At 48.1% G+C, this 144,179-nt stretch overlaps 2 protein-coding genes and 1 pseudogene across 3 annotated transcripts in view; 1 reads left to right on the forward strand and 2 right to left on the reverse strand.

Moving 5' to 3' along the window:
- Window positions 1-3,622, reverse strand: part of LOC140215865 (uncharacterized) — a 17,919-nt gene extending 14,297 nt beyond the window's left edge. Inside the window, exon 1 of the mRNA XM_072286202.1 lies at window positions 3,600-3,622. Within this exon, the coding sequence (XP_072142303.1) occupies window positions 3,600-3,622 (23 nt within the window). The remainder of the gene's footprint in view (window positions 1-3,599) is intronic.
- An 8,548-nt stretch (window positions 3,623-12,170) lies between these two features.
- LOC126540288 (uncharacterized) lies at window positions 12,171-99,677 on the forward strand. 2 transcript variants are annotated; one of them, XM_050187092.2, is made up of 6 exons: window positions 12,171-12,351; window positions 32,442-32,548; window positions 72,382-72,447; window positions 73,100-73,174; window positions 97,815-97,868; window positions 99,421-99,677. In XM_050187092.2, the coding sequence occupies exons 1-6, from the start codon at window positions 12,243-12,245 to the stop codon at window positions 99,520-99,522; spliced, it is 513 nt and encodes a 170-aa protein (XP_050043049.1). In that variant the 5' UTR covers window positions 12,171-12,242; the 3' UTR covers window positions 99,523-99,677. The 2 variants fall into 2 exon arrangements, with proteins under 2 accessions (XP_050043049.1, XP_054931919.1); XM_055075944.1 differs by lacking the exon at window positions 97,815-97,868.
- An 8,836-nt stretch (window positions 99,678-108,513) lies between these two features.
- LOC126540799 (uncharacterized) lies at window positions 108,514-113,795 on the reverse strand (annotated as a pseudogene).
- Between the last annotated feature and the right edge of the window lie 30,384 nt (window positions 113,796-144,179).

Genomic DNA, 144,179 nt, shown 5'->3' on the forward strand with positions numbered 1-144,179 from the left:
GTGATCTAGGCACAACATTTACCATACTAACGCAGCGAGTGTGGTCTGACTGCGTTATACTGCAGAAAAGCTAGCAATTTAGCAACACATTTGCAGCGCTAGTGTATAGGGTGAACATGTTTAAGCTTTCCCGACGTTTTATTATCGCCTGTTGCAAATAATTTAGCTGTGATCCTTTAGCTGGATTATTCAGGGAGGCGGACAATACTTGCACGAGAAATCTTAACACATAGTCAAGTTATTACAATAACTTCGCTTCTTCCTTATAGTTTACGGCACACATTGGAATTTAGAAATTATAGCCGGTGAGTTTAGGGCAGTGGACATTTTGGGTTGTTGGATCATTATGATAAGGTTGTATACGTTTTTAAGATAAGGCATTGTATTGTCGCTTTTGGTACACAGTGCATATTCATCCCATCTTTTGGGATGAATATGCTGTTATGAGGAACTTGACTTTCATAGGAGACAATCATTTGCGCATGCTGGTGGCTTTCCCCGAGCCTATGGCATTGTTATCTCGAAATGTAAACCTCTGTTGGCAGTTTGCGCTCTCCATGTAGTCTTGTCCTCCTTTTCGTAGTCGTTGCCTATACGCTGTGCATCCCCATGAGTTTGCAAAGAGTGTCCACCCGGAATTAATTTCACGAAAGACACTCGTTTAAAGATCGTCGCCATCACTACCTTACATATGTATGTCCACTGCAGGCCAAAGCCCCTCCCAGCGATCTCCAATTATCACTGTCTTGCGCTACCTGATTCCAAGTTGTGCCTGCGAATTCCCATCGCCGGACCTAATTTTCTGCCGTCCTCGAAGGTGTTAACCTTCCCTTGGCGCACAAGAAAGCAGAAGCGCCAAACGCGTCATAACAATGCCCTGTTCCACTTGCGCTATATACAAGACGCTCTATTATGCAGTAGAGCACAAAGCTTGCTGCACGCAACGACCATGTATTTTGGCCGACACTTTCGGAAATAACATCTCGGGACTGGTGCTATCTTATTCATTCAAATGAGGTGGATACGTCTTGCAAAGTCACAGGCGACAAATCGTAAGTTACAGTATGTGTCACAGTTTAATTATTCATAACTTAATTAGTGATTTTAGTTTATCAGTCAACCACGTGTTTCCATTTCTCGTGCCAGCAATTCCGGCCACTTGAGCTACTGCTGTTCGAACACATGATTTATGCTGCCTGCCACAGGTAATTTCAAAGAATTGGTGCAGCTAAACAAAACTAACACCATGCATGACCCGATTATGTGTGATGCCTCGGGCGGCGTAAACACCCCCGTGGAAGTCAGCCGTCATGCTCCTCTGTCAACGGGACATCTTGCGCAGCCGCCACGGTCCCAGAGGACGGCGAGGCAGGAGGGCTGCCCTTTCCCGACAGCCGCAAACATCTCAGGATCCACCAGACCATATGAACCTGCATGCAACACAAAGTTCTCGAGCGGCAGAACGTGCACTTCGTCGATCTGATGGTCGCAGTTGTTTGCGACGAACGCGACCGGAAACTTGGTTGCGCGATTGCGCGTGTTTCCGTTGCATCGCCGGCTTTCTATGAGTGAAAGTACACCAACTACCACCAAAGTATGACAACGTGCTAACCAAGCAAGCATCGCCTAAATAAAATTTGTTAACATGTGCATACGGCAGCTTATTTAGGTATGTGTGTATGTAGGTATGCATGTATGTTTGTATCTGTGTGCATATGTATGTATGCATGAATGTGTAGAATGTTGATGTGGGTGAGTTCGTTTTGCATACCTGAAGACAAGAGTGTTAAGAAGACGCGGACTAAAAGAGGAACATGTACGACGGACAAGGCGCTATGTCCGTCGTACACGTTCCCCTTTTAGTCCGCGTCTTCTTGGCGCTCTTTTCTTCAAGCATGTATGTGTATGTGTGCACGAATGTACAAGTAGAGGAGCCTTCGTTTTGTAAGACAGAATTACATATACATAACCCGATCGTCCATTCGTCTTACAGAAATATATTACATGAACATCCACACATACAGACGTACCTACACACATAGAAAAGTTCCATAGGGACGTTGTGCAAGAGTTGCGCTCTATTTCGCGAACAGCTTTGATGCTGGCAATATTTTCGTCATCCGCTATTGCGACATTAACCGCATGGGCAAGTGCGGCTTCTTTATTCTACTAAGGCGCCCGCCGGTAAGGACAGAGAACGCTACTGTGTACATTACTGTTCTTGCCTCAAAACATAGCTCGTACACATAGTGTCTGATTATTTTCTTCGTTTTGGTCTTATTCTATGTTCTTTCGCTTTCTTTAATCATTACTATTTTACTCTCCTTCTACCTTTCTTTATTACCCTTTCTTATTACCATGCCTTCTCTGTTTAACCTTCATTACCAACCACGGTGCTCGGGTGGTGCCTTTGGCATTGAGATGATAAGCCCGAGGCCGAGAGATCAAAACAAGGCTACGGCGGCTTCGCTTTGCTGGTGGGCGAAACGCAAAAGCGTGCTTCTACCATGCATTGGGTGTACGTCCCCACTAGGGCGTACATCTTAATCATAACGTGGTTTGGGTACGTGGAATGAATTTTTAACGATTCTCAGCGGCTCTTTATTGCGCGTGGCCGCGTACACTCACTCACTTTAGAGGGTGAGGAGGGTTTTCTCGTATGTACACCTGTTACCAGGGTGAGCAAGGAGCAGAGAAACCGATATGTTCTGATGAAGAAAATGACGCTTGCAAAACTTTTGACGAATCATAGCGTAACGTATAAGCAATGCTCAGGTATCATTGTACCTTCGTCGTATTAACTACAACCTGGTGCCGCATTCTGTAACGGTTCGCTTTGGAACCGGTTCGGTCTGGCTGCTACGTCGTGGTGACGTCACTCGGACGAAGAGTGGAATGTGGCGGCGCCAGGGAGACCAAATGAACCAGCGGCGTTATGTCGCAAGGTCACGTCATCATTTTTGTTTGTGCTTTGGGGGCGATATAGTAATCGAAGGATGTTGCTTGTTCGGCAAATAAATATTGCTTTGTTTACAACACTTGCATATTTAATTTTCCTTAATAACTGAGCTTCCCACGCACACAGCTAGGGTTTAAATTTATCTGCGTTGCTTTATTTTTTTGTCGCTAGGTGGTGCGCCATGCGTTAAGCAATCAAAGCGGTTCTCTGTCTGTAGGCCGCGGCTCTAATAGAATTTTGTTTAGCCGTGGCTGAGGTTGTTAGGGTGGACGACTGCAATGAGAGTTCCGTCCACAAATCCCACAACTTCGCGAATCTTGCCGCGGTCGAGGAAGCGTTCTTGACTTTGGCTTTCTCCTGCAGCTTTCTCCTGCATATAGCACTCCTTTTTCTTTTCTCTCAACCGTAATGACCCTAGCAACGGTGGTAACATTGCGAGTGACAGACGGTTGCGACAACCCAATAGCTTCTACATTCCAGACGCACTTCTGAAAACAACCCGCAACAAACAAACAAACAAACAAACATGTAGCGCGCACAGCACTTACGTCGCAGTGTCAACGTTACTAAGTCTTGTGTTCCGCGAAATTCTACCTCGAGGCAAATCCATCGCATTCTGCTTTTGGGGCGCCTAAAATACCTTCGGAACTCGCCTTCGCTCATGTCGTACGTGTCGCACCGTTGCCTCTCGTCACGTCGTTGTCTTAGGCGAACGCTCGCCAGCGATACAACCAAACAGCCACTATCGGTGTCCCTCTCGTTGCGCCGGCTCGCGCGAGACTAACGGACGGCAACGGCTGCCCTAGCAACCCTGAAGATGACGCTCGCAACCGCGCGCTACCATCGAGCGAAGCACTTCTTCGCGGTTCCTCTCGTAGCAGACGACGGGTTCTTTTCGAGATGATTGACAACCTGTGTGACGACAACAAAATTTGTTGTCACGCCCACCAGGGATGACCACAATGAAGCGCCGGCCAATGGCGTTGGTTAGAGCGAAGCGGTTCCAAAGCGAAGCGTTACAGAATACGGCCACTGATCTATGGAACAATTAAACGCATTGTACACACACACACACACACATCAATTATATATATATATATATATATATTGTAAGGAAGAAGTGCGCCGTGCAGAGCGCCGCAGCCGGATCGCCAATGCTACTGAAGTGGGGCTCGGGCTAGACGCTGTTCCTGGTGTGACTGGCTAAGCCTGCGCTGTTGCGTCTTCTTGTCCGCGTCCATCGTGCCGTCCACAGCAGTGTCGTAGTTCTTTGCCATAACTGGTGGAGGTTTTCTGGGTCTCCTGTCATCCTGGAATTGCGCAGCCGGACTCTCCCTGCCATCATGACCACCGCAAGCGCCACGAGCTTACCACCACCTGCTCCCCAGTCCGCCGTATGCCCCGGCACACTCCGTCAGCGGGACCCTCCCATCTTCAGCGGCACTGACGACCACGACGTTGATGACTGGCTCTCATCATACGAATGCGTCAGTCTGAACAACAAATGGGATGACATCACGAAACTGACCACCGTCCCTTTTTACCTCACCGGAATTGCCCACTTGTGGTTTCGGAACCACGAAAGCGAAGTCCCAAGCTGGACGGTGTTCAAAACAAAATTCAGCGAGGTCTTCGGCCGCCCTGCTGTTCAAAAGCTTCGTGCCGAACAGCGCCTGCAGTCGCGCTCTCAGCAGCCTGGTGAGACCTTTACCAGCTACATCGAAGATGTCATCGATCTCTGTAAACGCGTCGATGCTTCCATGACTGAGGGCAATAAAATCAAGCATTTAATGAAGGGTATCGACGAGGACGCATTTCAGATGCTCATTTCAAAGAGCCCCTCTACTGCTGCACAAGTTATTGAACTGTGCCAAAGCTATGACGAGCTCCCCCGTCAACGCATCCTCACTCGCCGTCCTGTTCCCCATCACGAATCATTGTCCGGCTTGACCTCCCCTATTCAAGATTCCACCCTCCTCTCCCAGATCAAGGCTTTCGTCCGGGAAAAAGTTGCTCGCCAGCTCTCCCTCATCTCCAACCCGCCAGACTCAAGTTCGTCCCTTACGTCCGACCCTACGACATGTTATAGAAGAGCAAGTGTCCGAGGTCCTTCCTCTGGAACCGGCGCCTCAACTCACCTTGACTAACGCCGACGCCGTCGCACGACCACGACCGCCGACCTTCCGGGCTGCGCCTCCGATGCCTAGCCCTGTTTTTACCCCCACGCCGCCACGACCTCCAGCCCACCGAGTAATTAATCCCTGGCGCACACCGGACAATCGGCCCATCTGCTATTCGTGCGGTATTCCCGGACACGTTGCACGCCTGTGCCGCCGCCGTCCACTTCGTCCACGTGACGACCCACGCACAGCCGCGTAGACCATCCTTTGTCTTACGCTCCAGACCGCGATTTACCCCTTCCCCGCCCAAGCCTTCGCCCAATTTCCGACCGCCGTTCTCCTTCTCCTCGTCGTCGCTCGCTCTCCCCCATGCGTCGACGACCCTCTACCGCTGACAAGGAAAACTAAGTGGCGCAGTTCCCGAGGCAAGAACTGCGTCATCGTCACAACGCTCAAGCCCTCTTCTTTCGCCGCCACACGTTATTGATGTCGCTGTTGAAGCAGTCTCTGTGCTTGCCCTCATTGATACAGGTGCCGCCATATCTGTAATTGCCGAAAAACTATGCCGCTCAATACGAAAAGTCACGACGCCTTTCTTCGGTCCTTTACTCCGCACAGCCACAGCACAGCACGTCCAACCGGTGGCTGCGTGCACCGCCAGACTTGAAATTCAAGGAGTGGTCTACACAGTCGAGTTCGCCGTTCTTCCCCACTGTTCCCACGATATTATTTTAGGTTGGGACTTTCTCTCCCGTCACCAAGCTGTTATTGACTGCTCCCGTGCCGAAGTCGCCTTCTCTTCGCTTGACAATGCCATATCTGATGACGTTTCGCTTTCCTGCACAAAGTTCTCCCTCACTGACGACATCCATATACATCCGGACGCATCCGTTCTGGCACCTGTATCCTGTTCCGTTGCCTGCGACGCTACCGTACTCTTCACGCCTTCGACTGCTTTCGTTCACCGCCACCTCTCACTACTCCCAACTGCGCTGCTTAGCCTTCAAGCTGGTGCTACTCACCTTCCTATACACAACCACTTCCCCTTCTCGATTGCGTTGCTTCGCGGTGAATCTCTCGGCACTGTGGAGCCTTACGACACCATTACCACGTCGGAACTTCTTGTTGGATCGTCAGAGGTCAACACCCTCTGCTGTAGTCCCGCACCTGCCGCATCGCCTGAAGATGTTTTCAGCCACGTCATCGACAACGGCTTAAGCCCCACGCAACGCCATGAACTTCTCCGTCTCCTCGAGAAATTTCGCCCTGCTTTTGACAGTCATAGCACTTCTCTGGGCCGAACGACGACTGTATGTCACCGTATTGACACCGGTTCTCACTCGCCGCTACGGCAGCGACCCTACCGCGTCTCGTCGACAGAACGACGCGTCATTGATGAGTAAGTAGGTGACATGCTAAAGCGTGGTGTCATTGAACCGTCCGACAGCCTATGGCCATCGCCAGTTGTTTTAGTTAAAAAGAAGGATGGCTTGATCCGCTTTTGCGTGGATTACCGCCGCCTAAACAAAACCCGAAAGGATGTTTATACATTGCCGCGGATCGACGACGACCTCGACAGCCTACAAGGTGCAGAGTTCTTTTCCTCCCTCGATCTATGCTCTGGTTATTGGCAGGTGCCTATGGCTGCAGAAGATAAGCCTAAAACTGCTTTCATCACACCTTATACGAATTTCGTGTAATGCCATTCGGACTTTGCAACGCGCCCGCGACTTTTGAGCGGATGATGGACACTATTCTTCGAGGCCTCAAATGGAACACGTGCTTGTGTTGCTTGGATGATGTAGTAGTGTTCGCACCAGATTTTCCTACTCACCTTCATCGCTTGGAGCAGGTTTTACGCTTTCTCAGTGACGCTGGCCTCCAACTAAATCTGAAAAAATGTCACTTTGGGGCACGCAAGCTGACAATTCTCGGACATGTCGTGTCGAAGGACGGCGTTCTCCCTGATGCCGCTAAGCTCCGTGCTGTTAAAGAATTCCCGAGGCCAACGTCTCTAAAAGACTTGCGCAGTTTCATTGGCCTCTGCTCGCACTTCCGCCGCTTTATTCGAAATTTCGCTTCGATTATGGCACCTCTGACAGAGCTTCTTCGGGGAGACCCCAATCATTCTGCGTGGTCCCCGACTTGCGATGATGCCTTCGCAATGCTACGTCGCCTGCTCACAACACCACCGATACTGCGCCATTTCGATCCAACTGCTCCCACGGAAATCCATACGGATACTAGCGGTCTTGGTCTTGGCGCTGTGCTCGCCCAGCGAAAGCCCGGCTGCCAAGAATATGTTGTTGCTTACGCGAGCCGCACTCTGACGAAAGCTGAAGCGAACTATTCCGCCACGGAAAAAGAATGTCTCGCGATCATCTGAGCCATCACAAAATTTCGCCCATACCTGTACGGCCGGTCCTTCGATGTCGTTACCGATCACCACGCACTTTGCTGGTTGTCGTCTCTGAAGGATCCCTGCGGCCGTCAGTCATCACACAGGGCTCGTTGCACTGCTCCCGGATGGTCGTTGTGCTGCTCAGCATACAGTCAACCGCATATCTTCGCTGCTGGCCTCCGTTGTCGCGATCCCACCGCTGCCACCAGTTGTTGGAATCTCAGCGCTGACACCAGTTGTTGCAAATGGGTCGCAAGCCCCAAAGGTAGCGTTGGCCTGGCGGCCTGGGGCACAACTGGAAGCATCCGAAGGTCCCGGCAAAGCATGAGTCGACTGGTAACAGAACAACTTGTTTATTATAGCATCGCAAAAGAGCGGCCGGTCAGGTCGACCGAAGTGGAGAGACGGGAGAGCACGTTACTCGACAGAAGAAATCGGAGCCTCTCTCGGCGTCCGGGGGCAGCTGCTTTTATACTCTCGCAGTTGAGGGGAAGGAGGAACGCCTCGTCAGAGGCGCACGTGATGCGGGGCACGGACAGGCTGAGAGACATGTTCAGACGAGTGTAGTGACGCATCCGCCGAGCCGGCGCCGGTCAGACCTCCTCGCTTCACACTTGGGGAGCTCCTCTCCCCGGCTGCCGCGCTTTGACAAGCGTGGGCACCACCATGCACACACACACACACGCACACTTGAAGACACCTGGCACTGAAACATGCCTGGACGCGCGTGGCGGGGAGGCGTATCGGCGGCGCTGAACGGGCCAAAATGTCCGCCGCTTTGAACGAAGCCCCGGCGTCCGTTGCATCCGCGCCGGCTATACCACGCGTCGTAGGCGAAACGTAACAGTAATTACACCTTCTTCCGAAAACACCCTGACGAGGCTAACGCCTCCGGCGGTGTAGCAATAGTCGCAGGCAAGTCTGTAGCTTGACGACACATCATGCTTCAGGCGTCCCATGAGGCAGTGTCAGTTCGGACGATCCCTTTTAATAAATCGATCAAAGCTATGGGGACGGTCTTCAAGTAGCACCTGCATGGACAACGGTCGGCCGTCGAGTCGTCGCAACGCGATAGATAACGTTTGTCTTCCCCACTGAAATCAATGAGAGTGGCACAATAAATTTTCTATATTGTCTTCGCCACCGCAGATGCCGCATTGTCGGTCATTCCAAAGTAGTGTAAGCCTTTGTGAAAGCCACTTCCCACCGCAGCCGGCAAAGAAGCAATGCCTCACTTCGGTGAGGCCCGGGTGGAGGTCGGAGTTGGAGCAAAGGGTTTAGTTTATACAACCTGGTGCGCCTTATATTTGCTGTGTTCCGCTCTGTTAAAGAAAACTTGCGTGCCAGGTAACGAAGCTGCGTAGCAGCGTCTGTCCTGAAAAGATGAATGCGAATGCTGTGTTATTGACGTGACTCTCGGGCAGCTTTGTCTGCTTGATTATTTCCACTGATCCTGCAATTGCCAGGCAGCCAATGAAAAATAATTTCTTGGCCTTTCTGCTTGACGGCGTGAAGTTTGACAATTTCGTACTTTAGCTGTTCGCGAACTCCACGTCGGGGAACTGGCTGTATACTGTGTAAGGCCGGTGTCGAGTCGGAAAACACGGCCTATGTACCCGTGCTCTCTGTGTCAATAAAAAACCCGTGAGTTCTGCAGCCATAGATGTCATGATATGTGACGCCTTGAATCGCAGTGTTATTCCTCTAGTCGGTATAAAAAACACACCACCAGAACTGGTCGATATAGTCGATCCGTCAGAATAGACGTGTACGTCGCTGCAATATCTTTCCGACAACAGGAGGAAGCTCTATTGTTTTAATGCATATTGTTCTAGATCTGCCTTTTCCTTAAGTCTTAGAATACTAAGGTGCACTTCAAGGAGGTAACAACACCGTGGAGGAGACACCAGCCTGGCCACAGGTGTGTACCCCGATGTAAGCGAGGCACGATATTCGCTGACAGTTGTGCTACAAGACGTGCGAGGTCTCTCCACGGTAAGTGCAGCGAGGTGGTAGCAAGGAGTCCGGGCATTGTGCCTGACGAGCACGCATTGTCTTGATGGCGATGTGTGTCGTGATTGAATAATCTTGAGCAATGACAATAGTGTCATCCGTATGCGCACTGTTTGGTATTCCAAGGCATATGCTCAGAGCTTGGGCCTGAATCCTCGGAATTGTACGCAAATTAGATTTGCAGGTGTTGGATATAACAGGCAGGCTGTACCGGAGGAACCTAACAAACAACACTCTGTGCAGCTGTAACATGGATGGTGTGGACAACCCCCAGTTCTTTTTTGCAAGGAACCTGAACAGATGACAAATAGCAATTAGGCGCTTTTTCAAGTGGTTCACGTGAGGTGCCCAGGACTAGTATCTGTCAGTCACAACCCTCAAGAACCCGTGACTTCTGCTGGACGGTATCACTTGTCTGTTGATTGGCATGCCGTACGCAGACATTGGTTTCTGGGTAAATGCCCCCAGTGAGCCCGTTAACACGTAACCTCGAGTCCTTGTTTACGAACGTAGCATGATTTCGATGAGGCCACCTTCTCAAGACGAACGCGAAGCTGAGGCCGTGTCACCCCCGACGTCCAGGTACAGATGTCGTCGGCATAGATAAAGAGTCGAAAGGTGCTTGGTAGGTTCTAGGGAATACTCGAGTTGTAGCGAAGCATTTTAGTATATCACTTCTACGTAATATAGTTGTAGCTACCGTCCGTTACTACATGTTGTCCCCGCTTCTGGGAAATCCAGTTGCCTTGTTTGGCCTCCACTTAGGGCTCATTGCCCCATGCTCTTTCCTGGAAGTGAGGTCGCAGCGCAACAGTGGTGCCATCACAGCCACGCGGCATTAAGCCACTGGAATAACGGGTGCAGGCAATCGACGAATTCCCCTCTCTAACCTCTTTTCGAAGGTTGCGCGAGCTTCTGGGGCTAATAAATTTTCACATGCGCTTCATAACATCATGTGCGCAAGTTCTTCAGCCGCTCACCGACCTGATGCGTCGCGACTCCAAAAAAAACCGCCTACTTTCCACTGGTCCTCGCAGCACGAACACTTCCTCCAGGAAGCCAAAACCCGGTTGGCGCCTGCAGTGTTGCTGATTAATCCGTTACCCGACGACCCAACTCGCCCTATGGCAGACAAGTCGACCACGGCAGTGGGTGCAGTACTGCAGCAACACGGTGGCACAGAGTGGAGGCCGCTGGGCTTCTCCTCGAAGCGCCTTAAACCCACAGAAACTCGCTACAGCACCTTCGGCAGGAAGATGTTGGTCATCTATTGCGCTGTCAAGCATTCCCGTTTTTTTTTTTTTCTTGAAGGTTATAACTTTTACATTCTGATCCACCACAAGCGGTGAACCTTCGTTTTCAGTTCCTCGTACTCAGAACATGACCTTCGCCAACTTTCCTTTACCTCCGAATTTTCTACGGACATCCGTCGTATCTCTGGGACAGAAAATCAGACAGCTGACGCACTGTCGCGGATCGGCGCTGTGCTACTGGTCCTGTGGATTTACAAGTTCTAGCTTCCGCCAAGCAAAACGACCCCGAACTGTGCCAATTGCGGGAAGTGCTCGTCGCTCCAGATTGCGGAGGTGCCGCTTCGCTACGCAATAACAGTGGTCACGTGCGACACATCGCCAGTTCGTTTCAGCGGTTTCAGCGGCCAATATTCGATTCACTGCATGGGCTAAGCCATCGTCGCATCACAGAGACACAGAGGCTAATCCCAGGTGTTCAGCGGTGCAGCCGTTTCGATCCCGCACATTTGCCGTGTTCGACACTATTGTTGTCACACATGTACTTGTTTGTCCTTCAACGGGTTACCGTGTTTCGCCGTCTAACAAGTGTTCCCACTTAGCCCTCGACGCGCCAGCATGCATCGGAAGTTTCTCGAATGTTATAGATGGTACTATCCGTTGTGGCTTGCCACCAAATGTTGCGTAATCTGATTGTATGGGCAACGTGAATTTTGTAGTACTTTCTGGAAGACACGCGGGAACCAGCGATTATTCTTCGATGACTCATGTATAAAAGCCGATGCTCTTGCGCCGCAGATCAGCATTCGACGACTGCCCACTGCCGACTGCATTAGCCGCTATCGTTTTACTTTCCGTGTAACTTGCTTTTGTCGGCACAGGTTCGCGAATAAAAAGTTAAGTTACACACAGTTTTTCTGCTATGTACTTATCGTCACTACTACGCCGCGACATCTGGTGGAGGCGCTAGTGCGCTCATGTACCGAAGGCCCTCGCGCAGCCGTGACCCAAGCCCGACACCAGAGCGACACTGGAGGCTGCGTATCGGCAACTGGGCTGAGAATCTCCGCGCGTTCTTTCGCCCTGGCCATCACAGAAGCCGGGTCGAAATCTTGCGCTTCTTATGTCCTTTTGACTACTTGCACCAAGAGCTTCAACTTCCGTGCCACTAATCATCAACGCGAATGATCATACACTGGCCAGGTAACAAAATTAGAATGACAAAAGTCCATTTGTCAGATCCATTTCCTCGTCAGCTGGCGACACATAACTGCTTGCGCTCGCAGAGCGCTACCGCCGGGGTTTTTTTCTTTCCATTCAGCTGCGCAAACGCCAAAAAGTCGCGTTATTCTGTTGTTTTTAATGAGGACAAAATCGTCACTTCCAACGGCCAATGCGCAGTTTTCCTTGTGTTGCGTGGCAGATGCCCTACACTTACTGCTACTCTCCTTCGGGCGGTAGAAAGCTAACCCAGATTTAGAGGAATCTATGAAAAAGGCATGAATGCAGCAAATAGGACAACGATTTTGTGCAGCAGCGTTGTGATTGTTTGTCTGAGCTTTGTGACTGTGAGATGCGGAAAATTTGCTGTATGCGGAAAAAGTCGTGGTGAGTGATAATTCATTGCGTGCTTCTCATAACCAGGCCATTGCACTGCCATAGTTCGCAGCCTCTCTCTTCAATAACCACCGAGGGATCATTTTTCATCTCAGAAACGTAAGGCGTACATAAGGAATGTTGTTTCCGTCAACCAGCCCATTGAAAAGAGCAAGTCATGCGGTTGCATGTATCAGCCCTCGTCAACTTTGAGTTACATCTTAGCGTGACAGCCCTTCGGCCGTGGGAGAGAGAATACCGTAGGGGCAGCGACACAAGACAAACACAAGTTTCATAGTGGACTGACTGAACTGACGCGCACTGCATTGCGATACGGATGAAACTTACCATGGGGGTTCGATAAACGGGACCTGTGTTTAGTTTTCGTCTAGTGAGCGTGGCCACTTGAAGCCTGACTAAACTGGAGCTCGCCAATTCAGCAGAAAACGATTATGCATGTACGTTCTAAACCGAAACTTGGAGACGCCGCAAACGCTAAATGACAACGCGTCATAATTTTTTATCTCGTCACACTGGCTTATGCAGTAACAACGCCTTTTCAGTCACCTCTGTCTTCAAGCGAGAACGCACAAATGAAAGCAACACATAATACCATGGTAGAAAGTCCTTAAAAGTCATCATTTTTTGCGCGCCATTGGGGAACTGAAAAATAGGACTTACATGCTACCTACTAAAAAAAAAATATTGACTATAGTAATGTATTTCGTGCCGTGGCATTCGCATAGAGGTCGAAGAAGTTCCAATACTTCGGCAATCTTCACAAATTAGATGTGACACGCAGCTATTCCAATAGAGCCTGCAGGCATTGTTAATTCTACAAAACGAAAAATCTTGTGCCACATTGTCCTAATTGTTATGTGCGATAGCATTCTTTTGGCATGAAAATAAAATAATACAGTCGAACGAGTCTGTAACGAAATGACCTACATAACGGACTAATATGTACACGCCAAATTCCTATTTCATATGCGTTCATATGCATTTTATATCTATCAAGCAATCTTTATTAGTGTTAAAATAAGGAATATACAACACAGGTAAATATGCAGGAGGAGGTCGCAAGCTTACAAACAGCAGGCGGGGCCTCCTTCTAGTGTTAATAATAATTAATAATAAGTTCTAATGTTAATACATTAGATAACTGATAAAGTGAACGTATACCAATATAAACAAGTTAGGAATGCTACTCTTAACAAAGACAGGGTTAAATATTTATTTGATTAAGTAGAAACTCATTATGAAACACACAGAGTTAACAAATTTAGCGGAACGCAACAGTTACACATTGAATAAGAACATTTTTATCTCCCGCAATAATACACCAACAGACAATATTTCTTTCACTTTAGATGTGAGTGAATTCCATAAAGAAACAGATAAAAAAGAATGCTCATTTTCTCATAATTGATATGTATTTTAGGCAGCAGATCGTTATTATAGAGCGCAAATCTAGTTTGGTAGATTATGAGCAGGCGACGAGAAACCTTAAAAAACAAAACGCAGATACTGTAACTATATCATTCAGAGATACGTAGTTGTTAAGCTGGACGAAAATAGGATGTGATGGCGCCAGTCGAGCTGCGGAAGTGATAAGTCGATCGGCTTGCCATTGCAGGACCTTCAGAGGCCAAATGTGAACTGAATATGAATTACCCCATGATGTAATACAAAAATTACGTGGCCGTGCATGACTGCGTAATACAGTCCTTTAAGAGCCTTTATGCTAAAACCTTTTTCACTCCTTTTGGATAGCGGTAGTTATCGGCATCTACCTCCGTGGTGTGAAGGCCAGTTTTCTCATACATACGGTGCCCGCGCGATTAACTCGAGATGCGTTCAGTTGTCACCACCTATTCAACGGTCCCGCGCATTCCTGTTGTTTCGCTAGTTCAACCTTCTTTGCTTAGACTGATCCAGGGACCAGGAAAGGGATTCGGTTTGTAGTCAGCTGGTCTGTATGCACGAGAAACGAGTTGCGACTGGACAAAACGCCAGTTGCGTTGAACTTGTCCTTTTCCTTCATTATTTCCTCGAGTGACGGCTCGCCGCGGCGGTGGCAGATCCTGAGAATCATATACCCGCGATATGGCTTAGATAAGGTGGAAAATAAAGTAATGCCATACAGCGTCCATCATTACACCGCGCAATAACCCTTTAAGAGGAAGCTTTAGCTCGGGCCCAACTCTGACGCGGCTTATTCAAATACATGTAAAACGAAAAAACGCTTTTTCAGATAACCCCTGGACCGATCTTAATGAAATTTGTTGCATTTGAGAGAGAAAGCTAAATTCTAGTGACTGTTGCAAGCGGAATGTTGATTTATGGCTTGAATTTTGTGAAAAAGATTTTAAAAAATTCGAAAGCTCGAAAAAAAATGACGCACGAATTTTATAAATTAATAACTCTGCATGAAAAACAGATACCGCGGTTCTATAAACGGCCTTCATTATATCATTCAAAGCGGACAAATCCGATACGTCAATTTATATCTTACGCGAACTTGTTGCATTGTGTACAAGGGTTCAGCAAAAGCTGTATTTCCATATTCTAAATTTTTTTTAGATTCATGTGTAACATATAAATGTTGTCACCTTTAGATGTAATATCAGATGCGATTCACAGAATTGCGATATTATTTTCCTTGCTGAGTTAAGAGAGTTGTAAACCTTATAGTTTAGCTTTCTGAAAATTTTTGATTTCTTGCCAATTTTTTCATAAGCAATTGACGATCTAAATAAAAAATTCGAAACTAACAGTCGCTAGATTTTATGTTTCTCTTTTAAATGCAAGGAACCTCGTCAAATTTGGTGCTGTGGTTGCCGAGAAAAACGAATTCTCCTTTTACATGTGTTTAGATAGGAGCACCCGAGCTAAAGTTTCCTCTTAAACCCATAAGCAATATGACTGTCACCCGTTACCTCGCTTGGTTTTTCCCTAATTGTACAGCACTTTTCGTGCAAAAGTGGCAACTGCAAAAAATAGCTGCAAGTAGTTGAGAAATTAAGCGACTTACTAAGGGAGAGAGCAAAGGCAACAGCCAAAGAGGAAGAAAAAGCGAATATTAACAAATTTAAGCGTTGTTTATGAAAATCTTTATAGATCAACATTTTTCAATTAAAAAGGAAGTAGAGAAAAGGCCGCCGGAAGTGCAGAACAATTCCGTGTGTTTTGAATGGCGCTTCTACACTTATCAGTCAAGCCGCCTGACGTAGCCACTTCTGTGCTGTGCTTATGCATAGGTGTTTTTCTAACCTTCCGTGGTGGGCGCAGTACGTCTATAACCGCAGCGTCCTTCGCTCTACACGGTTATACGGGACTGGCGGCCAGGCAACGTTACGCAACTTCCCAAATAACAATACGAGTCGGCTGTGGCACTTAAATTGGTAGATCTGTAAACGAAGAATCCAAAAGAACTGTGATTGTTCCGCAAATGTATATTCCTCTATAATTATTCCAGAGCTAATTAAAAAAAAACGCTGCTAGGGTCGGATACAATTCAAGTCTACAGCGAAGCCCCACACACGTCCTCATAACCGCCAGCCACTGCTCCTCTGCGAGGCTGCAAAGAATTCGTAATTCAGACCTTTCCTGTTACCCAAATCTGGCAGTAACTACAAAAATAAAATTATTAGCGCGCACATATTTACACATTTTCCCTCGCCTATTATTGTGGAATGGCGAATGTCTAATTCTTTATTGAAATGAAATGCTTGCTTCGCTGCGACTATGCAGTATATTGTCAAGTTGCACTTCAGTTGGCAGTGAAGTTTCATGAGTAAAACGGGCTCAGCAGTGAAATGAACTGTACCGCAGACTTTTGAAGATATATTTAAAGAATTCTGGAGTTTTACGTGCCGAAACCATGAGGCATGCCGTAGTGGGGGACTCTGGAAATTCGGACCACCTGGCGTTCTTTAACGTGCACCTAAATCTAGGTATATGGGTGTTTCCGCATTTCGGCCCAATCGAAAATGCGGCCGCCGTGCCCAGGATCGGAATTCGATCCCGCGACCTCGTGCTTCGCAGCTCAACATCATAGCCACTAAGCAACCATGGCAGGTATACTTTTGAAGAATGAAATGCTCATACTCCATAACCTTTGTACCATAACCATAACCTGTTGCACACCTCATTGCTTCCGTCGATGAACTCTTCAAGAGCAGCAGACGCTCCGGAGGTATCAAGTACGACACCATTTTCAAAAGACCACATGACGATTTTGTTTGCTTCTGTGATTGACCTGCGAGATACACCTTATTTAATTTCTCTTTTGCGAGTTTACGCGTCTTTATGGCGAATGGCGGGCGTTATTAACCTTTGTACTAGTAAAGGTACCCCCCCCCCCCTCCCATTCGCATAGAAAAGTTACTACAATCTCGTCGGACTTTGCCGTCTTCAAGAACGAACAACAACGCCACCCTCCACTAAAGCCGATTATAGATGCGACCCACAGATCTGAACGGGCTACGCCATTTGTGATTCGCGACGGTCTGCTTTAACACAAGAATTATTCAAACAACGCTGCTCCACTGCTGCTCGTCGTCCCAAAATGCCCGCGCCTTGCTGTACTTGGGCCATGCACGACGACCTTACATCCGGTAAGGTCGTCGTGCACTCGAACACTCCACCGCCTCCGACAACGTTCCTCAATCGTGGAAGACAACCAAGCAGTAGGTTGCCAGCTGTTATGTCTGCCAACACCACAAACAACCGACTACAACTCCTGCAGGAACTATGCAATCGGTTAGACCGCCGACTTCACCTTTTGAAGAAGTGGGTATTGATTTACTCGGTTCCTTTCCCAAGCCTTCCACTGGTTGCCGCTGGATAATCGTGTATGTGGATTATTTAACCAGTTATATTGAAACAATGCCACTTGTCTCAGCTACAGCATCCGATGTTTTGGGGTTTGTTCTGCATTCGGTTATCCTCCGCCACGGAGCTCCTCGTGGGGTGATAAGTGCTCGCGGCAGGCAGTTCACCGCCAACGTCGAGGAAAAGTTGCTACACCATTGTGGGGCTCAATATCGCCATTCCACGCCTTACCATCCGCAAACCAAAGGTCTCACAGAGCGCACCGATCATACCATCGTGAACATGCTTTCAATGCTCAGTGGATCATAAGAACTGGGGTGCCACATTACCGTTCATCACTTGTGCCTTCAACACAGCCAAGCATGAAGTCACAGAATAAGCACCTTTCTTTCTACTTTCGGCTCGCGATCCTCAAAGTTTTGTCGACACCATACTTCCTTTTTCATCTAACGAGGACGCTTCTGTCACGCAGATATTGTGTCGTGCCGAATAAGCACGTCGACTTGCCCGGCTCAGAACCCTACCGTCGCATCTTCATGCTAAGGCTCGCTACGACGCACATCTGCCCGTCAGATTCGCCAGCGTTGATTTCGTGTGGCTGTGAACACCGGTTCGGAAAAGGGACGTTTGCCAAAAGCTTCGTTCCATATTCGGCCCGGTTCGTCGTTCTCAAATGCTTGAGTGAAGTGACTTATATCATCGGTAAAGTGACGGCTGATAACAGCCATTCACGCAAGAGCAAGTTGTGCACGTCGCACAATTGAAACCGTACCATCAACGCGCACTCTGACTCGCTCGGTGAGCTTCGTCGGCCCCGGAGGAAAATTTAACGCCGCATCGGAGAAGTGTGGAAGAAAAAGAAGAAGCGGCGCGATGTTTTTGTTACTAAAGTCCCTCGGAAGAAAATAAGCCATCTCCTTTTTATTCATATTCTATCGCGACACGAAAGCTTAAGCATTGAATACACCGAAATCAGCGTCACAGGCTATTCGGTGGACAACACCGTCAGGGTTCGTCTTGTCTTGGTAACGCAGTTTTAAGTCAACAGAAAAGCCCATTTTATTTGCTTTTTGAGGGCAAGCGCCTTAGAAGAAAGTTGCTTATTGCCAGGCATCAGATACTCGTTGACGTAGCCTTTTCTTGTGCTCCAGAGAAACCGAGGCGTTGCGACGTTTCTTTGTAAACTCTGGGCGCTTGTCGCGCGAACACAAAGGAACAATAATGTTCTTGTTATCTGCGTCACCTGTTGTAACTCTGTGCTCCGACCCAATGTCCTCAAGCGTGACAGGGCAACCAATTTTATAGCGAAGCTCGACAACCTTTCTGCAACTTTCATCTTGCGTCGTTGGAACACACCTTATTTCTAGATTGTTTAGGTGTGAGCACTGTCCTAACTGGCCAATCTTGTGCAGCAAAATTGGTTTAGCAACATTTTCACCGTTCTCTTAGAGTGTAGGGAAAGAGAAGCGCAGGGAAACACTATCCTCTAGCATACCACCAGCACATTGCTCTCCGTCCTGTCATGTTTCTTGACGCAGAAGCATTTTTACTCACAAGCGTACATGGCTCGCCAGTGAAATCAGCAAGGTTATGTTTGAAGGCCCGATGTAAGCGAGCGCCGGAGGAGGATGATGTCAGGGAAACTACGGAGCACGCTGAGCGAAGTGTCGCTGAGTAGAACAGAAATTGACTGGAATAGAAATCGACGGCCGAAGTTTCTTTTTCGAATGTGGCGACGAACCCGCAAAGCCGGTACGTCCATATTGACGCGTGTACTTATTCTTTTCTCGGGTACTGCATTTCACCCGCTCACAACTAAAGTTATCGCTCAGCGCAAGGTGGGCCTGCATGATTTGCAACTTTCTCGAATGTCGTCCTTCATTTTATCTGTTGTGTATGTTCTCACCGAACCTCGTATAATCAGATTGTGTGCGCGACACCAATTGTGTAGCAGTACCTGGAAGGCACGCGGGCACAGGCGATTACCTGGGAACTTTGCACGAGCCCTGTATACGAGGATACGCACTTGAACCGCAGATCAGATTTCCGACGATCGCCCTCAGCGCTCGCTGCTATCCTTGTGCTTCACTGTTACTTGTTATGGGAAAAAGTACACCCAATAAAAATTGCGTGATTCACAGTGTTGCTAATGTGTTCTTCATCGTCACTACAACGTCACAACTGGAGGAGGCGTATTCGCGTCCTTGCATCGGACGCCCCCGTCAAACCCACATCCTGAAGACAACACCAGCGTCGCCCCGGACCATCGAGCAATCCACAGCTTCAAAACCTGCCCTCGGAGCACGCGCTTTTACCAAAAACGATCAGGAAAATCGTTACCGAGTCAGCTACAACCATGACTGACCGAGCATCGCCTGCAGCCATCGTACTGCGACAACCCAGTGAACCAGCTATCTTCCGCGGAGCTTCAAGCTTCATCCGACGACACAGAAACCTGGCTCGAGGCAATCGAAAGGGATTCAGCCTTGGATATCTGGAAATGTGAAACAAGCTGCGCCATTTGTATGTCCCCTTGAAGGACGCCGCGTAGACATGATTCTATAACCACGAGTCCCCACATGCAACGTGGGACCTGCTCCGCAGAAACTTCCTTAGTACCTTCACGAGCTTTGTCTGAAAATTAAGGGCCGCACGTCTACTGGAATCCCGAGTGCAGCTACCTAACGATAACGTTCTTATCTTTATGGAAGAGATAACCCGTCTTTTCCACCATGCCGAGCCGGAATTGTCCGAGAACAAAGTTCCCCTACTCAGGTGAGGTGTGAAGCAAGAACTTTTCGCCACAATGATACGGAACCCACCGAAGACCGCCGAAGAGTTTCTTCGTGGGACCACCAGCATCAAGAAAGCGCTCGAAGTGCGGAATAGGCAGTAGAACCTCCACATGCTCAAGGCAGACTGCGCCAAAATTAAAGCACGGTGCTCTAAGGATCTGAGGGAAACTACAAGAGCCTTTGTGCCCAAAGAACTGCGAAGGATGTTTGAAGCCTAGCAGCACCAGTTTGCGTTGATTGCTGATATTGTCAGGGAAAAAATTCTGCAGTGGCTAGCAGCACCGGAAACACAGCAGCCTCAGCCTGAAGCAATGAGCTACGCAGCCATCGCCCGCCATTCAGTCCCTCCTTCGCGCCCACGCCAGGGCCCGGTAAGGCGGCAGTTCTGTCGCCAGCGCCAGCCCGTCCGCCTGTCAGCCCACGCAATGGCCCGAGGAACACATAGGTGTGGCAGGCTCCAGATCACCACCCGCTGTGGAGCAACAACAGCTGAGTAAAGGAGAAAGAAGTAAATCGAACAACTATGCGAGCATTGAGAGAGAGTACTGAGCTAGAGAGCAGTGAAGCAGTAGCCGGCAACAGAAGCAGCTGAGCGCGAAGAAGTTAATTCAACAAAATGAAACCGGCCGGTGCACTGAGCGCATGGAGCAAAACTAACAAAATAGGAGAGGTCCTGACGCCTCGGTGTGCCATCTCCGTTTTGGGCACACGATTAGCTCGTATGGCGAAATCGGTGCAAGGTGCGAAGTTGCATTGCGACTAGCCGCCGGCAGAGCACGCTGCTGAAGCGCCGCTTCAGAACGAGACCTTCGAAGCTTCTGCAACAATTTTAATGAATAAAACGCGCAGCACACTATGCGTGGATATAGCCAGAAGCATCGCCGACCCATGTTAACTCTACGTGAAGTGAGTTCAGCGAAGGACACTCACAGCTCACATATTCGAAGCACGATTTTAAGATCATACACCACACACACACACACACAAAAAATCAAAGCCTCTTTCTTAAAGAAAAAAGGTTGAACGCGAAGCTTTCCCCCTATGCAAACATAAGCAAAATCTGAAGCCAACGACCACATAACAAAGTCGAGAAATGCTGTGCATAGGTGATCTGATTGGTTGTTCAGGATTGTACTTTTTGAACGCTGAAGTTGAATGAAAACACATTTCGTTAAGTTGTGTAGCCTTCCTTTTAGATCATGTAGCCGTTGATTACACGCACACACTCACACTTTCACGGACGACTCTACACTTGCACACTATTGCCTTGTGATCGCTGTGGGAGATGGTCAGAGGCTCTGCCATCCTAACGTGACACAGCCTGCTTGCAAAGGTGTGATCAATGCAGGAACGTTGCTTCGTGGGTCCATAGAGTAACATACTAAACGACAAGAGCGGATACTCGAGCCATTTCACGGCCGAGCTATGGAGCTTCGCCGATTCCGCTATGTGGCACAGCACACCAAGAAAAATGCGGCTGCGGCTAGCAGCTTGACAGGCGGCACGACCACTGGGCACGACCCAACATGTGCGAAACCTATTCAGGCTCTTTCTGTAAAATGCACCTGAGCATCGTTGTTGGGTTCTTCTGCCAGCGTCTGCTTTGTCGCCGTTTCATGGTAAGGCCACAGCAAGTTCTTTTGCGCGTTGTTAACGACTTATTCTCATCGCATGTCGTTATGTCACAGTTAGCCGCATGAACGAGTGACGACGGCCTTGCAGCCATGAACAGCTGTTGGCCATTGGCTACGCTGACTTTCATTTCGTATTCTGTTTTTTATGCGCAGCAATGAGCGGTGGTGCTAGCGATAACAGCGATGCGGCAGGGTCCGAGCTGCGAGGCATGTTCGATACAATGACGAAGTTAGAAAATAAAATAAGATGGTTCGTTAAGAAATGCGGCCTATGAACACATGCCGTTCGGGGCAGAGAGCTTCATGTTACGCGCAGCGACTGCTGAAAAGGTATGGTGCTCTACTTTTGCAAAATAAATGCAGCTATTTCTAAAGCGGTACACGTGCAATATTTGCAGTATTGCAATAATGCGCTCTCTCAACCTGTGTAGCAGGCTATGTGCGCTCGAGCGTTGTTAGCTGTTCTGCATTGGGCTGAAGATACGTGTTTTCATGTTTTGTGCATGAAGTCCTTACGGTAGAAAGTTCCTTGTTTCTTAGCATTTATAACAGTGCTTCCTTAACCGAAAAAAATACGCATTACATGAAGGAACGCACCATCTCCATTATAGACTTTTGCAGGCTCCAGTGTTGTTCATACGAAGGAACGTAGCATCTACATACAATAGCTTTGAAGCCTCCAGTATTGCTTACCTTGTGTCTGTTATTCTACGTATTGCAGGAATCTCCAGCATTTCCTCAAAATACACTGTACAGCCAAAGGACATCATGCATACTCAAGGGCAAAATTCCAAGTATCAGAAGACGATTGCAAGGTTTCGAAGACAGCAGGTGAAGACCACCAACACAAAGTACTTGATTGCAGCTGTTTAATGACGGACACACTGGCTTACACATTCCAGATGATATGTTGGTGCGTGCTCAATTATTTTTGCAGCCATTTCATTTCGGCACGCTACCATTCATATAATTTTGGTGCCCTAATTCACCCTCCTTCGCAGAAGTACAAGAAAAAACGTCATATTTCTTCCCCTTCTAAAACAATCCCATTTTGAGCAAATAATTGCTGTCGTGTAAGTGCAGTTTTTTTTTTCATTATCTGGATAGTTGCAACACGTCTTCTATGTGTTTTGCTGTGCAAAGTTATTGCCGTCACGCCATTAATTTCCCATTATTCTCCATTATACCAGTGTCACACGACCACTTTCAATCGCGATCAAGTCCGATCCGGATTGAAATTCTCGACTGCTATTGACTCCATCGCGCAGCTTGCGCAAAAGAACCAATCGCGACCGAGAAATTCAAATCGGATTGGGCTTGATCGCGTTTTATAGTGCGCCGTGTGACACCCGTATTACTTCCATTTCGCTGTTTCTTCCCGTTTTCATGTATCTGCGCCTCACAATCTTGCTGCAATAAATTGTTGTCGGCTATTTTCGTGTTCTTGACTGTGCAGGAAGTTGATTTATATTTAAAGAACACGGCACATTTATTTACGATACGCCTTTTATCGTGAGTTACTAGACGTACAATATCATAAGCGACAAAGTTCTACTTCCTCTACAGTTGGCATAATTGTTGCGCTAAGTTAAAGCTTGAAACAGCAAACATGAATTAAATTAAACTAACATGAGTGAAACACCTTTGCGCGCTCGTCGTCAACACATATAAACATCGGCACAAGCGCCTGCAAGAAATCATTCGATTTAAACAACAATATGGGTCACGCAAAAAAAAAAAACGAAACTGAAATTAGGGCCTCCGAGATTCGGCGGTGTGCGCGACCATCTTGGAGGCTGATGCGTTTCGCCGATTCCGCTAGGTGCGCTGAAGCCAAAGTCGGCCGCAGGCGCCTATGGAAGTGTCCACTCCTTACGTTTACTATGTTACTCCATGGTGGGTCTCTGTACACTCTTAAGCAAAATTACATCCTTTTGCCACAAAACAATAATCGTCGTCTGTCTTGTCCGCATTTCCTTTCTTTAACGTGGCGAGCCCGGTACTTTCCAGTAACGAACGGCATGCGCGTTATCAGCATGACATACCATTCCCGACAGGAAAGTAGTGGGCACGGCTTTTTCAAGAAAGGAAATGCAAGCAAGGCAGATCACGATTATCGTTGTGTGGCAGAGATACAACCCAAAGGGTGTAACTTTGCCCAAGCGTGTAACGTCTTCAGCTTCAACGAGTAGCGATCTACCATGAAACTCGATCCATTTGTCGTGTTCTTTCGCCACATCGATGTTAAAGTCACCACAGACGAGGATCGGCGTACTATGTGGCGAAAGGTCATCATCGTTTCTGCCAGGAACGTTTCCGTGTCATAACGAGACGAGTTCGCTCTGATGTACAGACTGACGATGACAAGACCAGCAGGCATCTCGGCTGCACAAGCGTCTGCCACATGGCTCCTTCATGCCGTTTTACGATACACGGGATCTGCCTGAAGGGCACCATCGCGCGCGCTTACGTTCGCGTACGGCAGCTTCTTATGCCCCAACCACAGGCACGCGCCGGAAAGCTTCGGCGCGCACCGAAGAGTCAAATGAGTCAAATGCGTCAACACGGCGAAGCGGAACGTCGCGCAGCGATTAGACAGTTTTAGTATAGCGTAAAGCAGCAAACGCAAAGAGTTAGCGTTAGCGTTGCGTGCACCACACTGCGCATGCGCTATACGTAAACGCTGCTGGAGCTCTTACGTACGTACGCTATTATTTTCAGGATTTAGCGTTGAACGCTAACGCACGCAAGGGGAGCCTTACGTACGGCAAGATGGCGGCGCCGGTCGAAGTGAGAGCAGCCCGCTTCGGATCTATCGAGTCGTCTGCCTGAACTGCTAGGCTCTATCTTTCCCCACTAATGCTCGTGTTCGCCTTAGATTTGTGTGATGATGCTTCGGCAGCGGCGCACAGGCGACAAATGGGCGTTGTTTGCGATATACGTCCTCGATTAGCCGGGCAGTAGGCTTAACTAGAGGGTTTGCTAATGTTTGCTCATGTTTGCTGTATCCGCCTCGAGATGGCGCCCAAGTGTATTTCGCTCGTTCGCTTGGTGTAAAGCCGCATGTGAAGCCGATGCATGTCATGTTTTCCGCGGCAAAACACAGTAGTGTGGTCGGTGCTGTGGTCACAATGCGTGTGTTTTACCAACGACGACGATATGAACCTCGTGAAGGAGGTTTTCGCCTTGAACCCATTCGGATAGACGTCAAGGTGGGCGTCCGTTGCAAAAAATTGGAAATAAGTGGGAAATCTGCTTTCTGGAAGCGAAATTGCCGGCGAAACGTCCCCTCCGGTGTAGCTTCGACGTTGAGTGGATCTTGAGGACACGTATAACCTGCGCGGTCGCTCTCATTCCCGAAGCATGAGGGCGTCTATGTCATCCCAACTTAAAAAGGACACGTAATATGGGTCCCACAGAACACTCGATCGCGGCATGCGAAGATTAATCGGTGTGTTTCGCGACTCTCGACAAAACAACGCTCAAACCAAACACCTACATGCGTAATTAACGCAGCGACTGTGGCTTTCGACAAGCTTGACTTAGAGACACACTTGCGGATTCGGCATTGGATAAGCTCGACATTTCGTGTGGATTTGGCTTTCCAGTACTTTGTGTTTTTACATCTAGATGGCGCTGTATTTGTTTGCGTTAACGTTAACGCTTTTCTCCGCTCCGCTATTCTAAAACACTACCTTGTGCCGCGCAGTGCAGTCTTTCTTTGCGTTAGCGTTGCGTCGCACGCTAACGCTAACGCAAGGATTTTACGCTATACTAAAACTCTCTATTATGTCTACTGCCGATGCTAGACGTTTGCCGACGCGCGGCGAAGCTGCGACGGCGTGCACCAATGAGAGGCTGCGACTTGTCGCAGGCGTCAACCAATCGGAGGCTGCGGAGCCTCCGGCTGCTAGGCCTATGATGGCCACCCGTACGAAGGCGCCGGCACCAACGGTCGTCCGAGTTCCTTGGGCGTACGACGCGCGTGGGTTGTGGCAGTGCGACGTGGATCCGAAGCGACTTCGAACGACGCCGACTAATCCAACCTGCCCACTGGGTTCCGCCGGGCTCAGTGCGATCGTCTGCTAAAACAGCCAACCTAATCACGATTACCGCACCGTCTGTGCTTGTTGTATGTGTATTTTGTTGTGCTCAAAACGAATGGAAACATGTTTACGAGTTCCGAAGTCTGGATAATCAGCGCTCGCCTATCGCCGATGTTGTTCACGTTACGCGTATGGCCTAGCGGGTCCATCGAGTTCGTAACTGGCGAGTGAACGAGGCCAGCTAAGAAACTCTGTCGAAGGAAGTGAATTTTCAGGTCCGTTTGGTGCTGCAGTGATTTAAAATATGGCACTCCTGACTTCGTGTGATGTGTGATGTGGTGAATGAACCGTGTGGATGTTGCGTTGGTCAACCGCGGCGTGTTTCGTGTGGTGTCGGTTGACTCAAGTTTCACGGGCAAGCTCTGCGCTGTTTCCAGTGGTAAAGATAACTTCCGAAAGCGAAATACACTAGTAGCCGAACTATTGGAAGTACTTACATGATCAGCCGTCCCGCCTGTTTTAGCGGACACTGCGCTCTTCTATTCGGCATGTGAATCCAGTTCAGTACAAGTTCACTGTACTCATTCACTCACTTCTTTCAAGTGCGTCCGTCTTTTGGGCTAGTTGGGGATAATTCGCTCGTGTAGCAATCAAGAACACTGACGCACTGAAGCATACGTGACAACGCAGTCATATTTCAGTCAGTGTGTCCTTATAGTTGAGCACTGCAAAAAGAAATTATCTGTTTGCAACGTGTGCCCTGTGTGCAGTGCATAGCAGGACCTGCATCGTGCAAGACCTATGCATGTAGCAGCGTATACCACGGTTGATTCGATGCCCGCTTCAGAAGCAGCAAGTACTGAGTCAATGAAACTGTAATTGATTTTTTATCTCACTTTTTGCTTATGGAAAGTGTAGATGGCGTGAGTGCATTGTGGGGAAGGTGAAAAGGTGTCATCAGTGTTTTGTGCAGTCGGTATGCTTAAACTGCTTGAATCCCTTCAGCTTCTACTAAAATGTATTTTGCTGCGATACTATGAATTGTAGTCAGGACAAAGATCTACTCAAAACCAAGTTACTAATGCATCTGCGCAGAATGTGTTTAATTAACAAGTTAACACTTCCACAACAACAATATGCCGATGCACAGCATATGTGCTTACAATAAATACATTCCGTAAAGGTGAACGACTGGGCCTACAACATCAAACTTTGTAGTAGCACTGTAAAAAGTGCTGCCATGCGTATCAGCCACAACGAAACTGCTGCACGTCCAACCTTCTTCCTTGGAGGCACCTCTATAAAGACTGTTCGGGCCCTTCCCATTCTGGATGTAACATTTAGCTCTTCTCTCAACTTTTCCGCATATGTCACCAGCACTGTACGTAAGCACCGGCCCATTCTTGGGTTTGTGTCCCGTGTCTCCCTTCCCTGATGACCTAAGGTTTTCCGAGCACTGTACACTTCTATCATTCTGTCACGAGTTGAGTACTGCTCATGAGTATAGTTCCCGTACCAAACTCGCGACGCTAACAAACTTAAGCTTGTTCAGCGCCGGACAATACGCACCCTTTACTCCCGTCTTTTCGGTGACACATCGCCAGCGTGACACATAATTCAAAATATTTCTGGAGCTTTGTGGGCTCTCTCCTAAAAAGAGTGCCAAAGATGTACGTCTTCTTCATGAAAGTAGTGGTGTTGTCTCGAACACAGCTGATGCCTTTGCAGAACATTTCTGTTTGCTACATGGTGTGAAATATGCTTCAAGTAACCTTCCTTCTCAGTCTGGCGCAGTGTATGCCAACAGTCAATGAAAACCTTGTTTCCAAGTATATGAAGTGCCTTAAACTTTGCCTTAAACTTTCCCTTTCTTGTGGTGTTGATGGCATTTCCTCCACAGAGATTAACCCTTTGAGACGCTGTCTACACAATTGGGCCCAGCAGGAGCGTGCATCAATAGCAAAAGCACTGATGAAAGCAATGGTATTTAAAATGTGTTTCATACATCTTGAAACACTTATTATTGGAACTGTGCTGCAATTTTGAATAACGTGCAGAATGTTTTAACAAAATGAGTGGGAAGGTAGACGGCTGGGTGTTGTTACTCTGTGTCAGTATGTTGTATGTATCGGGTTTACTTCTTTCATTGTTTTTTACAATGTCGTGCACCAGGCATAATTTTCAAGTGGCTGGATAAGTGCTTTTCAAGCTTTTCAAACACGAAATAGTACATGTTCTCATATTTGTGTTCCTGTAGTGAGTTTTCGCATGGAGTTGAAATTTTGTAAACTTGACAAAACTCGCTAAACAATTGAAAATTCTTAATATTTGTTGCAGCTGTACATTTTCTACGATTCTGAGGAAGCAAGAGATGTGGTGAAAGCAACTTTTCAATCAACGGGATAAAGTGGTGTCTGAAAGGGTTAAGACGTATGGAAGCATACTTGTTCCTCGTTCTCACAAGCATCTTCAATAGTTCTCTAAAGTCTAGTACCTTTTCTAGCACTCGGAAGGTAGCATGAACATTGCCCAAGCACAAATCAGGTGCTAGATGTGCAGTTACTAACTGCCGACCTATATCTATCCTCTTCAGTGCGTCAGGTGTTTGAATCGATATGGGATTCCTTGCTTTCTGTTAGTGCTAAGAGCATTTTAATAAATGAACAGCATGACTTTGTGTGCCGACAACTTAAAACTATTTCAGACTGTCAGCAGTGTTCACCACTGCATCGACTTCCAAAAAGACATTTTTTCACTCTCAAACTGGTGCAGAAACAATAAGTACTCTTAAATGCTTCCAACACTATGGCATTAAGTTATATGCACAAAACGCACCATGTGAAATTTTGATACACGCTACGTGATGCTCCACTCCTTAGGGTCGATGAAATGAAAGATCTTGTTGTGTACTTCGACAAAATGCTAAGCTTCTCTTCACATAGATGATTACACAAGATGCCCTTCACGCTCTTGGAATTGCATGATTTGCACTCACCTGTTGTGTTTCTGAAATTCTGCTGTTTGCCTCCAACTACTAGAGTATGCCTCTGTAGGAGGGGGGTGCAATGAGCAAATCTAATTCTGACCTCATTGAACGCATCCAGAACAAATTGATATCTATCTTAAAGCACCACTTTTGCCAATATGGCGACCACAGTTGAGCCTTCTCAAATATGCTTCAACTCGCACCTCTAGATTCAAGTCTTAATTAATCACACCTTTTGTTCCTGTATAAGGTGGTCCATGACATTATACATTCCTTAAAGCTTCTTGATCATATGCATGTGTTTGTGCCGCAACAGTATACCAGGTAGCATTCCACATTCGTTGCCTGGGCTTGTTACAAGATTGTGCTAATAAGACGACTCCAAAACATACTTCAGAGTTCATTTCCTGTGTTTTGTGTATCTGTAGATAACCACGTAGGATTAACTCCCTTTTACTTTTCCGCGTTTCCTTTTTTCCCTATTTGTTTCTCTATCTTCCATTTTTTTGTCTACTACATTCATGTTTTCTCTACATTTTGTCTCACATAGTGCTCGTTAAGTGCACCAGTACAAAGGCTCTCTAGCTGTTCCTGGGCACTACAATAAAAATTTGAATGATTGATTCTTATCGTAGTATAAAATTGTGCTTTTTAAGCATGTACTAGTATACTATTTCAGTGCAGTAGCTTTCGTGCAATTAAAGAAAGGGCATGAATTAAGAAGAGAGAGAGAAAATGATAAATGAAAGGTAGGGAGGTTAACGAGGACTGAGCCCGGTTGGCTACCCTACACTGGGGAAAGGGAAAGGGAGACAGAAAGATTAAAAGAAGAGAACGTCCACTGGGGATATCAGTCGGTCACTCAGTCCGGATCACAGAGATCACAAGATTGAGAGCTGTGCAGAGGTCTTGCCTTTCATCTTCAAAAGATGGGCAGTAGCACAGTAGGTGTTCTATGGTTTCCTCGACACCGCAGGCATTGCACTCGGTGCTATCAGCCATTCCAATGAAAAATGCATATGTATTGGTGAATGCGACGCCCAAACGCAAGCGGCACAGCACTGTTTCCTCATTTCGCGGAATACCTGGCAACAGCCGCAGCTGCATAGAGGGATCGAGGGAATGCAATCGATGTTGAGTGAATTCAGGTGTGTGCCACTTTTTCAATGTCAAAAGAGTGCGCTAGCTTGCCTAAGTGTTGGGCTGCGTCGGTCCGCGATAAAGGTATAGAAACAAGGGTTGCTCCTTCGTTCCTTCGTGGGCTTTCCTAGCAGCTTCGTCAACGAGGTCGTTGCCGGAAATACCGCAATGACCAGGCAGCCACTGAAACACGACGTCGTGTCCTTTCATGATAATGTGATGGTGCATTTCTCGTATCTCCGACACGAGTTGTTCACATGACCCGCGACGAAGGGATGACAGAAGACATTGTAAGGCCGCCTTTGAGTCGCAGAATATTGCCCACTGATTAGCCGGTTGGTTATTAATATAATCAACGGCACCTCGGAGGGCAACAAGCTCCGAACCGGTCGATGTTGGCAAGTGAGAAATCTTGTATTGGATGCTTAGTGATCATGATGGTATAACCACTGCGCTGGTGGAGCTCGTCTGAGTGGAATACCAATCCGTATATATGTGGACTCGATCAAAGTAGAAATTGTGCAAACAATCCAGAGCTGCTTGCTTCAAGGCCAAGGTAGGCAGGTCGGTCTTCTTTCTTATCCCTGGAACCGTAAGACGCACCTGAGGTTGTTTTAAACACCACACAGCTGAGGTTGAACGTGCTGAGGGTGTGAAGCCCGATGGTAAGGAGGCACGATGGATGCTGACCTTGTTGGAGAAGGACGCCTGTGGTTGTCGTTCTGGCATGAATTAAGAAAGTGCAATAATATGCTGTGTGCCTGATCATATGCATTGTGCTATTAATTTCTTCTGAGTTTTAATAATGGGTGGCTACTGTATACAGTGTTGTGCAATAAAATAATATGCCACAGCAATTATTGCGTGCCGCGCAGAACAAATTGAATATATCTTTCTCAGTCAAAACATCATAGCAGGCTGAAAACAATAAACTGCAATTTTTTTTGTGGTTACGAAGTGTATAAATTGTAAAAATAACCTGTTTATATATTTCTCATACTATGCAAATGAGCTGCTCCCATACATTCGAATAAGTGCTTCAATAGTACGACTTGGCAAAGGGCAACGAAAGACTCCTATTAAAACCCTCTCATTCTCAAGCTTGTATTATCTGACGGTATGTCATTTCATTAATGTAAAGAAAGGCAAAATTGATATGTGGAAACCAGTGACAATAGAACATGACCCTTACACTGTGAAAGTGTTTTGTAGCAATACACTCAATGTGAAGGCCTCCGGATGCGGTGTTGATGCATCAAAACAACCTAGAATAATAGAGGTGCTCCATGGGCTAGATTTGGCAGAATCAAGAATTGGGGGGAGCTACCAAAAAATGAAATGGTACAACAGTTTTTGATATATGGCATCGTCGTGCAGGTGTTTGCAAAGCGATCATGCAGATAGACGACGCGCGAGCGCTGATGTCGATATTTTGTACAATATTGTTACTTCAAAAATAAAAACAAACTGTTGCGGCAGGCGTATATATTCATTATTCAAACGTCTTTTTTATATCTAAAAGCACATACAGATCACTAACTTATTGTTTCAAGCTTAGTTTACAGCAGGCTGTTTTAGGCCGGACTTTGACGGATGAAGACGGAATAGTGCAGCAACAGTGCGCCGCAGCCGAGAAGTGAGCTTCGGTGCGCGTCGGAGCTTCTGTCTAATGGTTGCGTGCCCTCTTCCTCCCACCAACGCGAAGCGAAGCGTTCGCTTGTCGGGGCGCGCCGAAGCTTGCCGACGCGTGCCAGTGGTTGGGGCATTAGGCCGTGTCCGGCACCCGCAGCCTACCCATGGTGACGGCCGGGAATGCATTGCGTGACGCGCGTAATACAATGCAGATATATACAGTTCGTCTGGGTAGCGTGGTGTTCAACTATCTTTGTTTAAGAAAGGGGCTTTGATTTTTTTTCCCGGATCCTAAGACGAGCCCGTGTTCACGCGCATTTGCTGTCTCCGACAAGCAAGGAAGCTCAGTTAATCGCGACAGGGGTCCTGTCATGCCTACACTGTAAAAACAGTTGCACCCTTTGGAGTGTATATTTGCGACACAATGATAATCGTCATCTGTTTTGCCCGCATTTCCTTTCTTTAACGCTGCCAGTCCGGTATTTCCAAGTCAGGAACGGCATGCGCGTTACCAGCATGACAGAGCATTCTTAACGGGAAAGTCACGAGAGCAGCGTTTTCAAGAAAGGAAATGTGGGCTAGACACATGGTCAATTTTGCATTTAAATTTGTTGTGTAAGTAGTGTCTGCCGCTTCGAGTAGACCGGCTCATAAACTAGAATCGAGGTATCTGCCCCATGCAAACTTTAAAAAATTTTGAAAGTGTTCGCTGAAACACCCTATATGAGTGTGCGTGCGTGCGTGCGTGCGTGTGCGTGCGTGCGTGTGTGTGTGTGTGTGTGTGTGTGTGTGTGTGTGTGTGTGTGTGTGTGTGTGTGTGTGTGTGTGTGTGTGTGTGTGTGTGTGTGTGTGTGTGTGTGTGTGTGTGTGTGTGTGTGTGTGTGTGTGTGTGTGTGTGTGTGTGTGTGTGGTGAATTTACATATGATGCCTAAACATAGGTCGTACGAATATTTTCACGGTAGGGGTAGCGGAGAAGGACTCTTTCTATCCATGACCTGAGAGTGACATTCCATTCTCTTTATACTTAAACAGGTGTCGTGACAGCATCCCGAAGCGCAGCACTGGCGACCAAAATTTTACAGAAGTGCGGGTTGAAATTTGCTCGTCGTTTCACCTTGTCCCCGCCCGCCATAATAAAGGTAACGTATATGACAGCAAAGAAGTTCGTGGTTAGGGCAGGTTTGCCCCCGTATATACCCGCTTCCGCGTAATAACAGTTTACTTTGATAACAGACAGCGCCGTTTCGTTCTGTCTTCTTTCGTCCTTGTGCAGTTTTCGCGCTCTAAATTTAGGTATCAACCGCAAGTGGTGTAAACGAACCTGGATCCTTTGTTAGACTGTCTCATTGGGGTCTTTGGGAGTTTTTTTTTCCCCGTCATTTCTGCTTATATCTTTGGATGGCCACCTGCTTTTTGTTGCGAATCCAAGTGGACGTGTCCGCGCATGTGTGCTAGGGGAAACGACGACTTCATCGGCGGCGGCCTCGAAAGAACAAACCGGCTTACAGAGCGATAGCGACAGCGAAGACACTCGTGTCTACTCGAGCTTACAGTGAGGATTTATCCTGTGAGAACTATGAACTTGCGCGGAGTCGCGCGGCTACGCGAAGAAGCACCAGCGCCACCCTGTTCTCGAGCACGTCGACTTTTCGACCTATGCGAAGTACTAAAACGAACACTCCTTTTACAGCGAAAGCTGTATATGACTAAACTTCCGTAGTTTTTTTCAGCGTCCGGCAACAAAAACGGACTAAGCGATTTCTAGCAAACCCATATGGGTGCACTGCGGCGGCACAGATGTCAAAACGTGAACAGATTAGAATGCGCTCCCCGTAAACGATAGCATGACGTCAAGATTATCGCAGTAAGCTAGAGAGGTGTCGGCGCTAAAAACAGCTGCGTTATCGATGGGGCAGACACGTATAGTTCGTACACCCGAAGAACAATATGGGTACGAGGAGCGCCGAAGGGAAAAACAACGAGAAACGGCACCGGCGCGAAACGACCACCGACGAAGAACGTTCCCGCGATGCTGAACAAAAACGGCAATGGTGAGCCCGGGTACCTCGTAACGAGCGACGACGCCAGACTCGCAACGCAAAAAAAAAAAAAAAATATGACAACCATTCCACTCTGTGAAGATGGAATGGCAGCGAAAGCACTTTTTTTTTGAGAGCTTTGACTGTCTTCAACTTTCGTCGCCATTCGTTCTTCACAGAGTGGAATGGTTGCCACATTTTTGTACCTTAACTATGCAGCGATAGCTTCAGACGACTCAACAGGCAATCTGGCTCGTTGTTTCTGGAAACTGTGGTACCCAGCCAAATTATACACACCAAAGTCAACCCCAGAAACATTTTCCTAGACGTTGCCGTCCAGGAAAACGGCAAGGCAGTTGCCGTACGGCGACTGCCTTGCTAGAAAACTTTTGTAAACGTGTGTTCCCTATTTTTCCTTTTCCTATTACTTAACAAGTTCTTTCTGTTTTATATCAAGATAAATTTTGTGTTTAAAGACAGTTATCTGTTTTGTATTACAGGAAAAAAGTTCTGTTTTCTGTTCAAAATTTTTCTGTCACATCACATTTTTTTTTTCTGTTACACTGTACAGAAGTGTGACGTGTAAAGACAATTTTTTATCGTGATGAATAACGGGCGAACCACGAACGTCGCTAAAGTCAACGCTTCAAAAGGGCATTTCTCTTCGTGAGGCAGTTGCCGCCCTCTCGAAGAGAATTTTCTATGTGGAAACGTTGACTGCAGCCGATGTTCCTTGTTCGACCGCCGTTTGTCACTTCTAGCCTCCATTTTCATGTGAACCTTTCTCATGTTTGAGTATTAGTATCGGGCGTCACATAATCATTCTAAAATAACAAATATCATGTAGATATGCAGCTGATCTCAAAGCGAAAATGAGGCTCTGCGCTCAAAGCTGAAAATGTTCAAATGCAGCGCAAAAAGAGAAAGGTCACACGTAGCACTCATGTGTGTCTCCGTTTTTACTTTACTCAGTTTTCTTGAGCTGCTGTTAAACGTGGTCAACACTTTTTCTCTCAGTGGCTGTAAGAAGTAATTTGTAATTTAGGATATTGTAGAAGAAAGTAAATTTTTCTTTTATCTTACATCAAAACAACCCTGGACAGATAAATATGAAAACAGGGATAAGAATAGAACTGTTTATGCGCACTTGGTTCAGAAAACAGGCAGCATCGCTTTTCCTGTTTTAACAGCTTAAAAGTCAATTTCCCAGGCTATAGATGAGCTTCCGCTTGCCATGGATCGCACACATACATAGAGAAGGAAGAACAGGAAAAAGCACAGTCGCGTTCATAAATTTGGAGAGCATGCGAGCCCGTGGCGGTGTGCATGCGCGCGCCGTCTGGCGGCTCGTTGCCTGCTGTTGAGAGTATCGCAGTGCGCATGCGCGTCCATCCTATCGCTGGCCTGCATGTTCGCTCGCTGCGCACCGGCGCATGGGCCGATTATCGTAATTTGCGTTCGTTGTCACCAGGGGCGCGATCGGAGACCTTTGTTCGTTTCGCGCTCTGTCCAGCTGGTGGCATGCTTGCAGAAGACTAAGCGGCAATACGCAAAATGCGCTTATACACTTTCACAATGTAAGACTTCTCAAACAACGTCTGTGTGCGCCAACAGGGAGGCGCAATAACGCAGTGGAAATATCTGAGCATAGCAGCATAGAGAAAGAAATTTCAAAAAGAGCGGACACTCCCATAGAGCCCAGCGGCCGAATTGACTGTAGCACACCAAGCGGATGGTATTGACTCCTTCCGGTTTCGGTTTTAGGCGCGTGCGTTTTCAACACATGTAGTACACGCCGCGCCAGCTCCGCTGTTCGGCACGGCATTTTTTTTTTTCGCTTCTGCTGAACCCTGCGTGGCATTGGCGTGGAATCGTTTCATTATTTAGTAAAAATGATTGCAAACGACCTTTACTAGACTCCACCGAATCCGTCAGGTGCAATTTCATAAAGAAAACGCAAGACGTCTTCTGAAATGATAAAATGTTTATTTTGCTGTATATAAATACTCGTTCCGGGCTTCTTCTACATTCATCCAAAGTTGGGACACCAGGTAAGCAGCAGTCGTTGCCATACGAAACTCCACCGAATGCCATCAGCTGAAAGAAAGTAAATTACAAGCATGTATCATTTCGGTATATTGACCTAACAGGAGTATTGCGTGTAGAGGCGAAACGTGAGTAAGTGGTGAATGAGGGGCATTACACAAATTCACTTTTACGTACATTTCGCAGCAAAGACTCCTCCCAAACAATGCCATAAAATCTGAACAAAACATCCCATTTTCAAGCACCCCTCCCTTCCCGGGCATTATTTCCTGCACTTCATGAGGAAATTATGGCAGGTCAAAAAAGAACCGACTGCTTCGTTTGAGGTGAACAAAACAATTAAATTTTATTTCGATAGTGATGCCCGTTCGAGCGAGTACGGAGGAGCACAGGGTTGCCCGTTGACGAAAAGAATGAGGCTAAAGTTGGCAGTTTCTTCATACTCCCCCCGGAATAAGCTTCAGGTCATCGGTCCATGTATTCCATGGGGTACAACAGTTGAATCGGTCTTCTCAATGTGGTTCCATTAGGCATGCGCACCATGCAAGCTCTGATTCTTCCATCTCGCCTGAGAAGCACTTCTGCCACTTGTCCAGTTTTCCAGAGTTGCCTCGGTAGATAGTGTTCATGGACTAAAACTAGAGTTCATTTTTTCAGTTCGCTTGACGAATTTGGAACAGCGAAATGTGCTGATCGGAGACTCGTCAGGTACCCCTTTTGCCAGCGACGCCAAAATTGGTCGACCATCTTTTGTCGGTAGTGCCAGCGACGAGTGAGTTGACCAGGAAGCTGAGCTACCTCTGTAGCGGAACCACTGTCAGGAAGAGTGGTCAGTCGCTTACCCACTAGAAAGTGCGATGGTGCTAGAGGTTCTGGTTCGCTCGCCTCCTTGTAGACGTAGGTCAAGGGTCTAGAGTTGATGACAGCTTCAATTTCAGTTAGGATTGTCGTGAGCTCCTCGAAGTTGCAGTAGCCGTTTCCCAAGACCTTCTTCAACGATGTTTGTACGGACCGAACCATTCTTTCCGAGAATCCTGCCCACCAAGCAGCTTTCTCAACTATAAATTTCCAGCGGATCTGGTGGCTTGTGAAGAACTTGTGAATTTATTCTCCTCTTATTGTAGTACATAGTCGCTTTAGATCCTTAGGAGCGCGCTGGAATGTCCTGGCGTTGTCAGAAAAGATCACTCGACAAACTCCTCTTCTCGAGATAAATCTTCGGAACCCCATCAGGAAGTTTGAGGTGGACATGTCGGTCACCAATTCAAGGTGTATTGCCCTGGTGACTGCACATGTGAAAATAACGATGTAAGAATTCCGGTTATTTCTTTGATCCTTTGTGTTCAGTGGGCCAGCAAAATCTACACCGGTAACATCAAAGGGTGGAGCTTGTGTCACCATCTCACGAGGCAGAGGAGCGACTGGCTCAGTAGCAGCTCGGCTGTTGAAACGGTTGCAAGTCACACATTTTTAAGCACCTTTTTTAACCATTTGCCTTCCCCGCACGATGCAGTAAGAGTCAATTCAGTAAGAGTCTCCAGTGCGCCTGCAAGCAGGAGACGGCGGTGGGTTACGCTGATCGTTAGCTCTGTGAAGGGATGGCTTGACGGTAGGATAACAGGATGCTTCACGTTGTAGGACAACTCGGCTGCACTGAGCCTTCCTCCCACTCTCAGCACTCCATCGTCGTCGTTGTTGACGCTGAGATCACGTATCGGGGAATCGCTTGGCATGCGTGTCGAGCGGCGAAGACACCGGAGTTCCTCTTGGAAGGCCTCGAATTGTACTTGAAGTATCAAAGAAGTATGTGCATTTTGAACTTCCTCTGTCGTAATAGGTCCCTCGTATTTTTGGCCGGGGTTCTTGGCGTTGTGGAAAAATGGTAAAACCCAGGCTGTCACTCGAACCAGTCTAGAGAGCGAGCTATATTTCTGCAGAGGCAAGACAGATTTCTTTACAGTCACGTTGTGAACGCGAAGCGTTCTGCTTTCCTCCTCTGCGATGATCATGTCAGCGGTGCCTTCATGCCTCGGCCAGCAAGTAGATGGCTTCGAAAGCCAAGCAGGTCCATTCCACCAAAGTGAGCTCGACTTGAGTGCCTGAGATGTGACTCCCCTTGTCACAAGGTCGGCAGGATTTTCGATCCCAGAACAGTGATTCCAGATGTCTGGATCCGATCGCTGCTGAATTTCCAACAATCTGTTGGCGACAAAGGGTTTCCATTGTTGTGCGGCACCTGGCACCCAATGCAGCGCAATAGATGAATCAGCCCACAGATACCGTCTGGCTATTGGAAGGCTCAGTGACCGCTCCAGATATTCCCTCAGTCGAGCACCTATCACCATGCCCATCAGTTTCAGTCTTGGAAGAGAAATTTTCTTAATTGCTGCTACTCGGGACTTTGAGAGGGCCAGAGTAACCTTTGCTTCCTTGACCCCGGAGATGCGCAAATATGCAACTGCGCCGTAAGCTTTGGGGCTGGCATCTGTGAAGATGTGTACTTCCTTCCAGCTATCGTTGGGTAAGCTACCATATCGTCTTGGCACTGTTATGTCCGTTAAATGGTGTAGCTGGGTGTGCCACTGCGTCCAAGCTACTTTGACTTCTGCAGGCAGAGGGGCGTCCCACTCAATACCCAATTCCCACAGCGTTTGAAACATCAACTCGGTTGTAACTGTGACCGGAGAAATGAGACCAAGTGGGTCATATATGCGAGCCGATGCCTAAAGAATGAATCGTTTGGTGTTGCTGTTTCGGTCTAGGAAATCTAAGATGGCCTCCATGGAAAATGCTAGGTGATCTCTGTCCTTATCCCCTAGAAGTCCGAGGACCCGTGAGACACCTGTTGTCGGACATTCCACGTAGCCAAGGGCGCATCCGGTTCCTTCGTCGTTGAACAGCTGTTGCAGCTTCTTGGAATTTCAGTTCCACTTACGCAGTGTCATGCTTGCTCGATTCATGACATCTAGTGCCCCTCGGTAGAAATCTGTAGCCTCCTGCACTGTGTTCGCTCCTGTTATGAGGTCGTCCACGTAAAGGCTCTCGCTGATGGTTTTTCTTATTTCTGGATAATCTCCTGTCGTGGACAGATGGTGGCGCACGGTGGCTGCGAGGAGGAATGGACTACTTGTCACGCCAAAAGGGACACGAGTCATTCTCCAGACCTCAATAGGAGGCTCTGGGCCTTCCTTCGTTGGAAGATGTCCATACCAAAGAAATCGGAGGGCATCGCGATCCGCCGGTGGCACCGAAATTTGCAGTAATGCCTTTTCAATGTCGGCACTCAATCCAATACGATGAATTCTGAAGTTCAGCAACACCTTAAGCAAATCCGGATTCAAGTTCGGTCCTGGTTCTAGGGCTTCGTTCAGAGATATACAACCTGCATCGTGAGAAGATGCGTCAAATACGACTCTAAACTTGGTCGAAAGGCTGTCATGTCTCAAAACTGCACGATGAGGCATGTAGTATAATTTGCTAACATCGTTGTTGGTTTCTTGCAATGGAAGTCGTTCTGCGAACCCTTGTTCCAGGTACTGACAGATAGCCTCGTCATACTTGATCAATATCGTCTCATCTTTCATTAACTTCTTCGTGAGGTTAGTCAGGCGTTTCTTTGCAACACCTTTGTTGTCGGCGAGTTGCATGTTCAGGGGTTTCCAGGGCAGTGCTACCTCATAGCGCTTGTCCATTGTCTCTACCGAAGCCAAAAATGTTGTCATGACTTCTTCGCTTTCTTCGTTAGTTTGGGCACAAGAGTCGATAATTCCAATGCTCTCGAGTTCCCAGAACGATTTAAGCTCCTTGGACAAGCTGGTTGTGTCGGCGAACACTCCGGAACGAAGCACTGCCACGGTTCAGCAGTAGGCAGCTGAGCTACTGCTGGGAATCGCTCCTTGCAGAGTCCAGCCAAATTCGGTCTTTCCCGCAACTAGTGCGCCTTGCAGCTTCTTGACTTCACCGCACACCAATGTCTAGTAATAGTCAGCACCGATAAAAATGTCGATCCCGCTTCCCGTCGAATGGGCTGGTGCAACAGTCCTATCTGCCAGTTCATCCATGTCCGCTTGCACCTCTTTTAGGATGTCCTCAGGAACGTGAAGCCGATCAGAGCAGATCTCCGGTATTTCCAGAGCTTCGATAGAGTGCTCTTTACGGTCGTATTGACTTCTGACTGACTGACTGAATAAACTTTATTGAAACCAGCAAGAGATGGTGGCTGGGCCTAGGCCTCCCACGTAGGGACGTCGAGGTGTTGCCTCTTCGCCGCCTCGCAGGCCTGCTGGGTCGCCCAGAGTTGGTCGTCAAGGTTGGAGCTACGCAGGGCAGAGTGCCATCTCGACGAGAGGGTCGTGGGGTTAGTGTCGGGGTATTGGTGTGTACAGTCCCAAAGCATGTGTGGAAGTATGGCTGGCTGTGTCTTGCAGATATGGCACGTGGGATTGGGGTAAATGTCCGGGTAGATCTTGTTGTAAAGTTGTAACGGGGGGTAAGTATTGGTAAGTATATAGGCGGAAAGTTGTAGCCTGCGCTCGGGATAGTTTGTTGTGTGGGCCGGGGAAGGTTCTACGCTCTAAGTAGAAGGACTTCAGAAGATCATTGTAGCGTGTCAGGCGATCCCTACCGGGGGGGGGGGGGGCAGCCTCCCTTTCTCCCGCGCGGTTAACTAGGCCTCGCGCTAGGGAGTGGTTAACCTCGTTGAGGTTGGGGAGGTGCGGATGGACGACGCCTGCATGAGCCGGGAACCAGACGAGTGTAACCTGATGGTCGGTTGAGCGGGGTGCTTGTTGCGAGATGCGCAAGGCTTGGTGTGAAATACGGCCGTTGATATAGTAGGGCAGTCATGGAGGCATTGCGGAATCAGGGTGTAGACGAGCCGTACGTAAAAATAATGAAAGATATCTATAGCGGCTCCACAGCCACTGTAGTCCTCCATAAAGAAAGCAACAAAATCCCTATAAAGAAAGGCGTCAGGCAGGGAGATACGATCTCTCCAATGCTATTCACAGCATGTTTACAGGAGGTATTCAGAGACCTGGATTGGGAAGAATTGGGAATAAGAGTAAATGGAGAATACCTTAGTAACTGGCGCTTCGCTGATGATATTGCCTTGCTTAGTAACTCAGGGGACCAACTGCAATGCATGCTCACTGACCTGGAGAGGCAGAGCAGAAGGGTGGGACTAAAAATTAATCTGCAGAAAACTAAAGTAATGTTTAACAGTCTCGGAAGGGAACAGCAGTTTACAATAGGTAGCGAAGCACTGGAAGGGGTAAGGGAATAAGTCTACTTAGGACAGGTAGTGACTGCTGATCCGGATCATGAGAGTGAAATAATCAGAAGAATAAGAATGGGCTGGGGTGCGTTTGGCAGGCATTCTGAGATCGTGAACAGCAGGTTGCCATTATCCCTCAAGAGAAAAGTTTGTAACAGCTGTGTCTTACCAGTACTCACGTACGGGGCAGAAACCTGGAGGCTTACGAAAAGGGTTCTACTTAAATTGAGGACGACGCAACGAGCTATGGAAAGAAGAATGATAGGTGTAACATTAAGCGATAAGAAAAGAGCAGATTGGGTGAGGGAACAAACGCACGTTAATGACATCTTAGTTGAAATCAAGAAAAAGAAATGGGCATGGGCAGGACATGTAATGAGGAGGGAAGATAACCGATGGTCATTAAGGGTTACGGACTGGATTCCGAGGGAAGGGAAGCGTAGCAGGGGGCGACAGAAAGTTAGGTGGGCAGATGAGATTAGGAAGTTTGGAGGGTCAACATGGCCACAATTAGCACATGACCGGGGCAGTTGGAGAAGTATGGGAGAGGCCTTTGCCCTGCAGTGGGCGTAACCAGGCTGATGATGATGATGATGATATAGTTGATAACGGCGGAGCGGGAATCAGAGACGATGGTATGGCATGTTAGGTCCAGTGTGGCTAGCGCGATGGCCACTTCTTCAGCTTCCTCAGCGTGTGGGGTTACTAGGCTGATAGCATGGTGGAGAGAGCCTTCACGCGTGGTGACGGCTGCAAAGCGGGTACCGTGGGGATATTCGGCGGCGTCGAGGAAACTCACACCGTCGTGGCGAGTAAGGGATTAGGTGAGAACCGTGGCACGTGCTGTGCGACGTGCGTGGTTGTATTCGGGGTGCATGTTTCTGGGGATAGGGTCGGCGTGAAACCAAGCTCGTATGGTGGAGGGGATCTGGTGCTTATGGCCGTGTTGAAGGTGGTAGGTGATGCCGTGCGAGGTGAGGATATGGCGACCCGTCGCTGTGAGTGAGTCTCTCCAGCTGAGAGCGACGTTGGGCCTCGATGAGCTCGTCCAGTGTGTTATGGACGCCTAGTTGAAGGAGGAGGTCAGTGCTGGTGCAACCGGGGAGGCCGAGGGCTTGTTTATAGGCACCGCATAGGAGGATGTTGAGCTTGGTTTGTTCAGCCTTGTACCAGTTTATATACGCAGCAACGTAGGTGATTTGGCAAATTACGAATGACTGGATTAATCGGAGCAGATTCTCCTCTTTCATACCCCCACGGCGGTTGGAGACCCGCTTCAAAAGTCTCATGGTGTTGACTGTATTCATCTTGATTTTGGCAAGGGCCATGCCATTCGCTCCGTTCGCCTCCATGAGCAAGCCGAGCACACGGATATTGGCGACGAGGGGTATGGGGCTGCCATCCGTGAGATCAAGCGCAATGTCTTCGTAATGGCGTTTAGCGGTGGAGTATTTTGGACGGCGGTCACGGAGAGTAGGCCTGTAGAGGAGGAGTTCGGACTTCGCTGGGGAGCAGCGAAGCCCCGTGCCTTGGATATAGGTCTCGACTGTTTCAATGGCGGATTGTAGTGCCGTCTCTATTTTGCCGTCACTGCCTTGGTGGGCCCAGATAGTTATATAGTCAGCGTATATGGTGTGGGTGACACCGTCCACTTGCTGCAACTCCTTGGCAAGACCGATCATGACAAGATTAAAAAGCATTGGGGAGATAACGGAGCCCTGGGGGGTTCCCGCGCTGCCCAGTCTGGGCGTCGGAGAGGAGATCCCCCACCGAAATGAAGGCCGTGCGATTAGAGAGAAAGTTTCTGACGTAATTATAAGCGCGCGCACCGATATTAAGGCGTGAGATGTGGTCAAGAATGGTGGAATGGGCTATGCTGTCAAATGCTTTTTCGAGGTCGAGGCCGAGTATAGCTTTAGTAGTACGTGTTCTATCTTCTAGAATGTGGTGCTTAAGTTGTAGCATGACGTCTTGTGTCGACAGGTGGGCCCGGAAGCCAATGATAGAGTGAGGATACGCTGCAGTGCCTTCCAGATGGGTGTTAATTCGCGTGAGGAAGGCATGCTCCATAACCTTTCCCACACATGAGGTAAGTGAGATGGGGCGAAGATGATCGAGGCTGGAAGGTTTGCCAGGTTTGGGAATAAGGATGACCTTTGCTGTTTTTCAGGCCGGCGGAGTGGCACCATTACGCCAGCAGTCATTGATATAATCTGTCAGGTGGGTGACAGAGGCATCATCCAGATTACGGAGGGCTTTGTTAGTGACCCCATCGGGGCCTGGGGCAGAGCGGCTGTTTAATTTATGCAGGGCGGCTTGGATCTCCGCGACACTAAAGTCCTCGTCCAGTGGGGGGTTGGGGGCCCCGGTGTAGGAGCCATGAGGTTGCCCTGGGCCCAAGGGAAGATACTTGTTGGTGAAGTAGTCCAAGACTTGGGCGCGGCCCTGTTTCTTCGTTTCTGTATAGAGAAGTTTCGTGAGGCGATCTTGTTGGGAAGAGCGGGTGGCTTAACTATCGAGGAGGTGTCTGAGAAGATTCCAAGAAGAGGGACAGTGGATCTGTCCGTCAGCAGTATTGCACAGTTCATTCCACTGCTGACGGCTCAGAGTGAGGCAATGGGCTTCGATTTCCTTATTGAGGAGGACTATTTTAGCGCGGAAGCGCCTGTTGAGACGTTGCCCCTTCCAGCGGGATAGGATGGATGTTTTAGCCGCGAGGAGATGGGCCAGTCTGCTGTCCATGCGCTCGACGGGGGCATCGGTGGTAACGGTGTGCGTGGCTGCTTGGTATCGGAGTGGAGATTTCGGGTCCATGCATCAATGTCCGCTATGCGTTCCGCGTGCTGGTCAGCGGATCGATGCTTGCGAAATGCATCCCAGTCAACCCAAGTGAACTCACGGGGTTTGGCGGTAACTGCAGCTATACGAGGGATAAGTATGGCAATGATGGAATGGTCACTATCGAGATCATGTTGTGTGTTGCTCCATTGGGCGTTGGTGACGTTCTTGGTAAATGTCAGGTCGGGGGTCGTGTCGCGGGAAGTGGAGCTACCGAGGCGTTGGGGAAGGTGGGGTCTGTAATGAAAGTGAGGCCGAAGTCTTGGGAGTCTTTCCAGAGGTTTTGAGCCGCCGTCGTCGAGTAGCCATATCCCCATACCGTGTGGGGCAGATTGAAGTCTCCACCGATAAAGAGGGGGTTGGTGCCAGCTACGTTAAGGGCCTTCTTGAAGAGGGTGAGAAAACGGCTTCGAACTTTGGCAGAGGGATGGCTGTACACGTTAAGGAGAAAAATACTTTCCTTACGTCTCCTGGTGGGGATAAGTTCAACGAGGTGTTCGATGTTTCGGTCGTGGAGATTGTGTTCAATGGCGGTGATTCTCTTCTGGACGAAAGTGCAGAGGCGGCGAGAAGCATGTGACGGGATGAAAGGTTGGTAACCTGGGAGGGTGACCGAATTGTACCCTCATCCGGCAACCGGACGTCATCATGATTCAGGAAACCCATATCGATTCGGTCACCCTCCCAGGTTACCAACCTTTCATCCCGTCACATGCTTCTCGAGAGATAAGTGGTTCTTGTGGGCAAGGAAAGGTTGGTAACTTGGGAGGGTGACCGAATCGATATGGGTTTCCTGAATCATGATGACGTCCGGTTGCCGGGTGAGGGTACGAAGGAGTTGACGGATGACTGGCTGTTTGCGGAGATAGCCTCGGCAGTTCCACTGCCAGATAAGTGTATCTCTGTTAGTGTGGGCCATGATGGGGATTGGGGGATGCCGTCAAGGGCATTGCCGGGGTTTCGAGGGCAGGGGGAGCGGGCATGGGGAGAGTTTGTAGGTGCGTTTCAATGTTTGTGACGCGCTGTGCCAGGGCGAGAACGGCTGTTGCATGGATTCGACTGCGTTCTGGAGTGTGTTCATCGTGCTTTGAAGTGAGACTAGCATGTCCTTAACCTCTGAGCGCACTTGGCCCGTGGCTCCCTCTTGAAGGGCCCGCTTTTTGGGGGCTGGTGTCAGTGGAGCGTCGTGGCTAGAGGAGTGGGACGCTTCGGCGGGTGGTGTAGGAGCGGGGGTCTTGGATTGTTTAAGATCGTGAACCTCTTGCGAGAGCTTGTGGATTAGGTCGCGCATAATGGCATTTTCTTTTTTGAGGTGAGCTATTTCTGCGTTATCATTGGTGTTCATGGACTATGGAGAAGGTGTGGTGCGAGCCTCTCGCGAGGCGCCCTTAAGGGCTTCTGCGAAGGTCACCTTGTTCGTAGGAGACTTGGCGGGTGGGGTAGACGTAGATCTGGATCGGGAACAGCGCTGTCTCGAACGTGAAGGGGTCCGGGAACAATGTTGTCTCGAGCGTGATGGAGACCGGGATCTGAAGCGGGGCTTGGAGATCAAGGGCGGGAAGTGGCTTTCTTGAAGGGTGGCTTGCATTGCTGCTCGGCGTTCCCCAATGCACTTGCGAATAACGTACGGAGTCTTGCAGCGAGCCGTACACGATTTGTCCGCTGTAAGATGAGGGCCGCCGCACAGTGAGCATTTGGGGTTACACGTGTGATCGGGAGGTGGGTTGCGGACTCCGCAACCTCGGCAGATCTTGTTATTGGGAAAAGGGCAGACATCCATGCGATGTCCGAGGCGGCCGCATTGGTAGCAAATTTCTATTCGCTTGCGGAATAATGAGCATGGGATTAAGGTAGCTCCGTACCGGATCAAATATGGCACGTCGGTGCCACTGAAGGCGATAACGCTGGTTGTCGTTCCAATGCGTTTTGCGGCTAGTGCGAGGGTGTTGCGGGTATTGACGATATTGGCGTTGATTTGCTGTGGGGTATCAGAGAGGGGGATTCCGCGGATGACTCTCTTCGTGGTGTCTTCGGCGGCCGTCTCATACGCGTTAACATCATGTGTGACCCCATTGACTTGAATGGATTTTATGCAGACATACCGGTCGGCGTTCTGCAGACTTGGCGTACTGACAACGACAATGTTTTGTTGAGTGTTGGGGCACGCGGTGTCTTGTTGAATATCTACTGGGCTGAGCTGTGCGGCTTGGAGAACGGCTGTAGTCACGGTAGGACCACCAATTTTGGCGATTTCGAGGGCTCCCTTGGGGCGAATGATAATCTTGATTAGGTTGGAAGGTAGCGGAGGCATGCGTCCAGCCTTGAGAACTTGTGCTTTGACTGGTGGCCTGGTCTTGGAGCGAGAACGAGTGCTTGAGGTTTGGGTGGGGTCAGTTTGGGGTGAAGAGTCGTCCCTCAGCTTCGCCGGTTGGCGAAGGCGAGTTATTCGCCAGCCCGTCTCGGTGGCCACTTCGCGCTCCATGCTCGTTGCTGGGGCAGAGAAACTTGATCGGCGTTACGGAGCTCGCTCGAGTACGCGCCACGCATTCGGTGCGCCTGGCGTGCACGCGCGGCGGCGGCGTGGGCGATTCACAAAAATGTTCGCAGCACAGGAAAATGTCCGTAGCACAGAGAAATGGAGTGTCCCACCTGAAAATGAGGCGTCTACGGAGTCCTGGTATCTTCACGGATCGATTGGTGTAAAAATTAGGCCACAATTCGCAAGAAAATGCTGCAAAATCATTTCACGAACACGGAGCCGACGCGAGCACGTCTACATTCCTCGGCGATCGCAGCGCCTCCTCCTATTGACTTCTTAGTCAAATTTTTACTCTTCTGCGCTTCTCTTTGATAATGTTTCCTGCTCCTCCGAATGGGTAGATTGTGATGTCCTCTTCACCTAGGACCTCTAGTTGCAGTTCACGTGAAAGTCTTTTAGTGACAAAGCTTCGTTGGCTACCTCCGTCAAAGAGTAGACGAGTGAGCGCTCTTCTTCGTCCCTCTGCCCATACTTGAGCGGTTTGGAGCAACACCAGTTGGCACCTTTTCAGATTTCTTTTCTGTCCAAGAGTGCAACTCTGTGGCTTTGTTCTCGGGTGGCTTCCATGTCGGGTCACACATCTGAGTCAGATGTCTTCTGCCACATTCCTTGCACTTTATTCTTTTGCTGCGGCATTCCCTTGAAGTGTCCCCGTTTATGCAGCATCGGAAGCACCGGCCAGCTGCAGTGAGCCTTTTCTTCTTTTCATCCAATGAGATCTTCGCCTGACAATTGTGGGTCGCATGATCTTTTGCATCACAGAATGCACATGGATCGGATTGCTTCGAAGCACCCGCAGAAAAAAGAGAAGCTGTTGACCCTTTTTAAGCTTTGCTCTTTTCTTTGTTCTCTGGCTGCGAGATTACCAGGTTGCAGTGCCTTTTCCCTGCTCTCTACTTCTGTTTTAAGAAAAGCTTGCAAACTCTTGATGTTGATCCCGTCATCTTTGCTTGCAGCGGAAAGTCCGTTGTGGTATCTGATAACAAGATCGGTTGGCAGCATTCGCAGGAGTGCGGAGGAGAGCAGGGCGCCCTAACTGTCTGTTTTGACTCCGAGCGCCGTGAGACCAGCGATAGTGCGTTGCAGGTGGTCATTAGGTCGACGTAGGCCGATGTGCTCCCTTTCGTTCTGTACCGGTGGCAAATCGAGTAATTGAGTCAGGTGTTCTTGAATCAGCACGTCTCGTCGACCGAAGCGCTCTTTCAGAAGTTCGATGACAGTGGTGTAATTTGCCTCAGTCGCTTGAATGCCGGCAATGGCTGCTGCGGCTTTTCTCCAAAGCACCGATCGCAAGTACAGAAACTTCTCGGCGTTGGAGAGGCCGTCGCTTCCGTGCACCGCTTGCTCGAACTGCTCCCAGGACTGCCACTCCGTGGTGGCGCCGCTAAATCGTTGTAACTCGAGCTTCGGCAGTTTCACTTTGCACTTTGCCCCCGCCGGAGGGCCGTCGGTCTGCGCCCGCGTCGCCGCCATTTCTGCTTGTTTTGTTCGCAGGTGTTTTTCTGCTTGGCGAAGTTTTGCCATGTGTGCGACTTCTGTACACTGATAATGCCCGAGAGTTTGCTACATTGCAATTTATGAACGCGGCTGTCTAGTGCGTCCATGAGCGGCTACTCTCAACTTATTTATGACTGTTTTCTTAGACTGCCAAGATATGCTGCCTGTGTAAAAAAAAAAAAGCAGGAACGCCGGCTGGTGACGCAGCACTTTTTTTTCAGAATTACATAGGCGATGTATAAAATTCTTGTGCTTTCCGAGCGGTTTATGTAACATGCATAGTGACAGAGTGAAACTAAAGTTACTGGGTGTTCTGTTGTTTTGTATTTCTTGTTATGCATCAAGCACAACAGTATTTGGGTATGTACCGTAGCATTTCAACATAAAACATAATATGTATGCTGACTTCAGTTATTGCATGGCTCGGCTTACAAGCTCAAAATTTGAAGCATGTGTTTTGAATACCACCTGGCCATTGGTCTCAAGCTCGAAATGCGTATGTATAAATGAGCAAAGGATAAGTGGAAAAAAGGAAGTATCATGGGCCTCGTATTGACCAGGTTTTTTATTGACTGCGATCGTCACGATCTGCGAAAAACAAGTGCGATATGGGTCGAGTGACTCGAGGCGAAAGCGCGCGGAGAAATCATGCGAGTACCTGGTGCACGTGAGGACGTGGAATTCTCGCGCGACAAGTGTGCCTTCGCGTGCCACGAGCACGGAATAACCGCCTGTGTTGAGCAACAAACGCGTACACGTGTACCCGCGTCAAGCGTGCAATACGCGAACGATCCCTACAATGAACTCCTATTATCGTAGCATCGCTAACACCGCGAGCACTTCGCTGAAGTATCTTCTAAAACAGTGCCGAAAATCACAAGCAAGGTGTACTTATACCTCGCACACGCGGGTGTTTGTTGTAGGCTTGAAATTCTCCCGGCCGGTTCTGTGTCACCACGCAGAACGACGCTCTCGGTCATTTCTCCCGGCCGGAATCTAGAAAAAAAAGTCTTTCCAGACTCAGTTCGGTTGCTGCATCCGAAGGCGCAGCAGCCAGGCACGATTTCCTTGCAACCAAATTCAAGCGCGACAATCGGAACACAAAAAAACGTAGGGAACCTGCGCTACCTGCGCTCTAACTCAGCCGGCCCGCCCGGCGCTTGGAAGGTGTATGGCGCCCCAGAGGTCACGTGGCACGGTTGTGCCAATGAACGCGCCGGCGGCGCGGGAAAAACGAATGCGGTACTCTGAAATTTTTTCCAGTGACTCTAGTTCGGCACGCGCTCCCGTGGTCCGTATACTTTTGCTCACGGGTGTACACCTTAGGTGGGGAATCTTCTCGGCTTGCTGAGGCACGATCGACCAGCTAAAGTTGCAACGGCGCGCTTCCACCGGCCCGGTGACGGCAGCGGATACCTATTGGTGGGACGACGCAACTTCAGTTAGAACGCAGGCGGTGGCTTGCTCGGACAAGGAATGCTGCATAATACAACCAGCCAGAGATCGGCGTCTGCAGGCGGCGATGCCTTCTCCCCCACCATCTCCCCTCACTACGGTGACCTATAAATATATATAATTTCACTTTCGCGCGTCACTCAATGATTTCGGATTTTCCGCGAAGCACCATTGCCGTACCAACGGGACATAAAACCAATGAAACATCTCTCTTGAAGTTTCGTCGTACCACTGATAGGTATCCGCTGCCATCGATGCGCGCGGTTGCACCTAAAGAGTAAATATCTTGCATCGTGGTATCGGCCAGACAGCCGTGACAGAAGCGGGGAAAGCAAGCGCTTCCGTAGTTGAAAAACATCGCCGAGATCGGACGAAGGGGATCGAAGATGCCGCGCCGCTGCTTCGCGAACAACAAACACTACTGGCGGCGGCGGATGCAAATTCCCGTGAACGGCGTGCTCGCGGGTGCGCAGCGAGCGAGCAAGCAGGCCAGCAAGATAGGATGGACGCGCATGCGCACTGCCATACTCTCGACAGCAGGCACCGAGCCGCCAGACGGCGCGCGCATGCAGACGGCCACAGGCTCGCATGGTCTACAAATTTATGAACGCGACTGTACATGCCCTTTCATAGGCAAGCGAAGTAAATAAATACGCACATCTTTGCGTATAATACACACTGCTGGCCAAGTTACGGAACTCCCCGGACCCTGTCAGTAAATATGTTTTGAATTAGTCACGGCAGGTATTCAAGCACAAGTTTGCGACATATCATGAAGATGTGTGTGCAGTGTGTATGAGGCATTATGGTAGGTGTGCATAATGCCACAGTGTCAAGATATTGTGAAGTGCACATTGAAGAGATGTGAGTATTTTCAATATGCAGATACAATCGAATGCTTTTTGGATATAAAAAGAAACTGCTGTGCAAAGTCAGATATTTGTTTAACCATCGTAGCTGAGTGGCAACATAGAGAGTGCTCTCACCTGAAAATTGTTTCACTCCAACGCTTGTTGTTGTTTTTTTTTTTCTATGAATGAATGCTGATGTGTTACGTGCATAAACCACGATATTATTATGAGGTCAGCCGTAGTGGGGGACAATGGATTAATTTTGCTCACTAGGAGATGTTTAGCGTGCCCCTAATGCACGAAACAGAGGCGTTTTTGCATTCCGCCATCAAAATGCAGCCGCCGCGGCTGGGATTGGATCCCGCGACCTCGTGCTTAGCAGAACAACAGTACAGCCGTTTAGACACTGCGACGGGTGTTCTTTTTTTTTTTCTCGGTAGACCAAGGAACCAGATACTTTATTGAGTCATGCGTGACAAAGAGCACGTGGCAGCACTAACACTGTGGTAAATGCTGCTACAAAGAAGCAAGCTACAGTTTGTGTCGTACAAAAATAGAAAAGTGTTTTATTTTAAAGCAAGAAAAACTGACAGTTAAATAGGCCATATGAAAACGAAACAGAAACAGCGCGAACTGCATACTACAGTGAAAGAGAGCCAGCTTATACCAAACCATATTGATGCGGGGAAAAAACCGTCGAAGTGGCCTCAGCATTAGGTTGATGAAGACTTTTGCTTTAAAACTCAATCATGAAGAGATTATGGAGAAAACTTTTGGTGCAAGGCCGTGCTCTTTGCTTGGGCGCTGGATCTTGCTTCCTCTTTCAGTCTGGTTCCTTTCTCAGGGTGTCATGCTGTGACTGACCTAAATACAACAGAGGTGCTTTAATATACATATGGCAGTAGCATGATTGTACAGAACTCAGTGAAGCACAATGCATTTCTTTTGAAGAGTGGTCAACAAAGCCCTGCAGTGTGTGTGTAGCGAGTACCGTGCGGGAGGCCACTTCCAAATCATGTTTATGCAAGCCAGACGTCAATTTCGTTTCAGGTAACCACAGAATATTAGTACGTGGCCAGTCAGTGGCACCGTATATACTTTGAAACAATGAGCACTCACCATGGGGCATATTGTACACGCCCTTCCTCACGCTCACAATACATACGCACACAGCACGCACGCAACATACACATGCACACGCACACAACACACATACACACAACGCACACACAACTCCCATGTTGGTGGTCGCTGTTTGTTTCAAAAATGTAGAAGCCTATACAGAACATTGCACTGACAAGCTTCATTTTATTATTGCGAATATGCACAAGCTAGAGGATGTGAGAACCTCAGGTAACTCAGGCGTCTGTGGTTTCCTTTTTAAGTACACTTAAGCATACAAAAGGCGACAGATTCAGAACGACTATTGCTTCCTTTTAAAGGAACAGTCAGTGAAGACAAAGAAAAAAAAAGATCTCAGGCTGGTCTCCACCGGTTCACCTACAAGTGTAATTACCACCCTACCACTGTCTTGGTGGATTTGTTGGTTCTTTTTATGCGTGTCACCTATTCCTGACAATATTGATACATGCATATTGCGTGTTTCTTGTGGGCGATGCACGCGGGCGCCCCGACGAAGACGACGAACGCTTTCTGGCTCTCGAGCTGTCGCCTGAACTGGCCAGCGCTGCAGTTATCCTTTATAAATATGCTTTGTAAATAGTCTCCAGTTATTAATCCTTCGTTCACGTAACATTTTGGTGGAGGGTGTGGCTCCCCGTCCTCGCCACGGAGCTCCGTAGCGGCCGCACCGTCCTGCTTTCAGCCATGGCTCCCAGTGACGACACCTCGTCTGCTTCTACTCCTGCGACCCCGACAACAACATACGTCACGGTTACCAATCCCCGCGATCCTGGCATTTTCTCCGGCCAAGATAATGTCGACGTTGAGGGCTGGTTCATCCTCTATCAGCGTGTTAGCCGACACAACCGCTGGGACCCTACCATTATGCTAGCGAATGTCCTCTTCTACTTGGCCGGAAGTCCCCGTATCTGGTTCCGGACCCACGAGGACGAGATCTCTAGCTGGGATGCTTACAAGGAGAAGCTCAGCGAACTCTTTGGAATTCGAACCGGTCGGCAGCTGGCTGCTAGAAAAGAGCTTGGTACCCAAGTTGAATCTTCTACTGAATCATATCTCTCGTACATATAAGACGTGCTCGCTCTTTGCCAGAAAGTCTACGAGAAAACGGCCGAGGTTGACAAAGTCTATCGCTTCTCGGCCTTTTGGCAAAGATCAAAGTGTAGGTTGACAAAGTCGTCCACGTACTCAAAGGTATCGTGGACGACGCGTGAAACTTGTTGGTCTTCAACTTTGTGTCCATCGACGTCATTGTCAAGGAATGCGGCCGCTTTGAGCTCGCCAAAAGCCGCCGCGTCATTCCACAGTTCTCCTGGCTCCCTAACACGGCTGCGACGTCGTCCTGCGTCGATCTTCCCGCTTCAGCGCCCTCGAGTGAGCACGTCACACGTATTCTTCGCCGCGAGCTGGAGGCTACAAGTTCTGCGCCGTTCCATCCACGCCCACTTGACCCCACCATTGACCAACCAGCCCCAGCGATATCTCTCATTCAGGCAGTTGTGCGGCAAGAACTTGCAAACCTCGGTTTTCCTGGTTCCTGCTCCATCTCCGGACCTTACGCCCGACCGGTGCCGACAGCCACGCCTCACAGCGATCTGTATTCCCCTTCTAGGTGCCGCAACCCTGCTGACTGGAGAACTCCAGACGATAAGCCCATTTGCTTCCGTTGCCTCCGCATTGGCCACGTCGCTCGCCACTGCCGCACCTCCTGGACGTCACCTTATTCGAGCTCCTTTTCCCCGTCTCCTGGCCCATACGCCGACCCGCGCCGTTACTTGCCTCGTCGTATGCCTCCTACCTCTTACGTATCCGTCGATGACTGTCGTCCTGCTCGCTCGCCGTCGGTCCCCGTCGCTCCAACCACGCCGCTATTCGTCGCCGACCAATTATGGACCCTCGGGGACGGAAAACTAGTCCATGCAGCTCCTGGGGGTAGTGCTGCATTATCTTCGTCGCGTCGAAATCTCCCAACGAACCAGAACTTGATGTTCACGTCGACGGTGTCCCTTTGACGCCGTTAATAGATCCTGGAGCCCAGGTTTCCATAATGAGTTGTAACCTCCGTCGTTGGCTGAGGAAGGTTCTCACGCCTGCTACTACACGAGCCGTACGCGTGGCCGATGGCAGCACTGTTGATGTCACTGGAATGTGTACTTCCCGTGTAAGTATCGCCGACCGCCACGTTCCTGTTATTTTTACAGTGCTGACCAATTGTCACCATGACCTAATCCTCGCACTCGACTTTCTCACGGCGCATTCAGCTTTGATCGACTGTTCTGCCGGTACCGTTTGCCTCGAACTTCCTCTACTCGCGCATATTCGCGCCGAACTGCCGAACTTTAGTACGACCGCCTTCGTCCGCCTGCCGCCTAAAGCCTTGACTTTCGTCGATTTGCTATCATTTTTCCTGTGCCCGATGGTGAATAGGTTGCCGCACGTGTTCCTGATGTTCTTTTGATGCGCAGTATCACTGTGCCCCACTCCGTCGTCACCGTCGCCGATAACCGGACATGCCTCCCCGTCGTCAATTTTTGCCTGACAAAGGAAGTTCTACTCAATGCATATCGGTTGCAACGCTGTGTGCTATAGGAAATGACCACGTCACGACGTTTTTAGTAGACGCCTGCTCAGATTCTTCACCATGTACGCAGAATGTTACTTGCCCTGACGCAACATTTCGTCACATAATTGCTGCGGACTATTACCTGAACAAGCAGCAGCTCTGTGTCGCCTTTTGGTTTCCTACCACATCTTCGACCTCAACAATCGGCAATGGGGCCAGACTTCAATTGTTAAGCATCATATAAATGCTGGTGATGCCAGTCCTATTCATCGCCGGCCATATCGAGTTTCTACTTCAGAGCGTAAGGTTATTCAAAATGAAGTGAACCAGATGCTTGCCAAAGGCATTGCTGGACCTTTGTCGAACCCTTTGGCGTCGCCCGTGGTGCTTCGTAAAAAAGAAAGATGGCACATGGCGTTTCTGCGTAGATTATCGCCACCTAAACCGCATTACCAAGAAAGACGTCAACCCCTTGCGTAGTATTGACGACGGCCTCGATTGTCTCCACAGTGATAACTACTTTCATCAATAGACCTTCGGTCTGTTTACTGGCAAATTTCTTTGGATAAAAAAGACCAAGATAAGACCGAGTTCGTCACCCCCGATGGTCTATATCAATTCAAGGTTATACCATTCAGTCTATGCAACGCCCCGGCAACGTTCGAACGTATGACGGACTCTTTGCTTCAAGGGTTCAAATGGCCAACATACCTCTGGTACCTAGACGACATTTTCGTATATTCGCCTACATTGAGCGATTATCAGCTGTTCTTCGAGTCTTCCGCGAGGCTGGGCTCCAACTGAATTCATCGAGGTGTCACTTCGGTCGTCGGCAAATTACAGTGCTTGGCCACCTCGTCGATGCTTGCGGTATTCAACCAGACTCGGAGAAAATTCGTGCTGTCACGTCTTTTCCTGTACCTCAGTCTGTCAGAGACGTGCGAAGTTTTGTAGGACTCTGCTCCTACTTCCGACGCATCGTTAAAGACTTTGCAGTGATGCCCCAACACTTACTGAACTTCTGAAGAAGGACGCGCCGTTTACGTGGGGCCCCGCTCAAACTGTAGCATTTGCCCACCTCACCAACATTCTCACCACGCCACCTATACTGGCCCACTTTGACCCGTCCTTTCCTACAGAGGTGCGTACCGATGCCAGTGGTCACGGTATCGGACCCGTCTTAGCCCAGCGCTAACAAGGTAAAGTTCGCGTTATCGCCTACGCTAGCTGCCTCCTCACAGCAGCGGACAGCAACTATTATGTTACAGATCGTGAATGTCTGGCTGTCGTCTCGGCGGTTTTGAAATTCTGCCCGTACTTGTATGGCACCCAGTTCTCTGTAACCACGGGCCACCACGCACTCTGCTGGGTTTCCTCATTCAAGGATCCTACCGGCCGGCTTGGCCGCTGTGCTCTGCGGCTGCAAGAATATTCCTATGCAGTACGACTCGGAACCGAACATAATAAGCGAGTAGTGCAGCCATGGTGCAGGCGTTCGCAAACGTCTATCAAAGCTCCGTAAGTAGCTCTGATACGTGATACCTTCGCTCTATTCGAGCAGTAGCAGTTTCTAAGGCTTTAATTTTTTGGGTGAATAAAGTTTACTCATTTTTATGTCACGTAATTAGTAATGGCTTAATGGGCGTCGATTAATGGTGCACGTGGTTTGCAGTTACTGTTTATGCGGTGTCGTTATTGCGTAGCGTATTAGCAGAATGGTTAGAGCGGCTCGTGCGAATACACTGTCCTTACCTATGTGGCGTTTGGGCGCCTGTAATAACAAAGCCGCTGGCGTCTGATATCCATGTAACACGACTTGCTGCATGGTACTATGAAGGGTGTCGAACAAAAATTCGTGTTCAGTTAGGGTTCCCACACTTCCGTTCGGTTAAGGCGAACGCTCCGAAATGAAAATTGTAACGGTTGAAACTGGTTCCGGAGGTTCTGTACTGATTCATTTGGGCTCGAAGAAGAAAAAAAAAACATTCGCGTATCCGGCTTCTTCAAAAACATGCGGCACATTTCAAGAAATAAGTTTGGTTGAGTATTTTGTATAGCTATAGCGGATGATTTCCTGCAGTGTAATATCTCCGGTTTAGGTCTGTTATACAGTGAGAAATTTGTGGCTCGTGCGATTTTGCAACCTGGAAGCGTTAAAAAAGACCTTGTTATATTCAAGCGTACGTAGATGGTTTTGTCAAGCAAATTCTTCTATGGCCGCCTTGTTATGCCAGAATGAAACTGAACACAGAAGTTTGAAGCTGTCTCGCACGGCATCACCATTTCTTTAGGTCAGCGTGAAAAACAACCGCAACACAAGAAGAAAGGACGCAGCCGTCCTGTACGTGTCCATTCTTGTTTGTGTTGCCGTCGTATTCCGCGCTGATCCAAAGAATAAATCGATTCCAAATTCAGCTTTCCGCCTTACGACATCATGAACTGCAGGGAAAATATCTGCAGTATTGTGGTACACAAATTCAGTACAGGAAAAGAGAAAATTGGCCCTACTATGTAGTTCTTACGGATTAGTTTACGAAACCCTAAAGGAATTCACAAAAGCCCGTGAACCGCATAACACATTAACATTCCAGTGGGTACCTGGGCGCTGCAATATCTCTGGTAATTTTCCAGCGGACGAGGCAGCTGCACAACTGCATATGAACAACGTTACGTCTCGAATTCCTATTAGTCGAGGGGAATTGCGGCATATACTAAGACATATTTCAGCCCCTGGTAGCACATCAACGTGTTTCGATCAGAATTCAACATCTTCAGATTTATTTGTGCCTGACCCTATGCTTGAATTTGAAATCCCGTCCAGATAGGTTGCAAGCAGGTTCTTTGAAAAGGTGGTTTACTGTCTCTTGCTTGGTAACGCGTTGACAAAATACTTTCTCCGCGCCATTCCACGAGCTGATAGTTGGAAAACCACAAGTAGCCACGTGGACGAAAACACAGATATTCTAACTGAAGATCCGCGACGACGCACAGCGACAAAGTTTAAAAGGGATGTAACATTACACCGCAGGTCATTGAGCCTCAAGGAGATCCCAGTGCAAAAAGGTTTATAAGCCGGGGGTCGTGGATCCCGAAAGGTCCGCGGCGAGAGTATGCACTAGTTTCCCAAGAAGACGTCTTTAGGTTTTCTGAGACAACAATCCTTTTAAATTAACCGTAAAGGAAGGCTTTGTTCCTTTCACGCCGTTAATTTTTTACTTTCACTAAACACTTCCTTGTGGCTCGCGCATCTTAGCCTTCGTCTTAGCCATTTTAGCCATCTTAACCCAAACCCAAAAGAAGGCTATTGGATGAGGGCCGTGGATCCAGAAAGGTCCGCAGCGAAGAGCACTGGTTCCAGTCGAGCACTGTCTCGAGCCCTGCGTTGACGGTGCTGCTAGCGTCTGGGCTGTCTTCTTCATGAGCGGACGCGTCCAAGGCATCGAGGAGTGTGGACGCACTCGCATCACGCTCCGCAATTTCCATGTTTTTCGTGTGGTCCAGTTCTTCGAACGTACAAAGTGCACCTCATCGTTTCCGGGAAGTCAAGCGGCAGCCAGGTAGGCCAGAATTTTGGCCCTTGGACCATTTTTCACAGAAATACGACCAAGGGATTGCTACCTGCAGAAGTGAGCCAGTGTAAGCCTACCGACGAGTAGCGAGCGGCGGCAGCTGCGACGCCGGCTGCGACTCCGCACCGCCGCGACGCCGACGCAGATGGCGTCTCAAACTCCTGCGCGTTGTGCGAAAAGCGGTTCAGCGGGAAGAGCCTCGACCAGCCATGATTCCAACACCGAAGAGCACATGGATTGCACGGACATCCGACCGCACCAGGCGATGACCACCGACGCTGGGATAAGCCCATCACCGTCCACCATCAACAGCGGTGAGAATACGACCGACAAACGCATTCAAGACGCCCAAGAGGGATGTCCATCAGGGAAAGAAAAATGCAACGCAGAGAGCGTGCGCAGGAGCACTGGAAGAACGAATCTCCAAAGAACGCAGACAAGCCAAGATTTCGCCCGAGACGCAACGGGAAGAAACTACTACCCTTACCAAAGGACGATTTCAAGGTCATTGTGAGACCGCTTCAAGGACTCCCGCTTCGAGCAATTACAACTCCCGTGATGGCCCGTGCTATTATAGAGGCTTGCAATGAAGAGATCCAAGGTGAGCAGTTTCTGCTACATATTAAGCCTGGATCGAACATTGTAATTGTTTCAACCCCAGAAAAGGAAGTCGCAAACACATTACGCCAGATTACATCACTCAAGATAAATGGAAAACCCCATGCGGTGAAAGCGTATGTAGCTCTGGGGGACGGAGCAGTTCGGGGGGTAATCCACGGACTCACCCCACATACGCCCTCAGACGTCCTTAGATCGAAAATCAGAGTGCACACGCTAAATGTGGAAGTCGCTCACGCACGAATCCTGGGGGACACTAAGAGTGCCGTCATTGTATTCTTCGGAAACCTAGTACCAAGATATGTGTACTACGAGGGAGGTGAAATGGCCTGCTGTCCGTATCGAAATACAGTGCAAGTCTGCAAAACATGTCAAAGGGTGGGTCACAGAACTGATGTGTGCCCACAACCGGAACTGTGTGTGTGTAGGATTCGTCGAACGGAAGATCCTGCAGACGGACACGAATGTAATCCGAAATGTTCCTCGTGCGGTGAAGCCCACCTAACGGGGGACCGAAGCTGCAGAAAGCGTCTAAAACAGGTTCGCCGACCAGAACCGTCGTCAGGAGGCCAAGAACGGAAGCCATCAAAGGAACGCAGCCTCAAGCGTAAACAAAGGTGGTTCGAGTCGGACGAAGAGCACGGATATACCACGGAATGATCTATGCCCTTCGACCAGAAAAATGTCCCGGAAGTACACCGTCAAGAAACCGGGCGGGGACCAGAGAAGTCCAAGATGAAGAACGCAACACCTCAACACCCTCAGTCCAGGGAAACCATTGGCCAACCACAAATGGCGGCACCAAAGGTAAGCTGGGCGCAAGTTGCAGCTCCCACTGCACAACATCATACGAATCACAAATCGGTGGCGGATCAGAAACTTATAGAAGAAAATAGATCACTAAAAGCCAGTCTGGCAGAATTAAAGAAAGAGATGGCTGCCCTTAAGCAAACAATACACGACCTCGCAAACAAAACAAAAGAAGCGTCTACAACACATGTTAGTAAACCCACACCAACACCAGAAGAGCCCATAGGCAAGCTGCTGGAAACAATCACACATCAAGTACAGATAATGTTCGCAGAATTGCGTGCTCTTAAGAGACACGTAGACGACTCCCTAAGCTGCATCAAAGTAACCACAGGAAAACGCATTAATGATAGCCCAGGAGCTCCTACCCGTCGTCCTAAAGTGATAGAGACGACGGATAGCGATAGTACCATTCATGGCTGACACGACACACAGAAACACTAAAAACCTTCAGGTATGGCAGTGGAATTGCCGCACGTTACGTAACAAACATGCTGCCCTTGCACAATATATACAGTCAGCGCCAGTCCTACCCGACATTATATGCCTACAAGAAATTGGGCAAATTACACAAAAACTAAAAGGATACGAGACGTATTCCAATCCTGATTATCATAGGGTCGCCAGCTTTGCGAGAAAAGACCTGGCCCTCAGCGTCACGTATATGCCACAGCACGACACACAGCATCAAATACTAACGGTGTGGCCATGCAAAAGAAATAAAGCCAAGACTGTAATCGTAAATATATACAGTCCTCCTCGAGAGCGAGCACCATGCTTCGATACCCTACTAATTTATGCAATATCAGACATGGAGCGAAAAGACAAGTTGCTAGTGGTTGGTGACTTCAATGCACCACACTCCGCCTGGGGTTACAACAAAGACTCAGTGAAGGGAAAATCACTAGTTGAGACGACAGATCGATACGGGTTAGAACTCATTACAATACCGGGGTGTTACACACGTTTAGGCAATAGTGTAGCGGCGGATACAACCCCAGATCTAGCTTTCTCGAGCCATCCAGGGGAGACGCGGTGGACAAATTTGGAGGAAAATTTGGGCAGTGACCATAACATTGTCTCGATAGGTATCAATTCCCCCAAAATCCGTCGCTTCCTAGGGAGGGCTTGCATTACAGACTGGACTGTATATCGAGATAAACAAGAGCAGCTCATTTTCACAGAAGATATTGAAACCTGGGTGGAGCAAATACGCGAAACACACGAAAGAGCGACGAGGGAGATTGCTACAACATCGGATATAACAGCGGTAGACAGCCGCCTCATACATTTATTGGAAGCACGCAGAAGCCTGACGAGACGATGGAAAATACAATGATTAAATAGAAAGCTCAAAAAACGTATAGCTCAACTAACACAGGAGGCTAATGCTTATGCACAAACACTAGAAAACAATAATTGGCACCAATTCTGTGAATCTCTACAAGGAACCTTACACACAAAAAATACATGGGTCATTTTGAGAAGCATGATAGATCCTGCAAGTACAAAAACAGCGACGAACCGAGATCTGCGATTACTTGAATGCGAATTTCGAGACGCTGACACCCATCTCCTAGACACACTAGAAGACATGTATATAGGAGCAAATTCCACGCAAAACCATGATACTCCCACATATTTAGGAGGGAACAATGAGGAGCTAGATGCCTCTATATCGGTGGCAGAGGTTTGCGCAGCAGCGCAAACTTTCAAGAAAAATACAGCGCCTGGACCGGACAAAATAACAAACGCCATGATTCGCAATCTTAGCCTCAATGCTTTAACAGGGCTAACAGATCTTTTTAACAAACATGTGTGGACTGAAGGAGGTCAAATCCCACAGGCATGGAAGCATGCAGAGATAATTCAAATACCGAAACCAGGGAAACCGAGGGACATAAAAAAACCTCCGACCCATATCCCTTACCTCATGTCTGGGTAAGCTTTTTGAAAAGGTTATACAGATGAGACTCACGAGGTACATAGAAAACAGCAACCTCTTCCCGGAAACTATGTTCGGCTTTAGACAGCATATGTCGGTACAGGACCTGTTTCTCCTACTGAAAGAAGAAGTATTAAACACAGAGAGAGGAAATGCAGACAGATTCATAGTGGCATTAGATATCAAAAAAGCTTTTGATACCATCTCGCACGAAAGCATTTTAACGGAACTGTCGAACATGCACTGCGGACAGCGCACTTATGAATACATAAAATCCTTTCTAGACAACCGCACAGCCACGATAGGGCTAGGATCCACGCGCTCAGATGTTCTACAGACCCCCAAAAGAGGAACGCCGCAAGGTTCAATTCTTTCACCGCTACTCTTCAATATAGGGATGAAAGGACTAGCGGTGAAACTACAACGGATCCCAAACTTTGGACATGCGATTTACGCGGACGGCGTAGCTCTCTGGACCGCAAAGGGATCTTTAGGGGAACGTCAGGAAACCCTCCAGAAGGCAATTAGCATTGTTGAGGATCATGTAACAAAAGCTGGCATGAATTGCGCCCCGGAGAAGTCCGAACTAATCCTAGTAAGAGCGCCTTATACACGAAAGGACGATAGACTTCCGATAAAGCTTGCTCTGGGAGGTCAAACAATACAGGAGGTATCTAAAGCTCGGATACTCGGACTATGGATACAGGAAAATGGAGCAGTAGGGCACACGATCGCAAATCTCCGGAAAACGGTTAACAGCGTGTCTAGGATGATAAACAGAGTAGCAAGAAACAGAAAAGGCTTCAAGGAGGAAGAGACGATAAGGCTCGTACAGGCATTTATCATAAGCCGTGTAACCTTTGGCCTTCCTTTCCAAAAAGTATCAAACTCAGAGGAAACTAAAATAAACGCCCTTATACGCACAGCTTATAAGGCGGCGCTCGGTCTACCGATTTGCACTAGCACGACCCTTTTTAATGCAATGGGTATTAGCAACACATTTGAAGAACTCGTGGCTGCAACACTGATTGCACAACGAGAAAGGCTCAATTCCACGGAGCAAGGTCGAACACTTCTGCGTTGATTAGGGTATCCACTCAGACCGGCACATTGTAACGACCAAACAGAACTCCTCCCACCGAACATGCGAGCTCAGATCTCTGTGTCCCCAATCCCTAAAAACATGAGCGAGAAATACCACAGACAACGGCGCCTTGCACGGGCCAGGACACTCGAACGCAGGTTCGGTAGAAATCCGGAGGTTTATTACACGGACGCGTGCAAACAGGATAGCAAAACTTTCACTGTGGTAGCCACAAACGCACAAACTACTATTTCCGCAACAGTCAGAACAGGGTCGGTGGCCACAGCAGAGGCTACTGCGGTGGCTCTGGCTATACGTGACGCTGAAAATAGATCACGTTCTGCGTTAATACTAACCGACTCGCAGTCGGCATGTCGCCTTTTCATGGCAGGCACCCTGCCCAAACTCACCATCAAAATCCTAGGAAGAAATCCCACGGAAACACCACGCTATTACGTGGTGTCCGGCGCACGCCGGAGTGAGGGGTAACGAGAGGGCGGACCGCCTCGCTCGAGAATATAGCATCCGAGCGACGGAACGCACTCTCGTAGAATCTCCGATGACAGCAAAAGATATCTTGGAGGCACAGAGACGAGGAAGGCAACGGTATAGCTTTCCAGACACATCCTTGGACTCAGCGCAAATGCGGTACTGGCGCCGACTACAAACCCGTATGTGATGTTGTTAGGACCGTCACGTTGCAAAGCGTGTGACGGGAGGAAGATGGAGGCGACGGTGCAAGATGAGCACACACACAATTATATTAGACGGCACGTAGACAAGTAAAATATCTTAAGCTAGACCCACACATACAAGGTTGTTCGTAAATAGAAAAAGAAATGTAGTCTCAGGAGGTTGCGGTTAAGTCCGGAGTGTGGTGACACGTAGAGTCCTTGAGGTGGAACACTTGTTCGTCGAGTGATGACCGGCGCGGAATAGCAGACGCAGCAGCACGGGGCAGGAAAAGGTGGACGGCCCACAGCTCGGTAGACGAGAACAGGCCACTCGGTCGCCCGGCCACCCGAACCTCGCGCGTAGAAGCGGGTTCCACGATGCCGGCAGGCCGACCTGAGGCCTCGTGCAAGGCAACGACCCGAGGCGCTCCTCGTCTCGACGACGGACGCTCGCTCTCCCAAACCTCGCGCGTAGATACGGGTTCGAGGCTGCAGCAGGCCGTTCCGGGGTCTCGTGCCGTGCAACGACCCGAGGCGTTCCCTGTCCCGAAGACGGACGCTCGGTCAGGTGAACCTCACCGGTAGATGTGGGTTCCGTAGGCCCGGCGGCCCTAGTCGTGCCGGCGTTCCAACCATCTCCGTTGCGCGAGCCCCTTTTTCATGCGCTGCACGAGCCTCCCTCGTCTTTCTTTTCCTCTTGTTGAGGCCGGCCGCAATGTCGTCTGCTCCTGCACTCGGTACTTTGTGTGTACTTCTTCACAATCACCCCCTACTTAAGAAAGTTCTTTCGTTCGAAGAACTTGAGGGTACTTGATATCTGCGGGTCCACCGTAGCACACACGCACCACAAGGGCATTACCAATTGCACCACAGATCCGAGCACCGCACACTCGGTACGTTTGAGTACACATAAAAATTACCACAGTGCTACAGTTCCGAGCACCGCACACTCGGTATGTAAGAGTACACAAAAAATTACTACAACACTAGAGTTTCGAGCACCGCACACTCGGCATGATGACTACATTAACAAGACACAACACCACGATAGAGGGTAAAAAAAAGAAATCCGCGAAACTAACATGCCAGGAAATGTTTGTTGTTCGACATTGAAGTCACACCGGTTTAACGTTCGTGCTTTTGAAATACCATGTTTCCGCAGACACACTCTTTTATGTGCTTGGCAACCGGCTCATATAGTCTGCGCCTACATTCTCGCTGCCTTTAATATACTCAACCGAGAAGTCATACTCCATAAGTATGAGGCTCCAACGTAAAACACGGCTGTTGATGTGCTTGGCCGACTTGATGTAAACAAGGGGCTTATGGTCGCTCTGTAATATGAACGTGCGTCCAAACAAGTAGATGTGGAACTTTTGGACGGCCCACGTAAGAGCTAGGGCTTCTCGCTCAACTGTTGAATATGCAATTTCTCGTGGTTGTAGTCGGCGGCTTGCATATGACACCGGGTGCAGAATTCCTTCATGGCGCTGCATAAGTATGGCACCTATACTTGTTGATGATGCGTCGGTGCGGAGTACGAAAGGCTTGGAAAAATCTGGTGCTCTCAATATAGGTGGTGTAGACAGGAGGATCTTGAGTTCATCAAAGGCTTTCTGTTCACGTTCTCCCCAAACTACTTTATTAGGGCCTCTTTTCTTGGTCAGTTCAGTGAGCGGGTAGGTTACTTCGGAATAATTGTGGACGAAGTCTCGGTAATACCCCGTAAGTCCGAGAAACGAGCGTACTTCTTTTTTTGTCTGCGGACGCTTCGCAGCCTGTATTTTGTCTAGTGTTTCGACCTGCGGTTGCATGACACCGTTTCCAACAAGGTGGCCGAGGAATTTCACTGATCTTTGACCAATTTCACTTTTTGTTGGACGAATTGTCAACCCAGATTCTCTCACTCGTTGTAGAAATGACTCAATTGTACCCACGTGTTCGTCCCACGTTTCAGTGGCAATGAGCACGTCATCGAAGTAGTAGTAAATATGTGGTATGTCTGCTACCACTTTTCTCATGAGGCGGTTGAAAACAGCTGGTGCTGTTTTAATGCCAAACGGCATGAAGCGGAACTGATATAGGCCTGATGCCGTAGCAAAAGCTGTCATTGGTTTCGACTCTTCATCCATGGGCACCTGCCAGTAACCCTCAGAAAAGTCAAACTTTGAAAAATACTGTGCGTTCCCCAGTCTCCCAAAGATAATATCCAGCCGAGGTATAGGCTCGTTGTCATTGACCAGTATCTTGTTGAGTTGCCTGAAATCAATGCATAGACGCATCGTCCCGTCTCTTTTCTTCACGATAACTATAGGTGATTGGTAGGCGGACTCAGATGGTTCTATGATGCCTTGTCGTAGCATTTCTCCAATTTCTTTTTGTACCGCTTCTTGGGTAGCAAATGGTATTGGATAGGGCCGCATGTTTACGGGTGTATTCGTGGTAAGTTTCAGCTTACACTGGACGAGATGTGTCTTGCCGGGAACCTCGGTGAATACATTCTCGTATATACTCAGTAGACCCGTGACTTGAGCGCGCTGGTCAGGAGAGAGCGATCCCGATAGACTCACGTCGGCCACCGATTCTTTTCCTTGAAATGATACACATGGTAGATCGTCATTTTCGGTATCATCAGTGTGACAAGCAGCTGACGCTTCCGGTAATGGCGGTGATATAGGTGGCCGTTCCTCATACTTTTTCAGTAGATTTATATGGAACAGTGTCGTCCTTGTCCCGAGGTCAATAACGTAATCGACGTCATTTCTCCTCTCAAGTACAGTGAATGGCCCTTTCCACGTAAGAATCAATTTGTTGTTGTCCGAAGGTAGCAGTAGCAAAACCTTGTCTCCAACAGCTAAATGACGTGGTCTGGCCTTCCGGTCGTAGTGTTTCTTCTGTAAAAGTTTTGCTTTTTGAAGCTCCTCCTTGGCTAAACGACAAGTGTCTTCAAGACGCTTCCGTAGCTCGACTACATACCCGTATGAGGTTTTTGCGTCATCATCAATATGATCACCTGTCCATAATTCTTTCAATATCGCCATGGGTCCTCTGACATAACGGCCATACAACAAGTCGAAGGGTGAAAAACCCAGACTTGACTGAGGGACTTCGCGATAAGCAAAAAGCAAGGGTGCCAAGTACCGGTCCCATTTTTTCGGGCTCTCTTGACACATTCGTCTTATCATTTGTTTAAGGGTGCCGTAGAACCTCTCCACAAGGCCATTTGCCATCGGATGATATGGAGTTGTTGGCAACTGCGTAAAAGAGAGAAGACGGCTTAGCTCCTTCATCAGGCGTGACGAGAATGATGTGCCTCTGTCACTGATTATCTCCTGTGGGACTCCCACACGAGAGAACATCTCTAGAAGTGCCTCAGCTATTTTTTCTGTTTCAATGCTAGGCAGTGCCACAGCGTCAGGATACCGCGTTGCCATATCGACCATTGTAAGAACGTACTTATTCCCTTTCTCTGACATGGGAGATAATGGTCCCACAATGTCAATGGCAACTCTCTTAAACGGGGTATCAATGACGGGAGTATTTGCCAATGGTACTCGACCTATTAGATGTTTGGGAAAGTCCTCTGGCACGTATCGCACGATTTAACAAATCGCGTGATGTCTGATTGGAATCCAGGCCAGTAGAACTCTTCGCTCACACGGTCTGTGGTTCGCTTTATTCCTTGATGTCCGGCAAGGATCCCTTCGTGAGCCATCTTCATCACAAAATGACGAAGGCTTCTGGGCACGACAAGCTGTTCCATTTGTTTCTTTGACCGCAGTGTGTACTTTCGGTAAAGAATTCCCTCCTTTACAAAGAATTGGACGTCGGCGAACCTCGTCTTCATCTCTTTGTCCACTGCGTCAAAGCATTTACGTAGACTGCTGTCCTCCCTTTGCCTGCTTTTCAAATCGATTGGGCTGATGTCTAGGGTGTTTATAGCTGGTACTGGTAACGAATGCGAACCTGATCTCGTCTGTCTGGTTGTCGCTGCCACTTCCGACTTGTCCCTAGTTTCTCTAGCAGCCGATGATAAAATGTCAGCAGAGATGGATTCATTAGTAGAACCGTTTCCACCTTCTGCTCTAAAGCAATCATCCACAGCGCTCGGTGTAAAAAGATGTCTTTTCCATTCATTGTCAGGATTGGAGGCATTCCGTACGCCTTTCACATTTCCCAGGCCAACATCATATAAGGGATTGTCCATGCATAAAACTCTAGTCTTGCCTGTGAAGAACGGTGACGCGATCTCCACGGTTGCTTCAGGTAGCTTCAACAATCGTCTGTCCAGAAGACAGACCGAGGAAATTTTTCCTGTCAGCTTACTGTCTGGTACGAGGGACCTTTTGACAATAATAGAGTCGCATCCCGTATCTCGCAAGACAGTAGCGGGATGTCCTTCAAGCATACCTTCGGCAGTAGGCATAGACTTCTCGTCTCGTTTATGCGTTTGCGTTCTCCCGCATTCCAAACTTCTGGGAACTCGACGCAAGGTCTGTGTCTCTTCGTTTACTGCCTTGGACATGTCTACTTGTTGCATCGAGCACGAAGCCTTCTCAGTACTGTTGGGTTTTCTGGGGCAGTCACCTGTCTTGTGCCCAGTGCGGCGGCACTTTCCACAGACAGACGTATTTGTATTTGTACCCTTCGTATTGGTCCAGCAATCAGCAGCTCTGTGACCGCGTTTACCACAAAGAAAGCAGCGTGGTCTTTCCTTCTCTTCTTGTCGCTCAGGAGTTCGAGCTTGACCTGGTGGCTTGGTATGTTCTCTCTCGTTTTTACCTTTGCCAAGGTTGACTAACCCTTGCGCCTCCAGGTAATGATCAGTAGCTTCCGCTAGTTTGTCAAGTCCCTGACAGTTCCTTTCTCTCAAAAAGACTGCCAGTTTCTCATAGCAAGTCATCAGAAACTGTTCTGAGACAATCTTGTCCCGCAGAGCATCGTATGTCCGGTCCGTATTGGCCATTTCTTGCCAGTGATCGAAATATCCCAGTAGACGACCGGCAAACTGTCTACCAGTTTCGGAATTATCGGGTTTCGCCGACCGAAACTTCCTTCGGTAGCCTTCCTCCGTGAACCTGAAGCGTTGCAAAAGCGTCTGTTTTAGTGTCGCATAGTCCATGGCATGATCCGGTGCCATTCTGCCGACAACACTCAGAGCTACTCCTGTCAAACAGAGGCTTAGCGATAGGGCCCATTTGTCATGTGGCCAGCCCTGGCTCGTTGCGACGCGCTCAAATCGTTGAATGTATGCATCCAACTCATCGCGTTCTTCATTAAATGGTGGAATTAGTTTGTGAGGACTTTGGTAGCTCTCGGTAGCATTTGCGTGCACACTCTCTGTAAGCTGCCCAGCAGTCATGCTACCCGCTGTCGCATCTAACTCCCTCAACTTTAACTTGAGCTCGAGGACTTCCCTTTCTGCCTTTAATCTAGCTAGCGCTTCGGCATCAGCTTCTTTTGCTGCATTGCGTTCAGCCAGACGTGCTTCACGCGCTTCCCTTTCGCGTGCGCGCTCTTCGTCTACCCATTGTTTTAGTGCCTGGCCGGTCAACCCCAGTTCTTTTCCAATTGCCGTAAGCTTGTCTGTCTCCACCCTCACCCGTCAGACACGCATATGCAATGTGCTGCTCTTCTCTATAGCGTAAGAGCAGTCCTGTTCGCGGACGCCAGATATGTGATGTTGTTAGGACCGTCACGTTGCAAAGCGTGTGACGGGAGGAAGATGGAGGCGACGGTGCAAGATGAGCACACACACAATTATATTAGACGGCACGTAGACAAGTAAAATATCTTAAGCTAGACCCACACATACAAGGTTGTTCGTAAATAGAAAAAAAAAATGTAGTCTCACGAGGTTGCGGTTAAGTCCGGAGTGTGGTGACACGTAGAGTCCTTGAGCTGGAACACTTGTTCGTCGAGTGATGACCGGCGCGGAATAGCAGACGCAGCAGCACGGGGCAGGAAAAGGTGGACGGCCCACAGCTCGGTAGACGAGAACAGGCCACTCGGTCGCCCGGCCACCCGAACCTCGCGCGTAGAAGCGGGTTCCACGATGCCGGCAGGCCGACCTGAGGCCTCGTGCAAGGCAACGACCCGAGGCGCTCCTCGTCTCGACGACGGACGCTCGCTCTCCCAAACCTCGCGCGTAGATACGGGTTCGAGGCTGCAGCAGGCCGTTCCGGGGTCTCGTGCCGTGCAACGACCCGAGGCGTTCCCTGTCCCGAAGACGGACGCTCGGTCAGGTGAACCTCACCGGTAGATGTGGGTTCCGTAGGCCCGGCGGCCCTAGTCGTGCCGGCGTTCCAACCATCTCCGTTGCGCGAGCCCCTTTTTCATGCGCTGCACGAGCCTCCCTCGTCTTTCTTTTCCTCTTGTTGAGGCCGGCCGCAATGTCGTCTGCTCCTGCACTCGGTACTTTGTGTGTACTTCTTCACACCGTACATACCCACACCTACTCCTACTACACCACATACACCCCACCCGGTATCCCAACACTTGCCCCTGGTGCGGAGGGCGGCCATCTCTTGACCATAGCACATGGTCGTGCCAGAGTCGGCCACAAGAAATCCAATCACCCCTTATGGGGCAAAACTCCAACAGTAGGCAGTGGGAGGTGTGGCTAGCCAGCACGGTGCGGGAGGACCAATTGGCCCTTCTCGACCAAGCCCGGCGTGCCGCGATCGCCAGTGGGGCCCTGGACTGAGGGACCCACCCACTGGACATGAATGTAATTTTTTTTAATAAATGTTTTATACTACTACTACTACTACTCTTCTTCATTACGCCCTGTGCGCTCTGTGTCTCGCTGCAAGGAATATTCTCCGAAAATATTCAGTTCGCTTTTTTCCATTCTATACATTGGATCACATGCCTTCGTGTTAGCTTATTGCGTATTTTCCTATGTACCCGTACTTCTGCGTAATTATGCGACTGGGCTTTATGCTGAACTTATTGCTCATATGTCAGTGGACTCTCTATTTTCTATCTTTTTCACAATGTCAGATGGCTTAAGACTGAATGTTTGAATTGCTTATAATAGTTGACTTTAAGTCCGAATGAGATTTCTTTAGTCTTCTCATGTCTGTGGCCTTCATTACTTGGATTTCTACGAGAGAAAGAGTATCCGGCGCTAATAAAGGCATCAACATCTCCTAAGCATCACATAATTAGGAAAAGTGTTAAAAGTGCAACAGAGTGCCATATCGGGCTTAAAATACCTGCTGTTGACAGCGAGGACCACGGAGCCATAGTGTGCTGGCTGCCCGCTGCTGGATGACGTAAGCAGGACGTCGCCTGGAGGAGTGCGATTTCGCGCTCGCTGCAGCCTCCGGAAAGTTCTTATATATTGTAGCGAGAGCTCGGCTCAACTCCCCAATTACGATGAGCGCAGCGACACTAAAGGATAAAAATTAAATAATTAATTTTTTTGTTAATTAGGCACTCATTACGTCGTATCACCTGTCACCCCTTGGTCGCCACCGCTGACGGCATGTCTCCGAAGGAACCGTTCTGTTATTGCTAAACGGCTATATTTACATCTTACTTAAAAATTTCGTAGAACACCCTGTATACCACTTACAATTAAGCCTGCCATTAGGAACCCCTGCCGTGAATTAAGTCACCTATTAGCATATTTACCACTGCGTCTTAACCCATAGACCTACCCATAGTGTATTTTCTGTCACCGATTTTACGTTAACCTAATATTGTCTCTTCTGGGTTTCGAAAATTGAGCACTCTGTAGAGTAATGTCAATTACTCGATGTGGCACATCTAGGTGGCTTGCGTTTTTGTCTCATAACAGGCAGTGGCCAGACAAAGAAGTTTATTCGCTGCATACTCTCTAGATTGGCATGAATTAGACGAATTTCTTGTAAGGGTGTCGTAACGCAGGCAAAATGTATATGAGAAAACATGCAGACATGCTTCCAGTCACATGTAACCATAAGACGCTCGTCATTCCTCCCACCAGCTTGAGAGCTATATTCGAGGCGCGGTAAGAATGGAAGTTTGAAAGTACTCACTAAAGATAGTAATATAGGGTATAGTACTATCGCAAACATTGTGGTATGACTAATCGATGTTTGCTACGTCTCCTATTCGTTGTCCATTATATACAGAACCAATTTTCTATCGTTGATACGAGGAGTTTAGCAGCAATGCACCACTTGGGCGGTGGTGCCTAATGTAGACAAGAACCATTTGATTTCTGCTTCTCAACGCCGCTTCCTAATGAAAGCGAATACACTTGAAATGTTTATTCTCACAGGATCATCGATAACAGGCTACTTGAGCATAGCTGATTGTAGGATAAGCCAACCATTGCCAATATGACACCATGCTTTTCTATATTAGAATGAAGTGGCCCCTGCGCTACAATAATCGTGTTCATTCAAGTTCGATACTATAAATATGAACATACGAGGGCCGTTTTTTTTTTCAGCCTCCGATCGCTCCGTGCAGACGCTACGCGGGCAGCAGAAAGCGGACATGCGCTGTAGGCAACTGCGCAGCTCTCGCACTACACACTCCGCCATTGTTGACATTCAGGCGTCAGTCGGCCTTGTGCTACAGCCACGTAAACATGGCTGCCATTATTGTTACTCCCGCCAAGTGTGAATTGCGAAGTGTTATTCGTTTTCTACAGGCTGAAGGCCATGGTGCTGCAGAAATCCATCGGAGAATGAGTCGAGTGTATGGGGAAAACTTCATGAGTGAGGGTGTTGTGCGTGAATGGTGTCGAAATTTTAAAGATGGACGTAATGATGTGCATGATGAAGGGGGCCAAGGACGCAAATCTGTCGTTTCAGATGACCTGGTTCAACAAGTTGACAGAATGGTTAAAGAAAACCGCAGATTCACCATTACAGCTTTATCTACGGAATTTCCAGAAGTTTCAAGGTCTGTTTTGTACTCTATTGTTACTGAACGGTTACGCTACAGAAAACTTTGTGCACGTTGGGTCCCAAAAATGTTGACGGACGGCCACAAAACTCGACGAATGGCGTCAGCTTTGGAGTTCCTTGAGCGTTACCAGGATGAAGGAGACAACCTTTTGAAATCAATCGTGACTGGGGTGAAACCTGGATTCAATACCACACACCGGAAACAAAACGACAATCACAACAATGGATGCATTCAAATTCACCAAACAAACCAAAGAAATTAAAAAGAAACCTTCAACAACAGAAAGACCATGGCTACTGTGTTTTGGGATCAACAAGGTGTGTTGCTTGTGGAGTTTATGGAGCCCGGAACCACAATCACTGCAGCTGTTTATTGTGAAACTTTACGACGTTTGCGTAGAGCCATTCAGAACAAACGAAGAGGAAAGCTGACCGCTGGAGTTGTTCTGATCCATGACAATGCCCGTCCACACACTGCTGGAGCAACTCAACGGCTTCTCGAACAATTTGGATGGGACATTTTTGATCATCCGCCATACAGTCCAGACTTAGCACCCTGTGACTGTCATCTTTTTCCTGGACTGAAGATGTGACTTGGTGGGAAGCGCTTTCAAACCAATGGCGACCTTCAAACCAACGTCAAGGACTACTTGAATTCATTGGCGGCAACTTTTTTTGAAGAGGGTATTGCAAAGCTTGTCCACAGATATGACAAATGCCTCAATCTCTTCGGTGATTATGTCGAAAAGTAACCGTAACTGTACTAATTTTTTGGTAATAAAATTATTGTTTTAGATGAACTTGTCTTTTATTTATAGCCTATCGGAGGTTGAAAAAGAAACGGCCCTCATATATATACTGTTATTGCTTTCTAGAGCTGAAAAGAGAGTTGCATTACCAGAAAGAGCCCTTATTACAAGCTTTCAGACATGCACTTAGATTCCGAGGACATTGGCTGCACAAATTTTAACGACTTGAAAACGATTACAACAACGCATATAATTCATTCACCATTTTTGCGCGTATATTTAGCACGCGACGCGTCCAAGTTTCGATAGACCTTAGCATTCTAGGGTTTTCGAGGTGGCAGTTCATTGCTTATATGCTTCGTATGTTTCAGATTGCTGAGAAGTTGTGCCTGGGATACAGACTTTGCTACGCTTACGTAAATCCCAGGGTCCAGAAGGTAACTAAACATTTGACATTACGAAAATGACACTGGTACCCTTGGTAGGTTGTACGAAAGTGTATAGTAACGTGATGTAAGCAACAATCATGACAAGTAAAGTTTTGCTGTGCGTAAAGGTGGCCAGCGGTCTTCAGCAAACTTCGCAATATTTCAGACGAGTGTGTTGTTTTCCTCTGTGCGCACGATAATTTGCGTTAGCTGTGATATGTATCATAGTTGAGATTATCACATTATCGCTTCCGCCATAGGAGCGCTCGTACCGTAACCTTCCCTTCTACGAAGAAATACTCGGGTTGGCATACGACACGCAAGCGTGTAGAAAGTAATTTAACAGGCGCGATAACAAGAGATAAATATCCAATACACAATAACTTATGTACACATGCCAATACAAACGAAGGATAAAAGAATTGTAAATAGATATTTCATTTTTACTGTAGCAAGGAGTGTTGCAGGTGTGATAGAGCGTTAATATATAATAGACAGTTGCGGCAAAATGTTTAAGATGGATTGCCACTTAACACAATTTGTAGTCACTGCGGGACGCCTTGTCGCTTATTGCAAATCTAACTTTGGAAAGCTCCATTCGGTTGTCTCTCTATCCTCTTAAAGATTCAGTGTGGTGATGAAACGTTCGAATCTTCTACAGAACACAAATGACATCAAAGAGCGCCTACGAAGTTGCATCATTAAAGGCGCCAGGTCTCTGTTCACTCAAAACTCTGTAAGTACCGTCCCGTCTCGGCTGTTTCAAAACTATCAAGCTTCTCTGCAAAAATCGTGTTTCCTTCCACCAAAGCGCCTTTTGTGTACAGTAGAGTTTCATGGGTTAGTAGTCACGAATGAATTAACGACAGTTGTTCACGCTTAATACTTTTTCATGCTGACGTTCAAACACGGATTTCTGCGACCTCGATGTTTTCGAAAGCGAATTTTTGCGTCAAAATTACACAATGGTCTAGCGCCTTCTGCATGTCATTGGATGCAGTAAGTATGACAAGCCCAGTAATGCCCCATACACATAAATTAAATGCGTTGGATAGCCTGAAAATTCTATTATGAGGTTCTTCGTGCCAAAACCACGATATGATTATGGAACACGCCGTAGTGGGGGTTCTGTAAATTTGAATCACCAGAGGCTCTTTACTGTGCATCTAAATCTAAGTGCACGGGTGTTTTCGCATTTCGCCCTCATCGAAACTTGTGAGCCAATAAAACGTTGGCTTAAAGAGCTTTCTCTGGCAATATGCCACATTTCACAAATACCGCCACGAGGCCAACGCCTCATCCTGTGGTGTCAGACGCCCCTAGAAGCATTATCACTAACGGCAATTCTCCTGAATAGACTGGCTAGTGTCTGCTCTTTAAATGTGAGTCCTACTTATAACTTCATTCAGAAAGATTTCCACAACCTCATTGACCAGTTTCCAGAGTTCTACGTACTTGCAGGGGATTTGAACACTCACAACACACTTTGGCAAGACTCCCGGTGCGACGCGAGAGGTCGCCTTACAGAAAATTTTCTTGTAAACTCTGGCTAAGAAAGAACGAACTTATTGTAATCTATCTCCCTGACAATAGCTACTCATCTATCGACTTATCGTTTGTGTCTTCTATACTTTTTGCTGACCTAGTAGGGAATATTATCGCCAGTCCTTTTGGGAGCGACCATTTTCCATTTTCCTATAGCCTGATGCGGCAACACGACTCTCCTCCGCACGCCCCTTGATGGAAGCTGACCTCCGCCCATTGGGATAATTTTAAAGAATTCATGTATTTGTCACAGGATTTTACACACAAGTGTAGTATAGATGACGCCATGGCATATTTCAGAGCTTTTATTATAGACGCAGCAGAAAAGTTCATTCCGCAAACAAACGGCTATTCCAGTAAGACACGTGTTCCTTGGTGGAAAGAAGACTGCAGAGATACGGGCGAGACACAATATAAAGCATGGGCTATACTGCGTCGATACCTTCATGTGGAAAACTTAATCGACTTAATAGAACAAATGACAAGGGCGAAGCGCGCGACGACTAGCGAACAGTGCCAACTAGGGGAAGTTCCTCTCAGGAATTAATTCCTATACACAGGAAAGAAAAGTGTGGAATGGTTAAAAAGGCAATTAAGCCTCTGGTAAGTGACGATGGGAATAGCTTGGAAGTAGAGGCTAATGCTCTCGGAGAGCACTTCGAGCCCGTATCCAGATCTATAAACCATACACAGTCATTGCTTAAACTCAACTCGGATGCATATCATTGGGTCATCAGTGCATATAGCCTGAACCCTACAATCGCCCTTTATCATTGCTGATTTATGAGCCTCCTTCAAGAAGTGTCAGAGCTCTGCTCCGTGACCTGACAAATTAATGTACGACATGGTCAAAAACCTCCACACGGACACCCAAATGACTCTTCGCACACTCTATAATTACATGGAAAGAAGCGATTGTTCCGGTTCTGAAGCAGGTAAATGGTCCTTCTTTAGTGACGAGCTATTGCGCAAAAGTGTTCGCAAGTTGCCTTTGCAGGCTATTCAAAAATATGACTGACTGCCGTCTCCTACGTTCTCTCGAATCAAACAAATTGCTGGTTCCATATCAGTGTACCGTTAGAGAAGGCCGGTGAACAACCTACGACCTACAAGTTTTCCCGCTCAGTTTAATGCAATGGCCATTGAAAATAATCCTGTCGCCAGTCAATTTTGTCTGAGAGGCAGCATTTTTATTCCTAGTACCAACAACCTAATCCAGTTGCCACCACAATGAATACCAGCGTCATCCGATTTAATCCGCGTGCCAATTGATTTAATTATTGTGCCAGCCATTTCAATCCAAGTGCCATACATTTTAATGCCAGGGCCAGTCAACTTAATCTTGTTGCAAATTGATTGAGGAACGAAATTTATTCCAAAAGAGGTCGTAACAGGCGCCATGAATGCCCTCTATTCATTGATGTCATCACTGTATTGGTGTCAGCACAGCTTACACGCTACCAACGTTGTCGTGGCTACTTTAGAAAGTCTTCCGCGTGGTATATCGCTCATTTCCTCCTTTTCGAGTGCCGTTTCCGAGTGACAAGATTGACTCATATAAGTGAGTCACAATCGTGACGCACATTACGCTACTTGGGTTGCGATCATGACATGCGATTTCCGTCCCTCTTCATGAATATCGATCGGCATGGTTCGCAAGGGTAAAACTTTGCTCACCATTACTCAGTCACTTGATACAATCACTAAGCGACTCATTATAGCTCACTAAGTTTTTATCTTGCATGCACTCCTATGCTTCCAATATGCATATGAAACGAAATAGTTCTGAAAGTGTAGCAACTTATTTTTGAGTGACATGATTAGCTCACTAGTGACTAACTCGAAGTCACCGCCGTCGCAGCTCTCCTAACCTGCCTAACCTGCATCTCAAACGAAATGACTTTCAAAGCTGAAAACCTGCTCACTATCACTCACACAAATGACGTGACCGCAAGTGACTCTCGTGACGTCACCACGCTTCTCACGCGTGCAGTCTCTTAACCTGCCGCCATGCATATCAAAGGAGGTGGCTTACGAACGGTAAAAGCCGGCTCACTATCTCTCAGTAAAATTAGGTGATCACTAGTTACTCTCGTAACGTCACTAGAGTTCTTACCCATCCATACACTATACTAACCTGCCGACATGCATATCAAACGAAATGGCTTTCAAAGCGTAACATCCTGCTTGCTATCATAAAGTCAAATAGGTTGATGACTAGTGACTCGCGTAACGTCACCACGGTTCTGACGCACACAAGCACTGTCCCGACCTGCCCACATGCATATCAAACGAAATCGCTTTCAAAGAGTAACAACCTGCTCATTATCACTCGTTCCCATGATGTGAGCCCTAGTCACTCATGTGACATCACCACGCTTTTTACTCAACCATGCACTCTCTTAACCTCCCGACAAGCACATCAAACGAAATGGCTTTTAAAGAGTAACAACCTGCTCATTATCAAAAAGTCGAATGCGGCGATCACAGGTTACTCACGTGACGTCACCACATTCGCACGCGAGCACCAACTCCCCTTGCCTTTCGAGAGGTATATCAAAAGAAATGGTTTTGAAAGAGTATCAACCTACCCACTATCTGAAAGTCAAATGAGGTGAGCACTAGTGACTCGCGTAACGTCACCACGGTTCTCACCCACGCATGCATTTTTCCGAGCTGTGAGCAGATGATGAGCAGTTCAATTCATTCGTAAGAAAAAGGTGAATAAATGTGCATATCTCGCCCTTTAAAAATAATATTCTAATACCAACACCGCCCTTGTCGGTAGCTTAAAAAAATTTGCTGGTCATAATAGAATAGTTATATGATGAGCAGTTCAGTTCATTCGTAAGGAAAATGTGTGAATAAATGTGTATATCTCGCCCATTAAAAATAATATTCTATTATCAACACCGCCCGTGCTTGAGTGCGTGCTAGGTGTTCTTCAAGGTGACGTCATGTGAGTCACCATGGTAATACGGATTGCGCCTGTCGATTCACCTCTTCTCTAGCAAGGTACCTTGCGCGAGTTACTCGGAACAATGAAGCGTGAGTCACTAGTGATCACGTCATGTTCATGAGCGATAGTGAGTAGCTACCTGCTCTTTCAAACAAATTTCTTTTGATGTACGTGTCGGCAAGGCGCTCGCATGCGACTGTGGTGACATCACGTGAGTCACTAGTGATCACCTCATTCAACTTCGCGAGAACGAGCAGGATGTTGCTCTTAGAAAGCCATTTCATTTTATATGCACTTCGGCAGGTTAGGAGACCGCATCGTTCGGTAAAAAGCGTGGTGACGTCACGTGAGTCACACGTGATCACATCAGAGGACTGAGTGATAGTGAGCCGGTTGTTACCCGTTGAAAGCAATCTTGTTAAATATGCATGTAGGTAGGTCGGGACAGTTCATGCGTGCATCAGAACCATGGTGACGTAACGCAAGTGAGTAGCGATCACCTCATTTGACTTTGTGATAGTGTGCAGGTTGTTACTCTTTGAAAGCCATTTCGTTTCATATGCATGTCGGCAGGTTAATGGAGGGCATGGTTAGGTAAAAAGCGTGGTGACGTTACGTGAGCCACTAGTGATCACATCATGGGACAGAGTGATAGTGAGCCTGTTGTTACTCTTTGGAAGCCATTTTGTTTGATATGCACGTCGGCAGGTTAGGAGAGTGGATGGTTGGGTAAGGAGGGCGGCGAAATCACGTCAATCATTAGTGATCACATCATGGGACTGAGTGATAGTGAGCAGGTTGTTACTCTTTGAAAGCGATTTCGTTTGAAATACATGTCGGTAGCTTAGTACAGTGCATGGTTGGGTGATAACCGTGGTGACGTCACGCGAGTGACTTGTGAACACTTCAACTCACTTTGTGATAGTGGTGAGCAGATTGTTGCTCTTTGAAAGCGATTTCGTTTTATATGTATGTCAGGAGATCCGGACAATGCATGCGTAGGTCTAGTGATCACATCACTTGACTGTGATGGTGGGCAGGTTGTTATTCTTTCAAAGCTATTTCGTTTGATATGCTTGTCGGCAGGTTAGTAAACTGCATGATCGGGTAAGAACCCTGATGACTTCACGTAAGTCACTAGTGATCACCTCGTTTGACTGAGTGATAGTGAGCCGGATATGCATGGCGGCAGGTTGATATGCATAACCTCCTTTGATATGCATGGCGGCAGGTAAAGAGATTGCATGCGTGAGAAGCGTGGTGACGTCACGAGAGTCACTAGCGGTCACGTCATTTCAGTGAGTGATAGTGAGCAGGTTTTCAGCTTTGGAAGTCGTTTCGTTTGATATGCTTAGTAGGCAGGTTAGGAGAGGTGCGACGGCGGTGACTTCGAGTGAATCTCTAGTGAGCTAATCATGTCACTCAAGAATGAGTTGCTACACTTTCAGAACTATTTCGTTTGCTTTGCATGTTGGAAGCATAGGAGTGCACGCAAGATAAAAACTTCGTGAGCTATAATGAGTCGCTTAGTGATTGTGTCAAGTGCCTGAGTAATGGTGAGCAAGTTTTTACCATTGCGAACCATGCCGATCGATATTCATGAACTTAGGGACGGAAATCGCATGTCAGGATCGCAACCCAAGTAGCTTAATGTGCCTCACGATTGCGACTCACTTATGTGAGGCACTCTTGTCACTCGGAAACGCGACTCAGAAAGGAGTAAATGAGCGATATACCACACGGAAGTGCTTTTGAAGCAGCCATGACGACACTGGTAGCGTGGAAACTGAGCTGACACCAATACAATGATGACATGAATGAATAGACGGCATTCATTGCGCCTCTTACGACCTCCTTTTGCAAGAATTATTCGTTCCTTAATCAATTTCCAACATGATTAAATTGAATGGCATTGGGATTAAAATGTGTGGCACTTGCATTAAACGGCTGGCGCAAGGTTTAAATCAGTTGACACGCGGATTAATTCGGATGGCGCTGGGATTAAATGTGGCGGCGCCTGCATTAAATTATTCGTACTTGAATTAAAAATGCTAGCGCTCAGATTAAATTGGCAGGCACCTCGATTATTTTCAATGGCGCTTGGACTAAACTGAGCGGGAAAACCTGTAGTACGCATTAAGGCAAATGTCCGTAGCGCTTTTGCTCATTAGTTGTTCTTGCCCGTGTTCCTCGACATGGAAAAGGCCTACGACACGACGTGGCGCTTTGGAATATTACGGGACTAGTCTGTATGGGTATGCGGAAAAGCATGCTTAATGTTATAGAATGCTCTCGGTCTAACCGTACTTTTCGACGGAGAATTGGCAATGCCCTGTCCAGACGTTTTATCCAGCAAGGTGGGGTTAGCATATTGGAGTACCTAGTTCTACGCTTTTCACTGTAAAGATGAAGTCTTTGCAGTCGTCCATTCCACGCAGTATGTTTTATTCGGTTACGTAGACGACGTGCAGAAAGGATTTCGATCTTGCAACCTGGCCATCTGGTGACCGAAAGCTTCAGCTTGGTCTAAACGAAAGCGGCTTTAAGCTGGGCCCAAATAAAGCTCTTGTGTTCGTTTTACACGAAAGAGAGGATTGAACGCTGATCCTGACGTAGAACTGCGTGGACAGCGCATACCTGTAAGCACCGAATACAAGCTTTTAGGCATAATACTATACAGAAAGCCTACTATCATCCCACCCATGAAGTATCTTAAGAACAAATGCTTCAGAACAATGAACATTCTTAAACTTTTGTCGCAATGAACGCGGGTTTGTGATAGAAATGCCTCATGAACCTCATTCGTACACAATTACACTACTGTGCCATAATGTAGCAGTCTGGTACGCCGAGCACCCAAGGGATGCTGGATCCCGTCCACCATATAGGCATCGCATGGCCACAGGCGCTTTTAGACCAGGTCCTTTGGTAAGCCTCTACGTAGAGGCAAACGAGTGGTCACTCTATCTACAACGGACATATTCCAGCGTCACGTATTTTCTAGAAGTAAATTCCAACTCTGAACATCCCTTATATCGACTACACATGATGACCTGACCAGTGCCACACCATTTCATAATCGACCTGCAGCGAGAGAGAATTGCTCGTTGCGTGCGCGGAGTGTCAGCAAAGAAATGGATGTTCCACACCTTGAACAACATCTCATGCCTTTCGCAAATTTGTTACCGCCGTGGCAGTGGTAGCTCATAGAATGTGACACATCATTTATTGAGGTAACTAAGCACGCCCCAGAAGCGCATATTAAGATGCACTTACTGGAGCTTCAGGCTAAATACTCATGCCCGGAGTACTACACTGACACGTCAAGATCGCATGCTGGTATCTCTTATGCAGCAGTCGGACCATTTATTTCCGTATCCGATGTGCTGCATATTGAAACGAGCATCTTTACGGCTGAGGCACACGCAGTACGGTCGGCCGTTAAACATATTGTTACGCCGCAAACAAGAGTGGCACCAGTCAGGACAAGACGACTTGACATGTAAAGGCGGAATCGGTCTCGACAGCCATGCTGTTTATGCACCGTTGTCTCTCTTGTAAATAGGATAAATACATCTTGATAAGCGATGTCTGCAGCGTAACAACTTGGTGAGAGGTGCGGGGTACCCACGGGAACAACAACGGAGTTTCGCAGTGGTCGTAGCCTCGGACTGGACATGATGGACTCAACAGGTCCCCACATGGCGCGGCCCACGTCAACGCCTACAACTCCGATGGTCGTGCTGGCTCTGCCGCGGGATCCAGGCACGTCCTGTAGCACCGACCACTTCGACGTGGAAGACAGGATCGTCACGTACGAGAGTGTAAGTGCCCACAACAGATGGGATCCGACGATGATGTTGGCTAACTTGGCCTCCTACCTACAAGGCACGGCGAAGGAGCGGTGGAACAACTGGAACAGCTGAACGACTGGGACACGTGCAAGCAGAAGCTGAGGGAGTTATTCAGCCGTCCCGCCGGGCGGAAGAACACCGCTGAGAAAGAACTAGCGGCCCGCCCCTAGTCAGTCGCCCACAGAATCATACGTCTCTCACATCCAGTATGTGTCGGCTCTGTGCCTTAAGGTCGACAGCGATATGGCTGAGTCCGGCAAGGGTGGGCATGTACTGCACTGTATCGCTGACGATGCTTTCAACCTGCTCATGTGCAAGAATTGTGAAACAGTACAGGACATCATGAAAGAGTGTCAACGCTTCGAGCAGGCCAAGAGCTGCCGCAATGCCTCGCCGTTCGCACGTCTGCCCAACACCTGTGCGACATCCTCTTGTGTTGACAGGCTAGCAGTGCAGCGACCATCATCATCAAATGACCTGACACGGATAGTGCGGCAAACACTTGAAGCCATGGCTCCTCCAGCCTTTTCTTCCCGTCCCAGAAAACTGGACAACCTGCCTACAGCACCATTTGTACAGGCCGTGAATAGTCCGTGAAGAACTCACTAATCTTGGAGTTTATTGTGTATGTGCCGTTGCCGCTTCACAGCTGCCTCATACTCCAGGTCCATCGACTGATCCGCGGTAGCCTGCACGTTACCGAAATCCAGGCTAGTGGCAAACCGCAGACGATCGGCCAATCAGTTTTTCCTGCCGGCGTATTGGTCACGTTGGTCGCCATTGTAACAACACTACTGTCGCCTCCTTTCTGCGACCTCCATTCACCAGTTATTATAGCGAGCGTCGTTACCAGCCTCCATTGGCACCGCAACAGCCAAACAATCACGCTCATGCTCCTTGGAACAGTCCCTCGTCTTCGTTTCGACGCCATCAATCCTGTTCGCCACCAGCTCGTCGACCATCGTCCCTATCACCGCAGGCTCGTCGCCCACCGTTGGGCATGCAGCCCCGACACCCGTCTCCGGAAAACTAAGCGGCGCAGCTCCCGGAGGCGACGCTTCATTGACGGCTCGACCGCAAGACCCTCTGATCACTCTGATCAAACGGAGCTTGACGGACGTTTCAGTTGATGGCGTCAGGGTCCCAGCGCTCATTGACACTGGCGCGCACGTATCCGTCATGAGTGCCCAACTGCGCCGACGCCTGAACAAAGTTCTCACACCCGCTGCGTCATGCACCATCCGCGTCGCCGACGGAGGAACGCCTACCGTGCTTGGTTTGTGCACAGCTCGCATTGGCATCGCGAGGCGCTTAACGACTGTTTTGTATGCCACTTTCGAACAATGCCTTCGTTATACTTGGCTTAGACTTTCTATCGTCCTATTTAGCCCTCTTTGATTGCGCGTCTAGTGTCATTCAGCTTGAACTGCCCCACGGCTGCTATTCTCCAGCAGTCAAACAACCACGGTTATGCTCTCCCGAAGACATCCACCTGTCGCCTCAGCCACTACGTACGCAACTCTACTGACGTTGCCATCTGTTCCTGACGGCGTCTATGTACTATGTTCCACCGCCAACACACTGCTTGAGAGAGAGAGCGACAACTTCATGTAGTCGCCTGCAGAACGACACCATGACTAAATGGCGCCGTGACGCGGGCCCTGACGTCTTCTCAGCGGGTGGTCTCTACTCAACTCCAGCGCGTGTTACTCCCGCGGTTGGTCGCCCTGTGGGGCAACGTTCCGTCGGTTTCGCTCGGCCTTTGTCTTTCAAGAGCCGCCGAGACCTGCTGGACGGCCCAGGTTTGGCTTTCGTGGTCGTAGCATTCCGCCGCAGCCGCGAGTCGCGGAGGAATCGTTGTACTTGTCGAAGCCTCATTGGGGAACTTGGTGCAATCCCATAGGATGTGCGTCAGGGTGGCCCTCTCCCGCTGGCACACGCGGCACACATCACTCACATATAATTTAGGGTATAGATGAGTCATTAATACTGGGGTGGGTAAAGAACCAGTTTGCAATTGTCTGAACAGCACCGCCTCCGCTCGGCTCAGCCCCGGGTGCGGGGGTGGGAAAGTCCTTCGAGCCAGGCGGTGGAACTGGGTAAGTTCGTTGAACGTCGTAATGCGGTCCTTGGCACTACACCACGTTGGACGGTCGGTTGCAGCGGCGCGGTTGGTTAGCGCTCGCGCCACTGCGTGTGCCGTCTCGTTGTGGTTATCGTGCTTCTCGGACGCATCGTTGCCCGCGTGCGCCGGGAACCACTTGATTCTAACACACCGATTCTGTCGTTGCAGGTCAGCCGAGCACAGAACGCGCACAGCCTCACCACACACTTTGCCCTTTGCATAATTCCGCACTGCACTTCGGGAATCGCACAACACCGTCTGGCACCCGGGGTCGGCAATGGCCAGGGCAATGGCCACCTCCTCCGCCTGACACGCCTCGCGGACCCGTAAGCTCGCCGCTGCCCTCGTCGCGCCGGACGACGCCTCGATGACGGTAGCTACGAACGCCGCGCAGCTTGAAAGAAATTTGGCCGTTCCCCATACCGTGCTAACTGTTACAGGCAATAAGACTTCGCTCCCTCTCCTTAATTTTTTGCCTGCCCGACCCAAATTCTTCCCAGAGGCATGTCTTTGGGTGACATCTCGCCTGTGAACGATTGCCGGATATCTCCTCTTGACGCCGAAATTATGTCACCCTCTACAAGAACCTCCGATTCACTGACTCTCACAGATGGACTTAGTAAGATGATTGCACCTGTCCTCCCGGCAGAAGCTGCTAACCTACGCCGTCGCTTGGAAACTTACCGCGACATTTTCGACCTAGACGGCCGCCCTTTAGCCCAGAAATCGGTGGTCACCCATCCTATTTACACCTATTTACAGACGCAGGCAGCGTTGCTGGGCTATGCTCGTATTGCCGTCGTTTCATCAAGAATTTCGCCAACACCGCTCGCCCGCTCACGGATTTATTCAAGAAGGACGTTGTTTTCACGTGGGGCCCTGCTCAAAGCGAAGCCTTCTCCGCCTTCGTACGCTTGCTGACGGCTCCCCTATTGCTGGCTCATTATGATCCATCTGCCGCCCCTGAACTTCACATGGATGCCATTGGCCATGGAGGGGGGGGGGGCTGAACTTTTTCAATGACAGTGTAACGCAGAGCGCCTAATTGCATACGCCAGCCGAATTCTGTCACCCGCCGAGAGGAATTTTTAAATTAACGAACGGGAGTGCCTGGCGTTAGTTGGGGTAGTTGCCAAATTCCGTCCGTACTTGTATGGCCGCACATTTTCTGTGGTTACCGATCACTACGCCTTCGGCTGCGTCTCCTCACTTAGAGAGCCAATTCGACAATGGGGTAAATGGGCGCCAGTACTGCAAGAATATTAATTTGCTGATTTCTATAAGTCAGGCCGTTTGCACAAGGACGCCGACTGCCTCTCCCGTCATCCTGTCGACAGCCCTGAATGTTACGCAAACGAAGGATTGAGAAGTGGAAACTATTCACGAGGTATATTTACAAAGGATAACTGCAGCGCTGGCCAGTTCAGCCGACAGCTCAAGAGCCAGAGAGCGTTCGTCGTCTTCGTCGGAGCGCCCGCTTGCATCGTCCACAAGAAACACGCAGTATGCACGTATCATTATCTCCTGCGGCAGAAGCACGTTCCCAGGGCGTCTAAATATCGGTGATAACTGCAGAGTAATACGGTTTGAGGCGTGCATCATGCATAACGTCAGTGGAATTCGGGGCAGATGAGGCACTGGTACTGACTGGGGCGATTTCGTACGTAACTGGAGTCACGGCACGCAGCACTCGATATGGGCCTGTTTCTAACAGTTTTTCTAACAGGTCAACGTGACGAGTCGGGGACCACAGGAGGACCAGAGATCCGGGCGAAAATGGACGTTTCTGTGTTGTCGATCGTACAAACGTCGTTGCTTGTCTTTGGAGGTTAGGAAGCGAGCGTGGGTAATTTCGCGTGCTTTGGCTGGCCTGGTAATGGCGTGAAGTGCATACTCGCTGGCCTCTGCTGCGATGGATGGAAGGGATGCATCCCGTCGCAATGTGGGTTCTCGGCCGAACAACAAAAAGAACGGGGAATAACCGGCAATGTCGTGACGCGAAGAATTATATGCAAGAGTAACAGAGGGTAGGGCAAGGTCCCAATCACTATGGTCGGACGAGACGTACTTTGAAATCACGTCTGTTAGGGTGCGATTCGGACGCTCCGTGAGACCATTAGTCTGTTGATGGTAAGACGTAGTCAACTTGTGCTTGTAAGCAGGACTGCAGCATGTCGGCGGTGACTTTAGAAAGAAATGTCCGACCCCGGTGTGTGAGCAGTTGGTGTGGAGCACCATGCTGCAGAATCACGTCGCGTAAAAGAAAATCGGCGACATCTGTGGCGCAGCTTATTGTAATCGCTTTGGTGATGTCGTAGCGCGTGGCGTAATCTGCGCAACAGCGACCCACTTGTTGCCAGACGTGGATAGAGGGAAATGGCCAAGTAAGTCCAAGCCAACGCGAAAGAACGGCTCGGAAGGAATGTCGAGCTGTTGAAGGCATCCGTCAGTGAGTGTCGATAGTGTTTTTCGACGATGGCATTTTTCACAAGCCGCAACGTATTTCCGGACCGAGCGGGAAAGGCCTAGCCTAAAGAAGCGTCGGCGAAGCCGGTCGTAGGTGCGAGAGACGCCAAGGTGACCTGCCGTCGGTAAATCGTGAAGTTCTTGGGGAACAGCTGACCGGGGGTGCTTAGTAATGACGAGGAGTAAAGCAGGAACGTCGCGGCGTACATTGTGGCGGTATAATACACCATCCCGGAGAACAAATAGCTGAAGGGACGAATGCGAAGGCGAAGATTCTAAGTACGCTCGACACAACAAGTTTTCCGTTAAGTACTTCGAAATATGGTGAGATCAGCCTATACTGCTGTGAAGAAATACGTAACCGATAGGCGGACTGAATCTGTGTATTTTAGCACAGCAGCCCAGTGGCGTAACCATTAGGCCATGATAGTTTTCAATGGAAGGCTCCTTTACCTACGATTCCATAGTTTCGCCTGAGTCGGGCGATCGGTCTGTTGGTCGGGCGCCTGCCGAGTAGATTCGTATTCACTTTTTAAAAAAATGAGCGTGTGTACCAGCTGGATTGGAACCTCTGCCCCTCATCGCAGCAACCAAAGCGTAGTAAAGATCAGTGAGCAACCCAATGCTCTAACTATTGGCCGAAAGCGCACGCACACTTCTCTCGTGCCAACAGCAACTAGGTATTGGTGTTTATTGCTGCATATTGATGATTATAATTCCCATAGTTTCGCACATACCTACAAAGGGCGATCAGCTAAGAATTGTGTCCACATGTTGATGACTGTGGTTTCCATACTATGGCACATAACCACAGCAGCACGCTCCTGCCTCTTTTAGCAGACACTTGCCCCCACAGATTAAAGCTCATTACAGCTGTAATTTTCTCCATCTCGGTATCTTTCAAAGCGTATTGTCTTCTTCCTGTTCCGGGCTTCAACGACGACGACTTCAGTACGAAGGGATGATGACTTCATAACGATGGTTATGTGACGACGGCGATATTACAACCTAATGACTAATTTGAAATTACGAGGATGGCACGACCGCGACGGCATGACGACGACGGTATGACAATTAAGGGATATACATGAGAGCGACTGTTTGACGATGACACGCCAACGCATGCACAGTAACGATTGAATGATGACAGCATGATTACGATGATATGGCGAAGGTATAAAGTCGATGGATCGAAGAAGCTGGTATGATGTCGATAACATAACGTCATTGAAATACTGACGATGGTAAAGCGACATTGTGCCGACGATTGCATGAAAAAATGGTATGACAACCGGGACGGCGACGGTGTGACGGCTGAACTTAACGTAACCTAACGTTGATGACGAAGTTAGAATGACGACGGTGCAACGACCACGACGGCATCACGACCATGGCAGACAACGAATGCATGACGACGACACAATGACGACGACGGCATAAAAACAAGATAAGGACAATAGTGTGACGACGAGTGGGTGTCTACGATGGCGTTCTATCGACTGTATCACGAAGCCTGTGTGAACATGGCGTGACGAGAATCGGATGTCGAAGCTGGACTGACGACGATGGCACGATTAAGATGGGATAACGACGACAGTATTATAACAGATGCACCATAGTGACTGCCTAACGACGGAGCAATGTGTACGATGGCATGACAATGCCGGGATAACCACGATTGAATGACAACAGCGTAATTACGGTAGAATGACGAAGGATTGACGTCGATTTAACGACAAAGACTCTATGACGACAAAGCACAATGACAATGTGATCACGTAAGTGAAGCAGTGACGGTGTAAAATGACATTTTGACGACGATGCCATGGCGAGAATGGTATAAAGGCGACTATGTGACGACGATGCCATGACGAAATTCGGATGACGAAGGTGCATGACGATGGCATCACGAAGTTTGTGTGGCAACGTGTGCATGGCAACTGTACGACGACAATGCCGTAATGACGACGGCATTGCGAGTGTCGGAAGACAAAGCTGTAATCACGACGATGCAACGACCATTAGAGCATCCCGACCATTAACGCATACCTAGCAGTCCAGACTATTGAGCAGCTTTGGTGACTGGGTCGGTGTAGAAGGTGTGACGACAAGACCATGACGAAGGTCAGATAACGAAGGTGGAATGACAATCAGGTGACGACCACTACGGCAACACAAGCACATACGCAGAGGCCCAAGCTCAGCTGTTAATGCCGCCGTACCCCCTCTTCGCGGGGATGTGGCGGTGTGACCTTTGCGCCACAGTGTACATGACACCATACCAACTATGTCATCAGTCTGTGCATACAACATAACCGACTTAAGATAGTGACGGACCCGACGTATCCGACAGGAGTAGGCAACAGCACAGCCCGCGACACGTGTACCGAACTTGCGCTCGCGTCTAGACTTCGGAACGTCGAGTAGGCAAACACTAACGAGACACTAGGAAGCGACCACTTCATACACGGCGTCACGGCACACGTGGCAAACTTCCCAAAAAGAAAGATATGCTCCACCAAAATCGCGAACTGGGCAGAGTTCTGGAGCGAAAGGGAAACTCAAGAATGCCAAGCAATAAGTGATCTCGAGGGCTCGGTTAAAGAACTGCAGGAATCGGTGGCCAAACACTCCAAGCAGATTGCACTCACCACGGGCAATCCGGCAGTGGACCCGCTCCTCTTACACATGTGGGAACCGCGCCACAGCCTGCTGAGAAGATGGCATATGCAGCGGCACAATCGTAAAATAAAAATCGCAACGCGAAGCTAACGTGCGAGGCAGAGCGTTACGCAGAGCAACTTGCACGGAACTGGGACCAGTTCTGTAACTCCCTCCAAGAAACGCGGGGCACTGCGAAGACCTGGGTCACACCAGACCAGATCCGACCCAGAGCAAGAGAGAAAGCAAACACACGATGAGCCGAGTAATACACAACTTTAGAAGCACAGACCATCAGCTATTGTGTGCCCTACAAAGTAGACACATTGGCCAACCGATACTCGGTGCACAGCCTGCGGCTGGCTACACCGGACTGGAAAACAGCGAGCTCGACCGGCACATAACGCGTTGTCAGCTGACGCGAGCGATCGCAAGACGCACTCGAAACACTACTCCGGGCAAGGACGGAATCACCAACTAGTTGCTACGTAACCTGGACAACGCAACCGTACAGGAAATACTTGAACTATTCAATATACACTTAAGCAGAAAAACCTTGCCCCCGGAATTCAAGCGTGCCGAGATTACGCGGATGCCCAAGCCGGGAAACACGCCCTGCCTGGAGCACCTAAGACCCATTTCGCTCACGTCTCGTCACGGCAAACTGGTGGAACGCGTGATCTTAGACAGGCAACAAGCGCATATCTAAGAACATCAACTGATGCCGAACACGATGTTTGGTTTTCGGTCCTACTTGTCAACGCGAGACGTGCTTCTGCAGCTAAAAGAGGAAGTGCTGAATGCAGCAACGCCGTGCTGTCCTGAAGAAATTCTTCCACTAGACCTAAAGGGGGCCTTTGACAACGTGGGGCACGAAGCCATACTAGCAAATCTCAGTCACACCAACTGCGGCCGACGAACATGCAAGTACGTATGATCCTCACAGCGAGCAGATGCACCTATAGACGAACGCCACAACGAGCAGTGCTGACGCCGACACCTTTCAACGCGGCCGTGATGAAACTACCAGCCCAACCCGAGAAAATACCGGGGATTAGATATGCCTCGTACACATGGACATCACGATATGGACGGTCAGATGGTCCATAGAACAACAAGGGGCATTTCAGGAGGTAGTGGACGTCGTAGCAAGATACGCGGAGACATGCAGACTGCAATGCGCGCGGCAACAATCACAATCGAGAAGCTCCTCACAATCGAGAAGCGCTCACAAAGACGATCAACAACCCAGGGACCAACCATCCACCTGCGAATAGGCCCTAGAAAAATTCCCAAGGAAGAGAGACTTCGTATCCACGGCTTCTAATTACAAAAGGACGGGGGCGGAGGATGTGCCATACAGAAGCTAACATACACGACCAACTGGATCTTGCGCATGGTGCAACGAATTACCAGAAGAAGGGACTCAAAAACAGGACCTGATCCAACTAGTGCAGGCTCTTTTTTTAAAATTATGGGGCTTTACGCGCCAAAACCACTTTCTGATTATGAGGAACGCCGCAGTGGAGGACTCCGGAGATTTCGACTACCTGTGGTTCTTTAACGTGCACCTAAATCTAAGCACACGGGTGTTTTCGCATTTCGCCCCCATCGAAATGCGGCCGCCGTGGCCGGGATACGATCCCGCGACCTCGTGCTCAGCAGCCCAACACCATAGCCACTGAGCAACCACGGCGGGTTAGTGCAGGCTCTTGTGACTCGCATTGGTGCACTCGGCACCATATTTAAATTTCAGCTATGCGGAAGTGGAGGTACTCGACCGGCTGATACCCAAGGCGTATAAGCAAGCGCTCGGACTCCTACCCGGAAATGTTACTTTTCGCCTCGAGGAGAGAAGGGTGTACAGCAACGCACGGGAAGTCACAGAGGCCAACCTGGTAAACGGGAAGGAAAGGCTACAACGCACAACAGCAGGACACTGCGTCTTGAAACGTCTTGGACATTCCGTACGGGAGAGCAACGCATCGACAAAAATTCCAACACGAATACAGGAAACTATGCACGTCTCACCACTTTCCAGAAACATGCACCCGAGCTTCCATATCGGATGGTGACATGCCCGAGCGCAGGCGCTCGCGAGAAGTATGAGAACCACCGCAATGCCTTGTACGTAGACGCCGCGAGCACCGCAATAAGCACCAGATTTGTCACCAGTGCAGTCGACAATCATGGGACCGAAATAAATGCGTCGTCGGTTTCCAGAACGAGCGCTGCAGAGGCACAGAAACTAGCGTTAACCGTGATAGCATTAGCCATCACGACGAGACCACACTGGGAGTGCTTGATATTCCTGACGGACTCTCAGACGGCATGCAGAAATTTTTTCAGGGCCAAGATTTGCAGGGCCACACACGGCATTCTGATTGGGGCGCACCAAGTCCCGCCATACATACAAATCGTGTGTAATCTGGGGCATGAGTCTTTACGCGTCAATGAGCAGGCACACGCCTACGCCCGAGCGCATGCACTCCGGTAGCCGCGATAGGGTTACGCGGAGCAGTCCTAACCCGAGCTCACGCCATTAACCTAGACGCACCTCCCACATAGAACACTATCGCCTTTCACGAAGAACACTGCCGCCGTCTCATAATGCTCTCACGCGAGAGGATGCCATAATATGGAAAAAAAAACTCCAAACAAACACATATCCTTATTTGAGTCTCTACCACACCTGCACTGTATTCCTATAAATTCCCACGCTACGATCAATGCGCAACGCTTTGCCACATGGTATGGGGTTGCGCAAGCACACCACAGCTTACACCCATAACACACGCCACCACACGGCAATGGGATGCAGCGCGGTCCAGATCAGACTCGACGGACCAGCTTGTCGACCGAGCGAGAAGGGCTAAGACCGCTCGACTTCTGGATTCAAAGGACCACCCACTGCACAGCGGAAGAGCTACCTACGCTCGTGTGCTCTTTTCTATAAAGTTTACTCTCTTCTTTTGAGCCTTTCTCTGCAGTTTGTGTGTATCAATTATATCGCAGTGCTGACCTTGGAAAGGCTGGTCCAGTTTGGTTACCACACACAAGCAAGAAAACTAGCGAAATCATGGAAGCTTTCGAGACGAAATAGTGGCGTATAAGTGTATTAGCAAATTAGTCTAGTCTATGGCATTCTTTTGAGGGCTAACCAGGTACAACCATAAGCGATGAGAAAGATATCACGTTATAAAGCACACTTCTCGGTTCGAGCACACAGGCAATTACGTGTTTTCTCTCCGGGAACCGGTTCTGAATACCTTATACTACTTTTAGCACCCGATTATTATTTGCAATATCTTGTGAGGCAATTTTTAATCACAACATACGCGGAAGAAATGGTTCCCTGTTGCTTATACAAGGCTTGAAATCGCTATTTTACATTTTCTACCTATGGTGATACCACCCCGCAGGGGCGTCTGCGTCAGCAGGCGTTTGGTGTGTTGCGACACCACGTACCCAAGCACACGAGGGTAGGACCCTCCCGCGCGTAGCCGTGCGTGGCTTAGCCGTGTCTGGGGAAAAGGGGATCCTGGGCGTTGAGCCGATGCTGGGTGTTTGGACCTTTATGGCCCCCCGGCGGAGGCAACACACATCTTTGGCCTCTGCTTCACACAGACGGCACCCCCGTACTGACCCACCCGGGGGAAATCGGTAGTTGCCTTTTCCTGTCTCTCTCTCCTCAAACCTTCGTCTTTATCCCTCACTTTTGACCTTTCCTGTCTTCTTCCCTCTTCCATTTGCTTCCTTTCTCGACGGCGGCAAGGGTTAACCTTGTGTGGCTATCCTACCTTGAGTACTCCATATTTGGTTATGGTGATGGCGTACGACTGGCGTCGTGCAGACTTGTACGCAAGCTCTGCCGCGTCCCCTCGTTGGGCTCCGTGGTGGGCGGTCAGCGCAGTTGCCGAATTTTTCGTATTTTCATGGAAACTTCTTTCCCCCAAATTCCTGATCGCCCTCAGAAACGAGGGCGCACCGAAGATTTATTCCAGTTTTTCGGACACCAAATACAGAATTTTCCACGCTTCCATGTTATTCACTCTGAAAAGTCGAACAAAGCAGTGCGAACCATTTCACCATTCCTTGTTTCAAAGACATTGACTGATGTTTTTGGTCCAGGTTACAAGGTGTCGAGGATGGCAAGCGGCGACCGCGATGTAAAACAATATGAGAAAGTACCGAAACTAGTGTCATTTGGGGAGACCCCCATAACAGTATCCCCACACCGAACAATGAACACCACCCGTGGTGTTGTGTCGGATGATGATTTGCTTGAGCTGACTGAAGCGCAACTCCTGGAGGGCTTCAGTGAACAAAATGTGATCAATGTCAGAAGAATTAAGATCAGGCGGGATGGTAAAGAGATTCAGACGAAGCACCTAATAATTTCTTTTGGATCTTGCCCGAGTCAATCGAGGCCGGGTACATCAAGCTCCGTGTTAGGCCGTACGTGCCAAATCCACTCCCATGTTTCCAATGCCAGCGCTTCGGTCACAGCTCGCAGAGCTGCCGAGGCCGCCAAACTTGTGCAAAATGCAGTGCTCAAGAACACACCTCTGAAGCTTGTGAGAACGCTCTCCACTGTGTAAACTGTGACGAGGAGCACGCCCCATACTCGCGGTCGTGCCCCTCCTGGAAGAAGGAAAAAGAAATTGTAACGATCAAATTAAAGGAGAATATATCATTCAAGGAGGCACGCAGGCGGGCTTCATACCTGCCCAAGAAAAGTTTTGCCGATGTGACGCGTCAGGGGGCAGCGACACAACGGCCTCCGGCGGCTGACCGACCCACAAGCAGTGAGTCGGCAGCTACGCCATCTGCCCCCGCGACGGTTGCAGCTAATCTGCCCCGTCACCCCAGAATAAGGGACCATCGACCCGGAAGGTGGGCGCAGCCGAGGCTGCCCCAACCACCCCGGCCCCTTCCAGCGCTGGCAACAGCCGGCGCAGCCAAATCCCTCAGGGAGCCCCATCGTCCTCCGGGCTGGTGGGCGCAGGGGTCTTGCCCTCCGAGGCGGGACCCTCTCGGGAGACTTCTCGCTCGCAAGAGCACGTGTCCGACGCCTCACAAGAGGCAATGGACACTACACCTATCCACAAGGTGCACAAAGCGCCTAAGGGGCGGCGAGGTTCGCTCGAACGCTCCAAAAAGGGTCACATCCCCGTTACAGGGCCTGGAAAAAGCTCTTAAACTAAGGCATCACTTCCGTTTCCGTACACGCAGCACCAATTTACTTTAAATATGGACACACAAATTATTCAATGGAACGTCAGAGGTCTTCGTAAAAACCTTGATGACGTAAAAGAACTCACCCACAAACACAATCCAAACGTGCTGTGTTTACAAAAAATACACTTAAAATCAAAACACACAAATTTCCTCCGACAGTACACCATTTTCGGCAAGGACCGTGATGAGGCTAACACCTCGTCCGGCGGTGTAGCAATCCTCGCAGGCAAGTCCGTAGCTTATCGCCAGGTAGCCTTACAGACGCCCCTCGAGGCAGTGTCAATTAGAGGGATTATTTTCAGTAAGTTGGTAACCGTCTGTTCCATTTATATACCTCCAAGCTATCACCTCCAAAAACCCGATCTCTATAACCTCATAAATCGTACTTGTGGGTGATTTTAACGCCCACAACACGTTGTGGGGAAACGCGCGTTGCGACGCAAGAGTCCGACTTATTGAAAATTTTATTCTGACCACTAGTGACTGCCTATTTAATAAGAAGGAACCAACATATTACAGCATTCAACAAAATTCATATTCATCCATAGACCTAGCAATAGGCTCTGCATCCCTTCTGCCTCATCTTGAATGGAATGTGATCAAGAATCCTTTTGGAGGTGACCACTTCCCTATAACTTTAAAATCACTAACGCAGCATGACAACACTCCCCGGTTTCCCATTTGGAAATCAGAATCGGCTGAATGGGAGCATTTTAAAGAATCTACTCACTTACCACTCGGTTTTATAAACAATTTTAGTATAGATGAAGCTGTCGCACATTTTACCGCTTTTATTATTGATGCCGCAGAAAAGCTTATTCGGCAAACAAATGGTGGTTCACCTAAAAGACGTGTTACCTGGTGGAATGATGAATGTAGAAATGCCCGAAAGAGGCAGAATAAGGCATGGGGAATATTGCGTAGGTCGCCAAATGCAGAAAATCTTATTGAATTTAAACACATCAAGTCACAGGGAAGGCGCATACAGCGTCAGGCGAGGAGAGAAAGCTGGGTGAGGTTCCTCTCAGGTATCAGTTCTTACACACAGGAGGCGAAAGTTTGGATTGGCGTAAGGAAGCTAAAAGGGCAGCAAATAAATCCGTTGCCTTTGGTGAACGATCAAGTAAGTACCTTAGAAGAGCAGGCAGACACCCTAGGGGAGCACTTTGAGCGTGTGTCGAGCTCAATCCATTATTCCCAATCCTTCCTTAAACATAGAGAAATAGAAGAACGTAAGCCAATCATAAGAAAATGCAGACAGAATGAACCGTATAACCGACCTTTTAGTATTGCCGAGTTGAGAGCTGCCTTGAACACATGCAAAAGCTCTGCGCCGGGACCTGACAGGGTCACGTATGACATGATCAGAAACTTACACACTGACACACAAGTCACACTACTCGCACTTTTTAATACAATTTGGGTTGCGGGATACCTCTCATCCACATGGAAGGAAGCGATCGTAGTTCCCGTTCTGAAGCTGGGAAAAGACCCTTCCTTGGCGGCAAGGTACCGTCCGATAGCTCTAACAAATTGTCTGTGTAAGCTTTTTGAAAAAATGATAAATCGCAGACTTATACATTTCCTTGAGCTCAACAATATGCTCGATCCTTATCAGTGTGGCTTCCGAGAAGGGCGGTCGAACCGATCATCTTGTGCGCATTGAAGGAAATATCCGCGATGCATTTATACATAAACAGTTTGTCCTATCGATATTCCTCGACATGGAGAAAGCGTATGACACGGCATGGCGTTACGGGATCTTGCGAGACCTGTCGGAAATTGGCATCCGTGGAAATATGCTGAACACAATTGAAAGCTATTTGTCAAATCGTACCTTCCGAGTAAAAGTCGGTAATGCACTGTCACGTCCTTTAACGCAGGAAACTGGTGTACCCCAGGGAGGCGTGCTCAGCTGCACTCTCTTTATCGTTAAGATGAACACACTACGTGCTTCACTGCCACCGGCCATTTTTTATTCCGTATACGTAGACGATATACAAATAGGCTTCAAATCCTGCAACCTCACAGTATGCGAGAGACAGGTACAGCAGGGTTTGAACAAGGCTTCCAAGTGGGCAGACGAAAACGGATTTAAAATCAACCCCCACAAAAGCTCTCGTGTTCTTTTTACTAGAAAGAGAGGCCTGGTTCCAGATCCTTGTGTTCAACTGTGTGGACATCAAATACCTATCAACAAAGAACACAAATTTCTAGGTATTATACTAGACTCCGAGCTTACTTTTATACAGCACATTAAATATCTTAAAGAAATATGTCTAAGAACAATGAACTTACTTAAAATTCTATTCCACTCAACATGGGGTAGCGACAGGAAGTGTCTGATGAATGTTTATAAGAGCCTAATTCGGTCACGATTGGACTATGGTGCCGTCGTATATAACTCTGCCGCTCCGAGCGCACTAAAAATCCTAGATCCTGTCCACCATCTAGGTATCCGCTTAGCCACTGGCGCTTTCAGAACAAGCCCGATTGAAAGCTTGTACGCGGAATCAAATGAATGGTCCCTCCATCTACAGAGAACTTACATATTTCCTGAAAATACATTCCAATCATCAATATCCATGTTTTAACACTGGTAACGATATGACATGTACTACACTTTTCCATAACCGTCCCTCTGTAAGGCAGCCTTTCTCGCTTCGTGTGAGGGAGCTTAGTGATGAAATGCGTGTCCCACTCCTCGAGCTTCGCCTAATGCATCCAACCAAGCTATTAGCACCTTAGGAGTGGCAGCTGATAGAATGTGACATATCCTTTTTAGAAGTAACAAAACACGCACCAGAGATAGAAATCCGAATGCATTTTCTAGAACTCCAGCACAAGCACTCCTGCGCAGAGTTCTACAGAGACGCTTCGAAGTCAAATGCCGGGGTGTCTTATGCTGCCTTCGGCCCATCCTCCTCAGAATCTGGTGTGCTGCATCCGGAAACAAGTATCTTCACGGCCGAGGCCTACGCAGTACTGTCTTCTGTAAATCATATAAGAAAATCAAAACTTCAAAAATCAGCGATATATATACAGACTCCCTAAGCGTCGTGAAGGCCTTGCTGTCACTCTATAGGCACAAAAATCCAGTACTTAATTAACTCTACATCGTCTTGTGCAAAGCGTACATATCTAACCAGCATATCATTATATCCTGGGTGCCTGGCCATAGGAGCATCGAGAGCAACGTTCTGGCGGACGAGATGGCCACGGCCAGGCCTTTCTTGCGAAGGAGGCTGCGGGACCACTGGCAACGCATGTGGGACGCGGAAACGGATAATAAGCTCCACCTAATAAAGCCACAGTTAGGACTCTGGCCCTCTACTACAAAATCGCGCCGAACAGATGTCCTATTCTGTCGTCTCAGAATAGGACACACATTTGGCACACATAATTTTCTACTTACTGGAAGAGAGCCACCAACCTGTGGTAGATGCGCGGAGAGGCTGACCGTACTCCACGTCCTCCTGTAGTATCGGGAAGCCGAATCTGAGAGAAAGAGACATTTTCCTTTAGCATACCGGCAGCACATTCCTCTTCATCCTGCAATGTTTCGCGGTGCAGAACCGCTTTTAATACAGACACAGTCCTAGCTTTCCTCAGAGATGTGGTCTTACATGTTATTAGTCCCATACATTCGTAGCGCTTCCTCTCTTTAGAGGATGCCGCTGGGATAGGTGTACTGTATAGCACCTGCCTCCAGGCCCTTGTGTTTCAAGGGCTCTGGTGAGGCAGTGGTGCTGTAGTTAATTTTTGCATCTTACATGTTTCTTATATCATATGATTCTCCCGCATTGCAGTGTAAGGCTCACAGTACTCGTCATTAGACATCGCCATAATCTTATAGCACGTAGATTTTACGCACTTTACAGCGACTATTTTAGGCCCCTTTACAGCCAAATCACATCTTCTTCACAGAACTCATCATACCACCACAAAATCACTAACACTGTCTTGGCGCTCTTTGGCCATACCTGGCCCTTGCGCCAGTAAAAACTACACATTCATTCATTCATTATGGTGATAGCATTGCAACGTAAATATAATTTAAAGCTTTGTTGTTACCCATAGCTACTTGGGGAGCATTTCGTTTTGTACATCCCTCAAAGTACTAACTCACAAATTTTAATCATATTTTGTCCGAAAGTTTAATTTAAACCTACAAATGTCCCACAGAGAAATTGAACCATTTATTTTAAATCCTCACATTTCTCTAAACCTGTATGACATCTCTCGCTTACTTCTTTTTTTTTGCGAAGTACAACACAACGTATTTCTGCAATGTTTCTGTCCTGCTCGGATTTCTTTTTATGGGATCAATCGTCCCAGCTGATGTGCCCTTGCTATAGCCAGTTACCAATCCCGTCTTACTTGCAGATGTGCAGCATGAGCGCTGTCAACACATGATTTGATGGCGCTAGAGCAAACGAGTAGTGATTATTTTTCTGTCTGGTGATGGTCTCTGTAGTATGTGGAGTCGATTCATGTTTAACACCTGGTTTCTACTTATTTTTAGGAGATGTTCTCTGTTACTGTGGAACAGTTGAATGCCATGCTGGAATACTTGAACGTAAGGAAGTCGACTACATATCTCGCGAAATGGTGTGCTACCAGTCTATCATTCACTGCAGAGAGTCGTTGGCTACAAAGTTACAGCAGAGTTAATGTATAAGCCAATATCTAGTATACATTTGACGATTATATATACGGCAAATATGCGCGACTCTTACGCGCATTCAGGGTGTTTTTTGTATGCAACGCATTGGCATTCAAGTACATACATATCGGATTTTAAGGTAGATGCGCGTGTTATTCTCGTAATGAAACTACCGTACTAACTATGATATATTGTTGCATATAGCGCCTGCAGTGGGCACACAGCGGCGCTGCCGCATACAGAAGGCCCTCGAGCTGGGGAGCAAATAGTAGCGGACGCCAGACGAATTCCTTGGACGTTCCGTACGTAGGCCTAGTACGCGAAATAATCTGCAACTGTCTACAAAGGTCGACTATAATAATCGGCGTATGAACAATGTTGGCGCAACCTACAATGTGCCGGTCCGTTTCTTTGTATCTCTCCCACTCTGGTGACAGCGACGCTTCGTGACCGCGACGACGACTAATAGTTAGGAGTGTGCGAATATTCGAAACTTCCGAATAACGAATGGAACAGTCACTATTCTTCAATGCGAGTATTTTTCGGATATTTCAAAAGGTCAACTGCGCACAATCAAACATAAAATTTCACAAAAAGTACGGCAAATCTTCACCGCCACAGGAATAGTATAGACGAAACATGAGAAGTTGCGTAGTAGAGCAGGCCACGTCGCTTGTACAGCCATACTTTGTAGGCTCTACAGCGATTATTCGCGCTCTCTCAAGAGGTCTGTGCACGCGAAGGAACTACTTCATTGCCTGTGGTGCTCGATTTGTTATTTCAGTAAACATAATGCACTATGTAATTACAGAAACTTGCTAACTTTAAAGGGGCCCTAAACCATCCCTCGGGCTTGATGAAATAACATAGCTTGCGGGTAGCACACGCCGCTGCGAACATTTCAGCAAAGTTTTGCTGCCATACGCGGTGCGTGGAGCTCGCAAGGGGATCGCGAAGTCGCCTTTCGCAGCACGAGCGCAATAAGTGCTCGTGCTGCGCTATCTTCCCTAAGTCTTAGTCCATTTCTAAGCATTTACCGTCGTTAAACAATGCCAAGTAGCTCAGTACACTCTTAGGGTTCCTGCTTAGACGCTAGTGTTTGTGGTGCGCCCAACGTAAATTTAGTCCTAAGTAACACTTGGGCTTACATTACTTAAAGCTAAATTCCCTTTTGACACAGCACAAACATATCAGTTGCAACGCTAGTGTGCTTGTAACTTGCAACAACAACGCTCGTCTGCTTAATAAACTTCTAGTTTATTACAAGTTTACAAGTTTATTTGAGTGATAGTGGACATGTGCATGTGACCATTATTGCCGCATCCCGCTGCTGGGACCGCGTAAGGCATTTCCTGTCCAACAAGAGGCCAGACATTAGCTCGTGCTGGACGTTGTTTTTGTTCAATTGTATGGAGCGTCCTGGAGTTCACGCCTTGTAACACTTAGTCTTTCCCTTCAAATATAGCGCTGCCTCACGGACGACTTGATCTCCACGGATGGGTCTGTCATGCTGGGAACAGTACGGTACGTCCTGAAGTCTGCGAACTTGGCCATGCCTCTACTTTAAGGGAGACGTGCCCCAACGATTGCATTGCTTCCGAGAATCTTATGTTATTCAACTTGTGCATATGATTACGAATAAATTGCACGGAACAAAGAGCTCTTTTATTCCATGAAACAAAGTTTACAGGCTTTGTACGCCAGCAAAAGAAAATAAAGAAAATGTACTCCTGCTCGTAGTAAAAGAGTGTATACACAAATCATTAAAATGAAAAGCGGACCGTTCTATAATTCATTGAATGTCTCCATCGCGTTAACTTGAATTTCACCAACCTGGGGCGCTTTAACGTAAAACTATTCCAAACTTTTCTATTGGAATTCTACAATCAGCCCCTCCCCAATTGGTCAAAAACGTTTTTGGACCACCCCCACTTCACCTGCATATCACTCGACTTCACGAAAACCACGATAGCTGCCCACCTCATATGACGTGAACACACTGCTTGTGCATGATTTCACCAAACAAAAGAAAAATAGTTATTTCTGATTCGACGCCTTTTCGCCATTAGCCCTCGGCTATTGGTCACCTGCGCCCACTTCACGTGCACCTGCGTGTTACGCGACGTCACAAAGCCACAAAAACTCACCGCGTCAAAGTGACGTGTACGCGTTGACGATGCATTAATACGCCGAGCAAAACTGAATTTTATTCTGAATAGCCGCAGGCTACCCCGTTCCGAAAGGAAGAAAAGCTGGCTACCGCCGATCGCTCAGGCATTGGCTACTCGCACCTGCCGCATCTCATGGGTTTATTTGCGTATAATAAAACTTTCTGCGCGACCGTGTAACGTTTTCGAGCACTCTCGGTACGTTTACGGCCTTATTCTAACAACTCTTCTTTGCTTAGGATCCGTTCTGACGTCATTCTTAAGCATCCGTTGCATGCCACCGCGATTGTCGACCAGCCACCACAAGCTAAGTAAGGAACAGCGGACCAATCGCAGACGCCGGCACCATACTCTTCATCCAGTTATCTATTTTCAGTGCGCTGGCTCGGCGCCATTGAATCCCTCTCGACTTGAGCGTGTTCCGCGCCTTTTGTCAGCCAATTAGATAAGACAAACCGCTCAGTGTAGGCAATGTTATTCGTTTCTCAAGCAAACAAATGTGACCTCCTATGAACGAGGAGAGCGGTTGATTGGTCTTTTCAGACAACCCTGCTGGTTACCGCCCGATGCTTGCGTCGGCGGTTACGCAAATTTCACGTGAGGAGATTGGAATAAAAACATATTGCAATAGTTTTACCTTATATGGCCCCTGATCTCTGCATATGTAGGTCCTTGGTCTAATAAATTGTATTTTTCATTACGTTCTCGCATGGGGTGACGAAGATCATATTTAGACTTTATATTGTTTTACTGTATAACTTTGAAAACGTACTTATGGTTTAATACTAACAAGGGATACAGTTCTGCTGCTCTTCAGCAGTTCTGTTTCAATTTTCTGAGCCAAATTGGCTGGAATGATGTTGCAGAAGTTTGCAGTAGCAAGCACTTCCTTTTTTGGAAGTGGTTATGAAGTTCATAATGCATGCATCTGTAATAAAAAGAGGGCCGAAGAGATCACTCAGTTAACACAGCTTCCCTATCTTTAGGTAATGTCTAAAGCATGTTGTGTAGCTCCCTGTATCAGTGGCGTAGCCAGAAATTTTGTTGGGGGGGGGGGGGGGCTCACTTTGCAGCTCGGCCTCCTCCTTACAGAAATTGTCGAGCGATCAAATACATTCAACATGAATAAATGCGTTGCCATTGCCAATGATGCTGCAAACGAATTCTTAAACGCTACGCACTGTCAAGACAAGTAAAATATGTATTTGTTCATAAGAGAATTTACACTTTTGTCTCAAAACTTGTGCCTGAAATAACTCATATCAATGCTTCCATGTTTTCTGTATACTTAATAAGTAAAGGAAATGTCACACGAACTTCGAATTATATCAGTTTGAAACCACGAAAGCAGTACATGCCGCTGATATGAAAGATGTAAAGGGCATGAAATGAACAAGTTGAGGACATATGTTTTAATAAAACTTTTTTAGCCTCCCTGCCTTTCTCACAGTTTCATCTCTCTCGCTCTGTGTCGTTCAAGAACCATGTTTACATTTTTGTATATATGCAACGACCCGGGAAAAATCTCAGTGACGCTGTCCTTTGTAAGAATGTATTGCCCAGGAGCAGCTGTCACCGGTGGTGTATTGTAAGTGCTCCGACATTATAATCGCAACAGAGAGCACTATAAAAAGCAGGAGTTCTGCAAAATATACGAGGGCAAGTCAAATGAAAGTGAGCCAATACGAATATATAACGAACGGGGTACTTTTTTTTTTTCAACATAGTCGTCATGAGCATTTAGACATATGTCCCATTGACTAACAAGTCGCGTGATTACCGTGTCATAACACTCCTTGGGTTGCTGCTTCAAAAAGTCTGCGACTGACTCTTTCACGTCATTCTCCTACACGAATCTGGTTCACTCGAGCTGTTTTTTTCGAATGCTCCAAAATGTGGAAGTCACAAGGCGACAGGTCTGAGCGGTATGGTGGATGTTGCAGCATTTCCCACTTGAACTTTGCCAGCTTTATGTTAACCACACCAGCAACGCGGGGATGGGCATTGTCGTGGAGCAAAATGACCCCATTCCTCAATTTTCCACGTTGTTTGTCCTTGATTGCGACATGCAGCCGATCCAACGTTTCACAATATCGGAAACGATTGATAGTCTCTCCAGGTTTAGCAAATTCGATCCATAATGGCCCCTGACGATCGAAAAAAAAAAAGTCAACAGCACCTTTCCGGCAGAAATGACGGCCTTTGCTTTCCTTGCGGGTGGTGAATTCACCTATCTCCACTGTAAGCTTTCTCGTTGTGCTTCAGGCTCATAGTAGTGGCACTATTCGTCCCTGGTCACAATTGCAGACAAAACGCCGTCACCCTCATCGTGATACCGGATTAGATGAGTCAAGGCAATGCCCAACCTCTCCGTCTTAATATTGGAGGTGGTTCAAAATCTCAGCCTTCCATTGCGCACACAACAGCCACTAGCCGAGATGTTCATGAATTATGGCGGGACCCGAATTGTGACTCATGTTCACAAGCCCTGACAATTCATCGATGCTTATCCTCCGTTCTTGTCTAATTAGCCTTTGCAACTGTGTTGAGGGTGATTGCACGGTGGCTTTGGCCCGGTCTTGGATCGTCGTCGCAACTTTCACGTCCCCCTTTGAACCGTTTGCTCCAACGCTTCACAGTGGTCAATGAAATGCAATGTTCAACGTACACGGCAGCCATACGGCGACTAATTTCTTTTTGGGAAACATCTTCATCTGTCAGAAACCTCACGACACCCCGCTTTGCAACTTTTGGGGTGTGCATTTTGTCACGCAACCACGTTGAACCCAGTGTATGAGAGCAATAAGAACCTTGATCCTCACACCTGCGTGCCACTTTTGTAAATGAGAGATGCCTCTGTGCCACGCGCATGCCTCGTAGATAATGAACCGAGCCATCATTGCGCAGGGTGGGTTGGCCCACTTTCATTTGACTCACCTTCGTACATTAGAAAAACGAAGATACAATGGAATATACAAATGCGAAGATACAGCTTGATAAAGGGAAAAAAAAGTGTCACTGGAAACAAAGTTCACTGCACATATTCACAAAACCTCGCAACAACATATTTAAGTATATCTATAGGTCTCCAAGAAATCTACTTATCTAAGAAAAAGTCACTGTGTATGATGCGTCAAAAAAGGCAAGTAAGCATGTTGCGCAAGAACAGATTCATAGATCACATCCCCCCCCCCCCACCCTCCACTCCCCCTGGCGCATCTTGCGCGACGGAAGGCGGCGGGTTTCCTTGCGCACACAAGGCTGAGCCACCATCGTCGGCTCACCCATGCCGCCCCCCCCCCCCCCTTACGCTTTCACTCGCGCATACAGCATGCGGAGCGCGGGCGCGATGTTATCGCCCTTGGACTCAATACGGAACATGAGGGCGACGGCGACGGCAGGAATGCGCCTGGAGGGTCCATATAACTGCTATCGCAATAATATATTAAGAGTAACCGGCAAGTGAAACGTGCCGTGGCCCTTTACCCTCCGCAAAAGAAGTAACGAAGTCGAACTTTCACCATGCGGCAATTCGCTGCGCCGCAACTATGTCATTCTTTCCTTTGTGGGGCCGGAGCACCGAAATGAAGAAAAAAAAGACGCAGAGGAAAGCATGTTGGCCACAATCGAATGCCTACTTTGGGCACCTCATGTGCCTAGCGAAATAATACCGAAGAAAGCGTGAGACGCTTGGCCCGCAGAGAACTATACGCATACTCCTCGGCATCCTACACCGGCGAGACAAAATTTTATGGAGTGGTTGCGCTCAAGCGGACGCGTTACATGCCGTCGAGTCCCCGCAGTGATGACAGCGAGCGACCATTGTTTCTTTTTCTCGTCTGCTAGCTAGAAAGCGTCCAAAACTCTACCAGACGAAAATCCACTCGGTTAGAGAAAAACGAATGCGCATCGAAGTGCTCCACGCGGTCGTCGGGGCCACACGAGAAAAAGGCATGGGCTCTGGCTGACTCTGGGAGCCGGCGGCGGGTAGCCAGAACAAAAAAATTGAAGAGGCTCAATATGTCCACGCAAATAAAAGTCAAAGTAGAAAAATAAGAAGGTAGTTACCATTCCTGGATTTAGCCTCTTGACATGAATGCTTTGGCGCAGGTGAAAATAATGTTGAAATTCGTTTCTGTGACATGACCGCACAAATGAACCACCACGACGCGTCGACTCATCGGACCTCGCTGCGCACTTTGCAAACTTGTCTGATAGTGTGTTTATTTTGTGTGTCTCATTGTATGGGCCGACGTACGGCTTTATAAAACTCAATGCACCTTTGGCGTGAAATCTTTATAACAACATTAAACATGCAAAGTTCCGGAATTTAAAACCTAGCGCATGACTTTGGAAATGTCAATGCACCTTTCGCATCAACAGTTTATGGAAACTTTATACCCATAATGTTTCAGAATTGAAATCCAAGCGTTCGCTAGACTTCGCGGCCTTCGCGAGATGCCGCGAGCCCGCTGGCCATCAAAACGCCTTTGAAACTTTGTGCTCGGATGGAGCGCCTTGCGTTACGATATGCGACTCCCGGTGCATTGGCGTTGCGGCGGAATCGAGCCCAATTGAGCAGTGACTAATTACTGCCTCAAACTAATCAAGACGAAGAATAAGCTTTTCAACAAATTTTTAACCACACGCAGCCCTGAAGACTGGTAACTATTTCGAAAACAAAGAAGCACAACCAATACATTCCTGCGTAATGCGAAACGCGCATACCTGCACAATATGTTTTCTGTAGAGAACAGTTATAAGCCTGAAGCCATGTGGAAAAAAATTAATGACCTTTTGAATCGTTCCAATGTAAATCAAAATATCACTGAATTAAAATTAAACGATCAATCAGTACAGGGTACTAAACTGGCACAAGCTTTTAATGACTTTTTCCTGAAGCTAGGGACAAGCTCCAAAAATTTTGATGCAACCTATATGGTTGAAAGAAACCCCAAGAGCCTTTTTCTAAACCCGACGAGCGAATCTGAAAGTTTCGCAATTCTTTGTTCACTTAGAAACAGCGCAGCTCTGGACATAGATAATTTGCAAATAAAACCTGTAAAATACGTAGCCGATTTAATTGCACCGGTACTCGCCCACATCTACAATCTAGCCCTCTCAACCGGAACTTTTCCACAAAAAATGCAAATATCAAAAGTAATTGTAATTTTTAAAAGCGGAGATAAAAGCAACCTCGCCAATTACCGACCGATTTCTCTTATACCACTGTTCTCTAAAGGTCTGGAGAAACTGTTACATTGTAGGATTTCTTCTTTCGTAGATAAATTCAATTTGATGAGAGAATGTCAGTTTGGTTTTCGCAAAGGTCGATCGACCGAGCATGCTCTGTTAACACAAAAAGAATTTCTAAAAGCATTTGAGGACAAACAGTTTGTTGTTGGAATATGTGTAGATCTTTCAAAAGTATTCCACAGTTTGAACCATGACACATCATTAGTAAAACTTGAACTTTGCGAAATAAGAGGAGTTTAAAATTCAAAATTTTAACATCATATTTTAAATACCGGAAACAGTACGTTTCTATCAATGGCAGCCTGTCCCCTCTGAAATCGATTATGCTGGTGTTCCACAAGGAAGCATCCTTGGACCGCTCTTATTTAATTTATATGTTAATGATGTCACTAACATTAGCAAAACACCATCTTATATAGTGTACGCGGATGGCATGACTCTACTATTTCGCGGGTCCAACGTTAAAAAACTTCAGTTAAACATCAGTGATTTCCTCCAAGGCCTGCTAACATGGAGTCATATAAATTCATTAAAAATTAATACAAACAAAACTAAAGCAATCATTTTTACTCCTAAACAGTCGCCGGTAGTTCTCACAGAAAATCTTATGCTTGACAAAATGCCTTTAGAAGTTGTTTACTCTTTCAAGGGGGTCCGAACCTCTGTCAAGTGAATTCACTTTCACTTTTTAGTTCGGACTTTCCCCCATTCAATATGCAAATGAATTCAATTCAATTGAATTTCGCAATGTTCGTGCTAAAATGTCGTGTCCAGCGTGAAAAGGACATCCTAGACAAAATAGAGCAGGATTTACGGCGCCAGGGGGTTGTTTTAGTCGGCGGCGCATGACAGCACGAAAAAATTTCGGGGGAGAGGGGGCTGAAGCCACATAAGCACCCCCCCCCCCCCCGGCTACACCTCTGCCCTGTATGTAAAAAAAAGTTCACCTACGATTACGATACTCCCTAAAACAAGATTTGAGCGCAGCGCTGTACGTATTTTCATTTGGCGATATATTGAGGCAATTAATTTGAGAGATGTAGCAGTCTCTACGGTCGTCGAAAATCTTATCTGCGGGTCAAGCGCATCGGCTTTATTACATTATTTGTGGAAGGTTCCAGCGTAATTGCTGGTGCCAGCGTGGCTTCCAGAAATTAAAAAAATATTTTTTTTTTTTGCGCGCCAAATCACGATATTGTAATGAGGCACGCCGTAGTGTGGGGCTCCGGAATAGTTTGGACCACGTTGGATTCTTCAACATGCAACTAAATCTAAGAACACAGGTGTTTTCAAATTTCACCCCCATCTAGATACGACCGGCGTGGCCGGGACTCTGTCCCGCGTCCCCCTGCTTAGGGCTTCCGGAAAGTACTACGCAAGTCGCGTCGTGCATGGGCGTCTTGCGCTGGAGTTTGAGGTATAGTAGCGGCGCCTGGTGGCGGCGCGCGAAACGTTATCTGGGTAGTAGCGGCATGGGTAGTATTGTGCTCTGGCTGTGGCGAAGTACGTTTCTAGCCCGAGTTTTGCGTCCATTCGCACTTTTTTTCTGCCCTGTTGCGAGTGCGAAAAGGTTCGTCACTTCTCACAGACCTCGCCGACCACGCTACGAGCTAGCCGCAGCCTATAGTTTAACGAAAACGGACTCTCCGTGAGGCGTAATGCTGGAAGCAGAAGGAATCGGCAACGCCGATCGGGAGAGACCAAACTCACCCTCGAAAAAGCGTCACCATCGTTACTTCTGCGTCGTGGGCTACCATGAACTAGAAGGCCTGAATCCCAACAACAGATTCTACCGTTTTCCTTCTAGGCCTCGCGAAGCGGGGCGTCGGGCGCGCTGGATAGCTGCAGTTCGTCGCGCTGGATAAGCGAAACTTTGTGCCATGCTGGCTGCTTCGCCTGTCTCGAAGCTTGCTTGATTATCTGCGTTCTAAAATTCGGTCTTTTGCACCTACAGTCCCGACGGCAGACCGACATAGCAGCAGGCATGGCTGGTGATTCACGATTTGAGACCCGGCCACTTCGACAATCCGCCTCTTTCATTTTCCTGTGCTGCCCTCTGCCGCACGCCGCTGAAAACGTTTTGGAAGGGTCCCGGGGCTTTCGCCGGTTGATTTGTGTACCTGCGCCCACGTTGACTGCGCCTCAGACGTGCGTTTCGTGGATCGCGAATCATCATTAATGGCTTCTTCGGGACAGCATGTCGTTCCTGAAGCCACGTATCACTCAATGACTACTGGGCGAGCAGGCCTGAGTGCGCTATTCTGCAAACAGTGTGGCCAATAAAGGCACGCTGAGTTCCGTTTGGCGGCACGGCTGCCTTGGGATTTCTCACTGATTTCTGCACTTGCACATCACTTTTTGTATTCTTCTTACACAATATTTAGACGTTCCGAATATTCAAAAAGTCTTCGAGCGCAGCCTTCTGCGTGGGATTTATTAAAGCGGTGCACATGTTTACATCGACATCTACAGCCGCAGGTCGCTGTTATCGTCAAATATTGTGGACCTTCACAGATATGAAATAGTGTCAAAATGTAGCAAAACATGCATATCTGCTCATATGTGCCATGTTGTTACACCCTGAAACGAGTCAATATGAGCGGCCGAACCACTTAAACAAGGGCAACTGTGATCCAGATATATTACGGGCTGTTAACTCATTCTCGCTTTTCCTTAACTCCATCATACTTACAGCTTTAGCGTGGCATAGAGCATTATTAGAAAAAACTCTCCTCGCATAAGTGCTCATTTGTAGGCAATGTTGTTCTCTCACGAAAACACGCGGGTGGCATTGCTCACACGGCTTTGGTATAAATGAGCGAGGCGGTTGTTTATGCTGCTGTATACCGAATACACCGTCTTTTGTTTGCCACATGACGCAGAGGCAAACAGTGCATCTCTGAAATTGAGAAATGTGTCCGCAAAGCAACACGTACAGGCCCACTCATACATAGCGAATGCGGCCGACAGCCTACAGGTGCGGTGACGTACAGATGTTGGCACAGCGCTGTGTCGCCGCTTGCCGCTTATTGTGTACGCGTCGTGCGAAATGAAGTGTAGCTGATTTCAAATCGATAAGGCCAGAATTGAAGTATAAAAGCAGTTTCGTTGGACCTAACTGCTTACATTTCAGTTCAGGGCCGCCGGTAGAGAGTGCACGAGCTCGACGGCGCCAGGTTAACCTTCGCTGAACAGGATCGACATTGGCTCAAACTTAATGGGCAAGGCTTGAGAGGGTTAAAGCTTGTGCATTTCAACTTAGTAGGCGTGCTTGACTAATTAAAACGAAGACGCTGTCGCTATTGTGTTGTAGATTCGACGGCCGATCACGTGGGGTTCGGTCGAAGGATCGTTGGCACGCTGATTCTGCCGGTGCCTTCAACAAGAAAGCCCAGTACAACTCGCGCTCGTCGGTTACGTAGTTGTCGACCTGGTATGATAAAAAGGTTTCAGTGACGCACAATAGTCGGTCAATCATTGGAGTGAGCGTCTTGTTGGTCCCGTTTCGAGCCAGTGTTGCCGCGCCTTACGAGTACGTGCAGTCAGGAACGTGCTGCCACCACCAGCAAGTGAGGACTGACGCTGCAAGAAGACTTCGTCAGCAACGTGATGTACTTAAGTGTCGCCCAAGTGTAACGCACGGGTTTTTCGTTAATATAGCGAACGATTCATGAAAGGCGGCTACTACCTGGCTCACGGTGCAGTCCAGACAACTCGGACGATGCCCTGGCCGCTTTCTCTTTTAAAGTGGAGTTGCGGTCTTACGCTACGCACGTTTTCGGCACCGCACCGACGTCGAGCTACTAGCAGAGTTTCAACGCGGTACACGGCACGAGTGTTTGCAGCAGCACGCGTCCGAGCGCTCATTTTTTTTTTCGGGGGACTTTCCAGCGCGCTGCCACGAGCGCGACCCTTCCAAAACGTTTCGCGACTAATCCGCTAGGGCAGGGCGCATGCGCCGTCGCGCCATGAAAGAGGCGGATTAACAATTCGACTGGTACGAACCGGTGAAGTGACCAGCTGTGTGCAAATGACCACAAATGGTCGGGCTGATTCGGTGACAATTCATTACCCCAATACGAGCAGCACAGGTTAGAGAATGAAATGTGCTCATCCTTGACCTCAAGCCAGCACGTTGAGGCAGCGCAGCAAGGTAGTATTGATTGCAGCACATCGATGTTCGAGCGCTGTCATTAAAATCTACATCAAGCGAGCAGCGAACGAGCTCGCGCTGCAGCGCGATTCGCACGTACGTTACTGCGAACTCATATGCATTGCATCAGTTATTTATTTATTTATCAGTTGCTAATGGGACAGATCGCCGCTACTACAGTGCAGGCATAACTACTTGTCTAGCGGCATGCAGTCAACAAAGATTTCAGGAGGCCCACCGTTTCGCGGCATGCTGAAAGACCGCTGCCGTCGCGGCGCGTACCGTCGTGCGCTCGAGCAGTTCCGTGCACATGATGTCTGCCTATCGCTGCTGTGAATTCATTTATAGCAAGCATTTCCTCGCGTTTGTGCGCCTGAATCTAGCAGCGTGCACACGTTATCTGAAGTTCAACTTCGTACGCGACTCGCTTCACTTGCGATTGACACCGCCCTAAAGCTTCGCCGCTTATTTCTTCAACGGCGTACACGTATTCGGCGTTACATAATTTATTGCCTTTAAGCAGCGTGCCACCCCTGAAAAAATTTTCGGCGCCCGATATCCGCTGCAAGTCGTGGTACAACAAAACCGAAAGTGGCGGGTTCATATTGTAAAAGTACTTTCCGAAGCACACGACCGAGCTTGGTACTACCCAGTTCAGGACAGAGGGCGCTTTTTAGCACCATTTTCGCTGCGCCCCCTAGGCAATGCAAGAGCCCCATACCATCGCATTACAAAAAGCTTCGGTAACAACAGCCAACGGACAGAACTGTCGATAACATTCGAGAAATTTCTGATGCATGCAGGGATAACGTTTAACATTTGTTAGGCGTTGAAAAGCAGGGACCGAAGAGAGGTAAGTCATGGGTGAACGGACGACGGCGCGCTACACACTAAACATTATTACACCGTTAAGGGTGTTGAAAAGGGTGTTTTGATGTTTACACCCAGTATAACACCCTTTAGCACCATTTCTGCTCAAAACACCTCGCAATGAGGGTGCAGACGCATATAGGGTGTGAATTTGCCATTAATAAGGCTTTTAAAGCATGAAGTAAGGGGTGTTAAATAGATTTCTGCATTGATATACACGCATGAATTTCAATAATTGTAGATTGCACAATGCGTTTGTGTACTGTTATATTTAAAGTAACGATGTGATTGATATGATGGGTACTTGAAAAGGGTATGGCCACAAGTACACGTGTCGATTAATAAAAAATGCGTTCATATAGCATCATTTAAAACAGTGATACATCTTAACACAAAACTAAACAAGTAGAATATCAAGGTTAAAGCAATAGGCACATTTTGGTAGAACTTAAAATGCCCCTAAAAGCTTTTCCACAAAAGCCAGAAAAAACTGTGTCTAGTACAAACAGTAAGGGCAGATAGAAACGCACAAGCAAGTCACATACAAGTTTTATTGAAAATACAGTTTTATCATTGTAATGTCTTAATGTTGACTCAAACCTAATATTACTATCAATACTTTCGTTAAGAGCTCGCTTAGACAACCAAGGAAAAAACAAATAACTTCAAACATTGAAAAAGGCCTATTTAGCTCTCTTGCCTGTTTTCATTTTGTAAGAGAAGATTACAAATCGCCAGTGCCCATTTGAATTCTAAAGCTTGCTATAAGAAATCCCATCTTTTTTGTGATGCTTATGCTGCCAGGTGTACAGTCACCGGCACTTGTTTTATAACAGTATTATGCTACTGCAGTACAAATATATTGCAGAATTATTCATGAAAACATATACTTCGGATGCCACATCTAGACAATAGAGCTAAGGGTTGCTTGCCATGCCTGATAAGTATAACATACTTAGTCAAGTTTTATTTATCATTTCAGTGAAGCTTGAATTTCTCACATGATTACAAACCAAACTGTACAGATATACGTAAATATTGAAAGGCATAAGTACAGGCTGTGCAGCCACAAATTTTTACATCAAGAGAAACAGCAACTAGGCAAAAATTTAGATGCACACGTCCACATTAGGCAGCTGGTTTACGCTAAACTGTGACGAGTGCCTATCACACTGCGTCCCTTGTGCTGCCGCATGTACAATGGCTCGTTCTCATACTCTGAAACTGATGTCAGCACTTTGTACTCTTCTGTCATACTCACAACATAAACATGAAAATGTTCATCAACATAAACAGTCCCAAGCACATTTGCCGCAATCGAAAGTACCTTGTTTACATAGTATAGCCCACATACATGAACAAACTCTGGCATATCATCAAGTGAAATATTGTCAACAAGACAACAACCTACCTTGTATATCCTGCCATTCACAGTTAGAGAACTTACAGTAAATGAATTTGAGCATTCAAGACTGTTCAGAAACGAACTGCTGTACATATTCAGGAAGGTGCTCAAAGAGCACAGGGCAACAGCCAGTCGTGTGAATACTGCTCTCATGAGGAGCTATAAATGTAAAGCTTTGCAATAACTGGTGCCTGACTACCAACCTATACGAAAGATGCTTCCAATTGCGGATCTTGCGTGAAATATCCTTAAAATATTGATGTTTTGCTTCAAATAGCATTACCCAGAGTGCACTTAGAGGTCCAAACTTTGTGATGAGTGAAGGATAATGTATTAGATAGTGCACTTTGCAAGGTAGTGATGAAAATGGGAACAATAACTTGAATTCCAGACAGAAGAAGTGAATTTTTCTCTGCAGGTAGGCAATATACTTAGTAGGGATTTTGTAGCTGATGATAATGTCTACAATTTCACGTAAAAGAAGGTAAAGCTGCCACACATCATTTTCTGCTGGAACACATTCACCAACAAAAAAAGTAAGATGACGAAACAAGCAGAACACTTGAGCTGCTGAGGCCTTCATACCCGCTTTTCCTTTCAAAAACGTTTTTGATAGAGGCTCTGGTTTGTTGCGCACATCATGAGCATCACAATTCGATTCACATATCATCTTGTTCGAGTATGTGAGGGAAAATAAATTCTGTTTCATCAACGATGAAATGATATGCTGCAACGCAGATGGCAATACACCTTCATGAATGGCATGCATCACATCTGGAGATAGATGCTGTGTTGGATTAAACCCGTTGGATGTGAGGGCACATGCTTCTCTAACTCCATACAATAATGCAGTGGGAAGCCCAGCACTTAACATGTTTAAATGGTGCTGATGGCCTTCTCGTGTGCGAAGCAGAAAATCACTTTCCAGAAATTTGTGATTGAGCTCATGGTGCAATCCTATACAAAACCTACAAATTCTCACACGACTGAATGAGCATTTAAAGCCTCCTACTCTATGGCTGGACAAATTATCACCTGTGAAAATAAAAACTGAACCTTTTAGTAGAGTTCCATTTACGACAATACCTTCATCTGCTAATTCATTTACATATGTAATTAGGGGAGCCAGGACCTTTGAAAAGCCGTAGGTAGCCACATGTTTGTCTTTAACAAGCAAAACCAAATGTATTCCTGAGAGTGCTGAACGGAATTTTGTAGCAAAATTCAACACTAAAAATGCACGGCAGTCATTTTATTTTTCCTCTTTTGCTACCCAACGGGTTACACACCTCGAATTCATCATTATAAAGCTGAATGCATAATTTAGAAGTGTCCCCAGCAAAATAGGCATGATTTTGGAATTCAGTACCATCAAAAGCAGAACACAAGTAGTTTTCTTTTCTTGGGTAGCTTTTGAAGTCACCAGATAAGTGTGTCTTTTCCAAGATATACTTCAGTACATCACAAAGTGGCACATACTCCATGGTGTCAAATCTTCCATGGCCATCAGTTCCCAGCACTGTGGTACGAGGCTCAACAATTGGAAAATGTGTCTTCCAATATCTAAGCCGACCAGACTTCGAGAGCAGCTGGTTCAGCTGCTGCTTCCATTCTTGCTCTGCATGAACGACAGCACCAATATTTGTGCAAAGCTGTGCATCCTCAAGCATTATATCAATGAAGGAAATAACATCGTTTGCTATTTCATTCAAGGTGGACTCAGGAAGACGCCTTGCTTCCTTCCACTTCAGAAGCAGCGTTGCAAGCTGATTCACGTACTTACTTAAACTGGGACTTGACTGAGATGGCTCAGGATCACCTAAAACTTCTTGGGCTTCTGTACGCTCTTCACTATGCGGCTCAAACACGCTCGTTTGCTCCACTTCCAATGGCACACTTGCGATGGGCTGTGTTCTTTCCGTTAGCAGTTCGGGGTGATTCCGGTACACATGCCTCTTGTATGAAAGAAACAGTCTAAATGTCTTCATGTAGCCTCCTAGGCCACATAGCCAGCTATCTTCATGCCCATGAGCTATACGGAGATGTCTGAAGAGTTCCTTAAGTGAGAACGTTGGATACCCGCATCTTGGGCATCGGAAGTACCGAATACCCGGCATCTGAAAAAAAGTAATCGTTTAGGAATTTTCTGCATCGTGAAATTACAATGACAAGTGATGTATTAAAACATGCCTATTTTAGTATAATGCAGTGTCTAAGCTTAGTTTCCTGACAGTATAGGCTGGTAAGCAGAAGTCGTAAAATAACGTAGCCACATAGCAGTGCCGAAGGGAGGGAGACTGATTTAGTGCAGCTCTGCTTGGGTTTATAACTTGCCCGTGCATTTATCAATTGTAACAGCACTGAGCGCGCTCCTGCGCTTGTGGCCTGGGCACCCCAAGCGCACCTGTTTCGTCTCGAAGCGCTCGTATGTCGCCTCCGTTTATTTCCGGTCTCACACCGCACAAAACTTCGTGAGCGAGTGCGTAAGGAATCCATGATATGGAAAGGTAGACCTGCAAAACACGGGCGTAAGAACGAGAGGACGGCGTTTGTGTTGTATTCCTTGTCCTTGTGTCCGTACAGTGTAAGCTTGCCTTGTCCTGCCCGAATTATGGCACCGCGGCTAAAATATAACATATGTATATAACATATACTCACCTCTGAGTCGCAGAAAGGATGGGAGCACCTTAAATGCCGCCTTTGTGAGCCTCTCTTTCGCAAGCTTCTCGACTGCGGTACACACGATTGATTATAAAACAGCTGTTCCAGGCATGGCGCGCTCACACAGGGCTTATAGTTCCAGATTCTCCAGCGACACAAGCGATGCGTCAGTGCGGCAGCAGAGTATGGAAACGTTCAGGACTTATAGTTCCAGAATCTCCACCGTGACAATTGGTCCGACCGTGCGACAGCAGAGCATGGACACTTGATTGCTTTTTTTAAAGCTAAGCTTTCTTTGCCTCCTCCTTCGACTTTTGCACTGCTGTTGCCGCTGTGACTGATGCTGTCAAGCACACCACGTCAAGGGGGTGGGGGGGGGGGTTACAGCGTGTGCCTACATGGCAGCAGCGAGTCACAGAGGAAAGGCGACGCTGGAAACACGTTTTCACCCCACCGCGTCGAATGTGCACAATGCCATCTGGAGCTAACTGGCCGTCGCCACATTATATAGCCGCTTGCCAGCTATAATTACCGGTGACTCCCCTCAGAAGCATTGCAGAAACTGCAGTGCTTCCCTTTCTACTAACGTACGAGGCCAGAGGGGACGCAGATAGCACTGTAGAGAGGAGAAGGAGAGGGAGGAGAAGAAGGCAGTTCTCAAAAAGAGAGGGGGGAGGACGACGTGAGAAGGCGAGGTAACCCCACTACTATACGACAACGGTTGCGGGGACACAGGATAAGCTTGAGTTAAAGGTACGATAAAGGATGTTGCTGCTATTTGTGAAAAATAAACGCCATGCAAATATGTCAAGCGGGCAACTCACGCAGGGCGTGTAGAAGCAGAGCCGCATTAATTCAAGCGCACCGCAGGGTCCAGGAGACACTACGGAAACGGTCGACCGTCAAATCAACACTTCTGTGCCCGCCGCGTTAGCTTTGCGGCTTTGACATTTCTAGAGGTCGTGGATTTGATCCCAATCGCGGCAGCCGCATTTCGACAGGGGCGAACTAGAAAATGCGCAAGCACTTAGATTTTGGAACACGTTAAATGACATCACGGTGCAAAAATTAATCCGGAAGCACGCCGTAGCGGCGTGCCTCATAATCCGAGTGTGGTTTTGGCACGTACAGCCCCATAATCCAGTTCAAGTTGCCACCTCTGCCACAGTGCAATGGGCCATGTGAGGCAATGACGACGCTGAACCCTTTCAGAGGTTTTAAATTATGGCGCACAATAACGCCTCAAGAAAACCTCTCCCTGCGTGTTTGTGTACTACGCAAACAGCAGTGGTGCACGCACTGTAACCTTTAACATCAACTCACCACTCTCGTGTTAGCAGACGTTGGATAAATTATGCTTTAATCGTCAACTTCACCACTAATTATCGTCAAACAAAGAATCCAGGACGGAAAGCTTCGCTTACATCGATTCCCACAGTGCCTGGGATCTGCTTACTTTTTATCCCTAAGTTTCGGAGCCTGTTCGGCTCCTTCTCCGGGGGGTATTCGTCGGAGGTGTGCAGCTTAAAGGGTCTTCCGTAGAAAGGAGGGGAGAGTACGGAACGTAGGGACACACTTGACATCCGGAAATAGAGAAGGGGAGGGGGGTAGGGTCGGTTGCTGCAGCGGTGCTGGTCGGCTGGGATGACCGATGCTGGGGGAGGCTTGACCCGTGAGTGCAGTTGACAGGATTAGTGCGGGGGTCGGGCACGGGGGAGCGCAGACGTTTTGGTGTTGGTGACCTCGAGCGGTAATCTACCTGGCTAGGCGTCCTTTATTTTTTTTTCGCCATGTCGCCAAGGCCATGGATATACAGCGTGGGTAGGTTGCCCTTCACGCGGTTTATGTTACTCCCCTCCCCCACCCCTCCCCCGTATTCTGAATGTGCCATGACTCCAGTAGTATTTTTCGCGAGTTCGTCTCTGTTTGAAGGATTTGGGTTTCTTGGAAAGCAATTTTGTGGTCGGCGTCTCCAAAAAGTTCAGCGACGGCGCTGCGTATTCGATTTGTTCTGACGTCATTCTCGTGTTGTCTGATACTTTCTTTGAGATTTTTGGTTTCCCCGATGTACGATTCCGGCAGTCGGCACAGCTGATTTTGTAGACGACGCCTTGAGCTTTTTTCTTTTGTTGGACGATCTTTTGGTTTAGGGACGAGGACATTGAAAGCGTTTATCGGTTTGTGCGCAACTTTGAGGCATTTTTTCAGTATTCGGCAGAGACCTTCGCTGGTACCTTTGACGTATAGGATGGACACTCATTTCTGGGGTAGGGAAGCAGTCGTCTGTGTCTGGTTCTTTTTCGAATGAAGTCCTCTGTGTAGCCATTTCTTTTAAGGTAATTAAGAACCATTCTCTTTCCTTTCTTTTGGTCTGATTCCGATGAGAAATGAGTTTCGGCTCCCCTCAGAAGCATTGCAGAAACTACAGCGCTTCCCTTTCTCCTAATGTGCGAGCCCAGAGGGGACGTAACTGTAGAAAGGAGGGAGGAGAAGAGGCAGTTCCCATACAAGGGAGGGGGGGGGGGGGAGGTGACCTGAGAAGGCAAGAAGACCCTACTACTATACGACGGCGGTTGCGGGTAAACTGGATAAGTTTAAGTTCAAAGTACCGTACAGTACGTTGTTGCTATTTCTGAAAAATAAAAACCATGCAAATATTTCAAGCGGCCAAACTACGCAGGGCGTGCAGAAGCAGAGCCGCATTAATTAAAGCGCACCACACGGTCCACGCGACACTACGGAAGCGGTCGACCGTCAAATCAACACTTCTGTGCCCGCCGCGTTAGCTTTGTGGCTATGGCATAGCTTGAGTCCGTGGATTTGATTCCAACCGCGGCAGCTGCATTTCGATGGGGGCGAAATCGAAAACTCACGTGCACTTAGATTTAGGAACACGTTAAAGAACTTCACGGTTTCAGAAATAATGCATAGTCCGTCACTGCGGCATGCCTCGTCATCCGATTGTGGTTTTGGAACGTACAGCGCCATAATCCAATTCAAGTTTAATACTTCTGCCGCAATGCGATGTGCCATATGAGGCAATGACTATGCTCAACCCTCTCAGAGGCTGTGAAATATGGGGCACAACAACGCCTCAAGAAAACACCTCTCTCTGCGTGTTCTGTGTACTACGCAGACAAACAGCAGTGGTGCCCGTAAGGTAACGTTTAACATCAACCCGCCACTCTCGTGTTAGACTAAACGTTAAAGAAATTAGGCTCTAGCCGTCAACATCCCCGCTAATTATCGTCAATCAAAGCATCCAGCGCTGAACGCTTCGCTTACACCGATTCTCGTGGGATCTGCATAATTTTTTTTATCATAGACTTTCTTGTGATTTCTTGTGATTTTGCTGATGTATAAGCAAGAAGTAACGCGAAATCTATACCACACAATTTATTCAGACTATCCACCCTGCCTAGAAATAAATAACGCCTAATTGGGTTGTCTGTTCACGCTCCTGAAAACTCGCGAAGCTCCGGACGGCTATCCCCATGCTATCCCAAATCTCCTGATTCAAGCTGTCTGTTGGCAACCGTCTCCATCGCGCACCTCCTCCTTCCTTCATGCTGCCTCACACCTTCGGGCGCTTTCTTAGCACTCTCTGTCTCTCTCACTCTCCCCTTTCCTTCAAACTTGTGTACAGGCCAGGCGCGCCAGTGCGTGCATTGTTTCGTTAGCTGCGCCACTTGCGCTGTTCGCGGGCGTCTCTTCGCGCTTGTTCGTTTTCCGCTCTACAAATTTATACTTGTGATTAGTTTTGTGCGCGGTGTCAACGAAGATGCCGCCTGTACGTTGCCTATTAACGGTGCCGTACCTCCGTGCGAAGCGGTCGTACGCGCTACAAGATGGGTCCTTGGAAGCGCTCAAGCAAGCAGTCGCCACTTGTCCAGTTCTCGGTAGTCTGGTGGCACTGTCATCAAGGAAATTTCAGGTAAGTGCACGTTGATTTTACATTTGTTTGTCGACTTACGTATTTGACTTACGTCGAATTGGGTGTATGACAGAAACGTCGGGCGAGGCACTTTTTTTCTAAAAGCTGTTGGCAGCATAGTTCCGAATTCAAACGCTTAGAAATATGCCAAGACGGCGATTTCAGGACGGTTCGAATGACAAGTGTAGAATTCTGTTTATATATGGAGCAGTATGTTCGAGCTTGCCGTGGATAACTCCGTGCATTTATATCTCACAAGGTTATAGCTGGTGTTCGCGAAGCTGAGGTGCGCGCTAGCACGGGACATCGACTTACAAGCTGGCGGCTGCGCAAGCCCGTGCCGCGCGGCCGGTCTTGGAATCTCAGCGCTGACACCCGTTGTTGCAAATGCACCGCTGGCACGGGTTGTTGCAATTGGGTCGCAAGCCCCAAGGGTAGCGTTGGCCTGGCGGCCTGGGGCACAACTGGAAGCATCCGAAGATCCTGGCAAAGCATGAGTCGACTGCTAACAGAACAACTTGTTTATTCTAGCATCGCAAAAGAGCGGCCGGTCAGGACGACCGAAGTGGAGAGACGGGGAAGCACGCTACTCAACGGAAGAAATCGGAGCCTCTCTCTTGGCGTCCGGGGGCAGCTGCTTTTATACTCTCGCAGTTGAGGGCAAGAAGGAACGTCTCGTCAGAGGCGCACGTGACGGGGCACGGACACGCTGAGAGACAGGTTGAGACGAGTGTAGTGACGCATCCGCCGGGCCGGCGCCGGTCAGACTCCTCGCTTCACACTTGAGGAGCTCCTCTCCCCGGCTGCCGCGCTTTGACAAGCGTGGGCACCAACATGCACACACACACACACGCACACTTGAGGACACGTGGCATTGAAACATGCCTGGACGCGCTTGGCGGGGAGGTGTATCGGCGGCGCTGAACGGGCCAAAATGTCCGCCGCTTTGAACGAAGCCCCGGCGTCCGTTGCATCCGCGCCGGCTATACCGCGCGTCGTAGGCGAAACGTAACAGACCGCCCCGCCGGGGGAAGGAGATCCCGATGGTCAGGGGACTGCATCCGCTGTCCGGAGGGATGTCGCTCGATGATGCTCATAACCGAAGTAGCACAGGCTCGCTTGTTAGGGCGCTCTTTAGGGCGCTAAAAGCTCTTTCCTTTGTCTCGTCCCATACGACTGTTTGGGGCTCTGTTTTTCTTAGAGCATCCGTCAGGGGAGCCGCGATATCAGAGTACCTGGGGATGTACCTCTGATAGTAGCCGGCAACACCTAAGAACGACCGAATATCGGTCTTCGTGCGCGGTTGCGGGAAGTCTCGCACAGCGGCCACCTTTATTTCAGAGGGGCGGCGACGACCCCGTCCAATCACGTGACCGAGGTAGACAACCTCGGCCTGTGCTAACTGGCACTTGGGAGCCTTGACTGTCAAGCCCGCATCGCGCAGGCGGGTTAGCACTGCCCGCAAGTGGGCCATATGCTCAGGCCAGGATGCGGAGAATATCGCTACGTCGTCTAAATACGGTAAAGCGAATTCTTCCTGTCCCCGCAACACTTTGTCCATGAGGCTTGAAAAACAGTATGGCGCGTTCTTTAATCCAAAACTCAAAACTTTAGGACGGAATGTTCCCATTGGTGAAACGAACGCCGCATATCTACTAGCCTCTTCTGTAAGTGGAACCTGCCAATAACCCCTGACGAGATCTAGGGTGGAAATAAACTGAGCGCTACTAACTTTCTCAAGGCGCTCCTCGATGTTAGGTATCGGATAAATTTGATCCTTAGTGATGGAATTAAGCCTGCGGTAGTCGACGCAAGGACGAGGTTCCTTGCCCGGTACCTCAACTAAAATCAAAGGGGAGGTATAATCACTCTCACCCGCCTCAATAACTCCGAGCTGTAGCATTTTCTTTACCTCAGCCTCCATAATATCGCTCTGGCGGGGTGACACCCGGTACGCCTTGGATCGTACTGGCTCTGGGGAGGTAAGTTCTATGTCATGAGTAAGGACAGAAGTCCTACCAGGCCTCTCAGAGAACAGACCTTGAAACTCTTGTAAGAGCTGGTGTAGTTCGGTTTTCTGCTCAGGCGACAGCGGTGCTTTACTGATTAAGTCACTAATGACTTGATCGGTGTCTTCCCTGTTCGTCACTGAGCCTAGTCCCGGAAGCTCGACCGGAAGCTCTTCGAGCACGTTTACCATCATACACACCACTGCTTACCGTTGCTTATAGGGTTTGAGCAGATTACAGTGGTAAACTTGCTGTGCTTTCCGTTTTCCTGGCAGACTCACCACGTAGTTGACGTCCGACAGTTTTTGAACAATCCGTGCTGGGCCCTCCCACTGCACGTCGAGTTTGTTTTTTAGCGATGTGCGCAATATCATGACCTCATCGCCCACCTCAAAACGACGGGCCCTGGCTGTCCGATCATAATAAACCTTGGCCCTCTGCTGTGGCTTTGCCATTGATTCACCTAACAACTCCTGTGCCCTTCTTAAGCGTTCGAGGAGCCTAAGCACGTACTCTACCAGGACAGGGTCGTCGCCCCTGCCTTCTCACGATTCTCGAAGCATGCGAAGCGGGGACCGCAGCGAGCGACCGTACACCAGCTCAGCTGGCGAAAACCCCGTAGCCGCATGCGGCGCGGTCCTTAATGCAAACATCACCCCAGGCAGACACAGCTCCCAGTCAGTTTGTTGTTCAAAACACAATGCTCTCAACACGCGCTTCATGACGGAGTGAAGCTTCTCAACGGAATTCGACTGTGGGTGGTACACTGAGCTGTGTAACAGCTTTACCCCACACCTTTCGAGAAAAGTTGTCGTCAAAGCGCTAGTAAACAGTGTGCCCTGATCTGATTGGATTTACGCAGGAAAACCAACTCTCGCAAATATGGACAGTAGTGCATTGACTATCTCAACTGAGCTGAGTTCTTTAAGCGGCACTGCTTCGGGGAACATTGTCGCTGGGCAGATCACAGTCAAAATGTGTCTGTACCCCGTGGTTGTTACCGGCAGAGGTCCCACTGTATCAATAACGAGCCGTCTAAAAGGCTCCGTAATGATAGGTACCAACTTCAACGGCGCCCTCGATTTGTCCCCTGGTTTGCCCACCCGCTGACAGGTGTCACATGTCCTCACAAAGTGGTCTGCGTCCCGAAAACACCCTGGCCAATAGAACTCTTGCAAGAGACCGTCCTTAGTTTTCTTAACTCCTAGGTGTCCGGACCACGTACCCCCATGCGACAAGCGCTACAGATCCTGACGGTAGCACCCCCGCAGGGGTGTCTGCGTCAGCAGGCGTTTGGTGTGTTGCGACACCACGTACCCGAGCACACGAGGGTTGGACCCTCCCGCGTGTAGCCGTGCGCGGCTTAGCCGTGTCTGGGGAAAAGGGGATCCTGGCGGTTGAGCCGATGCTGGGTGGTTGGACCTTTAAGGCCCCCCGGCGGAGGCAACACACCTCTTCGGCCTCGGCTTCACATAGACGGCACCTCCAGGCTGACCCACCTGGAGGAAATCGGCAGTCACCTTTTCCTGTCCTGCTCTTCAATCTTCGTCTTTCTCTCTCACTTTCAATCTTTCCTGTCTTCTCTTCGCTTCTTCTTACTTCCAGACTTCCAGGTGGCGAGGGTTAACCTGGTGTAGTTATCCAGCCTTGGGTATCGTATATTGGGTTATAGTGACTATGTACAGCTGGCGTCTTCGTAGCTTTTGGGCTTCGTAGCGTCCCCTTGTTGGGCTCGGTGGTGGGCGGCTGGCATAGCTACCGAAGTGATATTTATTTTGATGGCTTTTTCATCATTCCCCCGACTCCCTGATCGCCCTCTTTCCAAGAGAGGGCGCACCGATGACTCCCTGAAACTTTTTGGCCAGACCAAAGAAATTTATCCAAAGTACCATGTCTTAAGTTGTGGAAACCCTGATAAAACAGCTCGAACCCTATCACCATTTGTTGTCGCAAAGTCTCTTACTGAGAAACTAGGTCCCGGCTACAAGGTCACGAAAATGGCCAGCGGCGATCTGTTGCTCGAAGTTAGTGACAAGAAACAGTACGAGAATCTATCTGAACTTGTTGAAATTAATAGTACCCCCGTCTCGATAAATCCGCATCGCTCTTTGAACAGCACACGCGGAGTCGTATCCGAACAAGATCTCCTTGATTTGAGTGAAACCGAGCTGCTTGAAGGCTGGAAGGAACAGCACGTGACAAATGTCCAAAGAATAAAGATCAGGCGGGATGACAAAGAGATCCCCACTAAACACATAATTTTGACATTCTGTACAAGCACTTTACCAGAGTACATTGAAACAGGCTATATGAAAATAAAACTAAGGCCCTACATTCCGAACCCGCGCCGCTGCTTTAAGTGCCAGCGATTTGGTCACGGCTCTCAGAGCTGCCGGGGTCGTACCACATGTGCAAAGTGCGCTTCAAACGAACACCCTGCCGATAATTGTACCAAGGCACACCGCTGCGCAAACTGCGAGGGTGACCACCCTGCATACTCTCGGTCATGTCCTTCTTGGAAGAAGGAAAAGGAAATCATCACATTAAAGATCAAGGAGAACATTTCTTTTCAAGAAGCGCGAAAGCGTATTTCTTTCCTCCATACCGCAGGGTATGCTGGTGCGGCGCGTAGGGGGGCAGCACCGCAGCAGACTGGGGCATCAGCCCGGCCCACAAAGAGTGTGGCCACGGCAGTGTCCTCAGCCCCCCAGGCGACAGTAGCGAGCGCTGCTGCGCCGTCTCTAAAGGAGGGCCCATCGACCTCTGGGTTGGTGGCCTCCAAGGCTCTGCTTTTTGAGGCAAGGCCTACCCTGAAAACACCCCGCTCTAGTGAGCGGAAGTCCAGCGGCTCCCAGGAGTCGATGGACACAACCCCGAGCCAGAAGGCGCATCCAGCGCCTCGGGAGCAGCGCGAGTCTCGCGACCGCTCCAAAAACGACAGAACCCGTACCATAATCACGGGGCCTGAAACGGCTCCGTAAGTCTTCTCTCTAAACTCCTCTTGACGCACAGCATAAAAACACGAACAATATGGCTACACAAATAATACACTGGAACGTTAGAGGTCTTATCCACAACCTCGATGACATTAAAGAACTCTTACACAAACATAACCCAAAGGTGCTGTGTGTTCAGGAGACACATCTTAAATCCACACAAACAAACTTTCTTTGTCAGTACGCCATCTACCGTAAAGACCGCAACGAGGCGAATACCTCGTCTGGTGGTGTTGCAGTAGTTGTAGACAAGTCCGTAGCCTGTCACCAGGTCGCCCTTCAGACGCCCCTTGAGGCAGTGTCAATTCGGACAATTCTTTTTAATAAATTGATCACTGTATGTTGCTTATACATACCCCCCAATTTTCATCTGGAAAAAAGTGATTTTTATAACCTAATCGATCAGCTTCCGGACCCTTACATACTCGCAGGCGATTTTAATGCGCACCACACCATGTGGGGAGACTCGCGATGTGACGCGAGAGGCCGTTTCATTGAAAATTTTCTTGTGAACTCCGGTGCATGCCTCTTCAACAAGAAGGAGCCAACTTATTATAATATCCATAACAATTCATATTCATCAATAGACCTGTCTATTGGCTCGGCTTCAATTTTCCCGGACTTGCAATGGCATGTAATAAAAAATCCATATGGAAGTGACCACTTTCCTGTAATGTTAAATTCAATGCCTCAACATGAATGCCCCCTACATACACCCCGGTGGAAACTAGCCTCCGCCGAATGGAATGATTTTAAGAAAGCAACTTACTTATCACGAGATTTTATCACTGATTTTAACATAGACAATGCTGTAGCATATTTTACTTCTTTTATATTCGACGCAGCTGAAAAGTTCATTCCCCAAACACAAGGTCTCTCTTGTAAAAGACGGGTACCCTGGTGGAATGAAGAGTGCAGACTGGCACGAAAGAAACAAAAAGCGTGGGGTTTGCTGCGTCGCTCACCGACTGCAGAAAACCTTATTCAATTTAAACTGGCAAAGTCACAAGGGAGGCGCACGCGGAGACAGGCAAGGAGAGCTAGCTGGGAGAGGTTTCTCTCGGGCATCACATCCTACACTCAAGAATCTAAAGTTTGGAATGGTGTAAGAAAGATAAAGGGGCAACAAATCCACCCTCTGCCTTTAGTGGACGACCAAGGGACTACCTTGGAGGACCAGGCGAACGCTCTGGGCGAACACTTCCAACATGTATCAAGCTCCACACATTACACAAAATCATTCATCAAATATAAACACTTAGCTGAACTTAAGACACTTGATCGTAAATGCCGTCCGGATGAACCTTATAACCGTCCTTTTAACATTGCCGAGCTTAAAGCTGCATTGAGCACATGTAGAAGCTCTGCTCCGGGAGCTGATAGAATCATCTATGACATGATTAAGAACTTACACGAAGACACACAAATGACACTCCTGGCACTTTTCAACTCTATCTGGGCTGCCGGATACCTCCCATCCTCATGGAAGGAGGCTATTGTTATTCCCGTCTTGAAGCTGGACAAAGATCCTTCCTTGGCGGCAAGTTATCGCCCGATAGCTCTTACAAGTTGTCTTTGTAAGCTATTCGAAAAAATGATTAATCGTAGACTAATACATTTCCTTGAACTGCACAATATGCTTGATCCCTATCAGTGTGGTTTCAGAGAAGGGCGGTCCACGACTGATCATCTTGTACGCATTGAAGCAAATATCCGCGACGCATTTGTACATAAACAGTTCTTCTTATCGATATTCCTCGATATGGAGAAGGCGTACGACACGACGTGGCGATACGGGATTTTACGAGACTTGTCGGGGATGGGCATCCGTGGAAATATGCTAAACATAATAGAAAGCTATCTGTCGAAACGTACCTTCCGCGTGAAAATCGGCAATATATTGTCGCGACCTTTTATACAAGAAAATGGTGTACCTCAAGGAGGTGTGCTTAGCTGCACACTCTTTATCGTGAAAATGAACACCCTCCGTGCTTCATTACCGCCAGCCATTTTTTATTCTGTTTACGTCGATGATATACAAATAGGTTTCAAATCCTGCAACCTTGCAGTGTGTGAGAGGCAAGTACAACAGGGCTTGAACAAAGTATCTAAATGGGCAGACGAAAACGGATTTAAAGTGAACCCGAACAAAAGTTCTTGTGTGCTTTTCACAAGAAAGAGAGGCCTCGTTGCAGATCCCGATATCCAAATGTATGGCCAGCAAATCCCTGTGAACAAAGAGCACAAGTTCCTAGGTGTCATACTTGTCTCTAAACTAACATTTATTCCACACATAAAATATCTCAAGGTGAAATGCTTAAAAACAATGAACTTACTGAAAATTTTATCCCATACAGCATGGGGCAGCGACAGAAAATGTTTGATGAATCTTCACAAAAGCCTCATTCGATCACGATTGGACTACGGTGCCGTGATTTATCACTCTGCAGCCCCGAGCGCGCTAAAGATGCTAGATCCGGTTCACCATTTAGGAATTAGACTGGCCACTGGCGCTTTCAGAACAAGTCCCATTGAAAGTTTGTATGTCGAATCAAATGAGTGGTCACTCCATCTCCAGAGAACATACATCAGCCAAACATATTTCCTGAAAGTCCACTCTAATCCTGAACATCCGTGTTCTACTACCCTTAACGATATGACATATGATACACTCTTCCGTAATCGTCCCTCTGTAAGACAGCCCTTCTCACTTCGTGTGAGGGAGCTTAGTGTTGAAATGGATGTCCCAATCCTCAAACATCGCCTAATGCCTCCAGCTAAGCTGCTACCTCCCTGGGAGTGGCAGATGATACAATGCGATATATCTTTCATGCAAGTTACAAAACACGCTCCAGAGATTGAAATACAAATGCATTTCCGGGAACTCCAATACAAACACTCCTGCACGGAGTTCTACACAGACGCATCGAAGTCACGCGAGGGGGTGTCCTATGCAGCCGTCGGCCCATCCTTTTCGGAATCCGATGTACTGCATCCCGAAGCAAGCATCTTTACGGCTGAGGCCTACGCACTACTGTCGGCTGTAAAGCATATAAGAACAAAACTCAAAAAATCTGTTATATATACGGACTCCCTAAGCGCTGTGAAGGCTTTGATGTCATTTTGTAAGCACAAAAATCCAGTAATCAATGAACTATATTCCGTCCTATGTAAATCATATATATGTAACCAGCATGTCATCATATGCTGGGTGCCGGGTCATAGGGGCATCGAAGGTAACGTTCTGGCGGACCAGATGGCCACATCAATTGCATCGTATTCTGCTCATCCTACTGCTGCAGTCCCTGTCACAGATCTGAGGCCCTTCTGCACAGGAAACTGCGAAACTACTGGCAACGCTTGTGGGACAGGGAAACAAATAATAAGCTGCACGTAATAAAGCCACACTTAGGGTTCTGGCCCTCTGCAATAAAATCACGGCGCACAGATGTCCTATTCTGTCGTCTTAGAATAGGACACACATTTGGCACCCATAACTTTTCACTCACCGGAAATGACCCTCCAACATGTGGCAGATGCGGCGAGAGGCTCACCGTGCTCCACGTTCTCCTGGAGTGTCGGAAAGCCGAATCTGAGAGAAGGAGACATTTTTCCTTAGCATACCGTCAACACATTCCTCTTCATCCTGTAATGTTTCTCGGTCCAGAACCGCTTTTTAATACAAACACTGTCCTAGGTTTCCTCAGAGATGTTGTCCTACACGTTATTAGTCCCATACATTCGTAGCGCTTCCTCTCTTGAGAGGATGCCGCTGTGAAAGTCATACTGTATAGCACATGCCTCCAGGCCCTTGTGGTTCAAGGGCTCTGGTGAGGCAGTAGTGCTCCAGGTAATTTTACTATCTCACAGATCTTTTATAATGCATCATTCTCTCACGATGGACTTTATTTCTCATTGAACATGTCATTATCATCGACATAATCTTATAACACATAGATTTTACGCACTCTAGAGCGACTATTTTTAAGGCCCCTTTACAGCCACGTCACATCAACCTCATTGAACTCATAACTACATTGCGAATTCATCAACACTGGCTTGGCGCTCTTTGGCCATTACTGGCCCTTGCGCCAATAAAAACCAAACATTCATTCATTCATTCTGACGGTAGCACTGAGGCACGGTCAGCTGATCGAACTCCACTCCCCTGCGGTCTAGATACTTCCGGTACAGGACCCCACCTCTTTCCACAAAACGAGCATTTTTCTTGGCGATACCTTCCTTGACATTGCAGCGTATGTGTTCTAGGCTGCCATCCTTTTTTTGCTCGGCTACCAAAGCCGACCGGCTGACTTTTATTAACCTATTAAGTCCGTCTGACGTAGGCGCGATGAGCAAATCTGCAGATAGCTCTTCTAACATTCGCGTGTCGGGCATTTCCTCTCCAGTATCTGGTGCCTTCAAAGCTACAGGCTCAATTTTATTCAGTTCGGACGTGCTCTGAATATCAGCTTGCTGCGCCTCTGACCCTTTCTCATTGTTCGACAACGTCGGCCCCGCAACTACCGCCTTTGCAGCGAGCTCCCGAACTTTCGATCTGGTTAAGGCCTCAACGCTAGCCTCACCAAACAAAAGCCCCTTCTCGCGCAGGAGGTGATCGGACCTGTTCGAAAATAGGTACGGGTACTGGGGGGGGGGGGGGGGGGGGCAGCATAGATGACACTGCGGCCTCCGTCTCAAGTGCTCCGAAAGGTCCTTCAATAAGTGCTTTTGCTACGGGCAGACACACGCTATGAGCTTCCACGGCTTGCTTGATCCATGCGCACTCGCCCGTGAACATATCGGGTTCTACGTAAGAGGGGTGAACTACATCCATTGTAGCTGCGGAATCGCGAAGCACTAGGCACTCTTTCCCGTTTACGAGGAGGTCTCGCATGTAAGGCTCGAGAAGCTTCATGTTCTCGTCAGTGCTGCATAATGACAAAAACACGACTTTTGTTTTTGTTTCCGGACACTGCGCCGAAAAGTGACCCGGCTTCTGGCACGTATAACAAACGCGCGCGTGCCTCGTCTCGAATCGCTTTCTGCGTTCGGCTTCGGTTGCCGCCGTCTCCTTACGTTCGGTCGGACTGCTTTCACTCGCATCCGCACTACGTGTGTACCCCTTTGCTCTCATGGGCGTGAACTTCGGCCTCTCAAACTTGCAGCCAAATTCACCCTTTTGACCGTCCTTAGCTCCGCGAGCCCGACGCGTCACAAACTCTTCGGCTAGCTCAGCGGCTCTAGCCACCGTACTAACGTCTGGCCTATCCAAGACCCGGTACCGCATGTTCTCGGGTAACCGACTATAAAACTGTTCCAGCCCGAAACACTGCAGAACTTTCTCGTGGTCACCAAACGCTTTCTCTTCTTTGAGCCACTCCTGCATGTTTGACATAAGCCTGTAGGCAAACTCTGTATATGACTCACTTCTGCCTTTCTCATTTTCCCGAAACTTCCGACGGAACGCCTCCGCTGACAGCCTGTACTTTTTTAGCAGACTCGATTTCACTTGGTCGAAATCCTCTGCCTCCTCTTTATTCAAGCGAGCGACTACGTCGGCCGCCTCGCCGGGTAACAAAGTGAGCAAGCGCTGTGGCCACGTTTCCCGAGAGAACCCCTGCTTGTCGCACGTTCGCTCAAACTTAACCAGGAACAAACCAATGTCCTCTCCAAGCTTAAACGGCCGCATCAAGTCAGTCATATTGAACAATACTCGTTCTCCTGTACCGTGTGCCTGACTTCCATTACGAGCGCGTTCCATCTCTACCTCGAGACGCTTCATTTGCAAAGCGTGGTCGCGCTCTTCTTTTTCTTCTGCTCTTTTCGTTCGCGCTCATCTTTCTCTTTCTGTTCTTGACGTTGGCGCTCATCTTTCTCTTTCTGCTCTTTAGGTTCGCGCTCCTGTTTCTCTTTTTGCTCTCTAAGTTCGCGCTCCTGTCTCTCTTTTTGCTCTTTAAGTTCGCGCTCCTGTCTTTTTGCCCTCTCCTCAGTGGTCTCAAGGCATTCCGACAGCTCGTCATCCTCAGCTTCTAACTCAAGAATAGCCCTCAGCAGTTCTAGTTTTCTGAGTTTGTCTGAGACATCCAGACCCAACTCTCTTGCAAGCTCCAGCAATTTCGGTTTGCGCAACGACTTCAAATCCATGGCTGCTCTGAATGCTGCTTTCTCTGATGCCTTCTATTGTTTTGCCGCAAACTAACCCGGCAGCAACGACAACCACAATTACCAGCTCTGTTTCTGACACTTACAAAAGCCTGGCAAAACTCAGAAGAAGAAAGTCCCGCACTCACCAAACCTCGCAGCCAAGAATTCAGCGCAGTCGTTCCGCTGCAGGCAACCAGTTATCACACAGGGCTCGTTGCACTGCTCCCGGATGGTCGTTGTGCTGCTCAGCATACAGTCAACTGCATATCTTCGCTGCTGGCCTCCGTTGTCGCGATCTCACCGCTGGCAGACAGTTGTTGCATATGGGTCGCAAGCCCCAGGGGTAGCGTTGGCCTGGGGCACAACTGGAAGCATCCGAAGGTGCTGGCAAAGGATGAGTCGACTGCTAACAGAACAACTTGTTTATTCTAGCATCGCAAAAGAGCGGTCGGTCAGGTCGACCGAAGTGGAGAAACGGGAGAGCGCGTTACTCGACGGAAGAAATCGGAGCCTCCCTCGGCGTCCGGGGGCAGCTGCTTTTATACTCTCGGAGTCGAGGGCAAGAAGGAACGGCTTGCGAGAGGCGCCCGTGACGGCGGGGCACGGATACCCTGAGAGACACGTTGAGACAAGAAGTGACGCATCCGCCGGGCCGGCGCCGGTCAGACCTCCTCGCTTCACAGTGGGGGAGCTCCTCTCCCCGGCTGCCGCGCTTTGACAAGCGTGGGCACCAACATGCACACACACTCACACACACATACGAAGACACGTGGCATTGAAACATGCCAGGACGCGCTTGGCAGGAAGCGTTACGGCAGCGCTGAACGGGCCAAAATGTCCGCCGCTTTGAATGAAGCCCCGGCGTCCGTTGCATCCGCGCCGGCTATACCGCGCGTCGTAGGCGAAACGTAACAGCAGACACAGCACTAAGGACATGGATTATGTGAGGACGCATAAAAAAATGTTACATCACAATATGTAATTTTCTTGGGTGCCTTCAATTTGTGTCCTTAGCGCTGTTCCTACCTTAATACGGGGCTCGTTTGTTATACATGTTGAAGTGAAATGCATCATTAAGCTACAATAACAAACAATGAATGGTATCATGTCTGTCCTTTCTGCCGTGCTTCCTCGTGACTCAGTAGTGCGTTTCACTTTAATGCTATGTAAACAAGCAATTGAGAGTGAATCTTATGCTGCGTATCATACTGCAGCTACAATGCCCTCTACGGTTCCTTAGCAGTCAGCAGAAGCTATTCAATGGAAATAGGTTTTATGTTCAAATAACTTTGTGGCTTCCTTAACTAAAGCTGAAATATAGCTCATGAGCAACACATAACTTTATCCCTTCAGCCATGACAGTGTGTGGTCTCAATATGCACAAAATTTTCTGCAAACACAAAGCAAACTCAGAAGAAATCTCAGCCTGTAGGATGATATTTAAGTGACGTCAGGCCAGTCATCACCGTTACACAAAAAGTTGAATGTGAAATTTATTAGTTTAGATGCATTATTTCAGGAAAATAAATTAAAATTGTTAGAGAAGTAGGTGACACTGTTATTGATCTAAGGTCCTTCTAATGAAAACAAAAACACTAAATAACAGTGATGATACAGAGCAACACTTCTGCCTTTTTGTGAAACATGGTGTTATGTTTTTAAGATACTGTTGTTTGGCATTATTTGCCTTACAGTGATTATCCGTTTAGCATTAGTAGAAGCTTACATTCATAATCAGTACCATATTCACTATTTGTAACTTAGGTGTTATCAGGATATTTAAGAGCTGCATCTTGATAAGACAGCATTATGACTGAAAGGGTTATTGCCAGTGAACACTGCTAGCCGAACTTTATATGGCACAGCAATTATCAGTGTGCTAAAAATGTGCTCAATCTGACTATGCACCTACATTATGAGGTGTGCTGATGCAGGAAAATTTTAATATGGTACATATATCCCTGCACTCCTCAAACTTCTATTTTTCCAAAGCTTCTTATAAACACTGGCAATGTACTAACTGCAATACACTGCAGGAAAAGAATTTGTGTGCTTGGCTCCTAGAAGAACGCATTACCTTGAGCCTTAACGACTTACAGTTTCTCGCAATTCTGTTCTCCACAGCCATTTCTGCCAGCACAGTGCACAGAGTTGACTGCGCTGCTCGCTTGAGCCTTGCTGCATTTAGAATATGGTCGCTGTAATCGTTCAGTGCTTTTAGCAATGCGTTAACAGTGGTACACCGGTTAGGCGACAGCATTCATTGCAGATCTGTAAGAATTAAAACATAGCTTAAAACCAGTTCATGGAAACACTGTGAAGCATGGTCAACAGTACCAAGGTACTGTCAGTTTGCAGACATCAGTGCTAAGACAATGTGATTATTTGTGGTCACAATAAGTGAAGCACAGTCTTGCAGAAGAGTAAAGGACAGTTGTTGAGAAATGTGAAGTTTGTGGCTGGCTCCTCTGCATAACAAATAATCGAAAGCTGAACATCAAGAAATGTAACTTTGACAACTTGACACTCCATGAGGATTAAAAAAGAAATGCTGTGTGCTGTGAGTGGTGACACAACTGTTACAATAGTTGGTGTCACAAAGCTCTTTAATTCGATTGAAGTAGCTTCGCTGGAGCAGGAGCATGCAGTTATTTGCTGTTACTTCATGGTATGTAAGTGAATGCCATTCAGGCATGCTTGTAACACTAATAACTTGTCATATTTACTGTTTGAGGGCTACAGCATGCACAGCAAATTGGAAACTAGAGAAGAGAGTTGGGCTAGTTGGTACTGTGTCTTTTGTAGCGAAATAATTTTAAGTGTGAGAACAATTTCTATAAGAGAGGGGATAGGACAGTGCACGGGACTTTTAACTGAGAAATCTTAATGAATCGAGGACCAGCAAGGATGCCTGTGTGTAAGCATGAACAAATGAGCAAACAAGCCAATAAATAAAATAAAACCAGACATGATAAACCACTACGGATCATTGACGCAAATGTTCATATCCAGACACGTGACTAATTTCCTTGTGAGCGCCGAAGACTGTGTGCTTACGCATCTATTACCTGTTTTAGTACGCAAAAAAGCTTCAAACACTTTCCTATAAATTTGACCACTGAGCCGCCTTAGAACACATGCATTATCAAAGCATGGGGAGCATTTATGTTTGTGGCACTGATCAGCTAAGTGAGTAGCTGCAGCTAGGGTGATGACAATGGTTCGGTGCTCCCTTATGAGGTCCTTCAGGCATCTCCCTGTCTGGCCTATACAGCATTTTCCACATGAAAGTGGAATATTGTATACCACCTCAACAACCTTGCAATCCACAAAGTGCATGGCATGCTTCTTTGTGCAGGCACCTTTACCTCTTTTATGGGCTCTCAGTTACAGGCACCAAAGTGTCTTCCATATAGCCAGCACTACGCAAATGCTTTGGCTTTTGCTCCACGCTGCAGGGTACTTAGTGCTCACAGGATTTTACAAGAGCAGCTCTGAGGCAGTTGACTGCTATGTAGCAGCAAGTGGACAAAACAGTGCAGTTTAAATAAATTAGGAGATTTAAGCTGCCACAAGACAGCAAAATGGGAAGAGTAGACAGCAATGGTGACAATTTCTTGGGTTGAGCTGTGATCACATACAGTAACCCAGCAAGGAACATAGTGAGAATCATAGTTTGTACCAGCAGTTTCTTAAATTACACGTTTGCATTTCTCAATGTGCTTTATCATTATGGTATAGTGCGAAGAAGCCTTGTGTACTGCATTAGAATTAATTAATTTTAGACAGATAACCTAAAGGTAAAGAATATGTTTGGATATGTTTCTTGGTGTTGACTTTTGCTTAGAGAAGGCTCAGGTAATGGTTCCCCAGTAGGACTAAAGCTATTATTAAGGTAGTTGAACTAACCAGCTATGATAATGCAAGATAAAAATTGCCAATGAGGCAACTGAAGAAATTTCACAATAAAAACTATAATGTGCTGAACAATTAGGTACACTCACCTCCTTTTCTAGCTTTAAAGCTGGATAGAGGTCTAGAAGAGCGGCAAGACTCATGCCCTCTTGTTCTATGTTTGCTCTCCTAGCAGCTGTGGTCCTGTTCATGGCGTCCTGTATTTTGTCCATGTCGGGGTTTCCCTTCTTGAGTTCTTTTTTCATAAAATTTGTTGTCTCGGAGATGAAGACCTCATCTACTTCAAATGCTGGCTTCACAGCAGTCTGAAAGTGCGTATAAGATAAGAAAGGTTGGTTTCATAACATTGGGAAAATAAAGGCAAGGAGAAAAATATTTACCATACTTATGCATCAGCAACATATACACTGCATGTTATCAGTTAAAAGGCCTTCCTATACTTCTGGAACGTGAGTAAGGTCACCCAGTCATGTTGTACTACTACTGTAAATGCACAAGAAAAATAGTAATCCTCTGCATAAAACAGGAAACTTAAAGGTTTTTCTAAGCATTTGTCTATTATCACACCCAAAGGCCTCTATGGGTTCTACAGAGGTGATAAGTAAATGACTTGCAAACAATCATTTATGAAAGGAAAAGCAAGAAAAAGACAAAGAAATAAAAGAAGCCCAGCATATTCACCCAAAATCAAGCAACAACTGACAACACCAACACTGGGTTAGTGTGGATACGCAGTAGGCAGAACACATTTAAATGTACATGGCTTCACTTCGCTGTAATTTGAGACAACTGTCTCCCAATAATGAGGCTCACTGCTGTGAACTTATTGCATAATGCCCTGCAATGTCACATTTTTACATGAAATGTGCAGAATGTTTCTGTTATACATGAATGAATGGAAGCTGTGATTCCATGGGGGAATGGCACTGAGCTACTGCCTACTAAACAATCTGCGTAAGTGTAAGTGACAGCATCATTAACAGGACTACCGTGCTGCTTTGCAGGGAGTCACTTCATCTCAGTAACATCAAAAGCGAGTTGTGCGCTTGACAGAGATAAGACAAAGTTCTAAATAAGGGCCAGAATTAAGTAGTATTCTTTATTGATCAAATAATGGCCACTATCTTCTGTCAAGTTAACAACGTCACACAACATAGCGAATTACAGTGGCCGCAGGCAACTTAGTGTTGTGACATACCACATCTAGCGACTGCCTCATAACACATGATCCTTACGTAATACTTGCACTTTCCTTTTGCAGCAAGCAATTATAGTACTGAAGTACTGCAACGCACTTGCAAAGCAGAAATATTTCTTTATAGTAGGATCAAGACCACATAATAAAAAGGACACCACAGCCACAGCGTCGATGAAGTGCATCCCGCGGTACCGTATAAGTGCTGAAGGCTCCTTCTTGGTACTGTAGAGTGATTTTCATTCTACCTAGTTCCTGTTTCGAGGTCTCACAAAGACTGTGGAATGATCAACACATTGCAACAAGAGTCGCTAAAATTATACATTCACATTCACTGGAAGCACTTCATTTGTTTAACCCTTTGATGACTGCACATATAAATACAAAACAAGTTATTTTATACCTAAATGTGCAAAAGACATCGAGAATAAGCATAATCAACGAAAAGAAATAATATTTTGCAGAAATTCCTTTAGCAATATGGGGGAATAAAACTGGAAGTGGGCTTCTCCCCAAGCCACATACGGCTGCCTGCGTTTGGAATTTGTAGAGAGAGCTCTTTGCATATGTGTACTATAGATGTACATATCTTCACATTGTGTGTCTGACATCACTACAGCCGGAGATCTCATACCGGTCTGTCTCCTCTGACCGTGCTTTCAAAAGAAAGCGAGTCGCATGTCTAACTTCCTTCCCATCCTGTGTTCCTGCTCTAAACCAACAAATGACACTTGCTGTCAGTCATTCACTGTTGGCTCAAGACATTTAACCAGAAACTTCTTACTCAATGCCAAAAATCAGCATGAAAAATAAATATTTTTTGGTATGCTGTATAAATAAAGGGTTAAAACAACTCAAGTGTCAGAGTAGCATAGCCACCCACCTTTCACTACATCTTAGCATGTATATCAATATATATTACAGTAAGTTGCTGTATTACTGGTCTAGAAATGCTTCTACCGCTACATCTTGAACCAATGTTTCACTCTAGGTTCAAGGTGGCAATCCGATATGATATTTTGCTCCTTTAATCACCTATGAAATCTCTAACAGCATTGCAGATATAGCTGCTACAGCCTGATTGCATATTTGCATTTGTTAAAGAAAAAATGTAAATGATATGAACAAGTACATCAAAAGAAGCAACTAAATGTTTCAACTAAGTCACATAACGAAGGGAGAGTCAGTTAATCTAATGAATAAAATATTGATACGTGTACTTATCTTTATCGGGCGACCACGTTTCGCCGCTTAACAAATGCAATCGCACAGCGCGGGACGCGCCTGCATGCATCCGACGTTTCTGGAAAGTTATCGATGCTTCTACCCGGCTGTCTGTTGTCGCCGAACCTTGTGTTATCTGATTTCATCGCGTAGCGCGAATGGTGTAGAACTTTGTGGAAAGCACGCGGGTCCAAACGATTAGTCTGGAACATTCGACGACTGCTCTATAAAAGCCGACGCGCTTGACCCGCTGAGCAGATTTTCGACGATCGCCGAGCGTGTTCGCCGCTATCGTTGCGCTATAAGTGTAGCCTGTTTTGTGGGCACAGGTTCGCCCAATAAAAGTTAGTTTTCTTGTTCACAGTATTGCTACTGTGTTCTTTCTTCAACGTCACCACCACGTGACATCTGGTGGAGGTGCTTTTCGTCCATGTACAGGACGCCCCCGACAAGCCGTGATCCCAGCCCAGACCACAAACAGAACACCAACGTAGTCCCGGACCACCGAGCAAGCCGCCGTCTTCAACAGCTGCCCCCGGAGCACGGACTTCTACCTGAGAAGACCAAGAAGATTGTGGCCAAGGTAACCGCAATGGCAGCCCCAGCGTCCCCCATCGTGCTGCAGCAGCCCAGGGAACCACCGACGTTCCGCGGTTCCACATTTGAGGACCCGGAAACCTGGCTGGAAACGTATGAGAGGGTCGCTGCGTTTAACAACTGGGCAAGCGACGACAAGCTACGACATGTCTATTTCGCATTGGAGGACGCCGCCAAGACGTGGTTCGAGAATCGAGAAGCCACCTTGACGACGTGGGACCTCTTCCGAAGCGGCTTCCTGCAAACATTTCAAAGCGTCGTGCGCAAAGAGCGAGCCCAAGCTCTACTGGAGACAAGAGCGCAGCTGCCGAATGAGACGATAGCGATTTTCACTGAGGAAATGAGCCGTCTGTTCCGCCACGCCGACCCAGAAATGTCCGAGGAGAAGAAAGTACGTCTACTGATGCGTGGTGTAAAGGAGGAACTTTTCGCCGGTATGGTAAGAAGCCCACCGAAGACCGTCGACGAGTTTCTTCGTGAGGCGACGAGCATCGAGAAGACACTGGAATTGCGGAACCGGCAATTTGACCGACGCACCAAGCCAACAAGCTACTCCGGAATTCAATCACTGGCCACGGACGATTTATGCGAGACCATCAGGGCCATCGTGCGCGAAGAACTGCGCAAGGTCTTGCCATCGTCGCAGCCTCAAGTGGCCTCGATCGCCGACATCGTGAAAGAAGAGGTGCACCGATCGCTAGGAGTTCCTGAGGTGCAACCACAATTACCGCAGCCCCAGCCAGAAGCGATGACTTACGCCGCCGTCGCACGCCGTCAAGCTCCCCCTCCGCGACAACGCCAGGGCCCTGTAACGCCGCAATTCCGTCGACCACCGCCGCCGCCGCCGACAGCGCGCCCACCCGTCGCCCAGCGGAGCTACCCGAGGAAGACCGACGTTTGGCGCGCTCCTGACCACCGCCCGCTCTGCTACCACTGCGGAGAGGCAGGTCACGTCTACCGACGATGCCCATACCGAGAGATGGGACTGCGAGGTTTCGCCGTTAACGCGCCGCGTCCACAGCTTGGAGAGCGCCCACGTGACATCGCCGACTACCTCGCCGCTACTCAATGGAGCTCTCGACGACCGTCGCGTTCGCCATCACCAGGCCGCTACCTGTCGCCGCAGCGCCGACCATACAGTGGCCCAGCCCGGGGCCGGTCAGCGAGCCCATATCCGGAAAACTAAAAGCAGCAACCGATGGAGGTGCGGTTGCTGTTCGTCGAACTGACGAAGATCCTCCGCCGCCGACGAAAGCGCCGAAGAAACCATCTCGACGACATAATGACGACGCGCCACCGTCCCGAGGAAGTCAGGAAGCCAAGACTGCACCGACGAAAGACGACTTCACGACGCGACGTACTAGCTTCAATTCAACACGACGCAGCCGTGATCCGACGCCAAGACCCAACTGCAACGCAAGACAAAGAACCACCGACCTCGACGTGCTTCTAGACGGCCACGCAGTCACCGCCTTAATCGACACAGGCGCCGATTTCTCAGTCATGAGTGGACACATCGCCGTCCAGATGAAGAAGGTTAAGACTGCATGGGAAGGCCCTCAAATTCGGACCGCTGGAGGACACCTGATTACGCCGACAGGAATGTGCACGGCAAGAATTACCATTCACGACCGGACTTACCCTGTCACCTTCGTTATCCTCCAACAGTGTTCGCGAGACGTCATTCTCGGCATGGACTTCCTGGACCAACACGGCGCAATCATCAACCTGAAGTCGAAGTCAATAACGCTGTCGGAAGATAAAGCGATACCGCCGGAGAGCCCTCGTAGTCACCACGCCTTGAATGTGCTCGAAGACCAAGTGAGCATCCCGCCCCGCTCCAGCATTGTTATTTCGGTCGGCACCGAAATACCCGCTGACGTAGAAGGCGTCATCGAAGGCGACCAACGTCTACTACTAGACCGTGAAATTTGCGTCGCAAGAGGGATCGCTCGACTGCATGGAGGGAAAACTGAAGTGTTGCTGACAAACTTCAGCCAGGAGTTCAAGCACCTCAACAAGGGCACGACGATCGCGTACATCGAGGAAATTCTGGAAACAAGTAATGCGTTTGTCCTCTCGGATTCCGCCGCATCTACCCCGACGACCATGGTTCCCGAACCAGACTACGACATTAATCCAAGTCTCCCAGTGATTAAGCAACAGCAGCTCAGAAGTCTGCTCCGACGATACAAAAGCTGCTTTTCGACGACATCGAGGATTCGACAAACACCAGTCGCCAAGCATCGCATAATCACCGAGGAGTACGCTCGACCACTCCGCCAAAGCCCTTACCGAGTTTCGCCGCGAGAACGCGAAGCTATAAGAGAACAAGTCGACGAAATGCTGCGCGACGACATCATCCAGCCGTCGAAAAGCCCATGGGCATCCCCTGTTGTCCTGGTGAAGAAAAAGGACGGAACCCTACGTTTCTGCGTCGATTATCGTCGTCTGAACAAGATCACGAAGAAGGACGTATACCCCCTTCCACGGATAGACGATGCATTGGATCGGCTCTGCAACGCTAAGTACTTCTCCTCGATGGACCTCAAGTCTGGCTATTGGCAAATAGAAGTCGACGAAAGAGATCGCGAAAAGACCGCCTTCATCACCCCAGACGGCCTCTACGAGTTCAAGGTTATGCCATTTGGACTGTGCTCGGCGCCTGCAACGTTCCAGCGCGTGATGGACACGGTTTTAGCGGGATTGAAATGGCAGACCTGTCTCGTTTACTTGGATGACGTCGTTGTATTCGCCGGAAATTTTGACGATCACCTTAGGCGGCTTGCCACAGTACTAGAGGCCATCAAGTCATCAGGGCTCACTCTGAAGCCAGAAAAATGCCGCTTCGCTTACGACGAGCTTCTGTTCCTAGGCCACGTCATCAGTAAATCCGGAGTACGCCCCGACCCCCAGAAAACAGCTGCCATCGCAAAGTTCCCGCAGCCCACCGACAAGAAGGCAGTGCGTAGATTCCTTGGCATGTGTGCCTACTACAGGCGCTTTGTCAAGGACTTTTCACGCATCGCCGAGCCGTTGACACGTCTAACTAAATGTGATGTTGAGTTCAAGTGGGAAACGCCGCAGGCCGACGCATTTGAAGAACTCAAACGACGCATGCAGTCGCCGCCGGTACTTGCGCACTTCGACGAGTACGCCGATACAGAAATCCATACTGACGCCAGTAGCCTAGGCCTCGGTGCCGTTCTAGTCCAGAGGAGAAACGGAGTCGAACAGGTGATAGCTTACGCTAGCCGGTCGCTGTCAAAAGCGGAAGGCAACTATTCTACAACCGAAAAGGAATGCCTCGCCATCGTTTGGGCTACAGCTAAATTTCGCCCTTATCTTTATGGCAGGCCATTCAAAGTCGTCAGTGACCATCACGCGTTATGTTGGCTAGCGAGTATAAAGGATCCTTCAGGACGACTGGCACGGTGGAGCCTCAGACTACAAGAATACGACATCACTGTAACCTACAAGTCAGGACGAAAACACTCCGATGCCGATTGCCTATCACGCGCCCCCATTGACCCGCCGCCGCAAGATGACGAAGATGACGCCTTCCTTGGCATGATAAGCGCGGAAGACTTCGCTGAACAGCAACGGGCAGACCCGGAGCTAAAAGGCCTGGTGGAATATTTGGAAGGGCACACCGACGTTGTCCCCAGGGCATTTAGGCGCGGATTATCTTCCTTCACGCTTCAAAACAATCTCCTCGTGAAGAAGAACTTTTCACCAGTCCGCGCCAACTACCTTCTTGTTGTCCCGTCAGGACTTCGTCCAGAAGTATTGCACGCCCTACATGACGATCCCACCGCTGGACACCTCGGTTTTTCCCGGACACTATCGAGGATACAAGAAAAGTATTATTGGCCGCGCCTGACCGCCGACGTCGCCCGTTATGTCAGAACATGCCGAGACTGTCAGCGACGCAAGACACCGCCGACAAGGCCAGCCGGATTACTACAGCCAATCGAGCCTCCTTGCCGACCATTCCAGCAGATCGGGATGGACTTGCTGGGACCCTTTCCGACGTCAACAACCGGAAATAAGTGGATCGTCGTGGCGACAGACTACCTCACCCGCTTCGCTGAAACTAAAGCACTGCCGAAAGGTAGCGCAGCCGAAGTGGCGAAATTCTTTGTCGAAAACATCCTGCTTCGACATGGCGCCCCAGAAGTCCTCATCACCGACAGAGGAACGGCCTTTACAGCGGAGCTCACCCAAGCCATTCTGAAATACAGTCAGACAAGGCACAGGAGAACCACGGCCTACCACCCGCAGACGAATGGTCTTACGGAGCGGCTGAATAAGACCCTCGCCGACATGCTAGCGATGTACGTCGACGTCGAACACAAGACCTGGGATGCCGTCCTGCCGTACGTAACATTCGCTTACAACACGGCGGTGCAAGAAACAACACAGATCACGCCGTTTAAGCTGGTTTACGGCAGGAACCCGACGACGACGCTCGACGCCATGCTGCCCCACGTCACTGACGAAGAGAATGTTGACGTCGCTAGCTATCTCCAGCGAGCCGAAGAAGCCCGACAGCTCGCCCGCCTACGGATCAAGAACCAACAGAGGACCGACAGCCGACACTACAACCTCCGACGACGCTTTGTTGAGTACCAGCCCGGCGACCGTGTTTGGGTTTGGACCCCGATACGCCGACGAGGACTCAGTGAGAAACTACTCCGACGCTATTTCGGACCCTACAAGGTCATCCGACGTATTGGCGCTCTGGACTATGAGGTCGTGCCAGACGGCATTTCGCATTCACAGCGGCGCCGCGCACGATCTGAAGTGGTCCACGTGGTGCGCCTTAAACCCTTTTACGGACGCTGACGAACTTCGTCATTTTGTTCTTTTCTTTGCTACGAGTGCTTTTGTTTATTACCTTCGTTTGTTTGCAGCATCGGGTCGATGCTTTTTAAGAGGGGGGGTATTGATACGTGTACTTATCTTTATCGGGCGACCACGTTTCGCCGCTTAACAAATGCAATCGCACAGCGCGGGACGCGCCTGCATGCATCCGACGTTTCTGGAAAGTTATCGATGCTTCTACCCGGCTGTCTGTTGTCGCCGAACCTTGTGTTATCTGATTTCATCGCGTAGCGCGAATGGTGTAGAACTTTGTGGAAAGCACGCGGGTCCAAACGATTAGTCTGGAACATTCGACGACTGCTCTATAAAAGCCGACGCGCTTGACCCGCTGAGCAGATTTTCGACGATCGCCGAGCGTGTTCGCCGCTATCGTTGCGCTATAAGTGTAGCCTGTTTTGTGGGCACAGGTTCGCCCAATAAAAGTTAGTTTTCTTGTTCACAGTATTGCTACTGTGTTCTTTCTTCAACGTCACCACCACGTGACAATATGCATGCAAACGTGCAGCTTATCACCTGTCTTCGAAATCCAGATTTTTAGCATGTACCAGACCTTTCGCCTGCCTTTCTTGCCTTCGCTTTTGCTTTTTCCGCATCGACTTCAGGGCATCCTGGGGGCATTCGCTTTCGCATATTTTTGTATTTGTTCCTGAGGCTCATGTACCACGTGAACTGGAATTAAATGAGAGCAATTGACTTTACATGCCTAAACAACAGTTCAATGACTTCCAGCTTTCAGGTTATGAAAGAAACTGCAAAGACAGTACACAATCAAGCATGGAATTGTCCTAATCTTAGCTTGCTTTTTGCACTGTTTCCTTCATGTTCCAAAATGTACCAACTGAGCTATTTTAGCACACTTTTAAACAAAATAGCTGATGGGAAGAGTAGACAGCAATGCCGAATTATTGCCGAATTTACACAAAATAGTCATATAGCTATGAGAAAAATAATTACTAAAAAGGTGAACAAAGCAGACCATTAAGTGATACACGAAGAAATGTAGTTGCATAAAAAATGCTGGCCATAGGTTTCACTTCTCTGGAACGTGAACTCTTTTTCTCATACGCTAATGAATGGCTTGCTGATGCATGCACTCTGTTCCCACACCAATTGTGCTACTTCAACTATGATATGGGTACGACCATCCCCGTGCTTGTGAATAACTGACATTCTTTTGAACCAACGAGTGCAGCCACACATGCTAGTATGATGTGCCAAAAAGCCTACTCTGCCATTGGGCACATTATATGCATGTTCACACAACCTCTCATGAAGGCATCTGGCAGTCTGCCCCATGTGACAAGCACCGCATAAAATAAATTTTGTACACAACCTCTTATGTGGAGTCAAGACACCAAATCTTAAGCCTGATCTGCAAGGTCAGGCTTATCAGGCCCTATCAGAAAAAGAGCTAAAGTTTTTCTGGTTAACCTCCCTGCCTTTCCTTCTCCACTTTTTCCTTCCTTCCTTTTCTGGAAGTCACACGTATGGCCGGCATTTGTGATGCAACCTTAAATTTTTTTTGTTACCCTCGATTTTCTGCATTGTTCACCATTTTTTGCCCACTAGTCTGTTTTTCTTGCTTCTATCTCCAGACTTTTTTCAGATAGCTGTTTCACTCGCTTGTGTAAATTCGGCACATAGGATAATAGCATCTCGGTTGACAGTCGGCACTTCTGTCTATTGGATTGGAAAAACTTTGATAAAAGTCCTGCAGGACGCATGTCAGCGTACTCGTTTACTTTTGTGCTCTACACTACCTACAAGAACTGTAACCAGCAGCTAAGGAAGCTTTAGCCAATGCATCATTTTAGCCCCCTCATTAACCCAAGACTCATGGCAAAGAAACCATGGAGGATATTGCTATATTGAAGCACAACATTAATTAGGACTGAGTGTTAACCTTTCTGTAGTTTTCGTGACTGTTTTTTGTGGATAAAGAGGAATGTATGTAGAATAAATGCTGCTGGTGGTATTCAAACCCGCAAATTTCACATGACACACGCAGCGCTGTACGAATTCAGCTAGCCACAAGTGTCTTTCCATCCAATTCACTTGATGTTTGTATACGTGCATCAAATGTAGTGCTGGAAATGTTAGGGTTCGTATTGTTAGCTGGAATAAAAGAAATGGGCGCAGGGCTGCAATGTCAACAAAGCCATTGAATATTTAAATTTCGCGAGTTAGAAAATGAGTGAACTATAATTCAAGACTAGTCAACAAATTATCAGCGATAAAAACATTTTCTACCAACAATGCCGTACACACTGCTGCACGCTTAAAAGGCACTAGACAATTTGGATATTGCTCACTGCCGCAATGCAAAGCTTTAGGGAAACAATTTTTCCCCTCACTTATCGAGAGTTTGCAAGGGGAACTGTGCAGCAACTAAGTTATAATCATGAATTAGACAACAAAAACTTGTTTTGATTACAGACACCTCCCACTTGCCTTAGTGACGTAACCACATGAGCATGGAGGGCAATACGCTTTCTAATTAACATTGTGCTTAACATTCATGTTACAATATGAGGTTAAGAAAAATGTGTGACCAAACATAATTATGAGACGTTTACTGTGGAATGAATTCTCATTAAGTATATTCAATCCCAACTTTATTTACATCTGGGCATAGGTCAGCAAACTGACTCACAAGTGGGCTCGCTCAGACTGATCTCTGAATGTGAGTCTCAGCGAGTCCGGCTGAGTCAAATTTCGGTGAGTCTTAGCCCGAATGAGCCTGGCTGAGTACAATTTTGGTGAGTGTAAGCGAGTTCTCATTATTTTCCCGACCTATGCATCCAGGT

The sequence above is a fragment of the Dermacentor andersoni genome, chromosome 2, assembly GCF_023375885.2.
Source record: "Dermacentor andersoni chromosome 2, qqDerAnde1_hic_scaffold, whole genome shotgun sequence".
In the NCBI taxonomy this organism is placed as follows: domain Eukaryota; kingdom Metazoa; phylum Arthropoda; class Arachnida; order Ixodida; family Ixodidae; genus Dermacentor; species Dermacentor andersoni.

Excerpts from the sequence above, each read along its gene's own strand:
- LOC126540288 (XM_050187092.2), top strand. The coding sequence starts at position 12,243 with ATGAATGCAGCAAATAGGACAACGATTTTGTGCAGCAGCGTTGTGATT. Across the intron at positions 32,549-72,381 it reads CCCCGCCCGCCATAATAAAG|ATTGCTGAGAAGTTGTGCCT; the intron begins GTAACGTATATG and ends CGTATGTTTCAG. Across the intron at positions 97,869-99,420 it reads CCATGCTGGAATACTTGAAC|CGCTGCCTCACGGACGACTT; the intron begins GTAAGGAAGTCG and ends CTTCAAATATAG.